The sequence below is a fragment of the Vipera ursinii genome (assembly GCF_947247035.1).
Source record: "Vipera ursinii genome assembly, chromosome: 1".
NCBI classification, from domain to species: Eukaryota; Metazoa; Chordata; class Lepidosauria; order Squamata; family Viperidae; genus Vipera; species Vipera ursinii.
This window is the reverse complement of record NC_139512.1, coordinates 13,039,764-13,161,659: the sequence shown is the minus strand read 5'-3', so window position 1 is coordinate 13,161,659 and position 121,896 is coordinate 13,039,764. Positions and strand designations below refer to the sequence as shown.

Here is a 121,896-nt window from a genome sequence, read left to right as displayed (position 1 = left end):
TGACTTTTGGACTTCAACTCCCAGAATTCCTCAGCCGGGGGGGGGGTCTTAAGGAATCGTCCTGCAAGAGTTCTAGAATTTACTTTCGTTTTCATAAAAGAAAGTGTTGTGTTATTTTTTTCTTTTGCTGTTTTTTTTTTAAAAATTGGATGTTCTGTATCTTAATCTTTGAATAAACTAACATTTTCATGAAGAAAAATAAAAGAGAGAGAAAGTGGAATTGCTCCGACCCGGGCATCTTTCAATCCGAATTCACTCCGGATTATCAAGGACCCGATCTTTTTACAAGACCCCCACCCAGCCAACCCACTCCCACCGTCCGGAGGCCAGTTTTCTTCCTACTCGGGGAGGAGAAAGTCTGCCTCCCCCCCCCCAACTTTCAAACTTTCCTGCCCTCCGCTTCGAATATGTCCCGTTCGGGCGCCGTTTACACGAGGAAGCGGAGTCGATCCGCCTCTTTCAGAAACCCAGACGTCATAGGATATTTTAAATTCCACACACACACACACACACACACACACACGCAGAGGCTTCGGGAAAAGAGGTTGGACACCCTTCCCAACTCCTGAGCCGGCCCACATTCCGAAGTGCACGTGATGCCTGCTTGCTCCTGCTTGCCTCCAGCAACAAAGGGCAGTCACTCCGGAGTATAAAAGGAGCTCAGCGGGGGAAGCGGGGGCGTGGCTGCGTCATTGGAGAAAGCGATTTTGTTTTTTTTGCCTTCGGTCGGGTAAGTTAAAGAGCGGCGTCTTTCTCTCTTTTTTTTCCCTCTCCTCCCTTTCTCTCTCTCTTTGACTCTCTCTTCCTCTTTCTCCTTCTTCCTCTCTTCGTTTTTTCCCTTCTCTTTCCCATTCTCCCTCCTCTTCTCCTCCTTTCTTCCCTTTCTCCTTCTTCCTCTTTTTCTCTTTCTCTCTTTCTCTCTTCCCCTCTCCATTCTCCCTCTCTCTCTCTCTCTCTTACTCTTTCTCCCCAACTTTCACTCTTCTCCCCAACTTTCTCTTCTCCCCGACTTTCTTCTGCCCTCCAACTCTCTCTTCTCCCCAACTTTCTCTTCTCCGCAACTTTCTTCTGCCCTCCAACTCTTCTCCCCGACTTTCTCTTCTCCCCAGCTTTCTTCTGCCCTCCAACTTTCTCTTCTCCCCAACTTTCTCTTCTCCCCAACTTTCTCTCTCTTCTCCCCAACTTTCTCTTCTCCCCGACTTTCTTCTGCCCTCCAACTCTCTCTTCTCCCCAACTTTCACTTCTCCCCAACTTTCTTCTACCCTCCAACTCTCTCTTCTCCCCAACTTTCTCTTCTTCCCAGCTTTCTCTCTCTTCTCCCCACTTTCTCTGCCCCCCCATCTCTCTCTCTCTCTCTCTCTCTCTTTCTCTCTCTCTTTCTCTTTCTCTTTCTCTCCAGCACGCGTGATTGCAGCGTGCGAGTCCGTTCGTGGTCTGTTTGTGGGTTAAATCAGTTAATCCTCAACCTGGTTCTAAAACTGCGCAGGGTTTTTTTAAACCGCCTCAGCCCGTTCCCCGGCCGGTGCCTGCAAAGACCTCTTCAAATAGAGGGTCTTAAAAACAGGAAAAAAACACCGCTTTTAATAAATTTGGTGCTTTTAACTTGGCTCCGCTTTGCAAGCAGCTGCGCGAACGGACTGATGATACGTGTCGTGGAGTCCGTGTCAAGGCTCCTAGCGACCACCCGGCGCTGCTATTGGAGGAGGCGGCGGCGTTTAAAAGCGGACGGTGTCAATAAAGCCGCCTTCGCAAGAGCAGTCTATCTGAGAGTGTAGCTCGTTCGCGCTGCTTCAGTGTAGCGCCGGATCCTGAAATCTGTACATCTTAAAAATAGTTCGGGTTGCCAAACTGGCTGGTTTCTTCATTCGCGTGGGAAGCGTCACAATTAAAATCGGGCACGCTCTCCTATACCACATCAATTTAAAATATAAAATAGAAGATTAAAAATAGGTAGAAATTCAACAGATCTTTCCCCAGAAATGAGCAATGTTCGTCTTGTGCCGAACCGGTTTAATGAACCCAGTAGGAGCCGTAACTGGTTTAATTTTGTCTTGTTTTATTTTTTAAAAAAGATGGTTTCTGTTTTTAAGTTGAAAAGTTTGCCTGCCTTTTATTTTTCTTAAGTTCAGATCTCCCCATCTCACTATCAAGCGATCACAGTACAGGCAGTCCTTAACTTACAACAATTCATTTAGTGACGTCCAACGGCACTAAAAAAATAATCATTTTTTTCCCCCACAATCGTTATGGCAACCCCATGATCGCGTGATCAAAACTCAGAATTTGGCAACTGACTCATATTTACAACGGTCGCAGTGTCCCGTGATCTCCTTTCGCGACCTGACAAGCAGAAGTCAACGGGGGAAGCCAAGCTGCAGTAATTCACTTCACAACTCTGGCAAGAAAAGTTGTAAAATGAGGCAAAACTCAATAATTGTCCTGCTTAGCAACAGAAATTTTGGGGCACCAAGAGCGGTCGTAAATCAAGGACTGCCTATATAAAACATTAAATGAGGATTATAAGGCCGCCAAAAATATTAACGGCTTAATTTCTTTTCCAAAAACTAATTTTCCCCACGAGTCTCTACTCCTGAAATTCAAGGCATGGTCAGTTTGGAGATGATGATAATAAAGTTGGAAGGGGCCTTGGAGGTCATCTAGTCCAACCCACTGCTCAGGCAGGAAACCCTATACCAGGGGTCGGCAACCTTGGCTCTTTTATGACTCGCGGACTTCAACTCCCAGAATTCCCGAGCCAGCATAGCTGGCTCGGGAATTCTGGGAGTTGAAGTCCGCGAGTCATAAAAGAGCCAAGGTTGCCGACCCCTGCCCTATACCATTTCAGACAAAAGGCTGTCCAATCTCTTCTTAAAAACTTCCAGTGTTGGAGCATTCACCGCTTCTGGAGGCGGTGATGTTGCCTTAAAGTTACAGCCTTTTCAATAAATCACATTTAGTTTTTCTTCTCGGGCCCCATCTCCTCTTTTGAATGCAACCCATAGCCTGAAGCCAAACTGGGTAGCCCTGCATTAATTTTTTTTTTTTTGGGGGGGGGGAAAGGGAAGGCAGTTGAATTTTGTGGTTTGGAATTGAAAGGTAAAATCTTATTTTTTACAAAAAGGACGCAGTTTATTTTCTTACTTGAATAGAATAACTGAATAACGGAGTTGGAAGGGACCTTGGAGGTCATCTAGTCCAACCCCCTGCTCAGGCAGGAAACCCTGTGCCATTTCAGACAAATGGCTGTCCAGTCTCTTCTTCAAAACCTCCAGTGATGGCAGAACCCACAGCTTCTGGTGGCAAGCTGTTCCACTGGTTATTTGTTCTAACTCTTGGCAAATTTCTCCTTAGTTCCAGGTTGCTTCTCTCTACTTGATTCGTGTCCATCCTTTGCTTCTTGTCTGTCCTTCAAGTGCTTTGGAGAATAGCTTAACTCCCCTTCTTCTTTGTGGGACCCACCCCTCAAATATTGGAAGACTGCTATCATGTCACCCCTAGTCCTTCTCTTCAATAAACTGTACACATAGCCAATTCCAATAGACCAGCAACAGTTTATGCAAGTCTCCTATTAGGCTGTCTCTGTTGCAAACGTGGGAGAGAGAAAAATTATGCATTACTTAAATAGCAAATTCCAGTAGGATCAGGCACACCCAATGAAACATGCTGACTTGCGCCACATGTCCATGTTGACATCCTTAAATTGTGTTGACAGTGTTGCTTGGATGAGGCCTTTAGCAATCATGGGCGAAACTCATTCACATGTAAAAATAATCCCAAAACTCAGATGGGCAAGGAAGAGCTGTGAGAATTCGGCACCCGGTTTTTCTACCTTGGCATGTATAAGAAGGGTGGACTTCGATTCCCAGAATTCCCCAGCCAGAATGGTAGAAGAAAGGCAATCTGTAGCCTGGTGGACTGCTTGGCCTCATCTCCTTAGCTATGATGGCTAACAAACAAGTCAGAGTCCACCAAGCCACTTTTTTTGTCTTTCTCTTGCACCCTGACTGGGGGAATTCTGGGAGTTGAAGTCCGGTAATCAAGTTGATTTATATGCCAGTTTTGGCCCAGCATTTACAATGCACATAATACAGTGTAAAATTTTGGGTTAGTTTCCTTAGCTACGAGGGCTAACAACTCAAGAGTCCACCAAGCCACAGTTCGCCTTTCTTTAACCCGGCTGGGGGATTCTGGGACTTGAAGTCCTGCAATTTCCATGAATTATATGCCAGTTTTGGTCCAGGATTTACAATACGTATCATATCCTGCTAAAATCTTAATCTTCTTAACTATGACAACTAAGATATTACAAGATATTATGATGTGTATTGTAAATTCTGGGCCACACAATGGCATCTAAATCATCTAAAGTGTGTGACTACAATTCCCAGAGTTCCCTAGCCCAGGGGTAGGCAACTTTGGCTCTTTTATGACTCGTGGACTTCCACTCCCAGAATTCCTGAGCCAGCTTGGCTCAGCTTGGAAACCTCTCCCTTTTCCCTCAGCATGGCTGGCTCAGGAATTCTGGGAGTTGAAGTCCACGAGTCATAAAAGAGCCAAGGTTGCCTATCCCTGCCCTAGCCACTGTGCATGCTGGCTGGAGAATTCTGGGAGTTGAAGTCCATCTTTCCTAAATGTGCCAACTTTTACCACAGGGTAAGGTTGCAGTGCCAGCAAGGAACATAGGTACTTAAAATTTTTGACTCGTTCTTGAATGATTATACAAGGGAAACCATGTTAAGCTGTTAGCACTGTTTCCCACCGATGGATTTTATTGCTATAAAGTTTTATAAACCGTAGCTTGTGCTTTTTAATAAATCTGTGAATCAGAAACGATGCTATCAAAATTCTGGCAGCATTTGGGGGTTTCTCGGTGACATCACATTGCTAGCCCCCATAAACCTGCCCACTCTTTCAATGTTAACACCCCTTTCTATTTAATCTACCGGTACAGGTAGTCCTTGACTTATAATGATTTGTTTAGGGACTGTTCAAAGTTACAACGGCACTGAAAAAAATGACTTACGACCATTTTTCACACTTATGACCGTTGCAGCATTTCCCCCCCCTCCCGGTCACGTGATTTACATTCGGATGCTTGACAGCTGACTCATATTTATGACAATCGCAGTGTCCCAGGATCCTGTGATCCCCTTTTGCGACCTTCAGACAAGCAAAGTCAATGGGGGAAGCCAGATTCACTTAACAACCGTGTCACTAATTTAACAACTGCAGTGATTCACTTTGCAACTGTGGCAAGGAAAGCTGTAAAGTGGGGCCTGTTTGTTTTTAAAAAATCCTTTTCAAGCCATCTTGTCTGTTAAGGCCACGGCAATGGTGCTGCGCAATTGACAGAAAAGTTAAATCAAGAAATGGGCAATTCTTTTTTTTTAAATAAAAATAAAAATTCAGAAGTATGTGGCCAGGGTGTAACTTAGAGGCTGTTTCAACTCATCTCAGAAGATGGGTGTGCAAAAAGATGTTGGGCAATTTTGTTTAGCTTAAGTGGAGCTTTGCTCCAGATTACTCCATAATTATCTCGTCCTTGGGGCTCTTTCAGGCCAGACGATTAGATAAAAGTAAAAAAATCTTTTCGAAAGTGAGGGACGAGTGTCCAAAAATGCTCTGGCCTCAGCATTTAGTTCCAGTTTTGAGATTTAAGTCGATGACAGCTGGGCCGGTCACTTTTGGTCATCTTTATTTCTGTATTTTTATTCCCCATAAATTTAACTTGCCGCTTTTGTTTAGAGGAGGGTGGAGCAAAGACAAAAAAAACCCTCACTTTTGGAGGATTTTTTACTTCTGGGTTTTTTCTTTTTTTCAGGAAATCAGGTAGAAGAGAGAGAATCAATATTCTTACCCAGTTCAATCATGCTACTTACAATCACGCTTAGTGCTTTTTGGCTTTCGACTGCATGTAGCTTGGGCTAGACTTACGAATGATGCTAGCCTTTCTTCTGTTGGTTTTTGGAGACCTTTCCCCAGATGTCTGGATTGACCACTGTCTCCCCACAATTGTCGGGGCTTCCCTCCTCCTCACCACCTGTCCGGGGTGGCTTTGGGCCCATTTAGGGTCCCCAAACAGAGAGAAATCAGCTGTAGGGCGCGGAGCCTCACGATCCCTCTGCTGTCGCGCTAACTGCACAGAACCGGAAGCCTCCACTTTTGGTCATCTTCACCCCACCTCACAGGGTGGTTGTTATGGGGAAAATAGGAGAATTAAGTACAGGCAGTCCTCACGACCACAGTTCAACCTAAACTTTCCATTGCTAAGCGAGACGGTGGTTAAGTGAGTTTTGCCCCATTTTGTGACCTTTCTGGCCGCCATTGTTAATTGAGTCACTGCGGGCTGTTTAGTTAATCACGCGGTTGTTAAGCGAATCCGTTTTCCCCATCGACTTTGCTTGTCAGAAGGTCAGAAAAAGGGATCACCTGACCCGGGGACACTGCAACTGTTATAATAAATATAAGCTGGTTGCCAGGAGCCCAAATTTTGATCAGCTGACCAAGAGGGATGCTGCGATGCAAAACATGGACGTAAGTCTTTTTTTTCCAGTGCTGTTGTAACTTCGGTCAGTAAACAAAACTGTTGTAAGTTGAGGACTACCCCCAAGTGTGAAGCTTTACAGAAGGAACGCAAAAAACAAAAACTTGTCACTTACCCACTGCCTTGGAACACACACACACACACACACACACACACACACACACACAGGACTAACCCTACTCTTGTCCTCCTGTGGGAAGTCAGCCCTCCCCAGAGAAGGAAATATTAAAAGGGCAGAAAAATATATTTCCTAAAAGGATCTTAAAAGAGGCAGAAAAGCATGCCCAGTTTTTCTTAATAGCCCCAATTAGTGCAGGTTCGAGTCCCACCAGGCTCAAGGTTGACTCAGCCTTCCGTCCTTCCGAGGTAGGTAAAATGAGGACCCAGATTGTTGGGGGCAATTAAGCTGACTTTGTAATAATGCCGCTTGGGGTGTGTGTGAAAGCCCTAACAAGCAGGCATATACATAGAATGAAGGCTACTGCTAAGCTTGTAAGCCGCCCTGAGTCTTCGGAGAAGGGCGGGATATAAATGGAATTTATTTATTTATTTAATCCCATTTATATCCCGCCCTTCTCCGAAGACTCAGGGCGACTTACAATCTAAAGCGCAAATCAATGTGCTTAGCAATAGCCTTCATTCTATGTATATGCCTGCTTAATTAGGGCTTTCGGGGGGGCCCCAGCAATTAAAATAAAAAAAATAAAATAAAGTCTCCCTCCCCCAAGCAGAAGCCAGCTCTGGACAAATGCAGATGTAAACCATCAGGAAGGTTGAAGCTAGGAGATTAAGAAGACAACGACACCTAAAATCTGCATACCTCTCCCAAACTCTTTAAGAGTCATCAGCCACAGCCCCAGGAAAGCAGGACATGACCTTTGGGACATAATCGGATTAACCCACCACCATCAGAATACCAGAAAGGCACACTCAGACTCGGGTCAAAGTTCAGGCCACAGGAACAACTCCAAACAAAAGGCTCCAGAGGGTATAAAACCCCACTCCCTACATGTGCTCAGCCCTTTTTTTTCTGCCAGAGCCCTCTTCCTGTCTGGCTCTCCTCTGCAATAAACTGCAACCTTCTTCCCAAAGCAGTCGCCATGTTTATTCCCGGCTTGGACTGAACCACGACGAAGACTTTTCTTCCAACACTCCTGCAGACATTCACCCGGAAGTCTGACTCAAGTTCGGCACCCTGTATTTCTCTTTCCCCCAAGCCGGGTGAAATGTTGCAATCTGGAACAAATGGCGAAGGGTGGTGGGTGGGGCGGGGGGGGGGGGGGGAAGCGGTCTTCCGTTGGCTCATCTCATTCTTGAGGATTTCTTGCAAAACTGCTTTCTGGGTGAAAAAGTCGCCATCCTTTGGCCCAGAGAGGAGTGATGCAACAGAGCGGCTGGGAACAGCTGACGGGCGAAGAGGGATCGGGCCTTTGGGGCCAAAGATTGTAGGGGTCTTTTGGGTTGGGGGGGCAGAGATAAGAGACAGTCTCTTCTGTCCCACCAGACTGGGGCGGATTTTGTTAAGTTTCTGCAGGGTTTGGCCTGCAGAAGCAAATAAGCCAAGCTGGATTTTGAGGTGCTCCGTGAAAAGTCAAAAGGATTTGGAACGTTGGGGGTCCCTGGTGCTCCCTGAGCTGGGTGGTTTTTCTGCAGATGTTTCATGACCCAACTAGGTAACATCTTCAGTGCTAGAAGGGGATGGGGTTTGTGGAGTAGGGGGAAGAGGAGGAGAAGAAGAAGAAAGAGAAAAACTGTGGGGTCCTTGGTGCTCTCTGAGCTGGGTGGTTTTCTTGCAGACGTTTCATGACCCAACTAGATAACATCTTCAGTGCCAGAAGGGGATGGGGTTTGTTGTTAGTTATATACAGTTCCGTAGTAGCTGCTTCTGCCAGTTTTAGTGGAATGTGGTTTTTTTTTTCTCTTGGTAATTCATCGATTAGGATATTGCATTCTTCCTTATTGTCTTAATCTTTGCCCCTTCCTGAATATTTTTAAGTTTCTCAGTTTACGACGGTGGTCTCACATCCAAGGGATAACCAAGGTAGACTCTGCCTAGCGTTGGGGGATCATCTCGACTCAGTCGGGCTGTGTTGCCGATTGCTGAAGCTTTGGGTCTAAAGTAGGGTGCCAAAGTCCAGGGTAAATAAGGAGTGCCGGGTTACACTCCCAGCTCCCCTCACCTTGGGACTTGTGAATGGGTTGCGCAGATAATTTCAAAGGTTTTGACCCTTGTTCTCGGAGCAACTTTCCCAAGATAAAGCCGGAGCGTAATCCGAATTATCTTTCTTTCTTGATAGCCGCATCTTAACTCACCATGGCGTCTTCCCAGAGTCCTGATGAAGCCCCATCGACCACCAGCCCAGCGGTGGAAGAAACCGAACAGAAAGTAAGTGAGGTTTGGAGAGATGGGGAATAAGTAGAAATAGAATAAACAGCATTGGAAGGGACCTTAGAGGTCTTCTAGGCCAACCCCTTGCAAAACCTTACACCATTTCAGACAAATGGTTGTCCAATCTCGCCTTAAAAGTGTTGGAGAATTGACAATTTCTGGAGGTGAGTTCCTGGGTTAATTGTTTCAACTCTCAGGAAATTTCTTCTTAGTTCTAGGTTTATAGGGATTATAGATCCCTTCATTTAAGAGGGGGCTGGTCGTGGGTTTCTAGATTCAAGGGGGTGGGTGTTTGGTGAGACGTTGCCTCTTCAGGTTGATCCCAAATCAGTCCACCGACTGGAGTTGATCCCAAAAATGATCCGAGTGGAATTGACATACAAGCTGAAGCGCTTCTCCATCGAAAAGTCATATTTATGAATGTTACTCGGTTTGGTGGGACATGGCGACTGTCATAAATATGAGTCAGTTTATATATATATATATATATATATATATATATATATATATATATATATATATATATATATATATATATATATATATATATATATATATATATATTCGACCCACCAAACTGCCGACCTTCCGATCAACAAGCTCAGCGTCCTAACCCACTGAGCTAAACATTGAAAGGGACGCGGTGGCTCAGTGGGTTAGGACGCTGAGCTTGTCGATCGAAAGGTCGGCAGTTTGGCGGGTCGAATCCCGAGTGCCGCGTAACAGAGTGAGTGCCTGTTACTCGTCCCAGCTTCTGCCCACCTTGCAGTTCAAAAGCACGTAAAAATACAAGTAGAAAAATAGGAACCACTACGGTGGGAAGGTAACAGCGTTCCGTGCGCCTTTGGCGTCTAGTCATGCCGGCCACATGACCACGGAGACGTCCTCGGACAAGCGCTGGCTCTTCGGCTTTGAAACAGAGATGAGCACCGGCCCCTAGAGTCGGAAACAACTAGCACGCGTGTGTGGGGGAACCTTTACCTTTATACATGTATTTAACTAGCAATAATAGATATAGTTTATCATAAACAGTATGTTAATGCTAATATGTATTCAAAATTACATATCACGTTCCTTTCTCTCTGACTCATTTTTCTATCCAATGATAGAAATTATCCCATGTTCTAAAGTACCCTGAGTCTTCTTTCTCCTTAATCTTTAAAGTCAACCTATCCACTTCTGCACAATCTACAATTTTCTTAATTAGTACTTCTTCAGCTGGCAAGTTTTCATTTTTCCAATGTTGGGCAAATACAATTCTTGCTGCCTTTAATGTGTGTAGTATTCGATATCTGCAGTCTTTCTCATAATTAGCTCCTATTATTCCTAACAACAATAATGCTGGTTTGAAGTCTGTTTGTTTTTTTCCGTCATTTTCTCCAGCCATAAATGTATTTTAACCCCAAATCTTTTTGCTTTGGGGCACGTCCACCACTTTGTCACTTTTCCCAGTGCCGTTGTAACTTTGAACGGTCGCTAAATGAACGGTTGCAAATTGAGGACTAGCTACAATGCCCCGGCAGTCAGCTGCTGATCACGTCTGCTGAGGTCTCCCATTTGTGTGCCAAGCAAGTTTGAAGCTGAGCCAAGTTTGTATAGAGTTTTGTCTGGAGCTGAGGTGGCAAACTCTAAATCTATTTTGGGAGCGAGCGACGGCTGTCGCATTATCACTTTGGCAACGACGGTTGCACAACCCAAGGGAAATGAATTCTCTGGAAGACTAGCCATTCTCTTGGTGCTTTGCCAAGTAGGAGATGCCAGGGTGTCATTTCTGAGTTTAATAGGCAGGATTCCAGGGGTGGCACTTTGGGACACACAGTCCACTGGTGCCAGCTCTAATCTCTCATTGCAGGGACTCTCCTGCAGGTGATAGCAAACACACACACACACACACACACACAATTTATCTCAAAGATGCTTTTTCAGGAGACAACTGGACTTCCTTGTTTTTCCTTTGAAGACGCTTCACTTCTCATCCAAAGAAGCTTCTTCAGCTCTGACTGGATGGTGGGGGAACGGCAGGATTTATACTCCTTGCAGACAGCTGGTCATTTGCATTCTTTTAGAGGGTCGTCGAGACCACTTGGAGGTTTATCTGTGACCTCAGGGTCACCTGAGTGGTGCGGCCCTCTCTCAACAGAGGGGGAAGGATACAATATCATCTATCTCCAATCTACAACACGGTCCTTTCAGCAGTTCCAAGAAGGCTCCACACCCATTTGCCCCACTCAGGTGACCCTGAGGACACAGACAAACATCCAAGTGGCCTCAACAACTCTCTAAAAGAATGCAAATTAGAATAGAATAGAATAGAATAGAATAGAATAGAATAGAATAGAATAGAATAGAATAGAATAAGGAATGGAAAAAATAGCATAGAATAGAATAGAATAGAATAGAATAGAATAGAATAGAATAGAATAGAATAGAATAGAATAGAATAGAATAGAATAGAATAGAATAAGGAATGGGGAAAAAAGAATAGAATAGAATTTAGAATATGGAATGGAATGGAATGGAATGAATAGAATAGAATAGAGAATGGAATGAATAGAATTAGAATTAGAATAGAATTAGAAATAGAATAGAATAGAATAGGATAGAATAAGGAATGGGGAAAAAAGAATAGAATAGAATTTAGAATATGGAATGGAATGGAATGGAATAGAATAGAATAGAATAGAATAGAATAGAATAGAATAGAATAGAATAGAATAGAATAGAATAGAATAGAATAGAATAGAATAGAATAGAGAATGGAATGAATAGAATTAGAATTAGAATAGAATTAGAAATAGAATAGAATAGAATAGAATAGAATAGAATAGAATAGAATAGAATAGAATAATAGAATAGAATAGAATAGAGGAATGGAAAAAAATAGAATAGAATTTAGAATATGGAATGGAATAGAATGGAATGAATAGAATAGAATAGAATAGAATAGAATAGAATAGAATAGAGAATAATAGAATAGAATATAGAATGGAATGAATAGAATAGAATTAGAATAGAATAGAATTAGAATAAGAATAAGAATAGAATAGAATAGAATAGAATAAGAAATGTAAGAACAGAACAGAACAGCAGCAATAACACTTATATACCGCTTCACAGTGCCTTACAGCCTTCTCTAAGTGGTCTACAGAGTCTTGTCTGTTTCTTCCCTTTGCCAGAATGTAGCTGATCGGGTGGCCAGCCTGCCCCTGGTCAGCTCCGCCTACGACATGGTCTCGGCAGCGTACGCCTCTACGAAAGAGAGTCACCCCTACATGAAGTCGGTTTGTGACATGGCAGAGAAGGGAGTGAAGACCATTGCCTCGGCGGCGGTCACCGGCGCCCAGCCCATCCTCAACAAACTGGAGCCACAGAGTGAGTAAATAACCCAAACCCTGCTCAGTGAAACGGTGGTCCCTATCTGCGCTCTTGTGCTTTTTCCAAAAGGCAAAGTGGACTTCGTTTTTCCTTGACGGCGTTTCGCTTCTCCTCTGAGAAGCTTTTTCCATTCTGGCCGAACGGTAGAGGACGGAAAGGATTTATAGTCCTTGCAGACTGCTGGTCATTTGCATCCTTTTTAGAGTGTCTGTTGAGGCCACTTGGAGGTTTATCTGTGCCCTCGGGGTCACCCAAGCGGTGCAAATGGGTGTGGAGCCTTCCCTGGAACTGCTGAAAGGACCGTGTTGTAGACTGGAGATGGATGATGTCAGATCCCCTCCCCCTCTGTCGAGGGAGGGCTGTTCAATTTTGACCTAGATGGCTTCTTTATTTTATTTTATTTATTTAATTAGTTTTATATACCGCCCTATTCCCGAAGGACTCAGGGTGGTTTACAGGGCAAAGTTAAAAGACAATATAAAAGTGAAAAATACAATTAAACTAAAATTAAATAACAATTAATAGCCCCCAAAGTTAAAAAATTTAAAAAGTTAAAACCCCTCAGTCCAGGCCAGATAAATTAAATAACCAGGTTTTTAGGTCCCGGCGAAACGAATGAAGGTCGGGGGCGGTCCGGAGTTCCACAGGCAGATCGTTCCATAGGGCAGGTGCGCCCACAGAGAACGCCCTCCCTCTGGGGATCACCCGCCGGCACTCCCTGACCGGCGGCACCCTAAGGAGGCCCTCCCTATGGGAGCGCACAGGACGATGGGAAGTTGATGCCGGCAGCAGGTGTTCCCTAAGATAATCCGGGCCCATGCCATGTAGGGCTTTATAGGTCATCACCAGCACCTTGAATCTCACCCGGAGGGCAACTGGAAGCCAATGCAGCTCGCGGAGAAGAGGTGTTACACGGGAGTATCGGGACACTCCCATCACAACTCACGCGGCTGCATTCTGCACCAGCTGAAGCCTCCGAGTGATAATCAAGGGCAGCCCCATGTAGAGAGCATTGCAGTAGTCTAACTGGGAGGTCATGAGCGCATGAGTGACTGTGCATAGGGCATCTCGGTCCAGATAGGGCCGCAACTGGCGCAACAGGCGGACCTGGGCAAAAGCCCCCCTGGTCACGGCTCCTATATGATCTTCCAAACTGAGCCGTGAGTCCAGGAGGATGCCCAAGTTGCGAGCCCAGCAGTCCTCTCTGTCCAAAATGTGGACTCAGCTGTCCTCAAAAGAGCAGCCTTTGTCTTTCAAATGCAGATCAACAGCTGACTCTTGTCCTAATGGGTTTGCTGTCCTACATTGTGCCCTGCGTTTGTGAAGTGGTTGTTTTGTTTCCCTGATGTACAGATCTGCACGTGGCTCACTGAACAATAGTGCATATATCACATTGCTCAGTTTGTGTCTGGGTGTTTTATCCTTGGGAGGGGGTGGACAAGCTTCTTCCTTAGTGCTGGCGACATGGTTCCGACAGATGAAACTCTTCAAAGAACTTCGAGGCCTTGTTTACCTTAAAGAATCTTTATTTGAGTAGCATGGCATCGGCACTTACACGGTCGAAGCCGAAACCTGAGTTCCCCTCCCCTGAGCACATAGTATCAAAGCAGAATTCCCTCCTCCAGTTAACAGTCATAAATCACATTCTCCAATTAGCTTGAAACACAGGCTTCCCCTGCCGCCAATTCTTATCATCTCTTATTTCAATAACCTTGGTTCTCACACTAGGTTCAGCACTGTTATGTCTAGCTAAACTCTCATGCCCATCCCTCCCCGCAGCATCATCTAACTCTAACTCTAAGAGTAAAACATAAGAAGAAAATGATTGCATCTTCATCTGTTGTCAAAGCAAAAACATCCGTTGACATCTGGTTTGAAAGAGGGGTCAAAGAGGCCATCTGGGTCAAAATTGAACAGCCCTCTCTCAACAGAGTGGGAGGGTATCTGACATCATCAATCTCCAGTATATAACACACTCCCTTCAGCAGTTCAAAGAACGCTCCACACCCATTTGCCCCACTCGGGTGACCCCGCGGGCACATATAAACCTCCAAGTGGCCTCAACAACTCTCAGAGAGAGCACTGACGACCAGATGACTGCAAAGTATATAAACCCTTCCCCACCATTCAGTCAGAACTGAAGAAGCTTCTTGGATGAGAAGTGAAAAGGTCTTCAACGAAAAACAAAGTCCGGTTGCCTTTTGGCAAAAAAGCACATTTGGGAAAACCATGACCTGGGTGACTGAGCATCTCCATAAACTTTCTGCTTTCTTATTTATTTATTTTTTACAAAAATATTTCATTCATTAAATGTATTTACCACCCATCTCATTCAAGGTGACTTTGAGTGGCTTTACCACAAGAGAAAAGGCAGAAACATTTAACTACTACTACTACTATTATTATTATTATTATTATTATTATTATTATTATTATTATTATTATTATTATTATTATTATTATTATTATTATTGTTATTATTATTATTATTGATGATGATAATTATTATTATTATTTGGAAGGAACCTTGGAGGTCATCTAGTCCAACCCCCTGCTCAGGCGCGAAACCCAATATCATTTCAGACAAATGTCTGTCGTCTCTTCTTAAAAACTTCCAGTGTTGGAGCATTCACCGCTTCTGGAGGCAGGTTGTTCCACTGGTTAATTGTTAATCCTCTTCATTAAACTAGATATCTCAGAGTCCTAGTGGACAATCACTTCAATAGGAGCCAGCCGTGTGCTGCAGCTGCCAAAAAAGCCAACACAGTGCTAGGCTGCATTAACAGAGGGATAGAATCAAGATCACGTGAAGTACTAATACCACTTTACAATGCTTTGGTAAGGCCACACGTGGAATACTGCATCCAGTTTTATTTTATTTTATTTTATTTTATTTTTATTTTAATCCCATTTATATCCCGCCCTTCTCCGAAGACTCAGGGCGGCTTACAATTTAAGCACAAACCAATGTGCTTAGCAATAGCCTTCATTCTATGTATATGCCTGCTTTATTAGGGCTTTTGCCCCCCCCCCCAGCGGCATTATTACAAAGTCAGCTTAATTGCCCCCAACAATCTGGGTCCTCGTTTTACCTACCTCGGAAGGATGGAAGGCTGAGTCAACCTTGAGCCTGGTGGGATGCGAACCTGCACTAATTGCAGGCAGCTGGTGTTACTTAAGGAGGCCTTAGCCCACTGCTCCACCAAGGCTCCTTTTACATCACCACGATGTAAAAAAGATGTCGAGACTCTAGAAAGAGTGCCGAGAAGAGCAACAAAGATGATCGGGGGACTGGAGGCTAAAACATATAGGGAACGGTTGCTGGAACTGGGTATGTCTAGTTTAATGAAGAGAAGGACCAGGGGTGACATGATAACTGTGTTCCAGTATCTCAGGGGCTGCCCCAAAGAAGAGGGAGTCAAGCTCTTCTCCAAAGCACCCGAAGGCAGGACAACAAACAATGGATGGAAACAGATCAAGGACAGAAGCAATCTAGAACTAAGGAGAAACTTCCTGACAGTGAGAACAATTAACCAGTGGAATTCCTTGCCTCCAGAAGTGGTGAATGCTCCAACACTGGAAGCTTTTAAGAAGAGATTGGATAAGCATTTATCTGCAATGGTATAGGTTTTCCTGCCTGAGCAGTGGGGTGGACTAGATGACCTCCAAGGTCCCTTCTGACATCATCATCATTATTTATTACTGCTACTATTAAAACATTTGGTGACCTTCTGAAGATATTTATTAGTTATAAATTTAGATTTAGGGGCACAAGTTACAGGAGCTGAAATTACAATTGGCACAAGTTACGACACTGAAAAAAAAAGTGACTTATGAGCGTTTTTCACACTTACAACCGGTGTAGCATTTCACCCCATGGGTCACGTGATCAAAATTTGGGTGCTTAGCAACTGGCTCGTATTTATGACTCTTGCGGCATCCTGGGATGTCGCGATCATCATTTGTAACCTTTTCCAGCAGGCGTCTGACAAGGAAAGCCAATGGGAAGAAGGCAGATCTGCTTAACAACCGCAAAATGGTTGCTAAGTGAGTTTTGCCCCATTTTGTGACCTTTTTTGCCTGTTTGGTGAATCACTGCAGTCATTGAGTGAATCACGTTGCTAAGTGAATCTGTGTTCCCCCATTTACGCCGGGGTTCTGTGGCCCATCGTCTGCGTATCCTGACCCATGTAGAAAGGAAAGGTACTCGAATGCATGGTGCTTGGCCACCATCTTGACTTTTTTGACCTTTTCTTCTCCAGTTTCCACAGCGAATGTATACGCTTTGAAAGGTTTGGACAAGCTGGAAGAGAAATTGCCAATTCTTCAACAGCCAACTGATAAGGTAATCAAAATCTTCCTTCCTTCCTTCCTTCCTTCCTTCCTTCCTTCCTTCCTTCCTTCCTTCCTTCCTTCCTTCCTTCCTTCCTTCCTTCCTATCTTCATCTCCCTTTCCACCTCCTTCCCTTCTAATTTCTCCTTCCTCCCTCCCTCCCTCCCTTCTCATTTCCATCAAATGAGAGCCCAAATCTTTTTTTCATCCCATCTCCCTGATTTTCTGCTTCCTGGGTGCGTGCAATTCTCCCAACAAGCTCAGTTCCCTGTGGGGTCCTTGGTGCTCTCTGAGCGTTTCCTTAATGGCCATGGTGTTCATTTAATGACCACTGCAAAAATTGTAAAATCGGCTGTGGTCATGTGTAAAATCGGCTGTGGTCAATGACTGCCTCAACTTACAACCAATAACTCCATTCTCAATTACGGCCGTAAATGGAGAACGATCCACATCGGAGGGTCTTCAAACTTGGCCCTTTTATGACTTCTGGACTTCAACTCCCAGAATCCGTCAGGAAGCCCGCCTGGCTGAGGAATTCTGGGAGTTGAAGTCCACAAGTCATAAAGGGGCCACATTTGAAGACCCCCTGATCTGCATAGCCAACTATTCTCCAAAGCCCCTGAAGGCAGGACAAGAAACAACGGTTGGAAACTAAGTAAGGAGAGAAGCAACCTAGAACTAAGGAGGAATTTCCTGACAGTGAGAACTATTAACCAGTGGAACTGCTTGCCACCAGAAGTCGCGAGTGGTCCAACACTGGAGGTTTTTAAGGAGAGACTGGACAGCCATTTGCCTGAAATGGTATAGGGTTTCCTCCTTGACCAGGGGTGGCTAGACTAGAAGACCTCCCAGGTCCCTTCCAACTCTCTTCTTCTGTTCTCATTTCAGATCATTTCAGACACAAAAGACCTGGTCACCGGAGCTAAGGAGGCGGTGAGCTCCACCGTCAGCGGCATGGTGGACAGAACCAAGGAAGTGGTCCAGGGTGGTGTGGAGATGACCCGCTCAGCTGTTCAGGGTGGTGTGGACATGACCCGCTCGGCTGTTCAGGGTGGTGTGGACATGACCCGCTCGGCTGTCCAAAGTGGTGTGGAGATGACCCGCTCGGCGGTGTCCAGTAGTGTCAACACCGTCATGGAGTCTTCCGTCGGCCAGATGGTATCCAGCAATTTGGAAGCTGCCCTTGGGAAATCTGAAGAGATGGTGGACCACTATCTCCCCATGACGGATGAAGAACTGGGTGAGTTGGCTGTTCAAGGGAAGCTGACATTTTTCAACCTTGGCCACCTTGAGATGGGTGGACTTCAATTCCCAGAAGGCCTCAGGCAGCCATAAACGGGTTCCTTGGTGCTCTCTGAGCTTGACGGTTTTCTTGGAGACGTTTCATGACCCAACTAGATAATGTCATCAGTACTAGAAGAGGGTGGGGATAGCTCTTTATTTATATACTAATGGCGTGCCCTGTCTGCACTGGTGGGGATGGCCTTGGTGGTTCCTTGAATAGGCTGTTGTTTGTTGTTAGCTTGTTTGTCTGAATTGTTAGCGGCGAGCCACTGTATATAGAGAGCTAATCCCACACTCCCATCTAGCACTGATGATGTTACCTGGTTGGACAAGGAGATATCTCCATGAAGACAACCAAGCTTAGAGAGCACCAAAGTTCCCACAACCATTGCCGCCGCCTCCTCCTCCTCCTCCTCCTCCTCCTCCTCCTCCTCCTCCTCCTCCTTCTTCTTCTTCCTCTTCCTCTTCTCCTCCTCCTCCTCCTCCTCCTCTTCCTTCTCCTCCTCCTCCTCCTCCTCCTTCTTCTTCTTCCTCTTCCTCTTCTCCTCCTCCTCCTCCTCCTCCTCCTCTTCCTTCTCCTCCTCCTCCTCCTTCTCCTTTCTTCTTTCTTCTTTCTTCTTCCTCCTCCTCCTCCTCCTCCTCCTTCTTCTTCTTCCTCTTCCTCTTCTCCTCCTCCTCTTCTCCTCCTCCTCTTCCTCCTCTTCCTTCTCCTCTTCCTTCTCCTCCTCCTCCTCCTCCTCCTCCACAAAACCCATTCCCTTCTAGCACTGATGATATTGCTTTCCTTGGTAATGAAAACCACCAAGCTCAGAGAGCACCAGGGACCCACAGTCCTACTCCTACTCCTCTCTCCAAACCCCGCTCCCTTTTGGCACTGATGGTGTTATTTAGTTGGGTCATTAAACGTCTGCAAGAAAACCACCAAGCTCAGAGAGCGCCAAGGACCCCACAGACCTCCTCCTCCTCCTCCTCCTCCTCCTCTCCCCAAACCCCTCTCTTCTAGCACTGGTGTCAGAGCGTGCACAGTCTTATTGCGCTGAGATAGCCCAGGAGTAAACACAGTAAACTGGTTTGTATTAAATGGTGGTTTATCTTACACTTTAATATCATCCATCAGGAACAATATGCATACATGTGCTAATACGGCAGGATCCAACAAACCACAATTACAGCAGGAAACGGAAGAGAGAACACATCAGCAGAGCCTTCCCTTTATACAAAGGCTCTTAAAGAGACACAGACCCTGCTGAGTCATTCCCATCATTACATCTTACAACTTACATTACAAAAGCTGGTTAGCTGTTAAATCAATACCTTGACATCTGAGGGTGTTATTTAGTTGGTTCACAAAACGTCTGCAAGAAAACCACCCAGCTCAGAGAGCACAAGAAGCCCACAGACGATGGCTTGGTGAGCAATCCGTGAAACTTGGCATTTAAAGCCAAGTCCAAAAGGAAGCATAATTCAAATCCAACCCCCAGAGAAGCAGGGATTAACCCTAGACAAACATTCGGGAAGTAAACCCTAGACAAACATTCGGGAAGTAAACAATACCCCCATTCAAGAAACTATGAAGGAGAAAACCACAGTCCCACCAACCCTGGCAGGGCAAGCTACTATACGTAGACAAGAGCAAAACCCACACTCCCTCCTAGCACTGATGATGTTGCCTAGTTGGATCACGAAAGGTCTGCAAGAAAACAACCCAACTCAGAGAGCACCAAGGACCACACAGGTCAACCTTGAGCTGCAAAGATCCCTTGTGTTGACGAGGTATGTTGGGTAAACCCAGTTTTTATCGCTCTTTTTTTTTTCTAGCCAAGCTGGCTACCTCCGTGGAGGGCTTCGAAAGTGGCACAGTGGAACAGCAGAAGGAGCAGAAAAGTTACTTTCTGCGGCTGGGGTCCTTGTCGAGCAAACTTCGTCACCGGGCTTTCCAACACTCCCTGGCCAAGTTGAAACATGCCAAGCAGGGTACCCAAGACACCCTGTCCCAGCTGCACCAGACCATTGAACTGGTAAGGAGAAATGGATAGGGCAGGGGCAGGCAACCTTGGCTCTTTGATGACTCGTGGACTTCAACTCCCAGAATTCCTGAGCCAGCATGGCTCAGCATGGAAACCTTTCCCTTTCCGCTCAGCATGGCTGGCTCAGGAATTCTGGGAGTTGAAGTCCACGAGTCATAAAGCGGCCTAGGCCTAGGCCAAGGGTAGGCAACCTCGGCTCTTTTATGACTCGTGGACTTCAACTCCCAGAATTCCTGAGCCAGCATGGCTCAGCTTGGAAACCTCTTCCTTTCCTCTCAGCGCGGCTGCCTCAGGAATTCTGGGAGTTGAAGTCCACGAGTCATAAAGCGGCCTAGGCCTAGGCCAGGGGTAGGCAACCTCGGCTCTTTTATGACTCATGGACTTCAACTCCCAGAATTCCTGAGCCAGCATGGCTCAGCTTGGAAACCTCTTCCTTTCCTCTCAGCGCGGCTGCCTCAGGAATTCTGGGAGTTGAAGTCCACAAGTCATAAAGCGGCCTAGGCCTAGGCCAGGGGTAGGCAACCTCGGCTCTTTTATGACTCATGGACTTCAACTCCCAGAATTCCTGAGCCAGCTTGTCTCAGTTTCGAAACCTCTCCCCCTCAGTGTGGCTGGCTCAGGAATTCTGGGAGTTGAAGTCCACGAATCATAAAGCGGCCTAGGCCTAGGCCAGGGGTAGGCAACCTCGGCTCTTTTATGACTGGTGGACTTCAACTCCCAGAATTCCTGAGCCAGCATGGCTCAGCTTGGAAACCTCTTCCTTTCCTCTCAGCGCAGCTGCCTCAGGAATTCTGGGAGTTGAAGTCCACGAGTCATAAAGCGGCCTAGGCCAGGGGTAGGCAACCTCGGCTCTTTTATGACTCGTGGACTTCAACTCCCAGAATTCCTGAGCCAGCCTGGTAGATTATCTAGACCCGTACCAATCGGGCTTCAGACCCGGGTACAGCACGGAGACGGCATTGGTCGCACTGGTGAATGATCTCTGGAGGGCTCGGGACAGAGGATACTCCTCTGTTCTAGTCCTATTAGACCTCTCAGCGGCTTTCGATACCATCGACCATGGTATCTTGCTGCGGCGTCTCAGGGGATTGGGAGTGGGAGGCACGGTTTTTCAGTGGTTCTCCTCCTATCTCCTGGGACGCTCGCAGTCAGTGTTGGCAGGGGGGCAGAGGTCAACCGCGAGGCCTCTCGCTTGTGGAGTTCCTCATGGGTCGGTCCTCTCGCCCCTTCTGTTTAACATCTACATGAAACCGCTGGGTGAGATCATTCGTGGTTTTGGAGTTGGGTATCATCAGTACGCTGATGATACCCAACTATTCATTTCGACCCCAAACCACCCCAGTGATGCCCTCGACGTGATGTCCCGGTGCCTGGAGGCGGTCCGGGTCTGGATGGGGAGGAACAGGCTTCGTCTCAACCCTGACAAGACTGAGTGGCTGTGCATACCGGCATCTCGGGACATTCAGGATATCCCACCCCTCATTATGGGGGGTGAGTCATTATCTCCTGTAGATAGGGCTCGCAACTTGGGAGTCCTCCTAGACTCACAACTCTCCTTAGAAGATCATATTGTAGCTGTGACTAGGGGGGCGTTCGCCCAGGTTCGCCTGGTGCGCCAGTTGCGGCCCTATCTAGACCGGGATGCCTTGCGCACGGTCACTCATGCGCTCGTGACCTCTCGTCTTGATTACTGCAACGCTCTCTACATGGGGCTACCCTTGAAGACCACTCGGAGGCTCCAACTGGTACAGAATGCAGCCGCGAGAGTTGTATTGGGAGTTTCCCGATACTCCTGTGTCACACCTTTGCTCCGCGAGCTGCATTGGTTACCAGTTGTCTTCCGGGTGAGGTTCAAGGTGTTGGTAATGACCTACAAAGCCCTTCATGGCATGGGTCCGGAATACCTTGGGGAGCACCTGCAGCCGGCGTCAACTTCCCTCCGCCCAGTACGCTCCCACAGAGAGGGCCTCCTCAGGGTGCCACCGGTCAAAGAATGCCGACTGGTGGCCCCCAGGGGGAGGGCCTTCTCTGTGGGTGCACCGGATTTATGGAACCATCTTCCGGTTGAGCTCCGGATGGCGCCCGATCTCCGCTCCTTCCGGCGCGACCTTAAAACCCATCTCTTTAAACAAGCGGGCCTGGCCTGATGGGACGGGGTGGGATTTTTATTAATAACTTCAATTTTAAATTTGTATTATTTATGGGCATTGTTTAATCATGTTTTAATAATTTTAATTTTAATTTTTGTATCTAACTTTTATGTATTGCCCTGTTCACCGCCCTGAGTCTCCTGAGAGAAGGGCGGTATATAAATTAAATTAATTAATAAATAATAATAAATAAATAATAGATAGGTCCAAGTGCTGGTGCTAATGGAAGTAGTTTGTTGCAGCAGAAAAGCACAGTCTGTGGCCTTTGGGATTTTTTTTGTCCATGAATTCCTTTCTGGGCAGGACAATTAAGGTCAGGGATCCGGTTTCCTGGCACCCAAGGGATCATAACTTTTCTTTCAGTAATGCTCCTCTCTTTTCTTCTGCATGTGGTGGTTAAGCCAATCAGTGCCGTTATTAATTGAATCACACAGTCATTAAGCGAATCCAGCTCCTCTCCTTGACTTTGTTTATCGGAAGCCGGCTGGGAAAGTCAGAAATGGGGGGAAATCACATGTCTCCAGGACACTGCAACCATCGTAAACACACGCTGGTGGCCACGGGCCCAAATTTTGATCACGTGTCTGTGGGGATGCTGCGGTGTTCGTTACCAGGACGGCAAGTCCCTTTTTCCAGAGCCGTTGTAACTCAGGTCACTAAATGAATCATTGTAGGTCAAGGACTACCTACCGTGATGATGAGGAGTGAGACCCAGGTTCTCAAGAAGTTCAGTTTCTCCCTCTGCTTAAGAGGCAACTCTTGGGGGTTCCTGTGTTGTTGTTTTTTTTCCCTCCCCCCCCCATTTCCCGCCCCCTTCCCCGGAGTTGCTGACTCAGCCATTTCCTTGCTCTCTTCCCAGATTGAACACGTCAAACTGGGGGTTGATCAGAAGATCCAAGGCGGCCAGGAGAAGCTCCATCAGATGTGGCTGCAGTGGCAGCAAAAGCAGTCTCCTAAGAAGACCGGAAAAGATGCCCCTGAGCCACAGGTACAGAATAACAGAGTTGGAAGAGACCTCGGTGGTCCTCTAGTCCAGGGGATCCCAACCTGTGGGCCGGCACAGGCACACCCCCTCACTTGCGCTAGCGCAGTAGCCAGGTGCAAAAATGGGCCGCCACCGCAGGGCGCAAAAACGGGACACCGCTGCGCCTCGAGGTGCGAAAATGGGCCGCCGTCGTGCCTCGGGGCATGAAAATGGGACACCAGTGCTGCACCTTGGGGTGCGAAGATGGGATGCCGCCGTGCCTCGGGGCGTGAAAATGGGTCACCGCCGCGCTGCAGGGTGCAAAAACAGGCGCTGTCACATGGGGCACAAAAACAGGCCGCCGCGGCACCGTGGGGTGCGGAAACAAGGCGTTGCGCCACGCAAGAACAGGGCAGGGCTAGTATCGCGCGGGCGCTAGCTGCACTCCATTTGGGGGTGCGTGCTCGTGGCCTCGTGCGTGCAAACATTGCATCCCCCTCCCTTTTCCTCCGGTCCACCAACCGACAAAGGTTGGTGACGTCTTTTATTTATTTTATTTTAATTCCATTTATATCCCGCCCTTCTCCGAAGACTCAGGGCGGCTTACAAGCTTAGCAGTAGTCCAACCCCTGCTCAGGCAGGAAACCTTATCCCATTCTAGGCAAATGGCTGTCCAATCTCCAGACCACGGGTCCCCAATCCCTGGGCCACGGCCCACTACTGGGCTGTGGCCTATTTGCAACCTGGCCGCATAAACGGCAGGGCAGCGTGCACGGGCACGCACAGCTCAACTTGTGCAAGTGGTGGGCCGGCGCACACGTGTGCACTCGCAGCTTGCACACTGCAGCTCACATGGCTGGGGAGGGGGGGCAGGAACCGGTGGTCCACACGAGTGGTGGGCCAGCATATGCGTAACTCAAATAGTTGAGCTGCATGTCAATGTCGGCCTTCCGCTTGCGAGAGTCACTCAAGCTCAGCTGGGCGTTCTCCTCTCCCCCCCCCCCCCAGCCAGGCCGCCAAGCCGCAAAGTTTGAGGACCACTGCGCTAGACCAGAGGTTCCCCAACCTTTTGGGCACCAGGGACCAGTTCGGCAGAGAGAGGTTTTTCCGCAGACCGGAGAGGATGTCGTTTTGTGTGCCGTCTGCATCTCGTGGATGGGGCTTTGTTTGTTTGTGCGGACCGGTTGCTGGCGTGCCACAGCCCGGTACCAGTCCGCAGACCAGGGGTTGGAGACCCCTGCTCTACACAAACCCCCGAAGAAGTGACTAACCTGACTCTCGCTTGGATCCCTCTTGCAGGAGATCGAGTCGCAAGCTCTGGAGGTCTCCCGCGGCCTCACCCAGCAGCTGCAATCGGCTACGACAACGTTGGTCTCCAACCTCCAAGGCCTACCGGCCGGGCTTCAAGAGAAAGTGGGCCTGGTCCGTCAGAACGTGGAGGAGCTCCGAAGTGCCTTCATGAGCGCCAGTTCCTTCCAGGACCTGCCGGGATCCATCTTAGCTCAGAGTCGGGAAAAAGTCGCCAAGGCCCGTCAGCTGACGGATGAGCTGATGGATCACGTGGTGCAAAATGTCCCTCTTACTTGGCTTGTGGGCCCTTTCACCGCCTCGGGGAAATCAGAAGGGGAAGAAATAGAAATGAAATAGGATTTCAAGGATGTGAGCAATTTAGAGTACTGTAAATGTAAGAAGGGTGTTTTTTTTTGTTTTTTTGGAACAAAGAGAAGAATTAAACTGGGCTGCCAATAGTTTAAATAAATATAGAATTCTGGGTGCGAAAGATGTTTCAACCACGTAAAGCCAAGGGTGGTTGGGGTTTTTTTTTTTTTTGGATCCAGTTGCTTTTGTTTTCCTAACACAAGCCAGTGAAATTTAGTAAATCGGCAATTTGGGAGGCTTTTTTTTTCCCCACCAACTCAGCGGAAAGCAAGTTTTTTTTTTTTTTGGACTTTGCAGGATTAGGAGAATCCATTTTCAGTGGATGTGGCCCAAATGAAGAAGTGGTTATGTATATTTTCCAACTTCTTTTCGATGGGAGGGAGATTGTTCTTGCAAAGGGAAATCTCGGAAACACAGAATTATTCCGTTGGGTGCAAAATGCAGGAAAGCAACGGGGAAATTAACCAATTACACTTAAGTAGTGACTTTTTCTTCTGATTTCCCCCTCCTTCTTGTTGATAATTCTCTGGCATAAATGTCTTTCCCCTTTTATTCTGCTGAGGGCACAGAGTCTGTTCTTTCTGCAAATAGTTTCCAGAATTGAGAAAGCTGAAATTGCCAGAAATTTAAGTGGGATGAAGGGATGGAGACAAAGATTAGGAAATTATCTGGGTTGGGGGTTTTTTGTTTTTTTAAATTCCCGCATTCCGGTCATTTTTATTTCAGCCTTTCTCGGTGCCTGTAGACTTTAGGTGGGAGAAGGGAAAATGAGGTTAAATATCTTTGCCAAATTTCTTCTGTATTTGCAAGTGATGTTATCTAGGGCAGCGTAGCATCCCGTGGTTGAAGTTCTTCCCATCGTTTACAACAGTCGGCAACTTTAAGACTTGTGGACTTCAATTCCCAGAATTCCCCAGCCAGGGGGAATCCTGGGAGCTGAAGTCCGCAAGCCTTAAAATAGCCCAGTTTGAAGACCCCTGGTTTACAGGGTGGAATCACATCTTACCTTTGAAGGAGGGGAACCGTTATAGCTGATCAGACTTGTTTCATATTCAACTCCTTGCTTGTAATGACTTTTCAGAGTCTTCCAACTCTGTATGTTGTGTAAACTGATTTGTCCACTAGGCTTCCCGTTGTCGATTTATAACCCGTGCCTTAACTCACAAAAATAAAACTAATACCATATTGCATTAAAAAAATACTAAACATTTTCATGTTTACCAACGGGGATGGGCGGGTGGGGGAGGAGAGATCATCCAACTGTCCCAATTGGTTTGTTACAGGTGATAGGATGAGATGGCTTTTGCTAATTGGGAATGAGAAGCAGGGAACATGAGGACTGGAAGCTTAAGAGATAGCTTATGCACGTAGAAGCAGGCAATCGGGGTGGTGGTGGCGGTGGTTATGCAATGGGAAAGGACAACAGCCAAGGAAAAATCATATCCAGAAGGGGGGGGGGAAAAGCTACAGAAGGGAATAACATTGAAAAAGAAGTAGAAAACGGAAGAATGGAAAAGGGCGTTGATTTATGCATGTCAGTTTTTCTTAGGAGTAGAACAACAACACAGGAAAACTCAATTTCCAATTATAAGAATATAGATTGTGCAGGACCATACCAAAGTCCTGTTTCCATTAATGGGGATTGAATTAAGAGAATAGGATTAGGATTAGGATTAGGATTAGGATTAAGAATAGAATAGAATAGAATAGAATAGAATAGAATAGAATAGAATAGAATAGAATAGAATAGAATAGAATAGAATAGAATAGAATAGAATAGAATAGAATAGAATATTGAGAATAGGAATAGAATAGCATCTTTATTGAGAATAGAATAGAATAGAATAGAATATTGAGAATAGAATAGAATAGAATATTGAGAATAGAATAGAATAGAATAGAATATTGAGAATTTAGAATAGAATAGAATAGAATAGAATCTTTACTGAGAATAAAAATATAGAATAGAAAGAATTAGAATGAATAGAATAGAATAGAATAGAATATTGAGAATAGAATAGAATAGAATAGAATATTGAGAATTTAGAATAGAATAGAATAGAATCTTTACTGAGAATAAAAATATAGAATAGAATTAGAATGAATAGAATAGAATAGAATAGAATAGAATAGAATAGAATAGAATAGAATAGAATAGAATAGAATAGAATAGAATAGAATAGAATAGAATAGAATAGAATAACAATACAAATATAATACAAATAGACAATAGACAACATCACCACCAGATGGATCTGTAGCTGGCTGACAAACTATACTCAACGAGTAGTCATCAACAGCACTACATCCACATAGAGAGAAGATAGCAGTGGGGTACTACATGGTTTCATCTTAGCTCCAGTACTATTCAATATCTTCATAAATTCATCTGAGGGAATTGAAGGGGAACTCATCAAATTTGCAGATGACACCAAACTGGCAGGAGGAGCCAACACCCCAGAAGACAAACTCAGGATCCAAAAAGATCCTGACAAACTCAAACAATGGGCCCTATCCAACAAAATGAGTTTCAATGTGGAGAAAAGCAAAGTCTTACACTTAGGCGGGAAATATCAAAGGTACAAGTACAGATTGGGTGAGACCTAGCTTAAAAACAGTAACTGTGAGAGGGACCTTGGAGTCCTAGTGATCACTTGACTATGAGCCAGCCGTGTGCAGCAGCAGCCAAAAAGGCTAATACAATCCTGGGTTGCATAAACCGAGGCATAGAATCAAGATCACACGAAGTGTTATTACCGCTTTATAAAACCCTAGTAAGGCCACAGCCAATTTTGGTCACTATATCACAAAAAAGATGTTGAGAGTTCAGAAAGAAATCAGAGAAGAGCAACTAAGATGATCAAAGGCCTGGAGGCTAAAACATGTGAAGAATGGCTGTGGGTTTGGCTGGTCTAAAGAAAGAAAAGAAGAAATAGGGGAGACATGATAGCCGTGTTCCAGTATCTGACGGGCTGCCACAAGGCAGAGGGGGGGGGTCACGTTATTCTCCAAAGCACCAGAGGGAAGGACGAGAAACGATGGATGGAAACGGGTCAAGGAGAGAAGCAACCTGGAATTAAGGAGAAACTACCTGACAGTGAGGACAATCAACCAGTGGAACAGCTTGCCACCAGAAATTGTGGGTGCTCCCACAAGAAGAGACTAGACAACCACCTGTCTGAGATGTATAGTTTCTCCTGCTTGAGCAGGGGGGCTGCACTAGAAGACCTCCAAGGTCCCTTCCAGTTCTATTCTATTCAAATACAAATAAAATGCAGGTATATTTATGGCCTCTCAAAGTTACAACAAAAAAAGCACAATCATTTTTCACAGAACCATTGCAAAATACCCTTAACAGATTTCGCTTTTAAACACCTTCCAGGTTACCACCATCTTGTGGCAAGGAGTTCTACCATTAACAGGTGGCCACCAGAGTTCCTAAAACTCTCCTTTTCATTAGTCTTTTTAAAAAAAAAAAAACAACCCAGTCCGTTTACGAAATAAACTGCCACTCAGGTGGAAAGCTTTTCCATTTGGCTCTCCTATTTTGTTCCAGTTATGTTTCTTTGGCAGCAAAAAGCATGGATTATTAGCCAGTTGTAAAGGGCAGATAATTAATAATAATAATAATAATTTAATTTAATTTAATTTAATTTATTGAGATTTATATACCGCCCTTCTCCCAAAGGGACTAATAATAATAATAATAATAATAATAATAATAATAATAATAATAATAGTAAATAATAATAAAAATAGTAATAAAAATAGTAATAAAAATAGTAATAATAATAAAAATAGTAATAAAAATAGTAATAAATAATAATAATAATAATAATAATAATAATAATAATAATAATAATAATAATAATAATAATAATAATAATAATAATAATAATATAATTCCTTCTTCCTGCAAACTCCATCCCCTTCTGGCACTGATGATGTTACCTAGTTGGGTAATGAAATGTCTGCAAGGAAACTGCCAAGGTCACAGGGCATCAAAGACTCCACCAATGCATCCAGCTAATGTTACTTGGGTTAACAAAAGCAATTGCCATTCATACAACACACACATTCTGCTCCGTTTTAAACTTGGGAGATGCCCAGAAAGAGACGAAGGATGGAAGAAGAAAGTGCAACAGCCATCAGCTGGGAGCGCAGCAGCATTGTGTGTGTGAGCAGCGGATCTGGCGCATGCTGTGATTATTTTTTTTAAAAAAAAAATTATGACAAGTTTTTAAATACATAAACAAACTCAAACCAACCAAGGCAAACAAGCAAAAACAGGGAAGGGAAGAGAAGCAAGGGAAGGGAAAGAGGAAGGAAGGAAGGAAGGAAGGAAGGAAGGAAGGAAGGAAGGAAGGAAGGAAGGAAGGAAGGGAGGGAGGGAGGGAGGGAGGGAGGGAGGGGAAAAAGTGAAGAGGAAAGGATGGGAAGGGAAGGGAGGAAGGAAGGAAGGAGGAAGAATGGTGGATAGAAAAGGTAGGGAGAGAGAGAAAGAGAGGAAGAAGAAAGGAAGGTGAGGAAAGATGCAGGGAAATGGGTGGATGGAAGGAAGGACAAGAAAAAAGAAGGAAGAAGGGAAGGAAATAGGAAGAAAGAAGGGAAGGAAGGAAATACAAGAAGAGGGAGGGAGGGAAGGAAGGAAGGAAGGAAGCAAGCAAGGAAGGAAGGAAGGAAGGAAGGAAGGAAGGAGCAAAAGGGCCAAAAGACAGAATAAAAAGAAATAGATTGTGTTCAATTTGCTTCGAAGCAAATATAAATGCAATTACCAAATTCTTGCTGGCCCTGTAATTACAAGGTGAGCCTGTGATTCTCAGTAGGGCTTCCCTCCCTTCTCTTTCACTAGCTTAAGGCAAAGGATCCCTCCGGTCGGAGAGGTGTGACGGGGACTCCAAGTCCCATCCTCCCCGTCCAGCTGTGGATACTGGGCATTGTAGTGCCACCCACCCCCACCCACCCACCCACCCCCCGACGGCGAGAAAAGCTGCCTCATTGCCCGATCTGTGACATCAGACGCTACATCACAAGGACTGCTTGGAATGATGGGAAAATCTTTAGCCTTGGCCGCCACCCTTGGGATGGTGGCTGGCCTGGGTGGGGGGGTGGAAACCACGATGCCCTGAATTTCAGCTCTCGCAAGCCAAGATCATGGCAGAATGTGAGTGGAAAAGCAGAGCGGTCAGCTGGGGGAGGCAGGAGGAGGCGGGATACGGACCTTGCTTGCGAATTCTGCCGGCCTCACTGCTTATGTAAAGTAGCTCCTATCCCGCCTCTGAAGTCTCCTAAGAGGCTGGAGAAGTAATGAAATGCTCTAGTCCCGTGCAACCTTCCCCCCCTTCAGCTTTTGCTTCGGTCTGTGTAGACTACACAGACCATCCCTGCTGCGTGCCTTTTGGGCCGGGAATATCGTTTGTGGTCTTGACCAATGGAGGAAAAATATCTGGAGGTCAGGGTTGAACTGTGGGGTGCTGGGCGCTCTCTGAACCTGGTGGTTTTTCTTGCAGACGTTTCATGACCCAACTAGATAACGTCATCAGTGCTAGGAGGAAGTCAATGGGGTTTGTGGAGAGGAGGAGGAGGAGGAGGAGGAGGAGGAGGAGGAGGAGGAGGAGGAGGAGGAGGAGAACAATGACTGTAGGGTGCTTGGTGCTCTCTGAACTTGGTGGTTTTTCTTGCAGACGTTTCATGACCCAACTAGGTAACGTCATCAGTGCTAGAAGGAAGTCAATGGGGTTTGTAGAGAGGAGGAGGAGGAGGAGGAGGAGGAGGAGGAGGAGGAGAACAATGACTGTGGGGTCCTGGGTGCTCTCTGAGCTTGGTGGCTTTCTTGCAGACGTTTCATGACCCAACTAGATAACGTCATCAGTGCTAGAAGGAGGGTCAATGGGGTTTGTGGAGAAGAGGAGGAGGAGGAGGTGGAGGAGGAGGAGGAGGAGGAGGAGGAGGAGGAGGAGGAGGAGGAGGAGGAGGAGGAGGAGGAGGAGAACAATGACTGTGGGGTGCTTGGTGCTCTCTGAACTTGGTGGTTTTTCTTGCAGACGTTTCATGACCCAACTAGGTAACGTCATCAGTGCTAGAAGGGAATGTGGGGTTGGAGGAGGAGGAGGAAGAGGAGGAGGAGGATAGAGGAAGGGCATGGACTGAAACCCCACAACCACACCCTGAAACCCACCCACCCACCCACCCATGCCCCCCTCCCCAGCAAACTGGCTTGTGGCAAGCTCTCATCACTTAAAATCCCGCATTATGATTTCAAAAGAAATCATAGGTTGAAGGTCTGGGAGCCAAAATTATGAAATGGAAGAAATTCTGGAAAACAGAGATCAATTTGGTCCTGGAAAGTCTGGAATGGAAGGGTTGAACCAGTTGAAGGAGAGCCGCGATACATAAATGTTTGAGATCCGACAAATTGAATTATTATTTTTATTTAGTTTGGAGCTCGGAAGCATATAAGATGGTTGCTGGTTCCTCCAGTCCTACGTCACAAACTATGTACTTGCGGGAGGAGAAAACGGTACGGTCCCTCTTTTTTCCCCGTGGGTTCAACAATCGGAAGAAAAGGGCACTTACTTATTTATTTGTTGCTTATTATTAAGTTGGGGTAGGCCACCTTGGCTCTTTTGTGACTCGCGGACTTCAACTCCCAGAATTCCTGAGCCAGCAACGCTGAGGGGAAAGGGAGAGGTTTCCAAGCTGAGCCATGCTCAAGAATTCTGGGAATTGAAGTCCATAAGTCAACAAAAGTGCGTATGTCAACAAAAGTGCATATAGTCAAGGCTATGGTCTTCCCAGTTGCAATGTATGGCAGTGAAAGCTGGACCATTAGAAAGGCTGAGCGCCAAAGAATGGAGGCCTTTGAACTCTGGTGCTGGAGAAGACTCCTGCGAGTCCCTTGGACTGCAAGGCGATCAAACCGGTCAGTCCTAGAGGAGATCAATCCTGACTGCTCTTGAGAAGGCCAGATCCTAAAGCTAAAACTCAAATACTTTGGCCACCTAATGAGAAGGAAGGACTCACTGGAGAAGAGCCTAATGCTGGGAAAGATGGAGGGCAATAGAAGAAGGGGACGACAGAGAATGAGGTGGCTGGATGGAGTCCCTGAAGCAGGAGGCGTGAGCTTAAATGGACTCCAGCAGATGGTAGAGGACAGGAAGGCCTGGAGGAACATTGTCCATAGGGTCGCGATGGGTTGGACACGACTTCGCAACTAACAACAACAACAACAAGTCATAAAAGAGCCAAGGTTGCCTACCCCTGGCCTAGGCCTAGCTGCTTTATGACTCGTGGACTTCAACTCCCAGAATTCCTGAGCCAGCCACGCTGAGGGGAAAGGGAGAGGTTTCCAAGCTGAGCCATGCTCAAGAATTCTGGGAGTTGAAGTCCGTGAGTCATAAAAGAGCCAAGGTTGCCTACCCCTGGCCTAGCCAAAGCATTAGAGAAAGATTACTCAGTGCAAGAATGAATGTGTTGCCCGGAATAATAATACAGGTGGTCCTCGATTTACGAACACAATTGAGCCCAACATGTTCGTTGCTAAGCGAGACAGTTGTTAAGCGATTGCTGTGACAGTACGCTGACTCTGTAAACCACTTAAGGAGGGCTGTAAAGCACTGTGAAGCGGTATATAAGTCTAAGTGCTATTGCTGTTCCTATACTTTTCTCAACAAATGGAGCCAAGGATCATTTCTAATTAGAGATTTAAGCTGTTTAATCTAGTGGGATTTAGTAGGACAGGCAGCTATTCTTAAGGAGAGGAATCTGCTCCTTGCCATCTACAATTCGGGTCTGGGACAACTTACCATGGCCAACTCGCCCCAGGGGGACAAGAAGACTATTGAAGAAATGGTGGAATAGAACCATTAAGGAAAGGATGCAAAAGGAGGGGTGAAATGAAATTTGTGAACGAGGAAAAAAAATTAAAATATCCTTTTTAATTACTTCCAATCATGAAATGGAATCCTGGCAACTGTTGTCGCAACCGCTCAGGTCGCCATAAACAGAGCCACGAGCCTGTGCGAGAGTCTCAACGCCGAGTTGGAAGGAGTCTTGGACGACCGAAAGTACGACGTTGACCTCGTGATGGAGACCATTTCCTCCACCTTGGCAGATCCTCCGTCTCGTCCGAAGAGCCCCAGTGAGTATCGGCCGAGTTGAGGGGGGGGGAGAGGGGGTGGCCTGAGGCAGGATGAGGTGGGGTGAGGGCCAAGGTGGTAAGTGAGCAGTTGTAGAAGTTGTAGAAGTTGGGTTGGATTTCAGAACTGGATCTTTCTCTGGGCTGGGCAAGGTTCATTTGAGGTTCACCTTCACAGCCCGAAAAACCAAGGACCTCTGCAAGGATGACCACCTGGACTTCAGAGCTCCGGAAGGACGGAAAGACTCGGTGGCCGAAGAGTCACCCCCAGTGCCTCAGCCAGTCGTGGAAGAGAGTATTGCTCCTCACAAGGTCTCCATTTTTATTTATTTTATTTAATTAATAACATGATAGCAGTCTTCGAATATCTCAGGGGCTGCCACGAAGAAGATGGGGTCAAGCTGTTCTCCAAAGCACCTGAAGGCAGGACAAGAAGCAACGGATGGAAACTAACCAAGGAGAGAAGCAACCTAGAACTAAGGAGAAACTTCCTGACAGTTAGAACAACCAACCAGTGGAACAACCTGCCTCCAGAAGCTGTGAATGCTCCAACGCTGGAATTTTTTAAGAAGAGACCGGACAGCCATTTGTCCGAAATGTTATAGGGTTTCCTACCTGAGCAGGGGGTTGGACTAGAAGACCTCCAAGGTCCCTTCTAACATTGTTGTTGTTGTTGTTGTTTGGGTCCCACCTTTATTTTTATTTTTAATAAAGCCGGGGAACATACAAGTAGTCCTTGACTTACAATCATAAATGAGCCCAAATGACTGCTATCATGTCACTCCTTATACTTCTCTTTGTTAGACTGCTGAACAGAATAACAGAGTTGGAAGGGACCTTGGAGGTCATCTAGTCCAACCCCTTGCTCAGGCAGGAAACCCTATACTATTTTGGGCAAATGGCCGTCCAGTCTCTTCTTAAAAACTTCCAGTGTTGGAGCATTCACAGCTTCTGGAGGCAGGTTGTTCCGCTGGTTAATTGTCCTCACTGTCAGGAAGTTTCTCCTCAGTTCCAGGTTGCTTCTCTCCTTGATGAGTTTCCATCCGCTGCTTCTTGTCCTGCTTTCAGGTGCTTTGGAGCAGGGGTCCCCAACCCACTTCCGTGGACCAGTACCGGGCCGTGGCACGTCAACAACCGGGCCGCACAAACAAGCAAAGCCCCATCCACAAGATGCAGGCAGCACACAAAACCACGTACCCTCCGGTTCGTGGTAAAACCTCTCCCCGCGGAATGAATGGAGTCTCTGGTGCCCAAAAGGTTGGGGAACTCTGCTTTGGAGAATAGCTTGACTGCCTCTTCTTTTGGGCCACCCCTAAGATATTGGAAGACCGCTATCACGTTCCCCCCACCCCAGTCCTTCTCTTCATTAAACTAGCCGTACCCAATTCCTGCAACTGTTCTTCCTACGTTGTGAAGAAGAATAAGAAATGTACCCTTCATAAAATGTGGCGCCGTGTGTTTGATTTCTGTTAATTTCGTCTAGCCCAAAATAATAATAATAATAATAATAATAATAATAATAATAATAATAATAATAATAATAATAATAAGAAGAAGAAGAAGAAGAAGAAGAAGAAGAAGAAGAAGAAGCAGGAGGAGGAGGAGGAGGAGGAGGAGGAGGAGGAGGAGGAGGAGGAGGAAGGGACCTTGGAGGTCATCTAGTCCAACCCCCTGCTCAGGCAGGAAACCCTATACCATTTCAGGCAAATGGCTGTCCCAATCTCTTCTTAAAAACCTCCAGTGTTTGGAGCATTCACAGCTTCTGGAGGCAGGTTGTTCCACTGGTTTAATTGTTCTGGCTGTCAGGAAGTTTTTTGTCCCTTCTCAACTGTTCTCGTTTTTCTGCAATCCCCCTTGTAGGAGGAAAGAAAGATCCAGAAAGAAGACCAAGCCGTTCAACACGAAGAGAAGACAAGCGAGATGCCATCTAAGAAGACATTGGACACCTTAGTCACACCGACTGGACCCATCATTATCTTGCTCGAATCGAGCTCAGCGGATAAACTTAAGGAAGAACGGAAAGCTTCTGAGGAACCCAAAGCTGCTGAGAAGGAACTCTCACCGTCCCGTCCTGTGTCAAAGAGTGAAGCTTTGGCCATCTTGCCACCTCCTTCCGAAGCTCCACGTAAGCGTTGACTGTAATTGAATCACAGAGTTGGGAAGGGACCTTGGAGGTCTTCTAGCCCAACCCCCAGCTCAGGCAGGAAACCCTATACCATTTCAGACAAATGCTATACCATTTCAGACAAATGGTTGTCCCAATCTCTTCTTAAAAGCCTCCAGTGATGGAGAGCCCACAACTTCTGGAGGCAAGGAGTTCCACTGATCAATTGTCCTCACTGTTAGGAAGTTTCTCCTTTGTTCCGGGTTGCTTCTCTCGTTGATGAGTTTCCATCCGTTGTTCCTCAGGCTGCCCTCCGGTGCTTTGGAGAATAGATGGCTATGTAGATAGTCCTCTGCTTACAATCGTAATTGAGAATGGAATTATGGTTGTAAGTTGAGGACTACCTGTATTTATCACATGACAAGGTTAATAATAATGAATGGAATGGAAGGGAATGGAAGGGAATGGAAGGGAAGGGGAGAGGAGAGGAGAGGAGAGGAGAGGAGAGGAGAGAGAGAAGAGAAGAGAAGAGAAGAGAAGAGAAGAGAAGAGAAGAGAAGAGAAGAGAAGAGAAGAGAAGAGAGAATTACAGAAAGAATAGAATAGAATAGAATAGAATAGAATAGAATAGAATAGAATAGAATAGAATAGAATAGAATAGAAAATAGAATAGAATAGAATAGAATAGAATAGAATAGAATAGAATAGAATAGAATAGAATAGAATAGAATAGAATAGAATAGAATAGAATAGAATAACAGAGCTGGAAGGGACCTTGAAGGTCATCTAGCCCAATCCCCTGCTCAGGCAGGAAACCCTATACCATTTCAGACAAATGGCTGTCCAGTCTCTTCTTAAAAACCTCCAGTGTTGGAGCATTCACCCCTTCTGGAGGCAGGTGTTTCCACTGGTTAATTGTCCTCACTGCCAGGAAATGTCTCCTTAGTTCTGGGTTGCTTCTCTCCTTGATTAGTTTCCATCCGTTGCTGACTTATTGAAGGAAGGACAAGAGACTTCTCCATTAGGAGTGATGAGGACCTCATAATTGACGCGGGATTCTTTTTTTTTTCAGGATCTGTTTCGCTTCCAGAGAAGACTCCACCAATCTTCCCATCTCCTCCTCCGCAGGAAACAAAGACTCCTCAACCAACTTCCTTTGAGGAAGGCTCAGTCCTTCATATATTGTTTGAGAAGGTGTGGCGTTCCCTCCCTTTGAGAAATTCAGGCTCATAAAATCATGAGTTGGGCCTTGGAGATGCTCTTATTGTTTGAAATGTTCTCCCAGAATCATGGGAAGGAAGAGTTGGGAATTTGGGATCTCTGAGGTCATCTAGTTCAAATCCCAGGAATCCATGACTCCAGAATCCCAAGCAGATGGCCTCAAGCATCAGTTGAAACTTCTCCAGCCAACCATCTTTGAGAGCAATCTAGTCCACTGACTGATCCATAATATCCATTGTGGATATTGCCTTCGCAGCCCTCTAAAATCTGTTTCCTGGTTATTTCCACCCATTTTTCTTGTCTCGTCTTCCGAACCCCCCTGGGCCCACTTCTATCCAGTCTTCTGAATGTTTGTGGAGATTCTCCATCAATCCAGGTCATGGTTGCCCCAAAGATGCTTCTTCAAGAGGCCACTGGACTTTCTTGTTTTTCCTTTGAAGACGTTTGGCTTCTCCTCCCAGAAGCTTCTTCAGCTCTGACTGGATGGTGGGGAAGGGAAGGATTTATACACCTTGCAGACAGCTGGTCATTTGCATCTTTTTAGACAGTCGTTGAGGCCACTTGGAGATTTATATGTGTCCACCGGGTCACTTGAGTGGTGCAAATGGGTGTGGAGCCTTCTTGGAGCTGTTGAAATGACTGTTTTGTAGACTGGAGATAGATGATATTGTATCCCTCCCTCTCCATTGAAAGAGGGCTACACCACTCAGCTGACCTTGAGGACATAGACAAATCTCCAAGTGGCCACAACGACTCTCTAAAAGGATGCAAATGACCAGCTGTCTGCAGGGCATATAAATCCTTCCCTTCCCCACCATCCAGTCAGACCTGAAGAAGCTTCTGGGAGGAGAAGCCAAACGTCTTCAAAGAAAAACAAGAAGTCCTCCTGAAAAAAAAACACCTTTGGGACATCCAGTCTTCTCCATGACCGGAATCTTTACATGTAGCCATATCTTTACATATAACTCAGTAAGGGCAAACGGAGAAAGTTCTGGATTTGACCACCATCCTCTTTTAAAAAAGTATGTAGCTAGTGAAAGAAATGAAAATTCTCTTGAAAAGCAACATTCACACTCCGTAACAATCTGGTCCTTCAAGAAGCTGACTTCTTTTGTCTTCTCCACCAGACCAAACCTGTCTTTGAGATGGTCCCAAAGGGGCTTCATACGATCATGCAAGAAATTGCGACGATGCATCATCCAGAGACCAAAGCACCAACTCAAACAGAAACGAAGGTATTTCAGACTCATTTCCCAAAACTGCACCTGGGTAGAATAGAATAGAATAGAATAGAATAGAATAGAATAGAATAGAATAGAATAGAATAGAATAGAATAGAATAGAATAGAATAGAATAGAATAGAATAGAATTCTTTATTGAGAATAGAATAGAGTGGAGTGGAGTGGAGTGGAGTGGAGTGGAGTGGAGTGGAGTGGAGTGGAGTGGAATGGAATGGAATGGAATAGAATAGAATAGAATAGAATAGAATAGAATAGAATAGAATAGAATAGAATAGAATAGAATAGAATAGAATAGAATAGAATAGAATAGAAAATAATAGAATAATAGAATAGAATAGAATGGAATGGAATGGAATGGAATGGAATGGAATGGAATGGAATGGAATGGAATGGAATGGAAAATTAGAATAGAATAGAATAGAATAGAACAGAACAGAACAGAACAGAACAGAACAGAACAGAACAGAACAGAATAGAATAGAATAGAATAGAATAGAATAGAATAGAATAGAATAGAATAGAATAGAATAGAATAGAATAGAATAGAATAGAATAGAATGGAATGGAATGGAAAATTAGAATAGAATAGAATAGAATAGAATAGAATAGAATAGAATAGAACAGAACAGAACAGAACAGAACAGAACAGAACAGAACAGAATAGAATAGAATAGAATAGAATAGAATAGAATAGAATAGAATAGAATAGAATAGAATAGAATAGAATAGAATAGAATAGAGCTGGAAGGGACTTTGGAGGTCTTCTAGTCCAGCCACTTATACCATTTCAGACAGGTGACTGTCTGTTCTTAAAAATCTCCAGTGATTCCTGGGGGCAAAGCTGTTCCACTGGGTAGAGTCCTTATGATGTAGGACTCTGTTTCCATCCTGCAATCGTACAAAAAGTCCTCAGTTTACATCCATTCATTTAGCGATGGTTCAAAGTTACAGCGGTGCTGGAAAATCTGACATGCTTCACATTTATGATGGTTGCAGCAGCCCTGCAGTCACGTAATCAAAATTCGGATGCTTCGTAACTGGTTCATATTTATGACGGTCGCAGCGTCCCAGGATCAAGTGATCCCCTTTTGCGACCTTCTGTGAAGCAAGGGCAACGGGTGGAAGGCCAGATTCACTTAACAACCGGGTTACTAACTCAACAACTGCCCTCATTCACGTGACAAATGCGGCAAGAAAGGTCATAAAACGGGGCAAATTTCACTTAACAACTGTCTCGCTTAGCGACAGAAACTTTGGGCTCAATTGTGGTCGTAAGTGGAGGACTTCCTGTAATCCCCTCTTGCGACCTTCTGACCAGCAATGTCAATGGGGAAGTCAGATTCACTTAGCAACTGTGCTACAAATGCAGCAAGAAAGGTCGTAAAATGGGGCAAATTTCACTTACCAACCGTCTTGCTTAGCAACGGACATTTTGGGGTCAATTTGGGGCGTAAGTCGAGAACTACCTGAATTTTCTTCAGCCCTATCTGATTCTACTAGATGTCAGATACTGTATTTAATATCAGATGAAGTGTTGACCTACACAGGCGGAATAACCAACGTAGCCCGTTAGTCCTCGACTTACGGCCATTTGCTTAGCAATCATTTGTTACGACAGTACTGAAAAAAAGGGGACTTATAACGGTCCTCACATTTACAGCATCCCCACCATCACACAGTGGAAAGTAGTCAAGGAGTGACGCAACCTGGAATTAAGGAGAAACTTCCTGACAGTGAAAACAATTAACCAGTGGAACAACCTGCCTCCAGAAGCTGTGAATGCTCCAACCCTGGAAGTTTTTAAGAAGAGACTGGACAGCCATTTGTCTGAAATGGTATAGGGTTTCCTGCCTTAGCAGGGGGTTGGACTAGATGACCTCTAAGGTCCCTTCCAACTCTATTATTATTATTATTATTATTATTATTATTATTATTATTATTGTTGTTGTTGTTGTTGTTGTTGTTGTTGTTGTTGTTATTGTTATTGTTGTTATTGTTGTTATTATTGTTATTATTGTTATTGTTATTGTTATTGTTATTGTTGTTATTATATTATTATTATTATTATTATTATTATTATTATTATTATTATTATTATTATTATTATTGATCATCGCACAGTCAGCCAGATGTTCAGACTGGATTTGGCATTTTTGTCTACCTATCGAGTCCTTTCCAAGGACCTGGGATAGGCAGATATGGATGCTTGATGGTATATCGTCGCAGGATGGAAGCAGTTCCTAATAAGGCTGCCTTTTGCAATTGGCTTAAAATAATAATAATAATAATAATAATAATAATAATAATAATAATAATAATAATAATAATAATAATAGTAATAATAATTGCACAGTCAGCCAGATTTTCAGACTGGATTTGGCATTTTTGTCTACCTATCGAGTCCTTTCCAAGGACCTGGGATAGGCAGATGTGGATGTTTGATGGTATTTATTATTATTATTATTATTATTATTATTATTATTATTATTATTATTATTATTATTATTATTATATTATTATTTATAATATTTATTATTATTATTATTATTATTATTATTATTATTATTATTATTATTATTAATAATAATAATAATAATAATAATAATAATAATAATAATAATAATAATAATAATATCCAAATTTGGATGTTTGTACATTTCACTTCCCATCCAACAACCTTTCTTCAGTTCTGGAGAACGGAACTGAAGAAGCTTCTTGGATGAGAAGTGAAACTTCTTCAAGGACAAACAAAATCCACTTGCCTTTTCAAAAAAGCACCTTGGTCGCTTAGAATAACAGGGCTGGAAGGAACCTTGGAGGTCCTCTGGTCCAACCCGCTGCTCAACCCGTCAACCAGATCAACCATCCAGCTACTCACAACCCCGTCCTTCATGTCTCTTCTCCCTTTCCCTGCTGTCCGTCTTGCTTCCATCCATGGCCCAAGAAGGAAGAAGCGGAGAGCATTTTGGTGACCCACAAGGGGAGACTCTTATCCCAACGAGGGAAGGAGAAGGCGACCAACGAGGAGATATCTTCTCTCTCTGGAAAGGAAACTACTTCAGCTATGGCCACCAGCCTCAGCTCATTCGTGGTATCGCCCGTGGGACAGGTCTTTGCGGACACCATTGAGCGGGCCCTGAGTAAATCAGAGGAATGGCTGAATTATTACCTTCCAGCACCAGAGTCTAACAAGGGTGAGAAACGGGTCTCCAAGTAGTTGGAGATGAAGAGTCTCGTGACACAGCTCCTAACTCTTCGTTTTTCCTCCAGTGTTTATACCTTTTCAAAACCCTTTCTTAGCCTTATGGGTAATCTTGACTGGGGCGGGTTCCCAGACGGAGTAGGCCAGCTCCTTTGACAGATATTTCCAGTTCTTTTTGGAGCTTCAGAAGTAGGTTTCAGCCAATTCTTTGGGGCAACTGAAGCTCTGCTAGATAAGCCATTAGTGAAGAACCTCATCAGGGTGGGAGCTGACGGACACATGTGGTGGTGGGGGGACAATTTGTGGGTACTCTGCTTAGGTCCAGACTTGAAGCAACTCTTCACCAAAGAGTCTGTGGAAGATTCTCCTTGCCACCTCTCTAGGTGTCTGAGATGTTTCCTTCAAAGGTTTACCATGTTCTGGGGTAGAGAGACATTTCCAAACATTTACAAACATTTGCTATGGAGGTAAGGCAAGAGCTGGCAACAGTTTGAGAATGGGTCCATTCTAGTCAAGGTTTTCCACAAAAAAAAACCCTCTTGAGAACAAAAACATCTCTATTTTTATCTCTATATCTACAGTATCTTCACATTTATCTACACATGCCCTGGTTCCCTGAAAATAAGATCTAACTGGAAAATAAGCCCCAGCCTGATTTTTCAGGATGCTCGTAATATTAACCCCACCCCCAAAATAAGCCCCAGTTAAGATCGTCAGCCAGACGGACACGCATTTAGGACCGTATTTCCCCGAATATAAGTCCTAACTGAAAAATAAGCCCTAATGCATCTTTTGGAGCAAAAATTAATATAAGACCCGGTCTTATTTCCAGGGAAACACGGATACCTATCTACATATGCACATACAGTTAATTTTATTTTAAACATTTTAACAGTTTGTGATCTATCTCTCATCTCTCATCTCTCTCTCTCTCTCTCTCTCTCTCTCTCTCTCTCTCTCTCTCTCTGTGTGTGTGTGTGTGTGTGTTTGTGTGTGTGTGTGTCTGTCTGTCTGTCTGTCTGTCTATTTATCATCCATCTATCTCTACACATAGTTAATTTTATTTTAAATATTTTAACAGTTCGATTGATCCATCCATCCATCCAGCTAGCTATCATCTATCATCTATCTATCTATCTATCTATCTATCTATCTATCTATCTATCTATCTATCTATCTAATCTATCTTACACATATCTACCAACACACAATTTTATTTTAAATATTTTAAGTTTCTGATCTCTATACCTATCCTATCTATCATCTGTCTGTGTCTGCCTATTTATCATCTATCTCTACCATTCATCGACCTACCTACTCTCTCTCTCTCTCTCTCTCTCTCTCTCTCTCTCTCATCATTATCATCATCTAACATCTATCTCTACACATAACTACCTACATATACGCATACAGTTAATTTTATTTTAAATATTTTTAAAAGTTTCTGCCATTTCCTTAAGCTGATGGGAGGTTATCCCTAGATTTTATTTAAAAAATTAAAACCAAGTTGTATTTCCAGCAAAGGCAGTATTCATAAATGGACAGATAATTACTAAATTTACCCAATTAATGCTCAATATAACATTAGTTAAAAAAATGCCATCCAGATACAAAATAAAAAGAACACGCTTCTGAGGAGCCCTTCCTCAAGTCTTCCAAGGTCATTCCCACAGATAGGTAATCCTCACCTTATGACCAGTCACTTAGAGATCAAAATTACAACTCACCCCCCCCCAAAAAAAGGAGCGTCAGACTTACCAGAACTTAAACTTCTAAATAAAAACGACCTTTGGTTTCATTTATTGGGAAAGGTATATTTTTATTGGAAGTAATGCAAAGCCAGAATTAAGAAGCAAGCGCCCGAACCCCTAAGTTCAACTTTTCTCCCTTAACTGCTTCTCATTGCACACACACACACACACACACACACCCCTGACCAATCAGGTTCAAGCAAGAATGTTTTCAGAATGATCCCTTCAAGCATAGTTTGGTACCGTATGTAGTTGCCTTCTTTTCCCACCCAGATGACCTTGGAGCAACATCTGAGGAAGATAGAGAAGTTACTTTCGTTTTCCCCCAAACATTCTTCCTCCATCCTCCCTCCTCAGAATTCATGGCAGACTGCCACTTCATGGTAGCCAAGCACAAGCCAGCATATGGTAGAAACTGACAAGGGGACTTACAACCTGGATTCAAAGTCAAGTCCCCTCTATAGTCACATGAGCTACCGGTAATTTTAGGTATTCGGTAATATGGTTGCATTGATAGCCATCTGCAATTTCTCATGGTCACGTGACTGTGTTTTATTACAGTTTTGCTGAAAACCAACATTTTCAGTTTGGGGCAAAACCTCTCCATAGTGAATCATTGGTTCACTTAATGACCACGGCATTTGCTTAATAACTGCGGCGGCTGGTTAACGACCACCGCATTTGCTTAAAGACTATCAGAAAAAAAAGGTCCTAAAATTGGATCGGTCACATCACCAACCTGTTTTATGACTGATAGAACAAACCCACCACAACGGGCAGGCTTCATTACGGTCATAGGTCAGGGACTATCTCTACTATTACATCAGGTGACCGCCCAGCGCTGTGATGTGATGTTCAACATAAATTCTTTTTAAACACCAAAGACCTCGACCCTTGGCAAAATTCACACTGATGCTTCCGTATCAAGGAAATGTGTAATTGTGTTTTCTCAGCCCCTTCCAACTCCACCGCTGGGGAAGTGGACACGTCTGTGCAGGATCTTTGCAAGGAAGGTTGTTTTATGAGGATCAACTCGCTTTCGACGCAGCTGAGGAACCGGGCCTTCAAAATTGTGTTGCACCAAATCAAGACAGCGCGTCAGAATACACACGAAAACCTCTCACTGCTTGATCAGATCTTAGAGATGGTAGGTCTGAGGGGGAGGTGGAAGAGGCTAGCCCCACCACCATCGCATCCTTGTTTCAAAGTTGTCTACCATCATATGTCCTCCATCCTTCTTCCAAACTTCTCTGTTATCGTATATCCTCCATCCTTGTTTCAAAGTTCTCTGCTATCATATGTCCTTGTTGCAAAATTCACCACCACATATCCTCCATTCTTATTCCAAACTTCTCTGCTATCATATGTCCACCATCCTTGTTTCAAAGTTCTTTGTTATCGTATGTCCTCCAACCTTATTCCAAAGTCCTCTGCTGATATGTCCTCCATTCTTATTCCAAAGTTCTCTGTTATTGTATGTCCTCCATCCTTATTCCAAAGTCCTCTGTTATCATATGTCCTCCATCCTTATTTCAAAGTTCGCTGCTATGATATGTCCTCCATCCTTATTCCAAAGTCCTCTGCTATGATACGACCTCCATCCTTATTCCAAAGTCCTCTGTTATCATATGTCCTCCGTCCTTATTTCAAAGTTCTCTGCTATGATATGTCCTCCATCATTTCAAAGTTCTCTGCTATGATACGTCCTCCATCCTTATTCCAAAGTCCTCCATTATCATCTGTCCTTGTTGCAAAATTCACCACCACATATCCTCCATTCTTATTCCAAACTTCTCTGCTATCAAATGTCCTCCATCCTTGATTCAAAGTTCTCTGCTATGATTTGTCCTCCATCCTTATTCCAAAGTCCTCCATTATCGTATGTCCTCCATCCTTATTCCAAAGTCCTCTGCTATGATATGTCCTCCATCATTGTTTCAAAGTTCTCTACCATCACAACTCCTCCATCCTTATTTCAAATTTCTCTGCTATGATATATCCTTCACCCTTGTTTCAAAGTTCACCATCTCATCTCCTCCATCCTTATTCCAAATTTCTCTGCTATCATATGTCCTTCATCCTTGTTTCAAAGTTCACCCTCTCATCTCCTCTATCCTTATTCCAAAGTTCTCTGCTATCATATGTCCTCTATTGTTTCAAAGTTCACCACCATCATACAGGGAGTCCTCAACTTACAACAGTTCATTCAGTGACCATTCAAAGTTACGACAGCACTGGAAAAGTGATTATGACTGTTTTTCACGCTGACGACCATTGTAGCATCCCCATGATCATGTGATCAAAATTCAGGCACATGGCAACTGGTTCATATTTATGACAGTTGCAGTGTCCTGGGGTCACGTGATCACCTTCTGAGACCTTCTGACAAGCAAAGTCAATGGGGAAGCCAGATTTACTTAGCAACTGTGTTACCAATTTAACAACTGCATTTACCTAAGAACTGTAGCAAGAAAGGTTGTAAGGTCTCGCTTAGCAATAGAAATTTTGTGGTCGTAAGTCGAGGAATACCTATATTATCATCCCTGGCAACGGACTCATTCTTGAGCTGAACACACTTAGCCCTCGACCTACAAACACAGTGGAGCCCGGAATTTCTGTTGTCCCTACCCTCTGTGGATAGGGCTCGCAACTTGGGAGTCCTCCTAGATTCACGACTTACTTTGGAAGATCATATAGTGGCCGTGACTAGGGGGGCTTTTGCCCAGGTTCGCCTGGTGCGCCAGTTGCGGCCCTATCTGGACCGGGATGCTCTGTGTATGGTCACTCATGCGCTCGTGACCTCTCGCCTGGACTACTGCAACGCTCTCTACATGGGGCTTCCCTTGAAGACCACTCGGAGGCTCCAACTGGTACAGAATGCAGCCGCGAGAGTTGTCTTGGGAGTTTCCCGATACTCCCACGTTACACCTCTGCTCCGTGAGCTGCATTGGTTACCAGTTGCCTTCCGGGTGAGATTCAAGGTACTAGTAATGGTGTTCAAAGCCCTACATGGCAGGGGTCCGGAGTACCTCGGGGAACACCTGCTGCCGGCATCGACTTCCCTCCGCCCTGTGCGTGCCCACAGAGAGGGCCTCCTCAGGGTGCCTCCTGTCAAGGAATGTCGACTGGTGGCCCCCAGGGGGAGGGCCTTCTCTGTGGGTGCCCCGGCACTATGGAACCAACTGCCGGTTGAGCTCCGGATGGCATCGGACCTTCGCTCCTTCCGCCGCGGGTTGAAGACCCACTTATTTGAACTAGCTGGTCTGGCCTGATGGGGAATATGGGTTTTTTAATGGGTTTCTTTTTTACTATTTTATTGTTGTTGCATTTTAATTGGGCATTGGTTTAATTTCTTTTTAATTTTTGTACTGCTATTTATATATGCCCTGTGAACCGCCCTGAGTCCCTCGGGAGAAGGGCGGTATAGAAATCAAATAAACTTAAACTTAAACTTAAACGAGACATTTTGTTAAGTGAGTTTTGCCCCATTTTACGAATTTTCTTCTCGCAGTTGTTAAGGGAATCGCAGTTAAGTTAGTAACACGGTTGTTAAGTGAACCTGGCTTCCCCCCCACTGACTTTTGCTTGTCAGAAGGCTGCAAAAGGGGAATCCCACGTTCCCAGCGACATTGCAACCCTCATAAATAATGAGTCAGCTGCCAGGTATCTCAATCCTGACCTCGTGACGAAAGGGAGGTTGCAATGGTCGTTAAGTGTGAATAATGTTCGTAAGTCACATTTCTCACTAAATGAGCTGTTGTAAGTTGGGGGCTATCTGCAATCTTTCTTTCACACTTTGGGCAGTCGTAAGTAGAGGACTAGCTGTTGTTGTTAGTTGCGAAGTCGTGTCCGACCCATCACGACCCTATGGACGACGTTCCTCCAGGCCTTCCTGTCCTCTACCATCTTCTGGAGTCCTTTTAAGCTCACGCCTACTGCTTCAGTGACTCCATCCAGCCACCTCCTTCTCTGTCGTCCCCTTCTTCTCTTGCCCTCGATCTTTCCCAGCATTAGGCTCTTCTCCAGTGAGTCCTTCCTTCTCATTAGGTGGCCAAAGGATTTGAGTTTTAGCTTCAGGATCTGGCCTTCTAAAGAGCAGTCAGGGTTGATCTCCTCTAGGACTGACCGGTTTGATCGCCTTGCAGTCCAAGGGACTCACAGGAGTCTTCTCCAGCACCAGAGTTCAAAGGCCTCAATTCTTTGGCGCTCAGCCTTTCTTATGGTCCAGCTTTCACAGCCATACATTGCAACTGGGAAGACCACAGCCTTGATTATGCGCACTTTTGTTGGCAGGGTGATGTCTCTGCTTTTTAGTGTGCTGTCTAGATTTGCCATGGCTTTCCTCCCCAGGAGTAAGCGTCTTTTAATTTCTTGGCTACAGTCCCCATCTGCAGTGATCTTGGAGACCAGGAAAGGACTAGCTGTACTAAAGCTTTTTTCCTCTCTTTGCAGGTGGAATATGCCCAGACCACTGGGAGCGCCACCTTATCCAACGTGCCCCAGCGGTTGTCTAACTTGTGGACTCAATGGAATGCATCCCAGTGTCCACCCAACACAAACCCAACATCGGGGATGGCCAAAGAGTCCTTTTCTTTACTGCCCGAGGTAGTTTGATAGAACAGTAAAGCCAAGTGGGTCCAGGTTTTATTAGTGGTCATCGGTGGGATGTGGTGGGTGGGGGAGGGCAGAGCAGAAGAAAACTTGAAGGAAGGCGAAGAAAGTCAAAGCAAGTATCCAGGACTTTGCGATTCATTTCCTTCCTCCATTTTTTTGGGACGATGGATGGACAAGGCTGGGTTCAGGTCACTTCAGCATGGCTGCCCTCCTGGCTTTAATCAGACCCCATTTGGAATACAGCTTAGTCCTCGACTTATGACCACAATTCAGCCCAACATTTCTGTGGTTAAAATGAGACGCTTGGGAGCTTTGCCTCACTTTACGGCTCTTCTTGCCCCAGTTGTTAAGTGAATCACTGCAGTTAAGTTAGTAACGCGGCTGTTAAATGAATCTGGCTTTCCCTCCCCCCCTTGAGTTTGCTTGTCTGAAGGCCGCAAAAGGGGGAATCACGTGACCTTGGGACACAGCAGCGGTCGTAAAGATGAACCCACGGCCAAGCACCTGAATTTTGATCAGCTGATCGTGGGGATGCTGAAAAGGTCGTAACTGTGAAAAACGGTCATAAGTCACGTTTTTCAGTGCCATTGTAACTATTCGCTTAGTGGCCATTCGAAGTTACAACAGTCCTGGAAAAAGTGACGGCACCCTTTTTCACACTTACGACCTTTGCAGGATCCCCATGGTCACGCGATTTACATTCGGATGTTTGGAAACAGACTCACATTTACGACAGCTGCAGTATCCCGGGGGGGTCATGTGATCCCCTTTTGCGACCTTCCGACAAGCAAAGTCAATGGGCAAGCCAGATTCACTTAACCAAACAGGTTACTCATTTAACAACGGCAGTGGTTCCTTTTAGCAAATGTGGCAAGAAAAGTCGTGAAATGGGGCACTTAACAAATGTCTCACTTAGCAACTTAAATTTGGATGGTCGTAAGTTGAGGATCACCTGTACCGTGTCCAGTTCTGGAAACCTCGCTTAAAAAAACAGATATTGATGAGGTAAAGCGAGTCCAGAGATGGGGCAAGAAAAATGGCGCATGGTCTGAGGGACAAAACCTATCAGGAGAGATTGGAGGAACTGAATTATGTACAAATTTGGAGGACAGAAATAAAAGGGCATGGTTGAAACCTTTAAATATATTAAGGCTGTGAATCAAGTTCTAAAAGGCGGTATTTTCAATATTAAGCAAGAACCAAGAGCACGGAGGCATGATGGCTAAGTTGACTGTTTTGATTAAAGGAAATAATATTAAGTACTTATGTTTCTACATGGGGACCGCTTCTGGACTTTGCGCTTGAGGTGGGGGGGAAAAAGAGACTTCGATTTTGGGTTTTACTGATTAGGATTGATTTGTTGTTATAGAAATGGCTAGTTTATACTAATATTGAAAAGCAAAAAGTTGAGGTTCAATGTTAGTCTTTAATGATGGGGGGTGAGGTGTTACCCCCCGTCGATAGGGCTCGCAACTTGGGCATCCTCCTGGATTCACGGCTCAGTTTGGAAGATCATATAGGAGCCGTGACCAGGGGGGGCTTTCGCCCAGGTTCGCCTGGTGCGCCAGTTGCGACCCTACCTGGACCGGGATGCCCTGCGTACAGTCACTCATGCGCTCGTGACCTCCCGGTTAGACTACTGCAATGCTCTCTACATGGGGCTGCCCTTGAGGACCACTCGGAGGCTTCAGCTGGTGCAGAATGCAGCCGTGCGAGTAGTAATGGGAGTGTCCCGATACTCTCATGTAACACCTGTCAAGGAATTTGTTGTGCAGAGGTCTCCTTGTGCTACCAAAGAGTTGCACAGACAAGGAAGGGTACTGAGAGCAGTAAGAGTCACACACAGGAGTACACTGAGTTGTAAAAGCAAAAAGTATTTTACTTTGAGGTGGTGTAAAAAAACAAAAATGCACAGTCAAAAATAAACAGTCCAGGTCATACACAATAGCAACAGTCCAAGGAGTAATCCAAAATACAAAGTCTTCTTACCGGTCCAGAGGTCAATACACAGTTCAGGTTTACAACAGTAGTAAACCAACAGCAGAGCAAAAACAGTAATAGTAGAGATCAGTGAATTCAGAGAGAGAGAGAGAAGCTACGTTACTAGCTCCCTCTTATGGCCATGAGAACACTTACACACCCATTGGCCAATTAACTTCTTAAAGACATAGCATTATGATTAATATATTTTCAACCCAACATTGTAGGCTAACACCATATGCCTAACAACACCTCTTCTCCGCGAGCTGCATTGGCTTCCAGTTGCCCTCCGGGTGAGATTCAAGGTGCTGGTGATGACCTATAAAGCCCTAAATGGCTTGGGTCCGGATCACCTTAGGGAGCACCTGCTACCAGCATCAGCCTCCCATCGTCCTGTGCGCGCCCACAGGGAGGGCCTCCTTAGGGTTCCGCCGGTTAGAGATTGCCGGCGGGTGATTCCCAGGGGGAGGGCGTTCTCTGTGAGTGCGCCCGCCCTTTGGAACGAACTGCCGATGGAGCTTCGGACTGCCCCCCCGACCTTCGCTCTTTTCGCCGGGACTTAAAAACCTGGTTGTTCGAATGGTCTGGCCTGGACCGAGGGATTTTAAATTTTAAAGTATTTAATTAAATTATATTAAATTAATTTTAAAATTGTAATCTTATTGTTATTAGGAATTGTGGGCCTGTACTAATTTAATTCCATTTTATTCTCTTTTTGTACTGTTTTAACTGCCCTGTGAACCACCCTGAGTCCTTCGGGAATAGGGCGGTATATAAATCCAACTAATAAATAAATAAATAAAATATAGTTGTAAAATTAAAGTCCACCCATGATGGATGGGGAGTTCTGGGAGCTGAAGCGCACAAATGCTGGTAATTCAGGGCATTCAAGTTGTCACATGCTGACTGGGGAATTCTGAGGGTTAAAGTCCCAAAGAACAACAACAACAACAATAAATGCAAATAAATCAATTGCAAAAGGCGGCCTTGCTAGGAACTGCTTCCATCCTGCGACGAGATCTGTAATACCATCAAACATCCACATTTGCCTATCCCAGGTCCTTGGTAAGGACTCGATAGGTAGACAAAAATGCCAAATCCAGTCTGAACATCTGGTTGACTGTGCGATGATCAATAATAATGATGATGATGATGATGATGATGATGATGATGATGGAGGAAAGGATCTTGGAGATCATTATCTTAAAGCTGGCTGGGGGATTCTGGGAGTTGAAGTCTCTCTTAAAGCATGCTGGCTGGGGAATTCTTGGAGTTGAAGTCCACCCATCCTAAAGCATGTCTGGGAGTCGAAGTCCATCCCTCTTAAAGCATGCTGGCTGGGGAATTCTGGGAATTGAAGTCCACCCATCCTAAAGCATGCTGGCTGGGGAATTCTGGGAGTCGAAGTCCATCCCTCTTAAAGCATGCTGGCTGGGGAATTCTGGGAATTGAAGTCCACCCATCCTAAAGCATGCTGGCTGGGGAATTCTGGGAATTGGTCCACCCATCCTAAAGCATGCTGGCTGGGGAATTCTGGGAGTTGAAGTCCACCCATCCTAAAGCATGTCTGGGAGTCGAAGTCCATCCCTCTTAAAGCATGCTGGCTGGGGAATTCTGGGAATTGGTCCACCCATCCTAAAGCATGCTGGCTGGGAAATTCTGGGAATTGGTCCACCCATCCTAAAGCATGCTGGCTGGGGAATTCTGGGAGTTGAAGTCCACCCATCCTAAAGCATGTCTGGGAGTCGAAGTCCATCCCTCTTAAAGCATGCTGGCTGGGGAATTCTGGGAATTGAAGTCCACCCATCCTAAAGCATGCTGGCTGGGGAATTCTGGGAATTGAAGTCCACCCATCTTAAAGCATGCTGGCTGGGGAATTCTGGGAATTGGTCCACCCATCCTAAAGCATGCTGGCTGGGGAATTCTGGGCGTTGAAGTCCACACATGTTAGGTGGGGCATCTAGTGTTGAAGTCCACGAACACTGACTGGGGGATTCTGGGAGTTGAAATCCACGAATGGTGGCTGGGCAATTCAAGGAGTCGCAGTCCACCCATCTTAAAAGTGGCCAAGGTTGAAAAGCCCTACATTAGAAGATCCCGTGGGTGGCTTCTTGCCGCCCAGCAGAGCTAGAGACCCACCCCATTCTTTTCTCTTTTGTTTCCTCTTAGCAACTGGAGTTGAAAGCTTTACTTCTGACCCGTGACCTGGCCCGGGAGCTCTACCACACCTACCACAACCTCTTGCCGCACATCTCCGAGCTGCCGGCACACCTGCAGGAGAAGGTGACTCAGATCCACGGAAACCTGGAGGAGATGCAGGGCTACCTGTCCTCCAGCACTAACCTGAAGGATCTGCCCAACAGCATCGTTCTCCAAAGCCGGCAAAAAATAGCCACGGCCCGAGAGAATCTGGATGAGCTGTTGGAATTCATGGGAAGGAATGCGGGGACTCCCTGGCTGCCCCAACCCAGTTCTTCTCGGTCAGGCAAGGAACTGTTGTATCATCCCGCCCTCAGGCAGCGAGAAGGGGCCAACTCCGAGCAGAAGGCCAAGGCAGAGAGCCCAGGGTCTCGGTAGCTTCCCCACCCACCTCCACCAGTCCCGTAGCCTCCTTGGACCCACAGGTGCCAAACGTTGAAAGACTGATGAGTTAGCGGGCTTCAGCTCCACCCCAGAAGTCCTGGGAGGGAGATGGAGGTCTCTTAAGGGCTGGGGGTCAGGTAGGTCAGCCACCTTGGGCCAGCCGAAGGGTTTCAGGCACCGTTTCCAATTAAAGTCCCTTGGAAACCAGCAAGCATCTGCACGTTCCTTCAGGTATCTCCTCAAACCGGAGATGCGTTGTTCCAGCTAAACATCTAGGCTTGAGGAGTTCCTCAAGCCTGTCAGCTTGAAGACGGGTGGACTTCGACTCCCAGAATTCCCCAGCCAGCTGGGCTAGGCTGGGGAATTCTGGGAGTCGAAGTCCACCCATCTTCAAGCTAAGCTTGAGGAGCCCTGCTTCTATTGGGTAGACTTGGCCTCTTCTGGCTTTCAACTCAAGCTGAGCTGAAGATGTTCTACCACCTCATGGCTGGTGGTGACGGTGGACAGCAGGCAGGACCTTGTGGCCATTGCTTGGATGAGATACTAAACACACTGATGTCCCTGACAGTGGGGCCACTTGCTGACCTGAAGTCCTGGGAGATGATGCCCACCACTTGTGATCTCTTATTCAGGTGTAGAAAGGGAGAAGCCTTCCTTGAAAGGGCCCCTGGAGGCCATCCAGTCTTAACCCCTGCTCAAGGCAGGAGTTCAAATTCAAGATGGCTGTCCAGCCTTTGCTTGAAGACATCCAGCAAAGGAGAAGCCCCGACAGCATTTACTCTGAGGCCATGAGTTCCTCTGTCTTAACGGTTCCTAACTGTAGCTATTCTGCTTTTGGAAGCGGCGTTTGATTTATTTCTCCAGTTGATATACAGGTAGTCCTCGGCTTATGACCACAGTTGAGCCCAAAATTTAGGTTGCTGAGAAATGCGTTCAGTGACTTTGGCCTCATTTTATGACTTTTCTTGCCACACTTGTTGAGGTGAAGGGAATCACTGCAGCTCTTAACTGAGTAACCCAGCTGTGAAGTGAATCTGGTTTACCCACTAACTTTGCTTGTCAGAAGGTCGCAAAAGATGGCCACGTGACTCTGGGTCACTGCAACCGCCATAACTGTGAGTCAGTTGTCAAGCATCTGAACATAAATCGTGTCACCACGAGGATGCTGCAATGGTCGTTAAATGTGAAAAATGGCTCGTAAGTCACTTTTTTCAGTACTGTTGTACCGTCAGACGGGTTACTAAATGAACTGTTGTAAGTCGAGGACTACCTGTACTGAGGTTTTGGGCATTGTATTCCAGAGATCTCCTAATCTAAGGAGAAAAAAACCAGTTCCTTCGGTGGATATACAGGTATTCCTCGGCTTACAACCGTCTATTTAATGACGGTTCAAAGTTACGACAACCTGGGAAAAAGTGATTTATGATTTGTCCTGGCGGTTATGACTGTTGCACTGTTCTAGTGATCACACAATCGCAATTCGACTGCTTGGCAACCAGCTCGCATTTACGACCAGCTGCAGCATGCTGCAGGTGCACAACTGCAATTTGTGACTTTGCCAGCTGGTTTCTAGCAAACGCGGTCAACTGGGGAAGCTGGATTCACTTAACGACCCCACGATTCAGTTCACGGCCACGTGATTCACTTAATGACCATGTGGTTTTCTTTACGGCCGTGGCAGAAACGGTTGAAAAAAAAATCAGTCACGTGATGTCTCAACTTACGACTCCGATTTACAGTTGAAAATCTGGTCCCGAAACTGTCGTAAGTAGAGAACTGCCTGTAATTCGGCCAAACCATGCACCCGGGACGTAAAAAAAAGCTTGCAAAGCTTTTCATCAGAACTGCCTTCCCAGAGATACCAGCCATTTGAAGAATCTCAGTTTTTCTGAATTTCTCTAGCTTGTTAGCTAACGATTCCCCCCCCCGAAATCCAATTTGGGGCCTCAGATGACACGATGATCAAAGGAACTCTTCCAGGGAGGGCTTGGAAGCTTGATCTCTCAATTGGCCAAGCGGTCTGGGCTTCCTTGAATCCCCTAAAAACACAACAATCCCCCATCGGTAGGGTGAAAACCAACCAAGCGGTTGTGCGAACGCAGCTACTCGTGTTTCACGGACAGACAACCTACGATGCGCAAGCAAACAAACAAAAAAATAATGTTTCAAGCAATTACAATCACAATCTGCGAGATTTGGGGGTTGGTTTGTTGTTGTTTTTCTTTCCCCCTCCTGGTACCTTCAAACTTTCCGATTGTTAGGAAATGGACGACGGAAATGGGGTGCACAGTCGGCCGATTAAGAGGTAAAGCGGGAGGAGGGCAAATCACATACCCACCACACTGAAATGGAATAGAGGAGAGAACAATTCCTTAATGGCCAGGAATTTAAAAATAAAAGTGAAAGCCCCCCCCCAAAAAAAAGATATTTAACAATAATTTCAAAATATTTCAAAAACTAAAGGCACAGGTGGTACTTGTGAGAGGGATCTCGGAGTCCTAGTGGACAATCGCTTAGATAGGAGCCAGCCGTGTGCTGCAGCTGCCAAAAAAGCCAACACAGTGCTAGGCTGCATTAACAGAGGGAGAGAATCAAGATCACGTGAAGTGTTAATACCACTTTACAAGGCCTTGGTAAGGCCACACTTGGAATCCCGCATCCGGTTTTGGTCGCCTCGACGTAAAAAAGATGCTGAGACTCTGGAAAGAGTGCAGAGAAGAGCCAGAAAGATGATTTAAGGGACTGGCGAGTAAAACACACAAAGAACAATTGCAGGAATTGGGTGTGTCTACTCTAGTCTGATGAAAAGGAGGACCCGGGGTAACATGATAGCAGTGCTTTAATGTTTTAAGGGGCTGCCACAAAGAAGGGGGGGCGTGTGTGTGTGTCAACCTATTCGCCAAAGCACAAGAACGGTGGCCAAGAAGCAACGGGTGGAAACTAATCAAGGAGAGAAGCAGCAAGGAGAAATTTCATTCACGGTGCGAACAATTAACCAGTGGAACGGCTTGCCTCCGGAAGCTCTGGATGCCCCATCACTGGAGGTTTTCAAGACAAGACTGGACTGCCATTTGTCCGGAATGGTATAAACATTCCTGCTTGAGCAGGGGTGGGGTTGGGCTAGATGACCTCCAAGGTTCCTTCCAACTCGGTTACTCCGTAAAATATCGAGACAATGGCCAGGAAAAAAAAATGTATGAGGGGTCCTTGGTGCTCTCTGAGCTTGGCTGTTTTCTTGCAGACGTTTCATTACCCAGCTAGGTAACATCAGTGCTAGTAAGAAATGGGGTCCGCTGTCGATTGATATTCTAGTGCAGACATGTCAAACACAAGGCCCGGGGGCCGGATCCGGACCGCGAAGTGGTTTCATGTGGCCCGCGAAGCCATCCTGGAAACAGGGAGGGAACGGCCCCCACTGCCTTGGCCCTGGCCCAGAGACCCTCCTCCTGCCAGAGACCCCCAGATCTGTCCCACTCCTGCCCAGGCCCCCACAGGCACCTTTGCTGCGAACAATGTAGAGTTGGCCATGCCCACCCAGTAGGCCATACGCACTCTAGCCACGCCCACCCAGTAGGCCACGCCCACCCTGGCCATACCCCCCCCCGCCCCCTGAGGGCAACCGCAATGCTGATGCGGCCCTCAATGAAATTGAGTTTGATACCCCTGTTCTATTGGCTGCCCCTGTCAGTGTTGGGGTGTGTGTGATCTTAGAGATTCTTTGCTTGGGCTGTTTACTGTTGGCTGTTTGGCACTTTCTTGATTGGGGTGTGGTTTACCTGATTGTTGGTCTGATGTTAAAAGGTAAAGGTAAAGGTTCCCCCGCACATGCGTGCTAGTCGTTTCCGACTCTAGGGGCCGGTGCTCATCTCTCTTTCAAAGCCGAAGAGCCAGCGCTTGTCCGAGGATGTCTTCCGTGGTCATGTGGCCGGCATGACTAGACGCCAAAGGCGCACGGAACGCTGTTACCTTCCCACCGGAGTGGTCCCTATTTAACCTTGGAGTTAATCTGAAAGTATTAATACCAAAAATGTTTCCCCTTTTGGCTTGTTGGTATTTCTCCTTTGCATAGCATGCAGACATTGTTTATGTCTACGTGTCTGTTGATGGCTAATTGGCCAGAGCGCCAGGCTTCTAGGAACTCCTTAGCCTTTTTTGGACCTGACTTGGTCTAGGATGGTCACGGATTCCCACTTGAAATGATGCTTAGGTCTGTCCATATATTGTGAATTTGTACAGTTTTCACCGTGTCTTCTGAGGGCTATTTGGTGTCCAGGGGTGCCAGTCTTCTGCCCGTTTATCCTACATAGTGGCTGTTGTAGTCATTACACTGTATGTTGTAGACGGCTCCTGCTTTTTCTTCTGGGGCTGGGGGTCCAACTGCTAAGACCACCCCCACCCCGCCCCCACTAACCCTTACAGGGAAAACCACTAGAATATAAACTGGGAGCAATCTCCACACTCCCTCTGGCACTGATGATTGTTTGCCACAGTGGCGAGTTTCTGTAGCTCAGCTGTAAGGATGAAGGCGGCGGTTTATTCTCCAGGCTCGTGGGTCAGTTCCCAAATGTTTCCTTGCCAGCCTAGGTCACATCTTCAGCAGAATTCAGGGGAAGCCTGTGTTGGTTTTTCTGCTTGTAAGGGCTTCATGTGGTCAGTAGATCTTGTGATGGAGAGGTCACATCAAGGTATGGGTCACTTCAGGAAGGGTGATTGGGAGGTGAAGTGGAGGGGTTGCATGGGGTGGTTGAGAGCCGGTGCCATCGCTGGTTGTCTGTGCGGTAGATCAACCCACACAACCCCCTCGCCCAACCAGCACTTCACCTCCCAACAACCATCAACTGACGTGACCCGCCCCTGGCCCGTCACAAGACCCTCACCTCCTGTGACCTTCCCATCACAAGACCTACTGACCACAGGAAGCCCTTATAAGCAGAAGAACATCAACACTGACCTCACTTAAATTCTGCTGAAGACGTTACCTACCCTGGTAATGAAATGTCCAGAAACTAACCTACAAGTTTGGAGGATGAACCTCCAGCCTCACCGATGATGTTACCTAATTGGGTAATGAGATGCCTGCGAGAAAATCGGAGAGCGCCAAGGACCACACAGTTCAACCCTGAGCTACAAATATTCTCCTTGATCAGAAAAGTTTGTCTTGGGAAACTAGAAGGAAATCTCTTCAAGAAAGGCCTTGATTTAGGTAGATCAGAGGTCCCCAACCTGCGGGCTGCAGCCCACAACAAGGTCGCGGGACAGGCTGGCCAGTGTGTGTGTGTGTGTGTGTGTGTGTGTATGCACTCACCCCCACTCGTGCTAGCCCGTGCCCATGCGCAAACGGGGCCGCTGGCGCCGTGTGGGCGTGCACAGCCTGTTTGCGCATCCATGCTAGCAACTGCGCGCCTTGCACAAACAGGGCCACTGGCACCCTGTTTTGCACGTGCGCCAGCGCACATTTGCCAACTACTCGCTTTCCCTCTGGGCCACCAGCCTGGAAAGGTTGGAGAACCCTGGGTTGGATCTTCTCAACCTCACTCGGGAATGAGGTCCTCTCCGCTTCCCACCCTCCCCCTTGGCCGGGGAGTGGGACCACGGTAGCAGTGATCCGACCTTGAGCATCTGTGACATCAGCCTGCTTCACAAGGGCAGCCTGGAATGCTGGGAGCTCCTTGGACTCCAGGGAAGCGTGGAAGATGCTGCCATGAAGCAAGAGGTGATTTTCGCCCGTCTGAGGTGGCCAATGTGGGGGAACCATGGGTGAGAGAACGCAACGGCTCCCCATTTGTACCCTGAGATTTGGGAAAGGAAGAGAAATTCAGGGGAGGTCTGTAAAAGTCCTCTTTATGAACGCCAACGCTCATAAACAGAATGGGACAACTGGAACGGTGGGACAACTCGCCCTGGGACAATTCGACCGTTCCATTTAATTATTTAAAGTATTTTATGTGTGTGTGTGTGTGTAAAAGTAAAGGTTCCCCCACACATGCGTGCTAGTCATTTCCGACTCTAGGGGCCGGTGCTCATCTCCGTTTCAAAGCCGAAGAGCCAGTGCTTGTCCGAGGACGTCTCCGTGGTCATGTGGCCGGCATGACTAGACGCCAAAGGCGCACGGAACGCCGTTACCTTCCCACCGGAGTGGTCCCTATTTTTCTACTTGCATTTTTACGTGCTTTCGAACTGCTAGGTTGGCAGAAGCTGGGACGAGTAACAGGCGCTCACTCTGCTACGCGGCACTCGGGATTCGACCCGCCAAACTGCCGACAGGTTATATGTATATACCGTATATACTTGAGTATAAGCCGAATTTTTCAGCCCACTTTTTGGGCTGAAAAATTCCACTTCGGCTTATACTCCAGTCAACAAAAAAAACTTACCGAGGACTTGTGCGCGGCCGAGGCTTTGGTGCTTCCGGGATCGCCCGCACCTCTCCCAAGCCACCGCCGTCCGAGACCTGCCGAAGTTTGGGGAGGTTTGGGGAGGTGCGCGCGCACCTCCCCAAACTCCGCGCCTTGCCTGCCTGCTTCTTTCCGCAGCGGAAAGAAGCAGGCAGGCAGGGCGCGGAGGAACGGAGACTTGCCGACGTTTGGGGAGGTTTGGGCGTCTCCCCAAACCTCGGCAGGTCTCCGTTCCTCCGCGCAGACCTGCCGACGTTTGGGGAGGTTTGGGCGCCTCCCCAAACCTCGGCAGGTCTCCGTTCCTCCTGCCGACCTTTGGGGAGGTTTGGGCGCCTCCCCAAACCTCCCCAAACCTCGGCAGGTCTCCGTTCCTCCTGCCGACCTTTGGGGAGGTTTGGGCGCCTCCCCAAACCTCGGCAGGTCTCCGTTCCTCCGCGCAGACCTGCCGACGTTTGGGAAGGTTTGGGCGCCTCCCCAAACCTCCCCAGGTCTCCGTTCCTGTTTGGGGAGGTTTGGGCGCCTCCCCAAACCTCCCCAAACCTCGGCAGGTCTCCGTTCCTGTTTGGGGAGGTTTGGGTGCCTCCCCAAACCTCCCCAAACCTCGGCAGGTCTCCGTTCCTGTTTGGGGAGGTTTGGGCGCCTCCCCAAACCTCCCCAAACCTCGGCAGGTCTCCGTTCCTCCGCGCAGACCTGCCGACCTTTGGGGAGGTTTGGGCGCCTCCCCAAACGTCCCCAAACCTCGGCAGGTCTCCGTTCCTGTTTGGGGAGGTTTGGGCGCCTCCCCAAACGTCCCCAAACCTCGGCAGGTCTCCGTTCCTCCGCGCAGACCTGCCGACCTTTGGGGAGGTTTGGGCGCCTCCCCAAACGTCCTCAAACCTCGGCAGGTCTCCGTTCCTGTTTGGGGAGGTTTGGGCGCCTCCCCAAACGTCCCCAAACCTCGGCAGGTCTCCGTTCCTCCGCGCAGACCTGCCGACCTTTGGGGAGGTTTGGGCGCCTCCCCAAACGTCCCCAAACCTCGGCAGGTCTCCGTTCCTGTTTGGGGAGGTTTGGGCGCCTCCCCAAACGTCCCCAAACCTCGGCAGGTCTCCGTTCCTGTTTGGGGAGGTTTGGGCGCCTCCCCAAACCTCCCCAAACCTCGGCAGGTCTCCGTTCCTCCGCGCAGACCTGCCGAGGTTTGGGGAGGTTTGGGGAGGCGCCCAAACCTCCCCAAAGGTCGGCAGGAAGAACGGAGACCTGCCGAGGTTTGGGGACGTTTGGGGAGGCGCCCAAACCTCCCCAAAGGTCGGCAGGTCTGCGCGGAGGAACGGAGACCTGCCGAGGTTTGGGGACGTTTGGGGAGGCGCCCAAACCTCCCCAAACAGGAACGGAGACCTGCCGAGGTTTGGGGAGGCGCCCAAACCTCCCCAAACAGGAACGGAGACCTGCCGAGGTTTGGGGAGGCGCCCAAACCTCCCCAAACAGGAACGGAGACCTGCCGAGGTTTGGGGACGTTTGGGGAGGCGCCCAAACCTCCCCAAAGGTCGGCAGGTCTGCGCGGAGGAACGGAGACCTGCCGAGGTTTGGGGACGTTTGGGGAGGCGCCCAAACCTCCCCAAACAGGAACGGAGACCTGCCGAGGTTTGGGGACGTTTGGGGAGGCGCCCAAACCTCCCCAAAGGTCGGCAGGTCTGCGCGGAGGAACGGAGACCTGCCGAGGTTTGGGGAGGTTTGGGGAGGCGCCCAAACCTCCCCAAACAGGAACGGAGACCTGCCGAGGTTTGGGGACGTTTGGGGAGGCGCCCAAACCTCCCCAAAGGTCGGCAGGTCTGCGCGGAGGAACGGAGACCTGCCGAGGTTTGGGGAGGTTTGGGGAGGCGCCCAAACCTCCCCAAACAGGAACGGAGACCTGCCGAGGTTTGGGGAGGTTTGGGGAGGCGCCCAAACCTCCCCAAACAGGAACGGAGACCTGCCGAGTTTTGGGGACGTTTGGGGAGGCGCCCAAACCTCCCCAAACAGGAACGGAGACCTGCCGAGGTTTGGGGAGGTTTGGGGAGGCGCCCAAACCTCCCCAAACAGGAACGGAGACCTGCCGAGTTTTGGGGACGTTTGGGGAGGCGCCCAAACCTCCCCAAACAGGAACGGAGACCTGCCGAGGTTTGGGGATGTTTGGGGAGGCGCCCAAACCTCCCCAAAGGTCGGCAGGTCTGCGCGGAGGAACGGAGACCTGCCGAGGTTTGGGGAGGTTTGGGGAGGCGCCCAAACCTCCCCAAACAGGAACGGAGACCTGCCGAGGTTTGGGGACGTTTGGGGTGGCGCCCAAACCTCCCCAAAGGTCGGCAGGTCTGCGCGGAGGAACGGAGACCTGCCGAGGTTTGGGGACGTTTGGGGAGGCGCCCAAACCTCCCCAAACAGGAACGGAGACCTGCCGAGGTTTGGGGACGTTTGGGGAGGCGCCCAAACCTCCCCAAAGGTCGGCAGGTCTGCGCGGAGGAACGGAGACCTGCCGAGGTTTGGGGAGGTTTGGGGAGGCGCCCAAACCTCCCCAAACAGGAACGGAGACCTGCCGAGGTTTGGGGACGTTTGGGGAGGCGCCCAAACCTCCCCAAAGGTCGGCAGGTCTGCGCGGAGGAACGGAGACCTGCCGAGGTTTGGGGAGGTTTGGGGAGGCGCCCAAACCTCCCCAAACAGGAACGGAGACCTGCCGAGGTTTGGGGAGGTTTGGGGAGGCGCCCAAACCTCCCCAAACAGGAACGGAGACTTGGGGAGGCGCCCAAACCTTCCCAAACGTCGGCAGGTCTGCGCGGAGGAACGGAGACCTGCCGAGGTTTGGGGAGGTTTGGGGAGGCGCCCAAACCTCCCCAAACAGGAACGGGGACCTGGGGAGGTTTGGGGAGGCGCCCAAACCTTCCCAAACGTCGGCAGGTCTGCGCGGAGGAACGGAGACCTGCCGAGGTTCGGGGAGGCGCCCAAACCTCCCCAAAGGTCGGCAGGAGGAACGGAGACCTGCCGAGGTTTGGGGAGGTTTGGGGAGGCGCCCAAACCTCCCCAAAGGTCGGCAGGAGGAACGGAGACCTGCCGACGAGCCGCGGCTACACAGGGTATTCCTGTGTATTCAGGCTTGCAAAATGGCGGATCGAGCCTCTGCTGGCGGCAGAGGCTTGCAGAACGGCGGATCGGCTTATACTCGAGTCAATAACTTTTTCCAGTTTTTGGGGGTGAAATTGGGGGTCTCGGCTTATACTCGAGTCGGCTTATACTCAAGTATATACGGTATATATATGTATATATATATATATATATATATATATATATATATATATATATATATATATATATATATATATATATATATATATATATATATATATATATATATATATATTTCTTTTGACATTAGTGTACGTTTTGTCCCGTGAGTTGGCCGTAGTTGGCGAGTTGTCATAGACCCTTTACAAACCAGACACGTAGAGGGAGGCACAATCTATAGAGGCACAATCTCCTATTAACTGTGGAAGTTAGACTTAAGGTTTTAATTGTGTTTTTTTTAACCTCAGTGGTTTTCCTTGGCTGCTTGTAGCTGCCTCTCTCCAAGGCGTTTGCAAAAATGCACACAATGCTGTCCAGGACAACATCATAATCACAAGCCCCACAACCACCTACCTACAACTAAGCTGTCACCTCCCTCTCAAGGCTCAATCCCTCAGCCCCTGAAAACTCAAAGAGACCAGTCCTGAAGATTTCCCCCCCCCCCAAATCATGAGAATAGGAGGGGGGGAAGTTGAAATTTGAAAGATGAGTGCGGGAACGGGCCCTTGAACCAAACAAAGTGGGGGGGGAAAGACCAGAAAAGCGGCGTAAATGCTCTTCTTGCATGCCTCTGGGCTAGACTAGCTGCCCTCAAGGGTTCCCATCCACTCTAACGATTCTGCTGTTTCATTTCCTTCTTTTGGACTCCTCACCCCTGGATGATGCCCCGTGGATGACTGCAGACCCTAATCGAGAACAGGTACTTGTTCTAGACTAGACCTGCGTGATTCTGAAAGAGACAAGGTGTGTTTCCCTTGTTCACACACACAGGGGACCCACGGGAGGGATCCGAACCTGGTGCCCACCCAGAAATAGTAATGAATGCCTTGCAAACCTGCGTGACAAAAACAAATCGGCAACAGTAAGATCCACAGCGGGATATCCAATAGAAGACAATATGTGTAGCTCAGGGTTGAACTGTGGGGTCCTGGGTGCTCTCTGAGCTGGGTGGTTTTCTTGCAGACGTTTCATGACCCAACTAGATAACGTCATCAGTGCTAGAAGGAAGTCAGTGGGGTTTGTGGAGAGGAGGAGGAGGAGGAGGAGGAGGAGGAGGAGGAGGAGGAGGAGGAGGAGGAGGAGGAGAACAATGACTGTGGGGTGCTTGGGGCTCTCTGAACTTGGTGGTTTCCTTGCAGATGTTTCATGACCCAACTAGATAACATCATCAGTGCTAGAAGGAAGTCAATGGGGTTTGTGGAGAGGAGGAGGAGGAGGAGGAGGAGGAGGAGGAGGAGGAGGAGGAGGAGGAGGAGGAGGAAGAGGAGGAGGAGAACAATGACTGTGGGGTGCTTGGGGCTCTCTGAACTTGCTGGTTTCCTTGCAGATGTTTCATGACCCAACTAGATAACATCATCAGTGCTAGAAGGAAGTCAGTGGGGTTTGTGGAGAGGAGGAGGAGGAGGAGGAGGAGGAGGAGGAGGAGGAGGAGGAGGAGGAGGAGGAGGAGGAGGAGAACAATGACTGTGGGGTCCTTGGTGCTCTCTGAGCTGGGTGGTTTCCTTGCAGACGTTTCATGACCCAACTAGGGAACCTCACCAGTGCTAGAAGGGAGTCGGTGGGGTTTGCTTTCTGTTTATATTTACATATCATTCATTGACATCCTATTCAAAAGAGATGATCAGAAATCAAAAAGGAAAGGAAAAGATGAAAAAACGACTCCTCACCAGCAATCAACATCCAGATAAGCAGGGATGAACACCAGGAGAATAAGCTGAAAACAATGGCCCATCAACACTAAGTCAGTGTTGCACTTGTATATAAACAGACGATGTTTATGTCTCACACTGATGATGTTATCTGGTTGGGTCATGAAATGTCTGCAAGAAAGCCTCCAAGCTCAGAGAGCAACAAGGGCCCTACGGTCCTCCTCTTCCCGCCTGGAATTAAGAAGAAACTTCCTAAGAGTGAGAACAGTTAATTCGTGGAACTGCTTGCCACCAGAAATTGTGGGTACTTCATCTTTGGAGGTTTTTTAAGAAACGACTGGACGGCCACTTGTCTGAAATGGTACAGGGTCTCCTGCTAGAGCAGGGGGCTGGACTAGATGACCTCCCAGGTCCCTTCCAGCTCTATTCTTTTACATTGGTTAAGCGTATTTTGCAATGGTCCTGTGAAAAATGGTCGAAAAGTCATTTTTTTCCCAGTGCAGCTGTAACTTTGAGCTGTCGTTAATGAATTGTGGGAAGTTGAGGATTGCCTGTATTGTATTTGTATTTGTTTTATATTTCTATTGTTCTATCCCATCCCATCGTATCCTCAGTCTATTCTGTTCTATTCTATTCTATTCTATTCTATTCTATTCTATTCTATTCTATTCTATTCTATTCTATTCTATTCTATTCCATTCCATTCTAATTCTAATTCTAATTAATTCTAATTCTAATTCTATTCTAATTCTCAATAAAGATTGTAATGTATTGTATTGTATTGTATTGTATTGTATTGTATTGTATTGTATTGTATTGTATTGTATTGTATTCTATTCTATTCTATTCTATTCTATTCTATTCTATTCTATTCTATTCTATTCTATTCTATTCTATTCTATTCTATTCTATTCTATTCTATTCCATTCCATTCTAATTCTAATTCTAATTCTAATTCTAATTCTAATTCTAATTCTAATTCTATTCTAATTCTCAATAAAGATTGTATTGTATTGTATTGTATTGTATTTTATTGTATTCTATTCTATTCTATTCTATTCTATTCTATTCTATTCTATTCTATTCTATTCTATTCTATTCTATTCTATTCTCAATAAAGATTCTATTCTGTTCTGTTCTGTTCCATTCCATTCCATATTCTGTTCTGTTCTATTCTATTCTACTCTTACTTGGCACTATTACTAGTAATTGTGTGGGGATACAGGTAGGGATGTCTACTGAAGGGGGTCAAAAAAGTCAAGATGGCAGCCGTTAACTGTGTGAGCAAAGCTTCGTCTGTACGTAACAAACAGGCAGAGCTTTATTCCGACTGCTGGGCTACCATCTTGACTTTTTTCACCTCCCCCATACTAACAACCCATATACAGGTAGTCCTCGACTTACGACCACAATTGAGCCCAAAATTTCTGCTGCTAAGCAGTGGTGTAGCGTGGGGGGTGCAGGGGGGGCCGGCCGCACCGGGCGCAACATCTGGGGGGGCGCTCGCAGCTCTCTTCCCCTGCCTGGCTCACTCACTGCAGTGCTGGCTGTGCGAATCCGATCTGAGCCACCGGGTCGCCGCCCACTGTGGAGGGGGGGGTGCCAGGCGTGCGGTGCGGTGCGGAGAGAGAGCGAGGGACTATCTGGGGGAGGGACAGTGCAGCGGCCGCCCAGCACATGCTAAAATTGAGTGCTAAAATCCACGGGTTAGGGGGCGCAAATTACTTGCCTTGCCCCGGGTGCTGACAACCCACGCTACGCCACTGCTGCTAAGCGAGACACTTCTTAAGTGGCTTTTCTCCCATTTTGTCTCAAAACCTTTTTTATATCTTGGCAATCAAAACTGGATGCAGGATTCCAAGTGTGGCCTTACCAAGGTGTCATAAAGTGGTATCAACACTTCATGTGATCTTGATTCCATCCCTCTGTTAATGCAGCCTAGGTCTGCATTGGCCAAAAAACACAAAAATATATATAAATAAATCCCAAGGCTGTGATTCAACTGGAAAGCCAAAAAACAAAGCAAAAACAGGGGTTTGTAATGACTGCAGTTCGTTTGCCTTTGGCACGCTATTAGGTGCAAATCCTGGCCTGTTTTGGCTTAGTCAGAAAACTCTGATTAAACAAACCCTGATCACCACGTGCAAATTTTGTCCCGGACAGTATTTGCCGTGGCTGATCTGTTAATAGCAGTATTGATTGGTTAGTGTATCTTTAGGAAACAGAGAGAAACCTGGTTAAAAATCTGGTTTGGAATTCAAGTCTGCTTTCTAATTGGCCTTTAAATCTGTTGTCCAGTTTGGAGACGCGCAGAGCATATCAGACGACAACCAGTCTTTGCAGGATTTGAATTACATCATCGATCAGCTGGAACGGGAGGAAATGGAGGGTGAGTAAGAGGATGCTGGGAGAAATAAGGGAAATTTCCGGACCATAAGGTTTAGGAATACAGATAGTCCTCAAGTTACAACAATTCTGTTGTGATTCCTTGCCAGCCAGTGGACCCGGCAGCTGAGTCCCGGGAATCAGAGGAGGAGGAGGAGAAGGAGGAGGAGGGGCCTGGAGAGCCATCAGAGTCGGAGGAAGGCTCTGATGAGCTCCAGGACTTACAATCTGATGAGGAGCCTGGCCCCTCCACTCGTGCTCAGGCTGAGACCCAGCTGTGCTGGGAAGCTGAGTCAGACTCTGAGGACTCACAGCTGGAAGACATCATAGACGCTCGGAAATGCCAAGAGGCAACAAGAGCAGGACAGAGGGAGGCAATGGGGCGGCTCCAAGGGAAGAGGAGAAGGCATTGAGAAGCCACTTCTTGGGGCTGCATAATCAAAAGGGAAGGTGTGGGCGGTGCTGTTTGCTGAAGGCAACCATTTGTGAAGGAATCAACTTTCCTGGAATCATGTTCTGTTTGCCTTGCCTGCGGACAATCCTCTGTTTGAATCGTGTTTTGTTTGCCTTTGCTTTTGGGACATTTTGCAGGTCTGTAAATAATAATAAAAGGGGTTTGTTTTTCCTGCAGTTCCAGCCTACTTGTTAAAAGAGGGGTTTGTCCTTGTGAGTTAACAAGGACTCACATAGGCTGGGACAGAACAAGTTCATTTACTGACTGTTCAAAGTTACAATGGATGGCACTGGAAAAAGTCACCATGATCGGTTTTTACACTTACGACTGTTGCAGCATTTCCCACGGTCAGGTGATCGAAATTCAGATCCTTGGCAAGCGGTTTATATTTATGACAGTCACATTGTCCCGGGATCATGTGATCAGCTTTCACTGATCTCCCGACAAGCAAAGTCACTGGGGGAAACTTAACAACTTAATTCACGTAATCACCATATCACTAACTTAACAAATGCAACGCTTCCCTTAACACCCGTGGCAAGAAAAGTCGTGAAATGGGGCAAACTCACTTGAACAAAGGCTTCGCTTAGCAACATCAGTTCTGGCCTCAATTGTGGTCTTAAATCGAGGACGACCCGTACTGACGTAAGAGCGCGAGGATATTCGTTGTGTGAGGACATCACTCTATAGGACACCACTGTGACTTTGAAGAAATGCCTTTGAATGACTCTAAAATGGAGGTTGGCAACTGTTCTGTTCCAGCCGGCCCTGCAGAAAAGGCAGGGACAACCCCTTTACAAAAGGCAAAGGGCTGGAAGTAAGCCCGCCAAATTTATTTACACAAAACAGATCCAAAACAGAGCAAACTGAGCAAAACAAAATACGAACCACTAAAACAGGAGCTTTTCAAGCGGTTGCCTTCAGCAAACCAGCCCTCCCACGCATTCCCCTTTTATACAGTTCTGGGTGTGGCTTCTCTCTGCCTCCTTCCGAGGTGCCCCATTGCCTTTCTCTGTTTACTCCTGATTGACTGCCTCCTGCGTCGGGCATCCTTGAACAGGGCCAGCTGTGGGTCATCTTCATCCACGCTGTCAGGCTCACACAGCTGAGTCTGCGTCGTAACCAGGTGGGAGGGGCCTGGCTGAGGGCTCTGCGAAGCCTCAGAACTGTCCTCTGCAGGCTCTCCAAACCCCTCCTCCTCCTCCTCTGAATCGTTCGACCCAACTGCCGAACCCACAGGCTGACCCTGAATCACAACACCAACCTTTGTCAGTTGGCAGACCGGAGGAAAAGGGAAGGGGGAAGCATTTTACATGCACGCATGCGCGCGCATGCGCACAAGACTGTGAGAACCTGCACTGCAAATGGGGCAAGGTTTGCACCCGCGGGATACTCGCTAGCCCTGCCCTGTTCTTGCATGGCGTAACACCTTGTTTTTGTGCCCTGCAGCACGGCAGCTGCCTGTTTTGTGCCCCGTGGCACGATGGCGCCCTGTTTTTGTGCCCGATGGCCATAGCACTAGCGCAAGTGAGGGTGTGCTTGCATGTGCACACACCCTGGCCAGCCTGTCCCACGGTCTATTGGTCAGCTGGCCTGCAGGTTAGGGACCCCTGCTCTAAAGGGGTTAAACAAGCCCTGAAGTCTTATCGGAAAGAAAGCGCCACCTGCTGGCTGCAAATGGGGAAGACTCAATCCTGAGCACTTAGACATAGTCCCTTTCATGGGACCATGATTTCCAAGGAATCCTGGGAATTGAAGTCCACATATCTTCAAGATGATATGTTTGAGAAACTACTCATAGTGAAGGAGTTTGAGAGGAGGGGTTCAACAAGGCCGGAGATGCCATTTCCTCCCCCCCTTACTACTTACTCCTCGACTTACGGCCACCAATTGGGACCAGAATTTCCCTCGCCAAGTAAGTCGGTTCAGCGACTCGTGGCCGATTTAGCAAACCAGGCTGCCATTTTCATTCAGCAAATCACCCGCTGTTGTTAAGTGAATCCCATGACCCTTAAGCAAATCCAGCTCTCTCCATGGTCTACTTATCCAAAGGCAATGGGGAAGGTCACTCACGGTGAAGACATGATTCTGGGACGCTGTGACCACCATTAAATACATGACGGTTGCCAAACCCCCGGATTTTGATCCCCGGACCGTGTTGATGCTGCGACGGTCGTAAGTGTGAGGATTAGTCCTAAGTTGCTTTTTCCAACTTGGGTCACTAAACGAATGGTCGTTAAGTCGAGGACTTAACTCCTGGAGGGGGTCTCCTGAGGAAGAGACGGCCCAGCTCTGAAGGGTAGAAGCTGGACCCGCAATTGGGTATCTTACGTCCGAGGCTGCCTGCCCCCCTGTTGGGAGCAGGATGATGGGCTTTGGTCTCAAGCCAGCTGTCATGGTTCCGATAAATGAGACAGTTCAAACAAATTTCAAGCGTGGTTTATCTAATAAGTCTTAATAATGAAAGGAAGCATCGGGCACTCCTGGAGGGATGCCAGGATCTGAAATCTCCTCCCCCCCCAAACACATCATCTCATGCACAATTCCCGCCCTCATTTACACGTCATAAATCACATGATCCAATTCGTTTTGCATCTGAAGTTTCACTTCCCATTCCGTGCGCCGGCTTTTCTTATCTTCTCCAAACTTCTGGTTGACATTTCCCTCCCTCCCCTTCAGCGCTTCAAAGTGAAGCAGTTTAAATAACGGGCTGTCTCTTATAGTGTCCATGCAAAAACAGGTCAGTGTTTGCAGCATTGACACCAGCTTTCTCCGCAGCTATCTCCCTGGACATCGTGAGCAGCCAAGATGAGGAGCTGAAGGTGGATTGGGAAGTCTCCCGAACCCCTTCGCCGGACAACACCATCGCTCCGGAAGTCTCCAGCCAGCCATACCTGCTGGAGACGGACCTCAACCTCTCAGTGGAGTCGGTCTCCCCTCCGCCCCCTCCCTCGCTCGATGCCTTCTTTCCTTGCAGTCTGATTGAGGACTCGGCGTTCTCCATCGAGAAGGTGGGTGGGCTAACCTGCAGTGCCTCTCGTGCTCTTTGGCGGGCCATTTGAGTGGTCTCTTTAATTGCATCCCAACCTATGTTATTTTTACAAATGGCTCAAGGCGGCGAATGTATCCAAACATCACACCTTCCTCTTTCTCCACGACAACAGCCCTGTGAGGTGGATTGGGCTGAGACTTGCCCAAAGTCACTCAGTTGACGTTTATGCCTAAGGCAGGACTAGAACTCATAGTCTCCTGGTGATTGGCCCAAAGTCTCCTAGCCAGCTTTGATGCCTAAGGCGGGACGGGAACTCACTGTCTCCTGGTGAATTGAACAGAGTTGGCCAGCCGGCTTTCATGCCTATGGTGGGACTAGAACTCACCGTTTCCTGGTGATTGGCCCAAAGTCACTCAGATGGCATTCATGCCTAAGGTGGGACTAGAACTCACTGTCTCCTGGTGATTGGTTAAAAGTCACTCAGCTGGCTTTCATGCCTAAGGCGGAACTAGAACTCACCGTCTCCTGGTGATTGGTTGAAAGTCACTCAGCTGGCTTTAATGCCTAAGGCGGGACTAGAACTCACCGTCTCCTGGTGATTGGTTGAAAGTCACTCAGCTGGCTTTCATGCCTAAGGCGGGACTAGAACTCACCGTCTCCTGGTGATTGGCCCAAAGTCACTCAGATGGCATTCATGCCTAAGGTGGGACTAGAACTCACCGTCTCCTGGTGATTGGTTAAAAGTCACTCAGCTGGCTTTGATGCCTAAGGTGGGACTAGAATTCACCGTCTGCTGGTGATTGGCCCAAAGTCTCCTAGCCAGCTTTGATGCCTAAGGCGGGACTGGAACTCACCATGCCCTGGTGATTGGAACAGAGTCAGCCAGCCGACTTTCATGCCTAAGGCGGAACTAGAACTCACCGTCTCCTGGTGATTGGCCCAGAGTCACCCAGCTGGCGTTCATGCCTAAGGCAGGACTAGAACTCATCGTCTCCTGGTGATTGGTCAAAAGTCTCCCAGCCGGCTTTGATGCCTACAGTAGGACTAGAACTCACCTTCTCCTGGTGATTGTCACTCAGCCTGCTTTTGTGCTTAAGGCGGGACTAGAACTCACTGTCTCCTGACAATTGGTCTAAAGTCATCCAACCAGCTTTGATGGCTAAGGTGGCGGTGGTAGGTCAGCTGGGGCAGGGTGACCAGGGGGAGGTGGCTGGAGAGAGCCGACTGTGGCCAATTGTCCCATTCGGCAAGGTTACGAGTACCTTTTGCTAAGTCTGATGTAATTTTGAACAATTGCTGAGGGATCAGTTGTTTAAGCAGCTGCCTTCCAGGTTTGACAAACGAGGCAGGCAAAACTGCTGAAAAATAAGACAAATGCAGGGCTTTTTTTCCTCATAGAACGCTCAGAACGGAGTTCCGGCACCTTTTTTGGATGGAACCTTGTAGGGTAGGCAAGGCGGGTTGTATGACACGTGTGAGTTCCGGCACCTTTTTCTTTTGCAAAAAAAAGCACTGGACAAATGGAACAGTCCTTGATGGAAAATAACTGATCCAGGAGTTCATGTGCGCTGATTTCATGCAAAGTGTTAATACCACTTTATAACGGGCTGGTAAGGCCACACCTGGAATACTGTATCCAGTTTTGGTTGCCATGACATAAAAAAGATGCTGAGAGTCTGGGAAGAGTACAAAGAAGAGCAACAAAGATGATTAGAGGTCTGGAGGCTAAAACATATAAGGAACGGTTGCTGGAATTGGGTATGTCTAGTTTAACAAAGAGAAGGATGAGGGGGGACAGGATAGCAGTCTTCCAGTATCTCAGGGACTGCCCCAAAGAAGAGGCAGTCAAGCTATTCTCCAAAGCCCCTGAAGGCAGGAGAAGAAGCAACGGATGAAAGCTAATCAAGGAGAGAAGCAATTAAGGAGATACTTCCTGACAGTTAGAACAACTAACCAGTGGAACGGCTTGCCTCAAGAAATTGTAGGTGCTCTATCACTGGCTGGTTTTTAAGAAACAATTGGACAATGATTTATCTGAAGTGGTACAGAGTTTACTGCTTGGGCAGGGGGTTGGACCAGATGACCTCCAAGGTCCCTTCCAACTTATTATTATTATTGTTGTGTTATTCTGTAAAATATTGAGAAAACGGGTAGGAAAATTGATGAGGGGTGTTTGGTGCTCTCTGAGCTTGGGTGTTTTCTGGCAGACGTTCGTTACCCAACTAGGTAACATCGTCAGTGCGCGTAATTCTCTTACGCACGGTTTCTGTGTTCTCGCAAAAGGTCCTGGGGCCAACCACTGCCAACATCTTGGCCGAAGCGGAGGCCGAAGCTTCCAAGTATGCGGAAGGGCTGCAGAGCCTCGAAATTGAGTGGACGGAGGACACCAACGAGCCTCACCGCCTTCTGACCTGTCAAATATGCCAACTTTTTGTTCGGACGGTCGACCGGCTGCTGGACAAATCGGAGCAACTCATGGATCATTACCTGCCCCTGACAGAGGAGGAAATAGGTAGGTGTGAAATAAAAACAGAGTACAGCTCCTCCTCGTCTTTCGAACCGCTCATTTGGTGACCGTTCGGAGTTAACGGCAGCACTTGAAATGAATGACTTGCGGCCATTTTTTTTTTCGACACCTACGACCGTTGCGGCATCCCCGTGGTCAACGTGACCTGTCGCTAACTGAGACATTTCTTCAGCGAGTTTTGCCCTGTTTTGCAACCTTCCTTGCCGCAGTGGGGTGTCAAACTCAATTTCATTGAGGGCCGCATCAGCATTTCGGTTGCCCTCAGGGGGCCGGGTGGGTGTGGCCTGGGTGGGCGTGGCCTACTGGGTGGGCGTGGCTAGAGTGCGTATGGCCCACTGGGTGGGTGTGGCCAGCTCTACATCGTTCACATCAAGGGTGCCTATGGGGGCCTGGGCAGGAGTGGGAGAGATCTGGGGGTCTCTGGCAGGAGGAGGGTCTCTGGGCCAGGGCCAAGGCAGTGGGGGCTGTTCCCTCACTGTTTCCAGGATGGCTTCGCGGGCCACATGAAACCACTTCACGGGCCGGATCCGGCCCCCGGGCCTTGTGTTTGACATGTCTGGGTTAGGTGAATCCCTGCAGCCAGTTTGCAGCACTTCGGCAGAACCGGTAGCTAATTTTTTTGTTGTCCAGGCCCGGAATGGACTTCCGGAAGTGGCATCCAACCGGTTGTTCACATATTTGAATCCCACCAGTTGTTAAATTAGTACCGTTGTCAAAGTTCCGACTGACGAACCCAACAAAATAAGCACAGCCGAGACGATCCAATCTGTAATGCAAAACTTTGTTGAGCAAAAAATATCGGCCCAGGTGAAAGGAAAACCAGCTCTGGCGAACTGGCGCCTAAATCGGTATATTAAAAGCATAGGACAGTGGCAGCGAACCTATGGCACGCGTGCCACAGGCGGCACTCAGAGCCCACTCTGTGAGCATGTGCGCTGTCGCCCCAGCTCCACCTCCCCCCACGGTCCCCCTCCTCTCCAGCAGCCCCCCCTGGAGGAGAGTTCCCTTCCCCAAGCACGGCCCGCATGGAGCAGCGCAGCCAAGGCCATGGCAGCCGGGCAGCGGGGACAAAACTCCACCCTCGCACCCCATCACGCGCAGTTGATGCTGCTGGATGCGGGCTGAGGGCGTGGGTGCCGTGGTGCTGCTGGGCTGCCTGGGCAATCTGCAGCGGGCCATGGAGGCGGTGCATGGCCTTCAGGGGTGGAGTGGACGGGGGACAGAGCAGGGTGGCGGGACAGGGCGGGGTCAGTTTCTGGGCACTTGATCACTAAAAGGTTCACCATCCCCCCAATAATTATGTGTCAGGCAATTATTAGGAGTGAATGTCTCTAGTTCTCAGTAAACAACTTTTGAGAGACCTTGGTTCCCATGGCTGGCAGCTCAATATTTGAAGTCTGCATCCATTCTCCGCCCCTCCCTCCCCGAGACTGTAGGCAAGCTAAGAAGCAGTCACCGATGCAACAGCAAAAGCATTCTTCGAAGCTCGACAAGCACCGTTGTTAAGTAAGTCAGCCCGCTCCCCCCAGTGACCTTGCCTGTCGGAAGGTCACAAAAGGGGACGCCACAACTGCCATAAATTACAGGCCCGTCGCCAAGCGTCTGAAAACCTGATTGCGCGATCACGAGGGACGCCGCAACGTTGGTTAAGAGCGGAAGATGGGCAGAAGTCCCCTTTTTTTTTCTCCCGGCGCCGTCGTAACTTCGAACGGTCGCTGAATAAATGGTTGTAAGAAGGAGGACTCTGAAGTCAGGTTGTCTGCTTGTGTGCTTGCCTCTGCTCAGCAAACTTGAAGAAAGCGGTAGAAGAGTTGGACGATTCCACTGATCATGAGATGCAAGTGTGTTTCGCCCGCATCAGCAACCTCTCCGGCAAACTCCGCCAGCGAGCATACATGATGGCGTTGAGCAAGCTAAGGCTGGCCCGGAAGAACACCGAAGACAATCTGGCACAGCTCCAACAGACCATTGATTTGGTAAGTCCCACCTCCCTTTCCCATCTTCTACTGTTGCCTTCTGGAACGGCGGGTGCGTTTTTAAAAAAAATGTTAAAAATGTTTTACAAATGGAAAAACTTTTACAAAGTGTTTTTTTTAACTTAAAAAAAGATTTAAGTGCTTAATGTTTAAAAATGATAATAATGATAATAAAGTTGGAAGTGACCTTAGAGGTCATCTAGTCCAATCCCCTGCTGAGGCAGGAAACCCTATATACCATTTCAGACAAATGGCTGTCCGGTCTCTTCTTAAAACCTTCCAGTGTTGGGAGTATTCACCGCTAAAAGTCTGAGTTTTTAAAATTTAAAACTTTTTAAATTTAAAACTTTGAAAAGTTTTTTTTTAAATTTAAAGGACTTTACGTTTTAATTTAAAAATTAAATGGGTTAAACGTTTTTTTAAAAAAACTTTGAACTGTTTCAGATGAAAACAACTCACAGGTTTAAGTTTGAAAAAGTTAAAATATTTTAAATTTTAAAATGTTAAGGTTTTATATATATCAACATTTTCATATTTTAAATTTAAAAATTTTAATGTTTTAATTTAAAAATTTTAACATTTTAATTTTTAAAAAGTATTTTTTAAATTAAAAAAACTTAAGAAATAATTTGTAGACATTTAAAAAGTTTGAGCATAGATACAAAAATAACATTTTTAATTTTGAAACATCTATGTTAAAATATTTTAAATTTAAAAATTTTAAGCTTCTGTTTAAAAATTTTAACATTTTATATTTAAAAAATTTTAAATTTAAAAAACTTAATTAAATTTTTAATTAAAGATAATTTGTAAAAGTTGAACAAAATTTGAGCCATTTTAAATTAAAAAAAATTAAAAGTTAAACTATTTTCAATTTAAAAATTTTAACTTTTTTAATTTTAAAAAAATAAAAATATATGTTTAAAATTAAAGATGACCATCATAAATTGGGTCTTGATTTGATATTGACATTTTTTGTGGAGATTTGGTAAGGGATGATTTTGCTGAAAACTGGAAGTAAACATTGGTTTTCAGCAAAAACGTCATAAAATGGAGTCATGTGACCACAGGATCCTGCAAATGGCCATAATATGACGTGGTTGCCGAGTGCTCAAAGTCACATGATCATGGGGGAGGGGCAAGCCCCAGAACTTCAGATCTTGGTGGGAAGTTCCCCCCATTAAGGTCCATTGTAACTAAGCTAAGCGATTAGTCGTAAGTTGAGGACTAAATGTGGTCAATTTTTCTCCTCTCTTACCTTGCTAAAGAAATGCTCAAAGCTATTAGATCCAATCTGAAAAATACCAAGCAGCCACTTGAAAGACCAAACAATATTTTGGAAGAATAGAATAGAATAGAATAGAATAGAATAGAATAGAATAGAATAGAATAGAATAGAATAGAATAGAATAGAATAGAATAGAATAGAATAGAATAGAATTTTTATTGGGAATTGGAATAGAATAGAATAGAATAGAATAGAATAGAATAGAATAGAATAGAATAGAATAGAATAGAATAGAATAGAATAGAATAGAATAGAATAGAATAGAATAGAATAGAATAGAATCTTTATTGAGAATAGAATGGAATAGAACGGAACGGAATAGAGTAGAGTAGAGTAGAGTAGAGTAGAGTAGAGTAGAGTAGAGTAGAGTAGAGTAGAATACAATAGAAAAGAAGATTTGGAAGGGACCTTGGAGATCATCTAGTCCAACCCCCTGCTCAGGCAGGAAATCCTATTCCATTTCATACAAATGATCGTCCAGTTTCTTCTTAAAAACCTCCAGAAGTTGAACAATTCCTGGAGGCAACTTCTGTTCTACTGGCTAATTGTTCCAACTGTCAGGAAATGTCTTATAGAATTACAGTAAAAATTCTGTTGAAACTCTACCGACCTCTGATCAATTAATTTATTTAGAGGCTGTCCTCCACTTACAGCAGTTCGTTTAGTGGTTGCTCGCAATTACAATGGCACTGAAAAAAACGTGACATATGACTATTTTTTTCACACTTAACGACCGTTGTGGTCTCCCCATGGTCATGTGATCCCCTTTGGCCCCCTTCTGAGCAGCCACGTCAATGGGAAAACCAGATTCACTTCACAGCCGTGTTCCTAACTTAACAACTGCAGTCGTCCGCTTCACAAGGGCGGCAAGAAAGTTCATAAAATGGAGCAAAATGCACCTAACAAGTGTCTTGTTTAACAACGGGAACTTTGGGCCCAGTGGTAGCTATAGGTCAAGGACGACCTGTATTCGGTTCCCATAGCCTGCCATCTCATTAGCCTTTTGAAGATCTCTAATCCAGATTCAGTAGCTCTAATCCAGATTCAGTAGCTCTAATCCAGATTCAATAGGTTAGGTTAAAAAGCACAGGCTTCCATACCCTTCCGGGGTTTGTGTCAAGCATCTTTGCAGCCCTTGCACTGATGAGGTTACCTAGTTTGGTAAGGAAACGTCTGCAAGCAAACAGCCCAGCTCAGAGAGCACCAAGGACCCCCCATCTTTGCATGTTTATCTCCCCCCAACCAACCCATGACTCCATCTTTTCTTCTTCCTCTCCCCGTTTGCATGGTGGGCTCCCCCCCAGATTGGACAGGTCCAACGTGTGGACGCTATGGGCTACCAGAAAAGTTTCGAGAAGCTGACCGAAATCAGCATCCAATGGAGTCAGAGGAACTCCCTCCAGCAGCAGTCCATGAGCATGCAAACCGAAACCAGCCTTGACGAAATTGGTCCACGACTGGCCGAGAGCAGCGACATCGAAGAAGTGGAGGTCTCTGTATCGATCAGCAGCAAGGCCGAAAGAAAGGAGGAAGCTCCAGAGATGGGGCCAACCTTTTCTGCAGAGATTCACTACACAGAGCAGACTGAGATACGGCCAACCGAAGAAGTCACCCCGCCACCAGATGTCAGCGCCGAAAAGTTGCCGAGTCCTCCAGAAGAGGCTGTGCCAGAGGTACCACCAAGTCCCCCAGAAGAGGTTGAACCCGAGGCTCCAAGTCCTCCAGAAGAGGTTGAGCCAGAGGTACCACCGAGTCCTCCAGAAGAGGTTGAGCCAGAGGTACCACCGAGTCCTCCAGAAGAGGTTGAGCCCGAGGCTCCAAGTCCTCCAGAAGAGGTTGAGCCAGAGGTACCACCGAGTCCTCCAGAAGAGGTTGAGCCCGAGGCTCCAAGTCCTCCAGAAGAGGTTGAGCCAGAGGTACCACCGAGTCCTCCAGAAGAGGTTGAGCCCGAGGCTCCAAGTCCTCCAGAAGAGGTTGAGCCAGAGGCTCCAAGTCCTCCAGAAGAGGTTGAGCCAGAGGCCCCAACTCCTCCAGAAGAGGTTGAGCCAGAGGCTCCAAGTCCTCCAGAAGAGGTTGAGCCAGAGGCTCCAAGTCCTCCAGAAGAGGTTGAGCCAGAGGCCCCAACTCCTCCAGAAGAGGTTGAGCCAGAGGCCCCAACTCCTCCAGAAGAGGTTGAGCCAGAGGCCCCAACTCCTCCAGAAGAGGTTGAGCCTGAGGCTCCAAGTCCTCCAGAAGAGGTTGAGCCAGAGGTACCACCGAGTCCTCCAGAAGAGGTTGAACCAGAGGCTCCAAGTCCTCCAGAAGAGGTTGAACCAGAGGCTCCAAGTCCTCCAGAAGAGGTTGAGCCAGAGGTACCACCGAGTCCTCCAGAAGAGGTTGAGCCAGAGGTACCACCGAGTCCTCCAGAAGAGGTTGAGCCAGAGGCACCACCGAGTCCTCCAGAAGAGGTTGAGCCAGAGGCTCCAAGTCCTCCAGAAGAGGTTGAGCCAGAGGTACCACCGAGTCCTCCAGAAGAGGTTGAGCCAGAGGCTCCAAGTCCTCCAGAAGAGATTGAGCCAGAGGCCCCAAGTCCTCCAGAAGAGGTTGAACCAGAGAAGCCACCAAGTCCTCCACAAGAAGTAATAATAAGAATAAGAATAAGAATAAAGTTGAAAGGGACCTTGGAGGTCATCTAGTCCAACCCCTTGCTTAGGCAGGAAAGCCTATACCATTTCAGACAAATGGCTGGCCAGTCTCTTCTTAAAAATGTCCAGTGTTGGAGCAGTCATAACGTCTGGAGGCAGGTTGTTCCACTGGTTAGTTTTTCTAACTGTCAGGAAGTTTCTCCTTAGTTCTAGGTTGCTTCTCTCCTTGACTAGTTTCCATCCATTGCTTCTTGTCCTGCTTTCAGGTGCTTTGGAGATTTGCCCTTCTTTGGGGCAGCCCCTGAGATACTGGAACACTGCTATCAGGTCACCCCTCACCCTTCTCTTCATTAAACTAGACATATCCAATTCCAGCAATTGTTCCTTATATGTTTTAGCCTACAGTCTCCTGATCATCTTTGTTGCTCTTCTCTGCACTCTAGAAAGTCCCAACATCTTTTTTACATCGTGGTGACCAAAACTGGATGCAGTATTCTAGGTGTGGCCTTAGCAGGGCCTTGTAAAGTGGTATTAGTACTTCACTTGATCTTGATTCTCTCCCTCTGTTAATGCAGCCTAGCACTGTGTTGGCTTTTTTGGCAGCTGCAGCACACTGCTGGCTCATATTGATTGTCTACTAGGACTCCGAGATCCCTCTCACAGTTACTACTATTGAGCAAGGTACCACCTATACTATACCTGTGCATTTGATTTTTCCTGCCTAAATGTAAACCTTACTTTTTTCACCAGTGAATTTCATTTTGTTAGATAGTGCCCAGTGTTCGAGTCTGTCCAGATCCTCCTGTATTTTAAGCCTTGTATTGGCTATTCCTGCCAGCTTGGTGTCGTCTGCAAATTTGATGAGTTCCCCATCTATCCCCTCATCCAAATCATTGATGAAGATGCTGAAGAGCACTGGGCCCAGAACAGAGCCCTGGAGCACCCCACTACACACTTCCCTCCATGTAGATGTGGTTCCATTGAGGACCACAGGCTGAGTACAGCCTGTCAGCCAGCTACGAATCCATCTGGTGGTGATGCTATCTAACCCACATTTTTTTATCTTATCAAGTAGTGGGTTGTGATCTACTTTGTCAAATGCCTTACTGAAGTCCAAGTAAATTATATCCACAGCATTCCTCTGGTCCACTAGTTTTTGTCACTTGGTCAAAGAATGCAATAAGATTTGTCTGGCATGATCTGTTTTTGACAAACCCATGTTGGCTTTTAGTAATGACTTTGTTTGCCTCTAGATGTTTGCTGATTCGTTGCTTGATTATCTTTTCCAGAATCTTCCCAAGTATTGAGGTCAGGCTGATAGGTCTGTAAATTTCCTGGATCCATTCCCCCCGTTTTTTTGAAGATGGAAACTACATCACCTCTTTTCCAGTCCTCTGGTAGTTCCCCAGTGCTCCAGGATCTTTGAAAAATATAGTTCAGTGGTTCTGAGATCACATCTGCCATTTCCTTGAGAACCTTGGGGTGTAATCCATCTGGTCCTGGTGATTTGAACTCGTCTAGGCTGGACAGGTGCTCATTTACCATTTTCGTGCCTATCTTAACTTGTGTTTCTATTCTGTTTTTTACGGCACTATTTTTGATAGATTGGTCTGTTTTTTCCCTTTGTGTAAAGACAGATGCAAAACAATGAGTTAAATAGTTCTGCTTTCTCACTGTTGCTTGTCACCTTCTTGCCACTTTCACCCACTGATGGACTAATCATTTCCTTCACTTTTTTCTTGTTTTTTACATGTTGAAAGAAGCTTTTTTAAAATTATTTTTGACTTTGGTCACAAGCCTTAGTTCATTTTGAGCCTCAGCTTTCCTCACTTCATCTTTGCAGGCACGGGCTATTTGCAGATATTCTGACTTAGTTATGTGCCCCTCTTTCCATTTTCTATACTTGTCCTTTTTATCTTTCAATTTATCAGAGAGTTCTTTATGCAGCCATGCTGGTTTCTTTTGAGAGCTGTTATTTTTCCTCTTTGTTGGTATCGTGCTAGACTGGGCTTTTATTATCTCACTTTTCAAAATTTCCCAAGCTTCTTGAATTGTTTTCTCCTTGAGGATTCTCATCCATGGAATCCTCCCCAAGCTCTCTTTAAGTTTATTGAAATTAGCTCTCTTAAAGTCCAAGACTCTAGTTTGGCTGTGTTCTATTGCTTGTGCTTCCATAATGTTGAATTCCAGTATTGCATGATCACTCCCCCCCCCAAGGTTCCTATTAGTTCCTGATCATCTTTGTTAGTGAGAATTAATCCAATATGGCTAATCCCCTAGTCCCCTTCTTTACTTTTTGGGAGACAAAGTTGTCTGCTAGGTTTGGCAGGAATCTGATCTTCCACTTGGTGCAGAGTTTGTCTCCCAGTTGATGTCAGGGTAGTTAAAGTCCCCCATTACTATTGTGATGTGCTTCCTACATACCTTAGGTTGAGCCAGAGAAGCCACCAACTCCTCCAGCAGAAGTGGAGCCCGAGAAGCCACCAACCCCTCCACCAGAAGTCACCAAGCCACCAAAGAAGGTAGAATTAACCCCTGTGGCCAAGGAGAAGGTCCACAGAGACGTGGCTCACATCACTCTAACAAGTCCCGGTTGCGATGAAGACGATCTGCTGTTAAGGATGGCTAGAAGCGAAGAAGATATTGCTTCCGAAGTAAGTTTTCCTTGCCCCTTCCCCAAGTCTTAACGTTATCGGTGCAAATGTGATCAATAAGTTGAAGACACCCACCGCAAAAAAAAAAAAAACCTGGACAGGCTGCCTCTGCATGACTCCCTGTTCTGGCCTTCGAATCTTGGAACACAATGCAGAACAGCAACTCACACTGAAGCATCCCCTTCAGTGCCCCCAGTGCAGTGGGGAAGTGGCTACTAACCTTTTCTCCACCTTGCTCACCTTTAAGCTCTGCGGACTTCAACTCCCAGAATTCCCCAGCCAGTCGTGGACTTTCATTTCTCTAATCTGGAACCCGATAAGAGCGGATGGCTTCCGAGGGCAATCTAGAGTGTTTACGAAGTGGCAAAGTAGCAAAGGCAGATTTCATTTCGTTCTTCCCTTAGCAGCCGCTAACCGCTAATAAGCCAGATTCTTCTTTAACTTGATTTATGGAAAGGGGAGCCGAAAAAGGGAAAGATCTTGGCAACTGGATGCTTCTTCCTTCGATGTGCCATTCACTTCTAATTTGGTTAGGGCCCAGATGCTTTGATTCTTTTGCTAATCCTCTGTCGGTGCTGTGGGGAGGTGGCTACCCATTTTCCTGATCAGGAATGTGCAGACACATTCCTTTGTAGAGTTTTGTCAACTGCTGTCCTCTTTCAAGAATCAGAATCAGAATAGAGCTGGAAGAGATAGAGTAGAGTAGAGTAGAGTAGAGTAGAGTAGAGTAGAGTAGAGTAGAGTAGAGTAGAGCAGAGCAGAGCAGAGCAGAACAGAACAGAACAGAACAGAACAGAACAGAACAGAACAGAACAGAACAGAACAGAACAGAACAGAACATAGCTTGAAGGGACCTTGGAGGTCTAATCCAGCCCCCCATGGTAAGCCAGGTCAGGAAAGAGACAACTAAGGACTGTTCTTATGGGTATCCCAAGGCTGGCTTGGGAATTCTGGGAACTGCTTGGAGAAGCACTGAGGTATGGAAACTCTCTTATCATAAGGTACAATAACAGATTCTCAGGAGCCTGGCAATTGTTTTCCCATCACCTTCTTAAACCAAAGAGAATCAAAGTGGGGCAAACTTGAGTTTCTTCCTCACTTGCTTCTTTCTTCCCAGCTAAACTGATTCCCCCCACCCACCCCCCGCCCCAATGACTGACCCAGATCCACTTCAAGGCTATCTCCCTACCCGTCTCTGCTGGGAAATAAAACCTACTTCTTGAATTGAGAGACTTCCAACTCCTAAAATTCCCAAATCAGGATTCTGGGATGCTTAACGGGGTGCCAAGTCTGAAAAGGAGAATAAAGGTAGTCCTCGATTTACCACCGCCATCAATTTCACAGCCTTCTTGGCCACATTGGTTCAGCAAACCGCTGCAGTTGTTAAGTGAATTGTGTGGTCATTAAGTGAGTCTGTCTTTCCCCATTAGCTTTGCTTGTTCAAAGCCGGCCGGCAAGGTTACAAATGGAGATCACGTGACTGCAGCACGCTGCAACCATCGCAAGTCCGTGCCAGTTGCCAAATGCCCCTATTTTGATCATGTGTCTGTGGGGATGTTGCAGTGGCCGTAAGTGCGAGGACTGGTTGTTAAGCCACTTTTTTCAGTGCAGTCGTAACTTTGAACAGCTGCTAAATGAATGGTTGTAAGTCAAGGACTACCTATATGGGACAATGAGATGTTGCTTCACAGGGGGAAAAAAGGCTAATATTTAAATCCACCCAGAGCAAAAAAAAAAAAAAATAAAGCTAGAAATTGAAAACCTGGAATAACTCTGCCCTCAACTTTGTCCACCAGAAAAGTGTATTTCACACGTGATGTTTTTTACTCAGATTTTATATAAAAGTTTCATATTTTAAAGAGGTTGAGCCAGCACCAATCACAAGTTGCAAAAAATAATAATCCTCGCCATAAATATACCATCAAAAGACTTTATAGCCTTAGTGGGATAGTACAGAAAGATATTAGCAGAATATCTCTGCTCATCAAGCTTCTCCAGAGTTCAGCTTAAGACACTTCCGAAATTTTCTGCAAAGCATTCTGAAGCCCGCTGGCTTTGGTTACCAAAATCTCGACAACTGGGTGGCTAGTTCAGCAACCCACTGATTTCTGCTTTTATTAGGGTGAAGATCCCTTCATTCGGGGAGTCCTTGGCGCTCTCTGAGCTGGCTGGTTTCGTTGCAGACGTTTCATGATCCAACTAGGTAACGTCATCAAGGCTAGAAGGGAGTGAATGGGGTTTGGTGTCTTTTTATATGCTACTTGTTTAGCCTTGTCAGGGTGGGTGAAAGTGTTCTTCGTGGTCCCCAGATTAGGCTGTTCACTGTTAGCCTGTTTGTCTAAGTTGGTAGTTCTTTGATAACCAATACCAAGATTAATACTAGAACAATAATCAAGAAGTAAACAATATCCGAATCAAGCACTGATGACGTAACCTATTTGGGTCATGAGACCTCTGCAAGGAAATAACCAAGCTCAGAGAGCATCAAGGATCCCACAGTCGTCCTCCTCCTCTCCGCAAATCCCTCTCCCTTGCAACCCTGATGATGTTAGCTAGTTGATTCATGAAACATCTGGAAGAAAACAACCAAGATCAGAGGCTACCAAGGCTGCCTCCTCCTCCTCCTCCTCCTCCTCCTCCTCCTCCTCCTCCTCCTCCTCTCCACAAACCCCACTGACTCCCTTCCAGCCCTGATGATGTTAGCTAGTTGATTCATGAAACATCTGGAAGAAAACAACCAAGTTCAGAGGCTACCAAGGCTGCCTCCTCCTCCTCCTCCTCCTCCTCCTCCTCCTCCTCCTCCTCTTCTTCTTCTTCTTCTTCTTCTTCTTCTTCTTCTTCTTCTTCTTCTTCTTCTTCTTCTTCTTCTTCTTCTTCTTCTTCTTCTTCTTCTTCTTCCTCCTCCTAATATTAACCTAATATTAATGCTCCATGGACTTTGGGAATCATGGATGGTAAATGGGCTCTTTTTATGTACCTCTTTATGGCATCTTTTTAATTTCCTTGAGTTTCTTACAATAAGTCTTTCAGGGATGGTAGATTTAAGGCAACATTATTGTCTCCATTTATTTCTTTGTTCATTTTCTCTCTCTCTTTCTCTCCCTCTCCACCCCTCTCTCTCTCTGTCATCTATCAATCATCATTCTTTTCTTCTTCTTCTTCTTCTTCTTCTTCTTCTTCTTCTTCTTCTTCTTCTTCTTCTTCTTCTTCTTCTTCTTCTTCTTCTTCTTCTTCTTCTTCTTCTTCTTCTCTCCACAAACCCCACTGACTCCCTTCCAGCCCTGATGATGTTAGCTAGTTGACTCGTGAAACATCTGCAAGAAAACCACCCAGCTCAGAGAGCACCAAAGACCCCCCACAGTTCAACCCTGAGCTATAAATATTCTCCTTGATGGATATTCCTTGATTCTTTTGCTAATCACCTCCCAATCAGGGGGTTGGGAGTGGGAGGCACCGTTTTACGGTGGTTCTCCTCCTATCTCCTGGGCCGTTCGCAGTCGGTGTTGACGGGAGGGCAGAGTTCCGCCCTGAGGCCTCTCATTTGTGGAGTTCCTCAGGCGTCAGTTCTCTCGCCCCTCCTGTTCAACATCTATATGAAGCCGCTGGGTGATATCATTTGTGGTTTCAGGGTGGGGTATCATCAGTACGCTGATGATACCCAACTCTTTCTTTCCACCCCGAACCAACCCAGCGATGCCCTCGCCGTGATGTCCCGTTGCCTGGAGGCGGTCCAGGTCTGGATGGGGAGAAACAGGCTTCGTCTCAATCCTGCCAAGACTGAGTGGCTGTGCATACCGGCATCTCGGGTCAACCAGACTATTCCATCTCTAACGTTGGGGGGTGAGGTGTTACCCCCCGTTGATAGGGCTCGCAACTTGGGCATCCTCCTGGATTCACGGCTCAATTTTGAAGATCACATAGGGGCCGTGACCAGGGGGGCTTTTGCCCAGGTTCGCCTGGTGCGCCAGTTGCGACCCTATCTGGACCGAGATGCCCTACGCACAGTCACTCATGCGCTCGTGACCTCCCATTTGTACTGCAACGCTCTCTACATGGGGCTGCCCTTGAGGACCACTCGGAGGCTTCAGCTGGTGCAGAATGCGGCCACGCGAGTTGTGATGGGGGTTTCCCGATACTCCCATGTAACACCTCTACTCCACGAGCTGCATTGGTTTCCGGTTGCCCTTCGGGTGAGATTCAAGGTGCTGGTGATGACCTATAAAGCCCTAAATGGCTTGGGTCCGGGATATCTGAGGGAACACCTGCTGCCAGCATCAAGTTCCCTTCGTCCAGTGCGCTCCCACAGGGAGGGTCTTCTCAGGGTGCCACCGGTAAGAGATTGCCGGCGGACGACACCCAGGGATAGGGCCTTCTCAGTGGGGGCGCCTGCCCTCTGGAACCAGCTGCCAGTGGAGCTGAGGACTGCCCCCGACCTCCGTTCATTCCGCCGGGGCCTGAAGACCTGGCTCTTCGAGCTCTCTGGCCCAGGCTGAGGATCAATCTTATTTTAACTGGGGTTTTATTTATGCAGGGACAAATATATTTTTTTAAAAATTTGTTTTTAACTTTTGAATCTTGGTTTTTTAATCACCCTGTAAACTGCCCTGAGTCCTTCGGGAAAGGGCGGTATATAAATGTAATAAAATAAATAAATAAATAAATAATGCAGTGAAGAGGTGGTTCTCCATCTTCCTGATGGAAATATGTCAGAATTGGGTTTGGGTTGGTTCAATAGCTGGCCAGGTCTGCTACCCGCTTGACGAGTAGATAGGGAGGACTGTACATCTGAAGGAATGTCTTTTGGTTCCAACAGGTAGAAGCCAAAACGCTAGAAATGTCCCGGAGCCTGACCAGCAACCTGAAGAACACTTATGAGAGCCTGTTGGCCAACTTGAAAGATCTTCCCTCCAATCTCCAAAACAAACTGTACCAAACCTGTCGAGACATGAGCGAGCTACACTCCACCTTTGCCTCCGCCCACTGTTTCAGCGACTTGTCCAGCGGCCTCTTGAGCAAGAGCTTCGCAGTCATGGCGGAAGCCCAAGGCTCGATGGACGAACTCATGGAATATGCCTTGCAAAGCCCCAAGGCCCTCCTTTGGCTGAAGGATTATCTCCCTCCCATCTTAAGCAAGAAGCAGGAGAGCACCGCGGAGCGCGAAGCGGAAGAAGAGGCGCCCCCGTTCGACATGAGGGACATCGAGAGCAACATCCTCAAAATCCAGAAAGCGTACGATCCCAGAGAGTGCGACAATGAGACCCTTTTCGTGAAGAAGGAGGAGGAGAAGGAGGAGGCGGCGGCGGCTGAGGAGGTCCCACCTTCTAGAGAATTGGAGGACATCCTCAAAATCCAAGAGGCCTATGACCCTCAAGGTTGCAAGGAGGACGCAACTCCTAGTGAGGATGAGAAGGAAGTGTCCCCTTCTAGCAAGGAAGGGTCCAAGGATTGGGGTATAATGAAGATGCTGGAGACCTACGTGCCCAAAATCTCCACCATCCAAGCACTGCTGGAGAAGAAGAACATCTCATCTTCTCTCCAGAAGGAAGAGGAAGAAGTGCCCGCCCAGGAAGAGGAAGAAGTCTTGCCCAGCAGAGATGATATCCTGAAGCTCCTTCGGGCTTATGACCCCAAAGGTTGCGAAGAATCATCTGACCCAACGGAAGTCCCAACTCTTGGCCAAAGAGAAGTCCCTCTTCCAAGCAGGGCAGACATCTTGAAACTCCTGAAGGCTTATGAGCCCCAAGAGTGTCACGAAGACAGATTGCCCAGCAAGGAGGAGAAAGAGGAAATTGAGGTGCCCCAAATTTCTATTAAGGAAGCACCTTCCATCAAGAAGGTAGAGTTTCCACCTCCTGTCCGGAAGGACGAAGTTGTCCCAACACCTGTCCAGAAAGAAGAAGAGGTCCCAACACCTGTCCAGATGGAAATAGTCCCACCACCGGTCCAGAAAGAAGAAGAGGTCCCAACACCTGTCCAGGTGGAAATAGTCCCACCACCGGTCCAGAAAGAAGAAGAGGTCCCAACACCTGTCCAGGTGGAAATAGTCCCACCACCGGTCCAGAAGGTAGAAGAGGTCCCAACACCTGTCCAGGAAGAAGTCCCACCACTTGCCCCGGAGGAAGAACTCCCCCGTCTAGCCCCAAATGCTACTCAGAGCGACATCATTTCGAGCAGGGATAACATTCTGCAACTCGAGGTCAACAAGAGCAATAACAACAACGAGGTCCCACCTTTGACCCCAGAAGAAGAGAAACAGCCGCCCGATGGCCAACCGAAGGACCTCCTGGAGATCCAAAAAGCCTACGAGCCCAGGTCGTGTGAGGACGGGTCCTCTATTAGGCAAGCGGAAGACGCCTCCCCTTCTGCTCCACAGGAGCAGGTGGACATCCTCAAAATCCAGCGGGCCTACGACCCCAAAGAATGTGAGGAGATGACTCCTTGCAGAGAGGCGGAGGAAGCCACCACAGCAGGATCCGGAGCCTCTGGAAGTTCAGAGTGGAGCATCTTCAAACTCGTGCAGTCCTACATCCCAAAGAGTCTCAAGGAGGATGTTTTTGGCAAGAAGGAGGAAGACAAGTAGAAAGACGGAAGCAAGAGGAGGGGGGGCATGTTTTGCAAACAGGGTGCTTAGCAGGGACTGCAGGTGGCGGTGGACTCACCTTGGAGAATGACCCAGGTGGTCGGTCTCCGTAAAGTCGGGCATGCAGCATGAATTACTAAAGAACGAGACGTTGAGTCAGAAGCTCACTTGAATTAGTGCTTGCCTGTTTGCTCCTGAGGGTTGCAGCCCACCTCTCACTCCCCAGCCCCATAGGTCGGGAAACTACAAGGTATAGAATAGAATAGAATAGAATAGAATAGAATAGAATAGAATAGAATAGAATAGAATAGAATAGAATAGAATAGAATAGAATAGAATAGAATAGAATAGAATAGAATAGAATAGAATAGAATAGAATGTGGAAACATAATATAGAATAGAATAGAATAGAATAGAATAGAATAGAACAGAACAGAACAGCATAGCATAGAATAGAATAGAATAGAACAGAACAGAACAGAACAGCATAGCATAGCATAGCATAGAATAGAATAGAATAGAACAGAACAGAACAGAACAGAACAGAACAGAACAGAACAGAACAGAACAGAATAGAATAGAATAGAATAGAATAGAATAGAATAGAACAGAATAGAACAGAATAGAATGTGGAAACATAATATAGAATAGAATAGAACAGAATATAATAGAATAGAACAGAACAGAATAGAACAGAACAGAATAGAATGTGTAAACATAAAATAGAATAGAATAGAATAGAATAGAATAGAATAGAATAGAATAGAATAGAATAGAATAGAATAGAATAGAATAGAATAGAATAGAATAGAATTTGGAATGAAAGAATAGAAGAGAAGAGAAGAGAAGAGAAGAGAAGAGAAGAGAAGAGAAGAGAAGAGAAGAGAAGAGAGAATGTAATAGAATAGAATAGAATCTTTATTGAGAATAGAATAGAACAGAACAGAACAGAACAGAACAGAACAGAACAGAATAGAATAGAAGCTGGAAGGGACCTTGGAGGTCTTCTAGTCCAACGGTCTAGTTTTGCGGACAGGTGGGAGACGAGGAGAAGGGATGGTTCCGCGTGAGCGGCAGGCACAAATGGAGCGTGTCACCCGTGCAGAGTTGTCTGCTGGTTCATGAAAGTGGAGCTGCGCATGCGCTTGCCCAACAATTCTACGACCCGGTTTGGAACGGACCACGGCCTGTTCTCAAGCAGAACCTTCACCATTTCAGACAAATGGCCGTCCAGGGTCTTCTTAAAAGCCTCCAATGTTGGAGTACCCAGAACCTCTGAAGGCGTCATTCAGAACAATGGAATAACAGAATAAGAGGAGTTGGAAGGGAGATCATCTAGTCCAACCCCCCTGCTCAGGCAGAAAGGCCCTGTACCATTTCAGACAAATGGCTGTCCAGTCTCTTCTTAAAAACTTCCAGTGTTGGAGCTTTCACAGCTTCTGGAGGCAGGTTGTTCCACTGGTTAATTGTTCTCACTGTCAGGAAGTTTCTCCTTATATTCTAGGTTGCTTCTCTCCTTGGTTAGTTTCCATCCGTTGCTTCTTGTCCTGCCTTCGGGCGTTTTGGAGAAGAGCTTGACTCCCTCTTCTTTGGGGCAGCCCCTGAGATACTGGAACATTGCTATCATGTCACCCCTCGTTCTTCCCTGGAAGGTGGGCTAGACATTCCCAATTCCTGCAACCAATCTTCATATATTTTAGTCTCCAGACCCTTAATCAGTTGCTCTTCTCTGAAATGGAAGTGTTTCCTGACTGAGCAGGGGATTAGACTAGATGACCTCCAAGGTTCCTTCCATCTCTGTTATTCTGCCCCGTGGGTTGATAGCTTGGGACAAAGCAATGGCAATAGCCGTTAGATTTATACGCCGCTTCACAGTGCTTTACAGCCCTCTCTAAGCGGTTTATAGAGTCAGCCTATTGACCCAAGAATCTGGCTCCTCATTTTACCGACCTGGGAAGGATGGAAGGCTGAGTTAACCTTGAGCCGGTCGGGATCGAACTGCTGGCAGTCGGCAGAGTCAGCCTGCAATACTGCATTCTAACCACTGCACCATCATGGTTCAGAAGCTCCACCTTTGGCCGTGGAGGCTGGGAGTTGTAGTCTGACGCATCTAAAGATGGGGTAACGATGGAAACAGGGCAAGTGTGCCCAAATTGTTCCAATGGGATTCCCTCCCCCATCGACACACACACACACACACACACACACACACACACACACGGAGCCCCGCCGAATGCTCTCTTTTTTCAAACACAGGCAGTCCTCGACTTAAAAACACAGCTGAGCCCAACATTCGCTTTGCTAAGCAAGACAGTTGTTAAGCAAGCTTTGTCCCGTTTTGCGACCTTTCTTTACACCATTGTTAAGTGACAGTTAGAACAATTAACCAGTGGAACTACCTGCCTCCAGAAGCTGTGAATGCTCCAATGCTGGAAGTTTTTAAGAAGGGACTGGACAGCCATTTGTCTGAAATGGTATAGGCTTTCCTGCCTGAGAAGGGGGGGTGGGTTGGACTAGATGACCTCCAAGGTGGCTTCCAACTCAAAACTAGGAAATCTCAAAAATACTTACGAAAAAGACAACAGTTGTGGGGTCTTTCATGTTTCAAACCCCGGAGGTTTTTAAGAAGGGACTGGACAGCCATTTGTCTGAAATGGTTTAGGTAGGGTTTTCTGCCTGAGCGGGGGGGTTGGACTAGATGATCTCCAAGGTCCCTTCCAACTTGAAACTAGGAAATCTCAAAAATACTTACGAAACAGTTTCAAACACTGGAAGTTTTTAAGAAGGGACTGTGGACAGACATTTGTCTGAAATGGTGTAGGGTTTTGTGCCTGAGCAGGGGGTGGGACTAGATGACCTCCAAGGTCCCTCCCAACTTTATTATATTACTTATTTTAAATTAATCTAGCTTCCCCATTGACTTGGCTTGTCAGGTCTCCAAATGCGATCATATAACCCCAGACACTGCAACCATGCTAAATGCATATAAATACCCGTGACCATGGGGATGTTGCAACGGACGTAAGTTTGAAATTTTGAATGGTCACTAAATGAATGGTTTTAGGTTGAAGATTAACTAATGTTTCCAGACTTTTGGTCCTGCTCTGGGTGGGAGCTATATTAAGATTTTTTTGATATGGGTCTTCCCACTTCTCGTTCCCTTAGTGTCCTCTGCATAACACTCCTTGACTCACGACCCCCATTGATCCTCAGATTTCTGTTGCTAAGTGAGACATGACCTTTCTCGCCAATCACCGCAGCGGTTGAAGTTAGCCCCACGGTCGTTAAGTGAGTCTGGCTTGCCCATGGACTTTTCTTGTCAGAAGGCTGCAAAAGGAGAATCCAGTGACACCCCCCCCCCCAGGGGACATGGCCACCGTTGTAAATGTGAGCCGGTTGACAAGTATTTTGACCACGCGGTCGTGAGGATGCCACGACGCTTGCGTGAAAAGCGGTCATGAAGCCACTTTGTTCAGTGCCATTGTTAACTTTGGTCGTAAGCTGAGGACCATCTGGCGCTTTGGTGTCCGGAAATCAAAATAATTTCTTCCCTGTTTGGACAATGTCTTCCCACAGCTGAGTCCTTTTTTGCTAAAGAAGGCATAAAGGAATATTTCTTCCCTTCAAAAGGTTTTCTCACCGTGGGGCACTTTTAAGATGGGTGGACTTCAATTCCCAGAATTCCCCAGCCAGCTCTGCTGGCTGGGGAATTCTGGGAGTTGAAGTCCACCCATCTTGAAGTGGCCCGGATTGAGATACTCACAACATTGTTTAGTGACCATTTACCACAGCACTGCAAAAAGTGACTTATGACTGTTTTCTCACACAACTGTCGCAGCATTCCCCAGGGTCATGTGATCAAAATGCAGACACTGGGCGACTCATCTTTACGACGGTCGCAGTGTCCCGGGGTCACGTGATCCCTTTCGTGACCTTCCGACAAGCCCAAGTCCACGAGGAAGCCAGTTTCGCTCGACAGCCGTCTCGCTTAATGTAACGGCTACAGCGATTCCCTTAACAACCGTGGCAGGAGCGGTCGTAAAACGGGTCACCTTTCACTGAACCCATGTCGACTCCCTTAGCAACAAAACCTCTCTTCTGTCCTTCTTTTCATTGCGGGAAGCTGACGTTCCAGACCAAGAGGAGGACCGTTGTGGGATCCTTACCGTTATCCCCTGAATTTCCAATACGGATAAATCCTCGGCTTACGACCGTTCGAAGTTACCACGGCGGTGGGGGAGAGGAAAAAAAAGAGTCCTCAGACTTAACATTCTTGCAGTCCTGTGATGCAAAATCCAGGCGCTTGGCACCCAGCGTGCGTGTTCGTTGCCAGTTGCGGCGTGATGCGACTGTCACTTATAACGTTTCCGGAATGGGGGGGGCTTAAGATAAGCCGATGGGGGGGAACTGGATCCACTTAACAACTGTGTGATTCGTGAACAAAGCTGGCTTCGCGCAACAAACGTGCAATTCGCGGACAGCCGGGAAAAAGGTGGTAAAATCACGACCCGGGATACTCAAAAAGACCCTGTTCCCGATGGAAGTGGGAGTCGTAAAGTCGAGGACTGCCTGCCCTACACGACACAATGGTCTGCTTTATCAGTGTCTGGGGGTGGGGAGCTGAAGTCAGACCGGGACGTCCCCTCCTTGCTCGGGGAGGGGGGGAGGAGGAGGAGAGAAAGGAAGCTGCAGAGAAGATATCCATCCCCAACCTTCTTTACGTCTTCTGAGCACCAAGGTGGTTTTTCCAGGAGGTTGGAAAAAGCCCCAAAGCTTCTGGCCCACAGGAGACCTTTTGTGGGTCCAACCAGGCTCCCAGGCAGATTATTCTATTCTATATTCTATTCTATAATGTAATTCAATTCTATCCTATATTCTATTCTATTCTGTAATTCTATTCTATTCCGTTCTATTCTATATTCTATTCTAAATTCTATTCTGTTCTATTCCCTATTCTGTTCTATGTTCTATTCTATCCTGTAATTCAATTCTATATTCTATTCTATAATTCTATTCTATTCCGTTCTATTCTATATTCTATCCTATTCCATTTCATTTATTCCCTATTCTATTCTAGTCTGTAATTCTATTCCATTCCATTCCACTCTCTATCCTATTCTATTTCTGTTCTATTCTATTCTATTTATTTCCTATTCTATTCTATCCTGTAATTCAATTCAATTCAATATTCTATTCTATTCTGAAATCCTATTCTATTCTATCCCATTCTATATTCTATTCTAAATTCTATTCTATTCCATTCCATATTCTATTCCATTCCATTTATTTTCTATTCTATTCTATTCTATTCTATTCTATTCTATTCTATTCTATTCTATTCTATTCTATTCTATTCTATTCTATTCTATTCTATTCTATTCTAGTTCTGTTCTATTATATTCAGTTCTGTTCTATTGTATTCTGTTCTGTTCTATTCCGATTTTTATTTTTATTCTATTCTACTGTATATTCTATTTATTCTATATTTTGTTCTATTCTGTTCTTGGGCCAGAGTCCGAATACCTGCAGAGGAGGTTACCTGCGCAGGTGTTCCCTGCCACTTCTTCCATCTCTGACTTCCAACCTTTAGCAACAGACCAGCAGCCTCCTTACGAATGGCAGGTTTGGGACATCTGCAGGGACAACGGGGTCCAAAGGGGTGGCCGGGAGCTGTCGAAGAAACATCCTCCCGTCCACAAATAGAGGGGAGTTGGGGGAGGGGGGAAAATCCTGCTAACAGACACAACTTTGGGGTCCAGAAGAAGCCCCCCAAGAGACTGGACCCAAATCAGTCAAGAAGTGACACGACAGAGCATTTTGGCTGCTAAGAGTCTTTGGTGTTCTCCCAGCTTGTTTTTTTTGCGGACATTACTTGCGGACTAGGTAACGCCATCAGTGCTAAGCAGGAGTGGAGCTTAGAGAGAGGAGGAGGAGGAGGAGGAGACAAGGAGAAGATGGAGGAGGAGTGGTGAACGAAAAGGAAGGCGACAGCTGTGGTTTTTTTTTCCTTGCAGACATTTTGTTATCCAATTAGGTAACACCACAAGTGCGAGGAGAGTTGAGTTTAGAGGTAGTAGTAGTAGTAGTAGTAGTAGTAGTAGTAGTAGTAGTATGGGGTCCTTGGTGCTCTCTGAGCTTGTTTGTTTGCTTGCAGACATTTCATGACCCAGCTAGGGAACATCATCAGTGCTAAAGAGGAGTGGAGTTTAGGGAGGAGGAGGAGGAGGACTGTAGGATCCTTGGTGTTCTCAGTGATAGAAGGGATGGGGGGAGTTGTTGGGAGGAGGAGGAATAGGAGAGTGACAACTGTGTTTTTTTCTTGCAGACATTTTGTTATCCAATTAGGTAACACCACAAGTGCGAGGAGAGTTGGGTTTAGAGAAAGTAGTAGTAGTAGTAGTAGTAGTATGGGGTCCTTGGTGCTCTCTGAGCTTGGTTGTTTGCTTGCAGACATTTCATGACCCAGCTAGGGAACATCATCAGTGCTAAAGAGGAGTGGAATTTAGGGAGGAGGAGGACTGTAGGATCCTTGGTGTTCTCAGTGATAGAAGGGATGGGGGGGTTGTTGGGAGGAGGAGGAGGAATAGGAGAGTGACAACTGTTTTTTTTTCTTGCATTTTGTTATCCACTTAGGTAATACCACGAGTGCGAGGAGAGTTGAGTTTAGAGAAAGTAGTAGTAGTAGTAGTAGTAGTAGTAGTAGTAGTAGTAGTAGTAGTATGGGGTCCTTGGTGCTCTCTGAGCTTGGTTGTTTGCTTGCAGACATTTCATGACCCAGCTAGGGAACACCATCAGTGCTAAAGAGGAGTGGAGTTTAGGGAGGAGGAGGAGGAGGACTGTAGGATCCTTGGTGTTCTCAGTGATAGAAGGGATGGGGGGGTTGTTGGGAGGAGGAGGAGGAGGAGGAATAGGAGAGTGACAACTGTTTTTTTTTCTTGCAGACATTTTGTTATCCAGTTAGGTAACACCACGAGTGTGAGGAGAGTGGAGTTTAGAGAAAGTAGTAACAGTAAGGGGTCCTTAGGACTCTCTGAGCTTGGTTGTTTGCTTGCACACATTTCATGACCCAACTAGGTAACATCAACAGTGCTAGAACTCAGTGGGGTTTGTGGAGAGGAGGAGGAGGAGGAGGAGGAGTGCTGCAACTCTGGGCTACTTGGTGCTCTCTGAACTTGGTTTCCTTGCAGACATTTCATGACCCAGCTAGCTAACACCATCAATGTTAGAAGGGGTTGCCAGCGTTGACGAGGGTGTGTTTTTTTCTCCCCGGTGGTTCCTTGGAGTATTGTTTCCTGCTTGAAAGTTTGTCTGGGTGCGAGCTGCTGGAAAGGCTGCATTCTGGTCTGTTTCCTTCTTAGCTTTTTCATTGTCTCTTTGGACGGGTGTGTACTGGTGCTCAACTTACAACCGGACGCCTAACGACCCTTTGAGGTTACAATGGACCTCCGCGGGGGCACTTACAACCTGGTTGCAAAGGCCGATTCCCCCGTGACCACATGACACGTTGGGCATTCAGCAACCGGCCCACATTCACCGCTATTTGCAGTATCCTGCAGTCACATGACCCAAAACCTGGCACTGAATCCCCGGTTTGGGGTGAAACCGGCCCATAATCAACAAGTGCTTCGTTTTACGACTGCCGTGTTCACTTAAAAACCACCACAATAAGAGGTCCTAAAATTGGGCTGGCCGATTTACAACTGTCACAACTTATGACTGTGATGGGCAGGCTCCCTTATGGCTGTAAGTCAAGGATGACCTGTAAATGCAGTTACCGTATTTTTCGGACCATAAGACGCACCGGACCATAAGACGCACCCAGTTTTTAGAGCAGGAAAACAAGAAAAAAAATTCTTTCTCCTTCTCTCTCTCTCCCTTTCTCTCCCTCCCTCTCCCATTGTCCCTTCCTTCCTTCCTTCCCTCCCTCTTTGTCCTTCCCTCTCTGCATTAGAGCAGTACCCGCGGAGGCGGCCCTGCAGCCCGGCTTTCTCTTGCAGAAAGCAGGCTGAAACGGAGTGAGGAGATTGCCAGAAATGCGAATCGGCCGATCTCGCGCTCCTGCAAACTCCCTCGCTCGGTTTCAGCTTCCCTTGCTACAAGAGAAAGCAGGCTGAAACGAGGCAGATTGCAGCAGCATGAGATCAGCCCATTCGCATTCCTGGCAATCTCCTCACTCCGTTTCAGCCTGCTTTCTCTTGTAGCAAGGGAAGCTGAAACCGAGCGAGGGAGAGTGCAGGAGTGTGAGATCGGCGTTTCTCAGCATGTGTCGATTTGTGCTCCACTTGCAGAGGTTGGGGCTGGCCATACGGATCACCTTTGGACCATAAGACACACCCTCGCTTTCCCCCCTTTTGGGGAAAAAGTGCGTCTTATGGTCCGAAAAATACGGTACTTTCTATGTTATTAGCACTACGTCTGGTTAGCACTGATGACGTTACCTAGTTGGGCCATGAGACGTCTGCAAGAAAACAATGAAGCTCAGAGAGGACCCCACAGTCCATTCCCTCTTCCGCCTCCCCTTCTCATTCCCCCTCCTCTCCACAACCCCCACATTCCCTTCTAGCACTGATGATAGTCTCTAGTTGGGTAATGAAATGTCCGCGAGAAAACACCCAAGCGCAGAGAGCATCAAGGAGCCCAGAGTCGTCCTCTCTGCAACCCCCCCCTCCTTTCTTGCTGTCAATGCTGCAAACATTGACGTTTTTGAACCGACAACATAAGACAGCCTTTGGTTTAAACTGCTTCGCTTTGAGTCTTGAAGGGAGGGAATTTTCTAACGGCTATTTTGAGAAGATTAGAAAAGCCCGCATACAGAATGGGAGGAGAGACCTCCTATGTAAAAGTAATTGGATGTGATTTACGACGTGTAGGGCGGGGAGTGTGTGTGTGTTACGATGGCTTTGTGGGGGGGGGGAGAGGAGATTTCAGATTCTGGCATCCCTCCACGAGTGCCGACGTTCCGTTTCGTTACTAAGACTTTTTAGATAAATAATATGCCTGCAACTTGTTGGAATTGTCTCGTTCATCGGAACCAGGACACTTGCACTGATGACGTTACGTAGCTGGGTCACGAAACGTCTGCAAGAAAATAGCAAGCCTCAGAAAGCACCAAGGTTCTTCTTCTCCCCTTCTCTTTCTCACCGCAAACTTCACTCCCTTTAGCACCGTTGATGTTGCCTAGTTGAGTAATGAAACATCGGTGCACCAAGGGCCCCACAGTCCTCCTCCTCCAAGCCACAAAACCCACACCCCCTTCTGGAACTGATGACGTTATGTAGTTTAGAGATGAGACGTCTGGAAGAAAACCCAAATCAAGAGAGCGCCAAGGAACCCGGTCTTCCTCCTCTCCTGGCACTCCGCAAACCCCACATTCCCTTCTGGCACTGATGACGTTCCCTAGTCGGGTGGCGAAACGTCCGCAAGAGAACCACCCAGCTCCGGGGGTGCCGAGGACCCCGCAGTTCAACCCTTCCAAGCTGGAACCCCTTCAGCTTCTCCCCCCCTGAAAATCTCCGGCCCTCAGAGGGTCTGGATGTGGGTGGATCTCCAAAGTTTTAAAGCCCCGGTCAACGACCCCTGCTCTTCTCGTTCCCCGAGCCGGAGAAAAGGAAAAAAAAAATGAAGGAGGTAGACCAAAGACCGGCGGCCTTTTCTTTTTTCTCTCTCTCTTTTTTTTCATTAAAAAACAACCCTTTATATATTCCATTTCGTGTTCTGTGGAAATCACAAGATTAAAGGTGAGAGGCGGGAGAGGGGAGGACAGGGAAGCGCTGAGGAACGTGGGGGGGGAAGGGGCAATACAAATGTACCGGGGGTGGGTGGGTGGGTGGGTCAGCCCTCCCCCCCCCGCCCCGAAGTTCATCATTCTGGAGGGAGCGAAGGGGGAAGAGGAGAGCGGAGGGGGGAAGAGTTCTCGGGGAGGACATGACCTAGAACGCCATCTACCGCGGGGGGCCTGGAGAAGCATCGCAGAAAACGCCGGGCGCAGGCTGCCGGCGTCACCAACAATCCGGGGCCACTTCCTCGGGCGTGGGTGGGTGTGGGGGGAGGGCCCCTTTCGGCCGCCCTCAACTCTCCTCATCTTCGTCCGCCGAGTCCGACTCTGGGTGGGCCCTGCCTCGCTCCGTCCCGGCCCGCTCCGTCTCGGCATAGTCCTGCGCTCCGCTGGGGTCCCAAGAGGGCGGGAAGGAAGAAGTGGGAGAGAGAGAGAAAGAGAGAGAGAGAGAGAGAGATCAGGGCGTGAGGAAGAGCCGGGAAACCTGGGGACCTGCGGCAGCCTTCCTAAATTCAGGAAGGGTCTTCTCGGAGGCCGGGGAAGGGAAGGGCGGTTTGCGAGATATCCCTTCCCTCCCATCTCCCTTCCTCCTTCCTTCTTTTCCTTTCCTTTCCTTCTTTCCCGACGTGCCTTCCTCCCTCTTCTTCTTCTTTCCCTTTCTTTCCTCCTTCCCTTTCTGTCCCTCCTTCCTTTCTTTCCTTCCTCCACCTTCCCTTTCTCCCTCCCCTCCTCCATCTCCTTCCTCCCTCCCTTCCTCCCTATTTCTTCTTTCTTCCTTCCCCCCTCCCTTCCTCTTCCCTCCCTCTCTCCCTCTCCTTCCTTCCTCCCTCCACCCCTCCTTCCTCCCTCCCTCTCCTTCCTTCCTCCCTCCACCCCTCCTTCCTCCCTCCCTCTCCTTCCTTCCTCCCTCCACCCCTCCTTCCTCCCTCCCTCCACCCTTTTCCCTCCCTCCTTCCTCCACCCTCCCTTTTCCCTTCCTCTTTCCCTCTACTTCCTCCCTCCCTCCCCTCCCTTCCTTCCTCTACCCTTTCTTTTCCCTCTCCCTCCCTCCTCCCTCCCTTTCCTCCCTCCCTCCCTCCACCCTTTTCCCTCCCTGCCTCTCCCTCCTTCCTTCCTCCACCCCCCCTTTTCCCTCCCTCCCTCCCTCCCTCTCCTTCCTTCCTCCCTCCCTCCCTCCCGTGCCCGCCCCCCAGACCGACTTACTCGTTGTGGGCGTCTTCGGGCGATGTCCCCCTCTTGCCCTCTCCGGAAGTCCAGTCTTCCCCTCGGCCCTTGTCCTCTGCTTCCCCTTCCTCTTTCTGGGTGGCCGACTCCCCATTCACGGGCGCTGGGAGATCTGGAAGAGGAACAGGCCTTCTCGCACCAGGAGCAAAGGGGAGAGCAGGCAAAGGGCTGGATTTCTCTCCCCTTGGGAATCCTGGGCTGCTTCTCAGCAATGGGGGTCTCTTGGGACCCCTCCCCCACCACCGAGATGGGAAGCCAGCAGCTCAACGGGGTCTCCTTTTCTAAGGAACAGGGGCGAATCCCGCAGCTTTCAGAATCGATATTTGACCGGCCGAAGTTTCCCGGAATCTTTGGATTTCGACTCCCGCCTGGAAAGGACCTTACCGGCATCTTTTTCCTCCTGGCTCCGCTCGTTCTCCGTTTCCCCGGCCGGCAACTTCTCCTTGTCTCTGCCCCCTTCCTCCTTCTCCTCCTTCTCCACGTCAGCCCTGTGCACCTTCTGGTTGCCCCCAGTTTTGGGGCCCAGGACGCGCGATTTCAGGCAGGTGTAGACTTCGGCTGCCTTTTCCATCACATCCTTGTTGGCTTTGTAACGTCGAATCTGATGATGACCGAAAGAAGACGAAGAAGAAGAAGAAAAAAAGAAAGGAAGGTTCAGCCTGGGAGGGTCTGGAAGGGCAGCTCCAAAGGGCTCCCACGAGGGCAGCTATCTGAACCCTTCAGGTTCCTGGAACTAAGAAGAGATTTCCTGACAGTGAGAACGATTAACCAGTGGAACGAAATTCCTCCAGAAGCTGTGGGTGCTCCAACACTGGAAGTTCTCAAGAAGAGACTGGACAGCCGTTTGTCCGAAATGGTATAAGGTTTCCTGCCTGAGCAGGGGGTTGGACTAGAAGACCTCCAAGATCCCTTCCAGCTCTATTCTATTCTATTCTATTCTATTCTATTCTATTCTATTCTATTCTATTCTATTCTATTCTATCCTATCCTGTAATTCTAATTCTATTCTATTCTTATTCATTCCATTCCATATTCTATTCTATTCTATTCTATTCCATTCTATTATTCTATTCTATTCTTATTCTAATTCATTCCATTCCATTATTCTATTCTATTCCTATTCTATCCTGTAATTCTATTCTATTCTATTCTGTAATTCTATTCTATTCTGTAATTATATTCTATTTTCAATATTCTGTTCTGTTCTATTCTATTCTATCCTATCCTTATCCTATGCTTATTCTATTCTGTATGCTAATTCTATTCCATTCCATTCCATTCTATTATTCTGTTTATTCCATTCTTTATTCCATTCTATTCTTTATCCTATTCTTTATCCTATCCTATCCTATCCTATCCTATCCTATCCTATCCTTATTCTATTCTATTCTATTCTATTATCCTATCCTATCCTAACCTATCCTATCCTAACCTAACCTATCCTATCCTATCCTATCCTATCCTATCCTATCCTATCCTAATTATTCTATTCTATTCTTAGTCTAGTCTAGTCTATCCTATCCCTATTTTATTCTGTAATTATGATGGTTTCTTAGTCTTCACACCCCGGTCAGCTCGATTTTAGGTGATGTGGTTGGCTAACCTCCGTTCATTCCGCCGGGGCCTGAAGACCTGGCTCTTCGAGCTCTCTGGCCCAGGCTGAGGATTAATTTATTTTAATTGGGGTTTTAGTTGCACAGGGTTAAATTTAATCTTTTTTAAACTGGTTTTAACTTTTGTATTTTTGGTTTTTAATTCCCTGTAAACCGCCCTGAGTCCTCAGGGAAAGGGCGGTATACAAATGTAATAAAATAAAATAAATAAATAAATAAACCCAGCCAGTGTCGCTCAATCAATAAATATCTATGAAGATTCTCAACCATCCAGGTCAAGGCTGTCCCCTTGTAGCATCACGTGATCAAAATTCAAACACTTGGCAACTGACTCCTATTTACGATGGTTTTCAGTATCCCCGGGGGGGGGGGGGGGGGGTGGTCACGTGATCCCTTTTTGCGACCTTCTGCCAAGCAAAGTCAATTGGGGGGGGGAGGGGAGAGAAGCCGGATTCACTTAACAACCATGCTGCTAACTGTACAGCTGCAGTGATTCACTTAACAACGGTGGCAAGAAAGGCCGTAAAATGAGGCCAAAAAAATATATATGTTTCACTTAGCCAGAGAAATTTTGGGCCCAGTTGTGGTCGTTAAGTCGAGGACTCCCTGTGCATAACGACCACGACTGAGCCCCAACCTTCTCTTGCTAAGCGAGACGGTTAAGTGAGTTTTGTCCCAATTTGAACGGTCGCTAAAAGAACTGACGTACGTTGAGGACTAACCGCACAAGCTGGGCGGGAGGAGGAAACAGCCACTCTCGCCATCCGTGGCCCCACGTACCTTTTTCAGGGTAGCCACGACGTTGGTGTGCTTCTGGAGGATGTGTGAAGTGACCTGCAAGCTTCCCAGCTCTTCTAACGCGCTCAGACACCTCTTGATGTCCTAAAGGGAAAGAAGAGGATCGGGTGGGCCCAGATTGGCTGGCCTGGTTTTACAGTCCCAGGAAGCAGCGTGTCTGGCAGCGAATCAGATGGCAAGAAGGGAGGGAGGGGCATGGGGAGTCGAGGCAACGGTGCCATGCTAGCAATCTTTTAGGCTTGATTGGGGAAACTCTGGCCTTCAATCAAGAGGGGAAAGGTGGGGGGGCGTGGTTTGAAGCAGAAAAAATATACCTGGATGTTCAGGTATCCTTCAACAACGAAGGGGATGTTTCTTAACCTTGGCCATTTGAAGAAGCATGGACTTCAATTCCTAGAATTCTGGGAGTTGAAGTCCACCCAACGCAAAGCAACCTAGCTGGGGAATTCTGGGAGTGGAAGCCCACCCATCTTAAACAAACCTAGCTGGGGAATTCTGGGAGTGGAAGCCCACCCATCTTAAACAAACCTAGCTGGGGAATTCTGGGAGTGGAAGCCCACCCAACACACTGCATTCTGGCTGGGGAATTCTGGCAGTGGAAGTCCACCCAACGCAAAGCATTCTGGCTAGGGAATTCTGGGAGTGGAAGTCCACCCACCTTAAACAAACCTAGCTGGGGAATTCTGGGAGAGGAAGCCCACCCAACGCAAAGCATTCTGGCTGGGGAATTCTGGGAGTGGAAGCCCACCCAACGCAAAGCATTCTGGCTGGGGAATTCTGGGAGTGGAAGCCCACCCACCTTAAAGCAACCTAGCTGGGGAATTCTGGGAGTGGAAGTCCACCCAACGCAAAGCATTCTGGCTGGGGAATTCTGGGAGTGGAAGTCCACCCACCTTAAAGCAACCTAGCTGGGGAATTCTGGGAGTGAAAGCCCACCCACCTTAATGTCACCATGACTGAAAAACTCTGACTTAAAGGAACAAGAGGATCCCCGAATATCTGCTGGACCCATTTCTAATAGGAGGAAGGGGGTTTGAAGCTTGTGTGAATGAGCTGACTGCCTAGCCAACTCAGATAGGGAATACATCTGAAAGCTGACTCAGGAAGTCAGATTCTCCTGCCCCTGACACTGGAAGCAAAGCAGGGTGGAGTGTTTTGTGATTGATTAGAATTTTCTGGACTTCATAACGCAAGGCAGCAAATATATATAATACTCCTCCTTCCTATTTGCCCCATCCATAACCACCACCGGTGAGAGGGGGGTTGCAATGGCCCAAAGTCACCAAGTTGGCTTTCGAGCCGAAGGTGGGACTAGAACTCCCTTCTCCTGGTAATTGGCTCAGAATTGCCTAGCTGGCTTTTATGCCCAAGGCGGAACTAGAACTCATGGTCGCTTGGTAATTTGCCCCAAATCACCCAGCCTAAGGTGAGACTAGAACTCTAAATCTTCTGGTGATTGGCCCAAATCACCAGCTGGCATTCGTGCCTAAGGCGGGACTAGAATTCTCCATCTCCTGGTGATTGGCCCAAATCATCAGCTGGCATTCAGGTCTAAGGTGGGACTAGAATTCTCCATCTCCTGGTGATTGGCTCAAATCATCAGCTGGCATTCAGGCCTAAGGCGGGCCTAGAATTCTCCATCTCCTGGTGATTGGCCCAAATCATCAGCTGGCATTCAGGTCTAAGGTGGGACTAGAATTCTCCATCTCCTGGTGGTTGGCCCAAATCATCAGCTGGCATTCGTGCCTGAGGTGGGATTAGAATTCTCAACCTCCAGGTGATTTGGGCCAAATCACCAGCTACCATTGATGCCTAAGGCGGGACTAGAACTCACTGACTCCTGGGGATTGGCCCAAAGTCACCGAGGCAGCTTTCATGCTTAAGGCCAGACTAGAACTCACCAACTCCTGGTTTCTAGCCTGGTAACTTAACCACTAGACCAAACTGTCTCCAAATAGCTTACCGGATTGTCCACTTTGAGGGCAAACTTGATCTCGCTGTGCAATTTCTGAAGCTTCTCTTCCACCGTTGGTTCTGCAGTGGGAGGAACGGTTTTTTTTTAAAAGTCTGCCCCACTAGCCTCGTGGATCCCCACAGCAAGGGCATTTATTGGCTAGCCCAGGGGTCTTCAACCTTGGCCCTTTTATGGCTTGTGGACTTCAACTCCCAGAATTCCTCAGCCAGGGATGCTAGCTGAGGAATTCTGGGAGTTGAAGTCCACAAGTCATAAAAGGGCCAAGGTTGAAGACCCCCGATATATACTAAAACAACTCTCCCGCTACTATGAAGGAAAAAAAAAGGGAATTTAATCCGGAGTAGATGAGGATGTAAGAACCTGCAGTAAAAAATAACTATTTCTATTTGGTTTATCTGATCAATGTTAAAATACGTTGTTACTTCTGGCTACCTTTCACGGACTTTCGGCTAACACCAGGACCGAAAAGGTAAAATGTTTGATGGATTTTTCTATAGATATAGATGATACGGGAAGAAGAGACAAAATGTTTGTAACTTTGAAGGGGGTGAAGAGTTAATACATTTATTTATACTTATGATGAAGGTTGGAAGTCACTTTATATATTTACTTTCTCTTTATTTCTTTTTCTTCTAGTTTTTTTTTCTTGTTTCTTTTTTCTGGAACTTTTTAATTTTTTTTTCTGTCCCTTCTCTTCCTTTAACTTTAGTTTGTATTAGATTTTAGTGTTCTTAGTAAAAAATTTATATGTGCATGTGTGTGTGTGTGTGTATTAGGATATTAAATTTAATAGCTAAAATAGTAAAATGTACAATAGTTATACACCTGTAGTTGATTTAATTAGAGCAGGGAGCTTCAAGCTTAGCCCTTTTATGAGTTGTGGACTTCAACTCCCAGAATTGAACGCTGGCTGAGGAATTCTGGGAGTTGAAGTCCACAACTCATAAAAAGGGCAAGGTTGAAGACCCCTGGCTAGGCATATATCTGCTCTAGGTCCAGCCAATCAAAGGGGTCCTGGCTCTTCTGATTTGACTCCTTGAACCACCCCCTTGCAAGGTAGGCAGGCATTCAGCAAACAAAGCTCAACAGTAGAAGGACTCTTACGATCTCCCCTTTGTCAAGAGAGTTCAGTCAGAGGCTGGTGTTGTGACTCAGGGCCAGCCTGTGGGTCCGACAGCCGGGTCCGATGTATCGGAGGACTCAGATGTGGGGGAGGAGGGAAACGAACCGGCTGATGATGATTTGGAGGCTTTGCAGAGTCCTCAGCCGGGGACCTCTTCTCAGCTGTGTGAGCCCGAGAGTGCGGAGGATGATGACCCACAGCTGGCCCTGTTCAAGGACGCCCGACGCAGGAGGCAGACGAGCAGGGACAAACAAAGAAAGACTATGGGACTCCTCGGGAGGAGGCACAGGGAGACCACGCCCTGAGCTCTCTATAAAAGAAGTGTTTGGGGAGGGGCTGGTTGCTGAAAGCAACTTTTTCCGCTTGAGAAGACAAGCTCTTGTGTTTTTGTTAACTGCGTAATTAAATCTTGGCAGAAGCCTTTTAGCCTTGGACGCTCTCCAGTCTCTTCTTTCTGATAAGGGGTTTGTTAGAAGAGGGCTGGTTCAGAACAGTTTGCTTTCAGCCACCCACCCCTTAATACTACGATGGAGCAGCTTCTTGCCGAGAATGCCCAGCTCAACCAGCAACTCACCTTGCTGGCCACTCAGGTGGCACAACTGCAGGCTCAGGTACATGCTGCCCCCCCACCCAGGAGGAAATGTCAGATAGCTATGCCGGATAAATTTGCTGGTAAACCAGAACTGTTTCCTGCCTTCCTGGGACAATGCCAGCTTTATATCAGCGTGAGAGCAGCTGATTTCCCCACTGACCGAGATAAGGTGGGATTCGTGTTGAGCCTTCTGTCGGGAGATGCAGCTCGATGGGGCACGCCTCTGTTGGCACAGCCTAGCCCTTTGTTGGATAACTTTGGGGGGTTTTGTGACCATATGCGCCTCATGTACGAGGACCCGATTAAGGCGCAGACCGCCACCCGACGTCTGAAAGCTTTGAGGCAGGGTCAGCGCCCCCTACAGGCCTATATCAGCGATTTCCGGCTGCTTAGCCAGGATTCCGCCTGGAATGAGGCTGCGCTCGTGGATGCCTTTCAGGATGGCTTGTCAGAGGAGATGTTGGATGAGCTGGCCCGCGTGGACATTCCCTCAGACCTGAATGGGCTGATCCATCTTTGTCTGCGGATCGATGCCCGGCTGCAGCAGCGTAAGAGTCGCCGTGCCACCCCACAGACCCCTGCCGCCCCTGTTGTGCGTGAGCCCCCAGTCCAGAGGGAGGAGCCAATGGAGCTGGGTGCCGCCAGGTCCCGTCTATCGGTGACGGAAATGGACAGACGACGATCGGAGGGGTTGTGTTTTTACTGTGGGGACCCTGGACATTTGGCTGCTTCTTGCCCGAAGAAGCGTCAGCGGGCGTCAGTGACCAAGCCTGCCCCGAGAAAGTCCCCTGCTTTGCTATCGGGAAACGGCCCGAGCCCGATCTAGACGGTGTGAAAGATCGGGCGACCCACAACGATCACGCCGAGCGACGCCGTTCCGACGGTGCCTGTGAACCTCCACGGCATTTGATTTTGGAGGCACGACTGATCCTTCCTGGCAAGCCAGAGGGGATTCCGGTCCATGCCTTAATTGACTCTGGGGCTACCACTAACTTTATGGATTCGGCCTTTGTGGCCAAATGGGCTGTTCCCCAGTGTCCGGTGGATCCGCCCATGCTTGTGGAGACCATCGATGGTCGAGTGCTCCTGTCCGGGCCTATCACGGCCGCCACGCAACCCGTGTGTATGGCCATCAGTACCCATGTGGAGGCCATTCAGTTTTACGTCACTTCGGATCTGCACTTCCCCGTGGTCTTGGGACTGGCGTGGCTCCGGGCGCATGATCCACAGATCTATTGGTCTCAGAACTTGGTCACCTTCCCAAGTTTGCAGTGCGTGGACCACACCCGCCATATCTGTGCCGGCCAGGTGGAGGGTTCCTCAGGGGTTTCCTTGCCTCCCGTACTGTCCGACTTTGCTGACGTGTTCAGCGAGTCAGAGGCGGACCAATTACCCCCGCACAGGCCCTACGACTGCTCCATTGACCTAGTCCCTGATGCGCCTCTCCCAGTGGGGCGTTTGTACTCCATGTCGGAGCCCGAGTTGGCTGCATTGCGGGACTTCCTGACAAAGAACTTGGCTCGTGGATTCATCCGGCCCTCGTCCTCGCCAGTGTCTGCGCCCGTGCTCTTCGTCAAAAAGAAGTCGGGCGAGTTACGGCTTTGCTGTGACTACCGGAAACTCAACGCTATCACGGTGCGTAACCGCTATCCGCTGCCCCTCATCCCCGAGCTCTTGGACCGACTCCGGGAGGCTAAGATCTTCACGAAACTGGACCTGCGTGGAGCTTACAACCTCGTCAGGGTTCGGCCGGGTGATGAGTGGAAGACAGCGTTTGGTACTCGCTATGGACATTTCGAGTACACGGTGATGCCGTTTGGCCTGACCAACGCCCCCGCTGTGTTTCAGCATTTTATGAATGACATCTTTCGGGATCTGTTGGACCAGTTTGTTGTGATTTACCTGGACGACATCCTGATTTACTCCCCGTCGCGTGAAGCGCATCATCAGCATCTCCGTCAGGTCCTGCAGCGCCTCCGGAAACATCGGCTGTTTGCCAAGTTGGAGAAGTGCCAGTTCTACCAGGTGACCATTGATTTCTTGGGCCACCGCATTTCTCCTGAGGGCATCGCCATGGATCCAAGTAAAGTTGAGTCGTTGCAGAGTTGGCAACCCCCGCGTCGCGTGAAGGATGTTCAGCGACTTCTTGGATTTGCCAACTACTATCGGACATTCATCCCTGGCTTTGCTGCCTTGACAGCCCCCCTCACCCGGCTCCTGCAGAAGAAGACTCGGTTCCAGTGGAACGCCCCCGAACAACAGGCGTTCCAAGCTTTGAAGGACGCCTTCATGAAGGAGCCCATCTTGAAGCATCCTGACCCGCAACGGCCGTTTGTCGTGGAGGCGGACGCCTCCGACATTGCCATTGGGGCCGTGTTACTCCAGGCAGCGACGCCCAACGGTACCCTTTTCCCTTGCGCGTATCACTCTCGGAAATTGAATCCCTCGGAGCGCAACTATACCATCTGGGAGAAGGAGCTGCTGGCCATCAAGGCGGCGTTCGAGGCTTGGAGGCATCATCTGGAGGGGGCGCGGCATCAAATCGAGGTCCGGACGGACCACAAGAATCTGGAAAGCCTGCAGACCGCTCGGAATTTGAACCAACGCCAGATCCGGTGGTCCCTCTTCTTTGCGAGGTTTGACTTCCGGGTGCGGTACATACCAAGCGGGCACAACCAGAGAGCGGATGCTCTGTCCAGGAAGCCCGAGTACACCCGAGTGGAAGACAAGCTTCCGCCCAGGACAGTGATCCCCGTCGAGTCTTTTGCTGCGGTACGGGAGCCGGTGGATATACGGGCTCGGATCCGGGAGGCGCAGCAGCAGGAGGCGTGGGTGGCTCAGCGGAAGGAAGAGGTGGGGCCAGATTCGCCTTGGTCGGTCACGGATGGACTCCTGTATTATCGTGACCGGCTCTATGTTCCAGGAGGGCCACTCAGGGGACTCGTCCTCAGCCAATGTCATGATAACCCGGCTGCGGGGCATTTTGGCCTGTTCAAGACTCTGAACCTGGTCTCCCGTACTTTCTGGTGGCCCCGAGTCCGACACGATGTCCAGTCTTATGTCACCTCCTGCGTCCCATGCAGGCAGGCCAAGTCAGCGACAGGGGCCCCGCCTGGTTTACTGCAGCCTTTGCCAACGCCCAAGAGACCCTGGGGGGCTGTGTCCATGGACTTTCTGACGGATCTACCCCCATCCTCCGGCTTCACGACAGTGTTTGTGGTGGTGGACATGTTGACCAAGATGGCGCACTTCATCCCCTGTCGCGGCTTACCGTCAGCTCGCGCCACTAGTCGCATGTTCATCCAACAGGTGTTCCGGCTGCACGGCCTTCCCGATAGGGTCGTCTCCGATAGGGGGGCCCAGTTTACAGCCCGCTTCTGGCAGGAGTTGATGCGGGCGTTGGACATTAAGGTTTGCCTCTCGTCCGCGCATCATCCTCAGACCGACGGGGGTACCGAGAAGGTCATCGGCATCTTAGAGCAGTATCTGCGCTGCTATGTTAACCTGCAGCAGGACAACTGGGTGGACTATTTGGCCATAGCCGAGTTTGCCTTTAATAACTCGCAACACACCTCCACGCAGATGACACCGTTCTTGGCCAACGTGGGTTATCACCCCAGGTTCTTCCCTCTTTCTCCCGTGGACTCACCGGAGCCGGCAGCGAACGAATTCATGGCGGAGTTACAGGCGATCCATCGGTTGGTGCGACGGCAGCTGGAGAAGGCCAAGGCCGACTACAAGAGGTTCGCCGATCGGTCGAGAAGGGATACGCCTCCACTATCGGTGGGGGATCGGGTCTGGCTGTCCACCAGGAACCTACCATCCACTCGGCCGGCGAGGAAGCTGGACCACCGTTACCTTGGACCGTTCCCAGTCGAGGCCGTCATCAACCCGGTCGCCTATCGTTTAACTCTGCCACGTTCCCTGCGCGTGCACCCCGTCTTCCATCGGTCCTTGTTGGTCCCCGAACAACCGGCCTGTCCACTTCGCCAAGCGGAACCTCCCCCATCAGGAACTCGTGATGGAGGCAGCACCCCCGAGTACGAGGTCGCCAGCATCAGGGATTCCCGCTGGCTGAAAGGTCGCTTCCAGTACCTGATCGAGTGGAAAGGGTACGGGCCGGAGGACTTCACATGGGAAGACGCGACCGCCGTTCATGCCCCTGCGTTGGTGACTGCTTTTCACGAACAGTTCCCATCCCGACCGCATCCGGATCGGCAGACCCGGGGGAAGGGCCCTGCGGTGCGGGATAGTGTTGTGACTCAGGGCCAGCCTGTGGGTCCGACAGCCGGGTCCGATGTATCGGAGGACTCAGATGTGGGGGAGGAGGGAAACGAACCGGCTGATGATGATTTGGAGGCTTTGCAGAGTCCTCAGCCGGGGACCTCTTCTCAGCTGTGTGAGCCCGAGAGTGCGGAGGATGATGACCCACAGCTGGCCCTGTTCAAGGACGCCCGACGCAGGAGGCAGACGAGCAGGGACAAACAAAGAAAGACTATGGGACTCCTCGGGAGGAGGCACAGGGAGACCACGCCCTGAGCTCTCTATAAAAGAAGTGTTTGGGGAGGGGCTGGTTGCTGAAAGCAACTTTTTCCGCTTGAGAAGACAAGCTCTTGTGTTTTTGTTAACTGCGTAATTAAATCTTGGCAGAAGCCTTTTAGCCTTGGACGCTCTCCAGTCTCTTCTTTCTGATAAGGGGTTTGTTAGAAGAGGGCTGGTTCAGAACAGCTGGAGGGAGCAGCTTTAAATTGGATTCCCGCCCTGAACAAGGGTTAGACTTGATGACCTCAAATGGAAAGATCCAGTTGAGAGCCACTGGAGCCCAAACTGGCTGGGCAGCATTGCAGGCAATTCTCAAATTTCCCTTTTTGTGGCAAATGAGGGCTCCTGTGCTGTTGACAGCCGACAATCCACAACACAAGTTTTTCCCAACGTGTGGAAAGACTGAAATTACTTTGAACAGTGAAACAATAGTAATATTCCAGTATTTGAGGGGGGAGGGCTGCCACAAAGAAGAGGGGGGGTGTCAATCTATTTTCCCAAGCATCAGAAGTCAGGACAAGAAGCAACGGATGGAAACTAATCAAGGAGATCAGCAACCTGGAATTAAGGGGAAACTTCCTGACAGCGAGAAAAATTAATCAGCGGAACTACCTGCCTGCAAAAGTTGTGAATGCTCCAACACTGGAGGTTTTTAAGAAGAGACTAGACGATCCCTTATCTGGGGTTTCCTGCAGGGGGTTGGACTAGAAGACCTCCAAGGTCCCTTCCCACTCGTTATTTGTCAAAGCAAGAACATCCGATGTTAGCCGCAGATTTTGGCTTCAGCTATGCTCATGCCAATGCTATTTTACTCAAATAAAGATTCTTTCAAGGAAAACAATGCCTCCACGTTCTTTGAAGAGTTTCATCTGTTGGAACCATGACATTATTCTGTTAAAAGCCCAACCTCTGTCAACATGGATACTAAGGCTGCCGTCAACCAAGACCCCCCAACATGCAAGTAAATGATACTCAAGGTCACCCAAAGGTCCCCCCCCTGCCATTTTTTTTTACCTTTTTTCTTCTCCAATTTTCTTTCTGACAGCAGATCGGGTTTCTTCCTGCCTCGTTCGGCTTTCAGAGACCTATGGGGGAGAAAACGGCAGGAGGGAAGCGTCAAAGGAAGGAAGGGGGACGAACTGGCATCCCAGATCAGACCGAGCCTCCTCTGCAGCTGAAGAAAAGTGGCCGGCTCCTAGACGGACTCTTTAGCCCTGGGTTCCAAAGATGCCTCTCTTCTTTCCATTGGACGGCTAACCGAGGTCTCTGGGCAGAACTGCCAATCAGCTGCCTCAAATTCCCAGGGGCGTCAAAGAGACAGATGAGGAGGGACTGAACTCACGCCAGTTCACTGGACCTATTTGGAAGGACAGAAAGGCCTCGAAACCCAAGAATATTTTAAATTTAATAAAAGAAATAAAACCTTCCAAGCTGCAAGCAACATTGCGTGAGTAGTCCTCAGGTTGCAACCGCTAGTTCACTGGACGTTTAATGTTGCGACGGCCCGGGGAAAAAAGGGACTTCGAAGCAGTCCTTGCAGTTGTAACCGACGCTGCCGCTCTGTGGTCACGGAATCACAATCTGGCTGCTTGGCAAACCGGCATGGATTTATGACGTTCACACGTTCAGGGGATTGCCATTTGCAACCCTCCTAGCCGGCTTCTGACAAGCAAAGTCAACGGGGGGGGGGGGGGGGGGAAGCCAGATTCGCCTAACGACTGCAGGGATTCGCTTAACAACCACGGCCAAAAAAGTCATAAAATTGAGCACGACTCACTTAAGAAACCCCCCCCCTTGCTAAAACACAGAAATAGTGGTCCCAATTTAAGTACCTGGGAGTGCGGATAACTAACAATCTGACGGTCCCTTCATATGTTATCTTTAGTGAAGCGTGCAAAGCAGCGTCTGCATTTCTTGTGTCGGATAAGGAGACCACCTCTTTCTCCTTCTGTCCCAGCCACTTCAGATAGAGGAAGGATGGAGAGTGTCTTAACAAACTGCATCACTGTCCGGTTTGGTGGTAGCAAAGCCTCAGATAGAAGATCCATACAGAGTGGTAAGGACAGCTGAGAAGGTTATAGGAAGCTCGCTTCCCGTGATTCAGGATGGAAGGTCCACACAGAGAGTGGTGAGGACAGCTGAGATTATAATAAACTCTCTTCCCGTGATTCAGGATGGAAGGTCCATACAGAGAGTGGTAAATAGAGCTGAGAAGGTTATAGGAAGCTCGCTTCCTGTGATTCAGGATGGAAGGTCCATACAGAGTGATAAGGACAGCTGAGCTTATAGGAAGCTCGCTTCCTGTGATTCAGGATGGAAGGTCCATACAGAGTGATAAGGACAGCTGAGAAGGTTATAGGAAGCTCGCTTCCTGTGATTCAGGATGGAAGGTCCATACAGAGTGATAAGGACAGCTGAGCTTATAGGAAGCTCGCTTCCTGTGATTCAGGATGGAAGGTCCATACAGAGTGATAAGGACAGCTGAGAAGGTTATAGGAAGCTCGCTTCCCGTGATTCAGGATGGAAGGTCCACACAGAGAGTGGTAGAGAGCTGAGAAGGTTATAGGAAGCTTGCTTCCCGTGATTCAGGATGGAAGGTCCATACAGAGTGGTAAGGACAGCTAAGAAGGTTATACAAAGCTCGCTTCCTGTGATTCAGGATGGAAGGTCTATACGGAAAGTGGTAAAGAGAGCTGAGAAGGTTATAGGAAGCTCGCTTCCCATGATTCAGGATGGAAGGTCCAAACAGCTGAGAAGATTATAAGAAGCTCGCTTCCCATGATTCAGGATGGAAGGTCCACACAGAGAGTGGTGAGAAGATTATAAGAAACTTGCTTCCCGTGATTCGGGATGGAAGGTCCATACAGAGTGGTAAGGACAGCTGAGAAGGTTATAGGAAGCTCGCTTCCTGTGATTCAGGATGGAAGGTCCATACAGAGTGATAAGGACAGCTGAGAAGGTTATAGGAAGCTCGCTTCCCGTCATTCAGGATGGAAGGTCCACACAGCTGAGAAGATTATAAGAAGCTCGCTTCCCATGATTCAGGATGGAAGGTCCACATAGAGAGTGGTGAGGACAGCTGAGAAAATTATAAGAAACTCACTTCTCATGATTCAGGATGGAAGGTCCACACAGAGTGGTAAGGACAGCTGTGAAGGTTATAGGAAGCTCGCTTCCCATGATTCAGGATGGAAGGACTATACAGAGTGGTAAGGACAGCTGAGAAGCTAATAGGAAGCTCGCTTCCTGTGATTCAGGATGGAAGGTCCATACAGAGTGGTAAGGACAGCTGTGAAGGTTATAGGAAACTCGCTTCCCGTGATTCAGGATGGAAGGTCCATAGAGAGAGTGGTAGAGAGCTGAGAAGGTTATAGGAAGCTTGCTTCCTGTAATTCAGGATACTGCTTATAAACGCTCATATGTGCTTAGAGCTTGGAGCATTGTTAGAGACCCCACCCCTTCACCCCACTTCATGGTCTGTGCCGACCCTAACTCACGTTCACCTATATTTTGCCTTTGCTTGCAGCTTGCCAATAACAGGGAGAGGGGTGGATGGAATGCAGTGGGGGGAATGATATTCAAGCATCCGCCCCCATGCAACACTGCTGTCATCTCAAGGACACACTGAGCAAAATCAACAAAACAGAATGATGGATGTTTTGGACTGTTCGCGGCCCGGAGGGAAAAGGGGGAATTAACTACACCTGCTTTTGTGAAGGAAACCCAGATCTGGTTTTGCTTCTTCTGTGCCGAAATGATCTATTCAGTAAAGTTTTATATTAGATAAAGTAATGTTCCAGGAGTTCCTTTTCCTGGATTCACCAACTGGACAGTTGGCAGTCTCTTTTTGTTGGGGAACTCTGTGCTAAATGCACACATTGATGGAAGGAATGTAAAAACACACGACGCAATTAGATAAAAATGCTGCAGAGAAACTGGCCTGTGGGCTTACAAACTTCCTTTGCTTCCTCGCCAGCAAAAATTAAGCTGAATTTCAAGGGGAAAACTGTGTCAACCTTAAATAACCCCATGTGGACCCTCACTTGTTCCGAGCCTTCTCGTCTCCGTGGCCTCGCTTCTCCTTTTGACTTGATTTCTTTGAATGATCTGAGGACGGCTGCTTTTTCGGTACTTTTTTTACCTGTGGGGGAAAAAGAAAAAGAATCGGTTACAACGGCACTGAAAAAAGTGACTTATGACCGTTTTTCACACGACTGTTGCAGCATCCCCGTGGTCACATAATCAAAATTCAGATGCTTGGCAATCGGTTCGTATTTATGACAGTTGCTGGGTCTCGGGGGGGCGGTCATGTGATCCCCTTTTGCAACCTTCTGACAAGCAAAGTCAGTGGGGAAGGCAGATTCACATAACCACCATCTTAATAACAACTGTAGCTGGCTTTCATGCTTAAGGCGGGACTAGAACTCAACTGTCTCCTGGTGATTGGCCCAATGTCACCCAGCCAGATTTCATGCTTAAGGTGGGACTAGAACTCACTGTCTCCTGGTGATTGGCCCAAAGTCACCCAGCTGGCTTTCAAGCCTAAGGCTGGACTAGAACTCACCGTCTCCTGGTGATTGGCCCAAAGTCACCCAGTTGGCTTTCATGCCTAAGGCGGGACTAGAACTCACCGTCTCCTGGTGATTGGCCCAATGTCACCCAGCTGGCTTTCATGCCTAAGGCGGGACTAGAACTCACCGTCTCCTGGTGATTGGCCCAATGTCACCCAGCTGGCTTTAATGCCTAAGGCGGGACTAGAACTCACTGGCTACACCAAACTGGCTCTCAAAATACAAGCATGTGCAGCAACAACCTGCCAGAACCATTTTTTGGGCTGCGGCGACTCCAGAACCGAAGCTCTGGCTAAGAAAAGGACCCTGGAAAGCGTGGCCCAGACCCCCTGCCCCCACCCCTCGCCCCTCTAGCTCACCTCTTTCTCTGCCTCAGAGTCCGAGGAAGAGGGGGCTGCTGCCTTGTGCTGCCCCTTCTTGCTCCTCCTGGGGGCCTCGCTGTCCGCGCTGCTCTCGCTCTCCGCCCCCTCCGCCTCCTCCTTCTCGGCCTTCTCCCGCTTCCGCTCCTTCTCCTCCCGCTCCTGCTCCCGCAGCCGGCGCAGCTCCTGCTCCTGCTCGCGCTTCCGCTTCTCCTCCAGCTCGCGCCGGCGCTCCTCGTCCCGCCGTTTCCACTCGCTAATCCGGTCCACGTCGCTGTCGCTGCTGGCAGGGGGCCGGAGAGAAAAGGCGAGAGGAAGAGTCCAAGGCGCGGGGGGGGGTGGAAAGGGGGGGGAAAGAATGTCGGCCGTTTGCTGGCCTGGAAGCTTAGCTTGCAAACCCACCCACCCACCCCCCAAAAAAACCTGCCGGGACAATGGAAGGTGCTGTCCTGACGGGGCTCCTGGCCAGACCCGAGGGGGGGGAGGGAGGGAGGGGGGACGGACACGCCAGGCCTCCGACTCTCACCTGTCGCTGCTGGAGCTGCTGGGAAGTCTCTCGAGTTTAGGCTTCCGGCCCCGGGGCTTGGGCGGAGGCTTCTCGGCAGCTGGGAGGGAGGGAGGGAAGGAGGGAGGGGGTTGGTTTGGAAAGAGGCATCTTCAAGTGCAGCTTTCCTGACTCCAGGTTACCCCCTGCCCCCCTCACCCCACCCTAGAAGGCTGGTGTGGAAGAAGATTTGTCTCAGATGGAGACCGGGGTGGGGGGAGGGAGGGAGGGAGGAAGGAAAGGGGAAAGGGAGGAAGGAAAAGGAAGAATGAAAGGAAATAATGATGGGACGGAGGGATGGAAGGAAGGGAAGGGAGGGAGGAAGGAAGGAAAAAGGGATGAGGGAAGGAAAGAGGAATGAAAGGAAAGTAGGGGGAAGGAGGAACTAGAATGAAAGAAAGGAAAATAAAGGGAGGGAGGGAAGGACGAAATGAAAGGTGAAAGGGAGGAAGGGAAGGAAGGAAAAGAAATAAGGAAGGAAGGAATGGAGGGAAGAAAGGATGAGAGAAGGAAGAATGAAAGGAAAGAAGGGAGGAAGGAAGGGAATGAAAGGGAGGGAGGGAGGGAGGGAAGGAGGAAGGAAGGAAGGAAGGAAAAGAAAGAATGAAAGGAAATAATGAAGGGACGGATGGAAGGAAGGGAAGGGAGGGGGGAAGGATGGAAAAGAAATGAAATGAAATAATAAAGGGACAGAGGGATGGAAGGAAGGGAAGGGAGGAAGGAAGAAGGGATGAGGGAAGGAAGAATGAAAGGAAAGTAGGGGGAAAGGGAGGAAGGAAGGAACAGAAGGAAAGAAAGGAAAATAGAGGGAAGGAGAGTGGGAAGGAAGGAAAAGAAGGAAAAGAATGAAAGGAAATAATGAAGGGACGGAGGGAAGGAAGGAAGGAAAAAGGGATGAGGGAAGGAAAGAAGAATGAAAGGGAAGTAGGGGGAAAGGGAGGAAGGAAGGAATGAAAGGTGACAGGGAGGAAGGGAAGGAAGGAAAAGAAAGAATGAAAGGAAACAATGAAGGAAGGGACGGAGGGATGAGGGAAGGAAGAATGAAAGGAAAGAAGGGGGAAAGGGAGGGAGGAAGGAAGGAATAGAACGAAAGAAAGGAAAATAAAGGGAAGGGAGGGAGGGAAGGAAGGAAGGAAGGGAGGGAGGGAAGGAAGGAAGGAAGGAAAAGAGGGAGGAATGGAGAGGCACCATTGCCCAAGAGAAAAACTACTCACAATCCGCCCAGCTCCGGCAGCCAATCCGAGCTCCTTACCTGCCTTCCTTCCGCGGGGGGGCTTCTTGACGGATTCATCCGAGTTGGAGTCAGAGTCGGACTTGGGAGTGGGGGCCCGGCTGCCCTCTCGGTCGTTGTCCTCCTCCTCCTCCTCCTCCTCGGAGTCTGCCTTGCTCTCCGAGTCGGAGGCCGACTCGATTTTCTGCCAAGACAAAAAACACGCTTAGCACGCCAGAGGCAACGGGTCAGGCTCCTTCCGTCCCGCACAGCAACCATTCCCGCGAAAACCAAGCCTACCTTTCCCAGATCCAGAGAGGCAGAACTGGAACTCTGACCCGGCCGACTGCTGTACAGACAGCCCTTGACTTACAACGGCCACAGTTGGGACCAGAATTTCCATCGCTAAGCTAGGTGGTCGCTAAGCGAGTTGCCCCCGAATCTGCAAACTTTACAGGAAGTCCTCGCCTTACGACCACAAGGGAGCCCAACGTTTCTGTTGCTAAGCGAGACGGCGGTTAAGTGAATTTTGCCTTTCTGGCCACAGCCGTGAAGTGGATCGCTGAGGTTGTTACCTTAGCTTGTTAAGCGAATCTGGTTTCCCCCCTTGGAAGGTCGCAAAAGGGGATCACGTGATCCCAGGACGCTGCGACCGTCACAAAGAGGATTTGCCAAGCGTCCGAATTTTGAACACGTGACTGTGGCGGTGCCGCGACGGTCGTAAGTGTGAAAAGCGGCCGTGTGCCGCTTCTTTTCAGTCCTGTTGTCACTTTGAAAGAGCGCTAAGTGAACGGTTGTAAGTTGAGGACCGCCTGTATTACTTGTGGCTCTCACAGTAGCCCCACAGTCTTGTGATCCTGATTCGGGCACTTGGTACCCGGCATGAGTTTACAACGGCTGCAGATTCCTGAGTTCCTCACTTGTGACCTTGCCGGCTGCCTTCCGACCAATCAAAGTCAATGGGGAGGCCAGCAGGGGAATTTGAAAGCCCTGGGATGTTTCGCTTAACGACCATGGCGGAAAAAAAAGGCAACCAGCTGCAGCCCTTAAACACACCGCTTAACGAGAAATGCCCCGATCCCTTATGTGGTTGTAAGTTGATCCCTGCCTATACTAAAGACAACGTAGGTCTCAGTTAAGATGTGAAAGATCAATTCGACACATCAAGGTCTAATTAAACTGCTTTATTGTTAGAATGCAATAAATAGGTAGGTCCGGTGTAAGTTGAGGAGAGCCTGTGCTAGGCGCAACCAACCATGTCCTGAAGAAGATTTGAAGCTATTGGAGGTGAACCTAGATCAGGGGTAGGCAACCTTGGCCCTTTTATGACTGGTGGACTTCAACTCCCAGAATTCCTGAGCCAGCCATGCTGAGGGGAAAGGGAGAGGTTTCCAAGCTGAGCCATGCTGGCTCAGGAATTCTGGGAGTTGAAGTCCATGAGTCATAAAAGAGCCGAGGTTGCCTACCCCTGGCCTAGGCCTAGGCCGCTTTATGACTCATGGACTTCAACTTCCAGAATTCCTGAGCCAGCCATGCTGAGGGGAAAGGGAGAGGTTTCCAAGCTGAGCCATGGTGGCTCAGGAATTCTGGGAGTTGAAGTTGGGGGCAATAAGCTGACTTTGTAATAATGAATGCCACTTGGGGGCCCCCCCGAAAGCCCTAATAAGCAGGCATATACATAGAATGAAGGCTATTGCTAAGCACATTGATTTGTGCTTAGATTGTAAGCCGCCCTGAGTCTTCGGAGAAGGGCGGGATATAAATGGGATTAAAATTAAAATTAAAATTAAAAAATAAAAGGGCCAAGGTTGCCTACTCCTGACCTAGGGGATTCTAAAGACACCTGAACCTTGTCCAGGCCAATGTTCCTCACCCTTGGCAACCTGAAGAAACCTTGGTTTCATCCAACACAAGACCCACACATTGGGTGGGAGGCTAAGCAGCCAGATGGGTGTCCCCAGGCACCCAAGTTCAGGTCCACAAGTCCAATTAAACTGATTTATTGCTAAAATACCTCTTTCCACGCGAATCTTCCCAGGTCATCGTTAGCGCCTGCTACTGTGTTTCCCCAAAAAGAGGCACCAGGTCTTATTTTCGGGGGTCGGGAGTGGTGGTTAGGTTCTTTTCCACTCACATCCAGCAACGACAGTCCCGCTCAGCCGGCCCGCTGCTTCTGCGGCGTCCCTCGGCCTTCCGGAAAGGCCCGACTGCGAAATGCAGGCTGGGGGACGCAGCAGAAGAAGCGGGCCGGCGAGGAGAGGCAGGATGCAATGGTAAGTGGGTGCGGGACGCGTGGGGCAGCTCCACCCCTCCACACCAGCTTGATTTTTAGGCGTGCGCCTCGCCGCAAAACTAGGCCTTATTTTTTGGGGTAGGATTTATATCAGGGTCAGGGCTTATTTTCAGGGTAGGTCTGACTTTCAGGAAGACATAGCAAGAGTTAGATATGGCTCAATGGAATTAAAAGATTGGACTTAGTTCGCTTGTGACTACGTAGGGATTCCAGGCTGATGCCTCCCTTGACTCCGACCCCTGCTTGCGTTACTCCTCCCAGAGTTTTGTTTCTGATGTGGGTTACAAAGTCACAGATTCTAAATCCAGCCCGGATCTCCAGAGATAATAGATAAAACGTCTCTAAGGAAGAGATCTGAAGAAGAAGAAATCCTCTTACCTTTTTCTTCCATCCTCCGGCGGGTGCCCGTCGCGAAGCCCTAGCTGGCGGTTTCTTCTCTGGAGTGAAGTCCTACGTCGGGAGACACGGAATATGACATGGAAGCCCCCTCGGTTCCTAAATGTGTTTTTTCCCCCTCCCAGACATTAAGGACGGGCAAAGGAGACTGCGTCCCCTCTTTCAAACGTGCAGGCAGCCCGCGACTTACGACGGCAAAGTGGGGCCAGGATTTCTGTTGCTAAGCAAGGCAAGGGCTAAGCCTGTTGCACCCGATTTTGTCACGGTTGTTAAGCAGCTCGCAGCAATTGCGGAATCGTGAGGTCCTTAAGCCAATCTGGTTTCCCCCCCCCAAAAAAAAGATTGATTCTGCTTGTCGGAAGCCGGCTGGAATGGTTGTAAAAGGTGATAACATCACACACACACACACACACACACACACACACACACACACGGACACAGCAACCGTCGTTAAATACATGCCAGCTGCCCAAATTCTGATCACGTAACTGTGGGGATGCTGAGTCACTTGTACATGTGAGGTGTAGGTCACTTTTTTCCAGGGCCGTAGTAACTTTGAATAGTCACGAAATGAAGGGTTGTAAGTTGAGAACCACCGTGTTCCCCCCCAAAATAAGACCTATCCCCAAAATAAGCCCTAGCTTCATTTTTACACATGTGCCTAACATAAGCCCTATTCCCTAAAATAAGCCCTAGTTAAGATGCGGCCCACTCCGTCCTACCCTCTGGTTGCACAAAGTGGGGCGAGGCACATGCGTAAAAAATCAAGCTAGGGCAGAGGGTGTGTGTGTGTTTGTGTGAAGCTGTCCCACAGGCCCTGCATCCGCTTACCTCAGGCCCCCGCAGCCAGGTCTCCCATATTCCGACACCTACTTCGCCTCGCGGCGGTGGCACCAACAACCCCGTCTAGCAGGAAGCTGCGTGGCTGCCGCCGGCCCGCTTCTTCTGCAGCCGCCCACAGGCGTCGCCCCCGGCCTCCATTTTGCCGGCAGAGGCCTTTTCGTGAAGGCCTCTGCCGGCAAAATGGAGGCCCAGCGGGGCGATGCGCATGAGGGGCTGCAGAAGTGGGCCGCCAGCAGCCACCTGCTGGATGGGGATCTTGGCACCACCACGAGGCGAGACAGTGGGGTGGAAAAGACTCCCCCCCACAAATAAGACGTAATGCTTCTTTTGGAGGCCGTACACACACACACACACACACACACAAAATATACACATACATTTATACGTGTATACGTATATACGTGTATACGTATAGGTGTATACGTATATACATATGTATGCATATATGTATATGTGCGTGTATGTGTATATATGTGTGTGTGTATATGTGTGTGTGTGTATTACATACATACACACACACAAAAATAACTAACTAACTAACTAGCTAACCAACCAGGTCTTATTTTCAGGGAAACACGGTACCTGTATTAAGTATGATAGCTGCCTTGAGTTATTTAGAAAAATAATCAAAGGGGAATTTAAAAAAAAAACCAAGCAAGCAAACAAATAAATACAATACTGGCTTAATGCATTCCGTAAGAACACGGCACCATCTACTGTTCGGCCTCGTTTAGCCACAGAACTTTGATCCGCTAAAAAGATAATCCGTGTTATAGATCACTGTCCTGCAGGAAGTATGGATCCACCTAAAACAGACCTGGGTATTTTATGCCCTCCTCCCTCCGGCCCATATCCGTCCCTTTGGCTCTCCCTGTCCAGCCTGCTTGAGGGCGATCAGAAATTAGAAATCAAATGTAAACAAGTATACGTCACGCACGCCATACAACCGCATCGTTGTTATTCTGAAGGAGACTGCTAATTACGTGCAGGAATGCGTGCCTACACAATTTCACAGCCTTGTTGGTTCGGCCTTCCCCAACAGCCCCAGTTTTTCAGGTGACCCCCTTGCAAAATTAATTGCCCGCCGCTGATATAAAAGGTTCGCAGACATTCTTTCACCCCCTATTAAGTGCTTTTGAACGACTAAATAATTTCTTCCCATTATTACAATTACCAGCATGGATCCATACTGAACGCAGTCAAAATAATAGGGCTGGAAGGGACGTTGGAGGTCATTTAGTCCAACCCCCTGTCCAAACAGGAGTCCCTATGCCATTTCTGACAAATGGTCGTCCATTCTCTTCTTTAAAAAACCTCCCAACGATGGATGTTTCAAAAAGGGTTAAATCCTGGCAACCGGAGCCAAGTTTGTTAATCGGAAACGTTTCGTTACTCACCCGAGTAATCAGTCAAAGTAAAAATAAAAAAAAATTAAGTCACGTTGGAATGTAAGTAACTCTTGCCACACCAACTCCAGGGGTTTCTCTCCAATGTTTCTCCAGGGTTGGAGCACCCCACAAGTTCTGGAGGCAAGCCGTTCCACTGATTAATTGTTCTCACTTGTCAGGAAATTTCTCCTTAGAGTAGAACGACTTTTATATAAGAGAGAGAGGGGAAAAACGTGGCTCAAAGCTTGGGGTTAGCGGGTGGGAAAATCCAACAGCTCCCACTTGCGCTGTGGTCCCCCTTCTCTAAAATAACTCCACAGATCACAAAACAAAGGCTCTACCCGCACAAACCCGACCTGGTCACTGTACTTTTCTGATTCAGACGAGCTTTCCGAGTTCTCCTCCTCCGAAGGAGAAGGGCTGGCCTGCTCGAGGTCACTTGAAGATTTCCTGGGCCGTTTGGCTGCCGGCATCTAGGAGAGGAGAAAAGGAATAAAATCGGGATGCTGCATCAGAGATGGCCTAATAATTATTCCTTTCTTTTAATTACGATAAGCTTTAATGCTTTCACTTTTTTTCCCCTGAACACATTGGCACGTTAAAAAATGGAATTCTGATGTTTGCTCTCAAAAGAACACATACATACGTGTACACACACACACACACACACACACACACACATACACACACACAGAGTCCTTGCCTTACAACAGTTCGCTTAGTGGCTGTTCAAAGTTACAACGGCATTGGAAAAAAGCAACTTACGACCATTTTCAACACTTTCGACCTTTGCGGCATCCCCGTGCTCCACGCGTTTTACGTTCGGATGCTTGACTCATATTTAGGACGGTGACAGTGTCCTAAATATGTGCGTCATATGTGCGTGTGTGCGTCATGTGGTGTGTGTGTGTGTGTGTGTGTGTGTGTGTGTGTCTCACGTGATCCCCTTTGGCAACCTTCTGCCAAGCCAAGTCACTGGGGGAGTCGGATTCACTGAACTGTGTTACTGAGTTAACAACTGCAGTGACTCGCTTAATAACTGTGGCGGGAAAAGGTCGTCAAATGGGGCAAACGTTTCATTTAGCAGCAGAAACTCTGGGCTCCATTGTGTGGTTCTAGGTCGAGGGCTACCTGTATATGGTACAAAGCTATTACAGAATCTGGATGTTCTGCTTCGGAGGGCACAAAGTCCCCGCCTCCCAGAAGGTGACAAAGAAAAACAGGTCGTGGAGGGGATGTGTAGCGTCCCAGACAATCTTGCGGACCCTGCTCCAGCAACGCTTAGGTGCCACGTCATGGATGGAAGGGAAGGAACTGCCAATGATCTTTTCTGCTGTCCTCACCACTCTCTGCACTGCCTTCCTGCCCTCAGAGTGTACACATACATAACACACATTTAAAACATGCCATATATATACAACATATGTATACTATAGACCTACACCCTTATGTATAAGTAACGTATAAATATTATTCACTGTCCATCTTGAATACATAGCGGAAAGAGAAAGCTTGAGAGTTCACAAGGTTAATCCTATATGGAACAAAACTGCGGCTGAATCTGGATGTTCTGCTTTGGATACCACGGAGCCCCCCCACTCCCAGAAGGGAACAAGTAAAACAGGTTGTGAAGAGGGTGTGTAGTGTCCCAGACAATCTTGCGGACCCTGCTCAAGCAACGCTTCTGTGCCACGTCCTGGATGGGAAGGAGGGAACTGCCAATCATCTTTTCTGCTGTCCTCACCACTCTCTGCACAGCCTTCCTGTCTGAAGCAGGGATGCTTCCAAACCAGACTGTGATGCTGTATGACAGGATGCTCTCGATCGTCCCTCTGTAGAAAGTGGTGAGGATAAAAGACTTATAGGTAGTCCACGACTTCAATCCTTCGTTTAGTGACCGTCCAAAGTTACAAATGCAATGGACAAAGTGACTGATCATCGGCCCTCACGCCGCCGATGACTTTTGCAGCATCCCCACAGATCAAAATTAGGGTGCTTGGCGTGAATTTGCAAAAGGGTCATAGGATCGCCATTTGAAGACTTTTTAAATTGGGGTCGTAAGTTCAGGACTGCCCGTACTAAGTGGATCTTCTCGTCCCAGCAGAGCCCAAGACAGAAATGCTAATTATATGGCATACTGGTAGTCCTCGGCTTACGACCACAACGCAGCCCAACATTTCCATGGCTAAGCAAGAGAGATGTGAACTTTGCTCCATTTAACGACCTTCCTCCCACAGTTGCTAAGAGAATCGCTGCAGTTGTTAAGTTAGCAACATGGTTGT

At 47.7% G+C, this 121,896-nt stretch overlaps 4 protein-coding genes and 1 long non-coding RNA gene across 8 annotated transcripts in view; 4 read left to right on the top strand and 1 right to left on the bottom strand.

Annotated features, from left to right (window-relative positions):
• The first annotated feature begins 620 nt into the window (after nucleotides 1-620).
• Nucleotides 621-25,908, top strand: LOC310641166 (perilipin-3-like). Its single transcript, XM_083363996.1, has 8 exons — nucleotides 621-730; nucleotides 8,842-8,930; nucleotides 12,110-12,305; nucleotides 16,571-16,653; nucleotides 17,530-17,881; nucleotides 19,744-19,943; nucleotides 22,962-23,090; nucleotides 24,366-25,908. The coding sequence occupies exons 2-8, from the start codon at nucleotides 8,859-8,861 to the stop codon at nucleotides 24,711-24,713; spliced, it is 1,380 nt and encodes a 459-aa protein (XP_083220122.1). The 5' UTR covers nucleotides 621-730; nucleotides 8,842-8,858; the 3' UTR covers nucleotides 24,714-25,908.
• A 10,239-nt stretch (nucleotides 25,909-36,147) lies between these two features.
• LOC310641957 lies at nucleotides 36,148-40,406 on the top strand. The gene is made up of 3 exons (XR_014492821.1): nucleotides 36,148-36,160; nucleotides 37,315-37,422; nucleotides 40,377-40,406. It is a non-coding gene; the product is annotated as an uncharacterized lncRNA (long non-coding RNA).
• Nucleotides 40,407-40,493: 87 nt separating this feature from the next.
• On the top strand, nucleotides 40,494-51,630 carry LOC310632882 (perilipin-3-like; the record flags this gene model as incomplete). The annotated part of the gene is made up of 4 exons (XM_083350340.1): nucleotides 40,494-40,623; nucleotides 43,336-43,529; nucleotides 46,835-46,987; nucleotides 51,146-51,630. The coding sequence occupies 4 exons, from the start codon at nucleotides 40,494-40,496 to the stop codon at nucleotides 51,551-51,553; spliced, it is 885 nt and encodes a 294-aa protein (XP_083206466.1). The 3' UTR covers nucleotides 51,554-51,630.
• Nucleotides 51,631-84,976: 33,346 nt separating this feature from the next.
• The window catches only part of LOC310632881 (uncharacterized protein), a gene marked incomplete at its 5' end in the record, with an annotated part of 266,672 nt that continues 229,752 nt past the window's right edge, over nucleotides 84,977-121,896 (top strand). Inside the window, one exon of the mRNA XM_083350339.1 lies at nucleotides 84,977-86,997. Within this exon, the coding sequence (XP_083206465.1) occupies nucleotides 84,977-86,368 (1,392 nt within the window). The 3' untranslated portion in view covers nucleotides 86,369-86,997. The remainder of the gene's footprint in view (nucleotides 86,998-121,896) is intronic.
• HDGFL2 (HDGF like 2) overlaps nucleotides 95,442-121,896 on the bottom strand; it is a 41,674-nt gene continuing 15,219 nt past the window's right edge. The window contains exons 5-16 of one of the 4 annotated variants that reach the window (XM_083363598.1): nucleotides 119,971-120,087; nucleotides 117,366-117,437; nucleotides 114,737-114,899; nucleotides 113,467-113,545; nucleotides 112,941-113,220; nucleotides 112,054-112,151; nucleotides 109,025-109,095; nucleotides 101,742-101,812; nucleotides 99,761-99,862; nucleotides 97,752-97,968; nucleotides 97,347-97,479; nucleotides 95,442-96,532 (exon numbers count right to left, since the gene is read on the bottom strand). In XM_083363598.1, coding sequence (XP_083219724.1) covers nucleotides 96,436-96,532; nucleotides 97,347-97,479; nucleotides 97,752-97,968; nucleotides 99,761-99,862; nucleotides 101,742-101,812; nucleotides 109,025-109,095; nucleotides 112,054-112,151; nucleotides 112,941-113,220; nucleotides 113,467-113,545; nucleotides 114,737-114,899; nucleotides 117,366-117,437; nucleotides 119,971-120,087 — 1,500 coding nt within the window. In that variant the 3' untranslated portion in view covers nucleotides 95,442-96,435. Of the gene's footprint in view, nucleotides 96,533-97,346; nucleotides 97,480-97,751; nucleotides 97,969-99,760; nucleotides 99,863-101,741; nucleotides 101,815-102,857; nucleotides 102,896-108,200; nucleotides 108,413-109,024; nucleotides 109,096-112,053; nucleotides 112,152-112,940; nucleotides 113,224-113,466; nucleotides 113,546-114,736; nucleotides 114,900-117,365; nucleotides 117,438-119,970; nucleotides 120,088-121,896 lie in introns of those variants that run through there. The other 3 variants (XM_083363597.1, XR_014492646.1, XR_014492647.1) reach the window with 3 other exon arrangements.

Bases quoted from the DNA above. Each gene is read 5' to 3' on its own strand.
- LOC310641166 (XM_083363996.1), top strand. From the start codon at position 8,859: ATGGCGTCTTCCCAGAGTCCTGATGAAGCCCCATCGACCACCAGCCCA. The intron at 8,931-12,109 runs GTAAGTGAGGTT...TCCCTTTGCCAG, and splicing joins TGGAAGAAACCGAACAGAAA to AATGTAGCTGATCGGGTGGC. The intron at 17,882-19,743 runs GTGAGTTGGCTG...TTTTTTTTCTAG, and splicing joins CATGACGGATGAAGAACTGG to CCAAGCTGGCTACCTCCGTG.